The sequence below is a fragment of the Heloderma suspectum genome, chromosome 10 (genome assembly GCF_057233095.1).
Source record: "Heloderma suspectum isolate Gila_16-S chromosome 10, 16-S_ref, whole genome shotgun sequence".
Taxonomy (NCBI): domain Eukaryota; kingdom Metazoa; phylum Chordata; class Lepidosauria; order Squamata; family Helodermatidae; genus Heloderma; species Heloderma suspectum.
In genome coordinates, this window is record NC_139467.1 from 37,358,777 (window position 1) to 37,461,573 (window position 102,797).

The following is a 102,797-nucleotide window of genomic DNA, read 5'->3' on the forward strand; positions in this document are numbered from 1 at the left end:
CCGTCGTGCATTAAAAACGTTGTCGTTCAGGCAGGCATTTGGGGTGGGTTAGGGTATTTTAGAAAATGTTTTTATTGTAGAATTTTATTGTTTTAAACTGTTTTTATTGTATGTTGTACATCGCCCAGAGTGGCTGGGTGACCAGCCAGATGGGCGATTAATAAATTTAATAATAAATAAATAAATAAATAAATAAATAATTTCACTAGGAGGACCATGTAGCCATAAGCTAATTTCAAGATTCAGCTGTTCTCATACCAGCAAGCGCTACTCTCCCCTGATGTTTTGCTTTGGGGAAAACAGATGGCATTACTGTCAAGGACACCACCCAATGGATCACTGTCAGACACATTTACCAGTCCTTCTCTCACATAGCCTAGCAATTTGAGTGCGCATAATTTGAAAAAAGAAAAAAAGGGGGGAGGGGAATGCAGGTTAAACCAGGGATCTGAGGGTGGCTAAGTGTCCTCTTTTACAGAAGACAGCCCTCTATTTAAAGGGCTGCCCCGTCCCATTCTGATTTCAAGAGCCGTAAGAATTGCTCCCCATCAGCCGTTAGCACTTGGGCAGCACACCTGGACACGGTCTTCCTCACACTGGTGAGATGTATGCATTTCTTGTTACGTCACAGCAATTATTTCTAGACCTGAATCTGTACGTGTAAATGAACATATGGAAATTTAATGCAAATTAATCTCTCTTTTGTCCTTTTTTTGTGATGGATGCCCTCTTTTCTGGTGATTCATAAGTGGCCACCCAAAATCTGATAGTGCAGAGGCTGGCTTCCTCCTGTTCCCTGTGCCATCAGAGAGGCTGGTTGAAGAGAAGAACTGCGGACACGTTAAGCTGGGACACTTGCTCAATAGCCCTGAAATTTCCTAGGCCTGGGAAACAGGTGCTAGCAGAGGGCCAGCCCTGGGTCACCAACTGATGTACAGCTCCGAGATCTGCTGCCGCCTCTTAGTCCTCAGCATGTGTAACGGAATGGATTGCATACCCTTCTCCTGTTACCCTTGCCTCCATCTTCTTTCCCTTAAAGCCATCTATCAACTAAGATGGCTTTAAAAGGCAGTTAGACAAATTCCTGGAGGAGAAGTCTATCAGTAGCTACTAGTCCTGATGGCTGTACGCTACCTCCAGTACCAGAGCAGTGAGCCTATGTACACCAGTTGCTGGGGAACATGGGGTGGGAGGGTACAGTTGCACTCGTGTCCTGCTTGTGGGTTCCTGATTGACAGCTTGGCCACTGGGTGAACAGAATGCTGGACTTGGTCTGATCCAGCAGGGCTCTTCTGATATTCTTACGTTTCTCTATACCAGAGGTGGGGGACCTGAGTGGAGCCACAAAGCCTTTGCTGGAAGACATGTCCCCTTTTTAAAACCCTGTCCTCTTGCCTTTGATCTGGTCTCTCCCCCGCACCACTTTCCTTGATGGTTTTTTAGCTGCCAGAACGATGTTCCCTGCTGAGCACTGAAAAAGACTTCATTTCTCAGCACTCAGCAGAGAACTGCCCTTTTCTCAGATGAGCTGCTGATCAGAGAGAAGACCTTTTTCCCTGCAGGGGTGAAGGGGCGGGGCTTGGGGATGAAGCTGCGGCGTGATTCAGGCCTGCTTACTTGTGAGTAGACATGCTTACTTCTGAGTAGGGCAGCCACTTATGAATTTCCAAAAGAAAGGGAAGAAAAGAAATGTATCACCAAAAAAAGACAAAAGAGAATGCAGATTTGCATAAAATTTGCATATGCTAATTTGTATGCATATATGCAAGTTTAGGCATTATTATAATCCAAATAGAAATACAGTACATTGTACTGTTGTGCAGACAACTGTGACTAGGTTCAGTCTGCTGTCTAGGTGCTAACTGGTGATGAGCAACAGTTTTTATGGTTCTTTATATTTAAACTGGAATTGGACAGGGCAGCCCTTCAGAGAAGGAGGGGACTGTGATTCAGTGGTACAGCACCTGCTTTACACACAGAAGGCCCCAGGTTCTGTCTCCGGCACCTCCAGGTAGGGCTGGAAAAAATTCCTGCTTGTAATCCAGAAGAGCAGCTGCCAGTCAGTGTTGACAATATTGGGCTAGATAGACCAATGGTCTTACTCAGGATATGGCAGCTTCCTATGTTCCCAAGTCCCTATGTCCTTTGGCAGCCCTTCAAGTAGAGGACTGTCCTATGTAAAAAAAGAAAAGAAAAAGAGGACACATGGCCACTCTAGATTCTGTGCTGCTGAGTGATTTAGTCCTGCTTACTTCTGAGTAGACATGCAGAGTCTTGTCCTGCTTACTTCTGAGCAGGCTTTCAATAGGTAAGAATCACAGTTTGACTCTGCTCACTCCGCCTTTGGCCTTCCTCAGAGATGGAGTGCAGCCCACCCTCCCCAGACCTTTCGCTGATTCGACCTTTGGACTGAAAAAGGTTCTCTGCTCCTGCTCTACACCCTCCCACTCTACTGAATTATAGATTGTAGACTCTTTGGGGCAGGATCCTGATTTCTTGTCTGCCACACAGCCATGCCCACTGATGGGACTATATAAACAAATAATAAACGATAAGTGGAGGTGGAATGGGTGAGCAGAATAAATGAGTAAAGAGAATAAAGGACCCCCCAAACAGTGCAAGGATGCCGCTGGCCTGTCAGCTTCCCTGTTTCCTGGCGGATTGTGGGGAAGTACCAAAATTATGGTCTAGCCCCCAAAACTAGAGGCCTGCACTATAGCTAAAAGAACAGGACTAATTTAACGTACATGCATGCACTTGTCAAAAGTCAGATAATTACAATTATAAGTAAGGCTAGTATTTATTTATTTAAAACATTTATGTACTGCCCTTCATTAAATTCCATTAATCAGGGGTATTGCCCTTTAAGCAAGGCTTTTCTTTGAGCCTACTGCCCGCGCTTGGTCGGCATGCTCTGCCTGTCAGCTTCTGGAAGGTGTTTGGCTGGCTGCTGTTGGAAGTAGGATACTGGGCTAGAAGGGTCTTTGTTTGTATCCAGCATTGCTCTTCTGACCTTAAGTGCTTTGAACTCTCGGAATGTACTATTTAAACAGGACTGGTCTGTGGTTCTGCTGCAATTTCGCAGGAGTCCAGAATGTGTTAAGAGGCAGCCCCTAATCATGCATTCCGCTGAACACATGAGGGTTTAAACTGGGGAAGCGGCACGCATGCAACCCCCACCCCCAACAGCCCTGCACCGGCTGACTCTACTTCAGCGTGTTACCAGAGATCCCAATTGCAGGGATGATTCTAAGTATGGATCCATTTCGAATCCCCATTCAGACAACCAGTGTGGTGTAGTGGTTAGAGCATTGGACTGGGATTCAGGAGATCTGGGTTCTAGTCCCCACTCGGCCATGAAGCTCACTGAGTGACTTCGGGCCAGTCACTGACTCTCAGCCTAGCCTACCTCACAGGGTTGTTGTGAGGATAAAATGGAGAGAAGGAAGACCACATGAGCCGCCTTGGGTTGCTTGCAAGAGGAAAAAAAAGTGGGATGATCGTGATGATAATGATAATTCAGCATCAACATCAGCACCACAAAGGTGTGAAGTGGAGCTGATGTGTATGGGGATGTTGGGAGTGGGGCTTGCATGTGTAGCCCCCTCCCCTGTTTAAGCCCCCCTGTGTTCAGCAGAACATCTGCATAGAGCTGCACAGAATTCAGCTTCCCCAAAGGTCCAGCTTTCATTTTTTAAAACACACACACACACATCAGGGTTCTAGTCCTCTTGGCAGAGAAGTCTGTGGGCAATGCCTGCTGAAATCTCAGAAGCCAGTCAGGTGGCTGAATAAGATTTCCAGTGGTGAAGAGGCCCGAGTTTTAATACTCTGTTGAGCACTTGACTGGCTCAACTAAATTTTGCAAGGAAATGGAGATTCCAGATTACATTATACAAAATAGAGATTTTAAAATATGCTGAGTGATATATAAATCTATTACCTGATTGGCTCTTCCCACATGCCCAGACCCTAAGATCCTCTTCAGTGGTTCTTCTCCAAGAGCCTTCCTTCCCGACCATCTGCTCCCATCGGTAGTACATGCCCTGGTCTCCTCTCGTTTAGACTACTGTAATGCGCTCTACGTGGGGTTACCCTTGAAGATGGTTTGGAAGCTGCAGCTGGTACAGAACGCGGCAGCTTGCCTGATTAAAGGCAGCCGCCGGCGAGATCACATCACTCCAGTGCTGAAGGAGTTGCACTGGTTACCAGTTGTTTTCCGGGCCAAATTCAAGGTGTTGATTTTGACCTTTAAAACCCTATATGGTTCCAGCCCAGCCTATCTTAAGGAGCGCCTCCAGCAACACCAGACAGGCTGCTTAACAAGATCAGCCTCGGCTGGCCTTCTCTCTGTCCCATCAGCCAGGACAGCTAGACTGGTGGGGACGAGGGAGAGGGCCTTTTCTGTCATGACCCCCACTCTGTGGAACTCCCTCCTTAGGGAACTCCGCCATGCCCCCTCTTTAATGAGCTTCCATCGTGCATTAAAAACGTGGTTGTTCAGGCAGGCATTTGGGGTGGGTTAGGGTATTTTAGAAAATGTTTTTATTGTTTTAAACTGTTTTATTATATGCTGTACATCGCCCAGAGTGGCAGGGTGACCAGCCAGATGGGCGATTCATAAATTTAATAAAAAATAAATTAAAAAAGTGAGGTGAGCTGCTACTAAGAAGAGGGCCTTTTCTGTTGTGGTACCCTGGTTGCCTGGCTCCTACATTCTGCTCTTTCCAGCGCCAGGCAAATACCTTCTTGTTTTCCCAAGTATTTTAGTCTTTTACTTTCCGTTTTAAATGTATTTTAAATCTTTGCACTGCTCCTAGGTTTTATTTTGGTTTTTATTTTGATTTTATACTGTAGTTTTAAACTTTTAAACGTTTATATTGTATTTTATCATGTTGCACTTTAAGGTTTTAATGGTCATGAACTGCCCAGAGAGCTTCAACTGTTGGGTGGTATAGAAATGTAATAAATACATAAATAAACAATGATTTCTTTAAATGAGATGAATTGCTCAATGTGCATAATCTACACAAGTTGCAGAATTCTGTTCTCCTTGGCATAGAATTGCCTGGGCATAGCGTTTGGTTTTTGTGCATTGCAATCCTATACATGTGTATTCAGAAGTTTCACTGTATTCAGTGGGGCTAACTCCCTGGGCAAGCATGCTTAGGACTGCAACCTTAAGCATGGCATATGCTCCTATCTAAATACTAACTATTAACGTTATGTTTCCCATGTCAAGTCACTCTTGCTTTTTCAGGGATTTTCTCCCATGTTTCTGCTTTTGCACCAAAGTAAAGCCACAGAGAGTTTCTGCGCAGCCATATCCTAACTGCTGCTTTTGGGAACAGAATATGTTTCCTTCTCCTGCCCAGCTGGCCAGGAAAATTAGGAGTATGCTTGGAAAAAAGCAGAGAGATCCAAGCGCTGTTGACTTTGGAGTGTACATTCTTGTGGTCTAATTATCTCATCAGAAGGAGAGCTTGACTCAGCGGGCAGAGACAAAGCATCTTTAAAATAAGCCAGGCTGTGTTCCAGAACCTGCAGGGGGCAAAGGAAGGACGGAGGGGGGAACAAGAAGAGGGAGATGGTGGGAGGGTTTAAAAATCATCATCATAAAACTTCCTGCAGTTGTCAGGAGGATGTGAGCCAGAGATCGGAGAAGCAATTGAAGGGGTTTCCCTATGTGCAGACACGGAATTCTTGAAATCGTAGGTCCCAGCTTGAGAGCTGATTGAAGAACAATATCTGCAGCGGTAGGCAGTGCAACAGGTCACAGTGTGGGGCTGAACCTCGGATAGCCAGGAAAGTTTTCTAAGACAGGGCTGTGATATGGGGGGCTGGGGAGGACTGGCTTATCTCTTGGTGCCTGTGTGGGCAGGGATGGACTCGGGGGCTTGGGGGCTTGGCCCCCATGCGAAGGGGAAAGATACTCCGGAAAGAGTGCAGCATCGGGTGCAACATGGATCCTGCACCTACACTTTCCTGCTGCCAGAAGTCGGGGGCTGTGACTCCCCAGCTTCCGAGTACCAGGTTTCGAACTCGCTCCAGGGGGATGCTCCATCCCTAGTGGAGGCCAAGTGGCCTGTAAAAAGGTTTCAGCAGCTGGAAAACATCATGGAGAACAATACCCAGTGGCTACAGAAGGTAAGACTGGGCTTTGCAGGGGGGTTTCCAGTTCTCTTGCTCAGTGCTTTAGCACTAACCCTTTAGCAGGCATGAACCTACCAGTACTCCACAAGAAACGTTGGAGACCCCTTCTCCGAGTAGCTCCCCCAAGGGAAGTTTGGAGGATGGCCACAAGGGACAGGGCCTTATCGTTGGTGGCCTCCCAATTGTGGAATATTCTCCTCAAGGGAGACCCACCTGGCACTGACATTGTCGTATTTTGGTGCCAGGTTAAGACTTTCCTCTGTTCCCAGACACTTTATGGCATCTCAGGGGCTGTTTAATGCATCAGTGGAATTGTTTAGAGTGGTCACTGGTGTTTTAACCATGCTGTGGTTTCACATCAGTGACAACCATAGCATGTTGCAGCTGTTTTACAGTTTGTACATTTTAATTTTATTGTAAGTCGCCTTGACTCTTTTTTCAATTTAGAAAGGCATCTAAGATATTTTAATCATCACCACCACCACCACCCAGAAACACAGGGGGCAGTGCCTGTAGAAAAAGGTTCCACTTCACACTCTGTGTATCTGCGTGTGTCCGCGCGCATGCATACCAAAAGCACTCAACATACATCTTTGATTAGCTTTGTACCCCACCTTTCTTTAATCATGAAGCACAAGGTGGTGCATGTGGGATTCCCAAGCAGCCACCCGACATGCTTAGCTTCAGCAAGGTTGCAGCACCATGTGCCTTCAGTCTATGCCTAACCTCCCCCCCCCCCCCACACACACACTCCAGAACAGAGTTTTGGATGTCCTGTATAAAATCATTTGCAGGGCTCTGCAAAGAGCATGGTCCAGTGGGAAGCTCTGGAGAGCCAGTGTGGCCTAGTGATTAGAACGCTGGACTGGGAGTCAGGAGATCTGGGTTCTAGTCCCCACTCGGCCATGGAAGCTCACTGGGTGACTTTGGGCCAGTCACAGTCTCTCAGCCTAACCTACCTCAAAGAGTTGTTGTTGGGAAGATAAAATGGAGACAAGAAAGATGGTGTACGCCACCTTGGGTTCCTTAAGGAGGAAGAAAGGCAGGATATGACTGTAATAATAATAATAATAATTGCTCTCCTGCACATGACCCAATGGCATGAGTGAGAGCTGCAGAAGAGCGCGGGCTGTATGTGCATGGGGTATGGCATGAGCATGCATCTAGAGAACGTGGTGTCACGTAGTGGCGAGTTACGAATCCGAAAATCTGTTTGGATCTTGCTTTTGCCAGGAACTCACTAGGCTGCCATAGGCAAGTCACTCCTTCCTCTGCCCCAACCTACAATATGGGGATATTAATAGAGGCTTACTGCAGAGATTTGTTGTGAAGATTATGACAAGATGACTTATGGGATATGTCTTGAACACTCGAAAATCACCATATGAAGTATGATAATGATGGAGGGGAAAACGTCACCAGCGAAGCATCATTAGACAGGCAAGATTTCCTTATTGTGGTTGATCCTTTGGGCTGGAAAGAAAATTCTCCCTCCTGTGGCTGGTGATTTCTGTGTCATGGAGAGACAGGGATGCAACAGACTGTAGAAACTCCATGTAATCTGTGACTCTGGATCTGATCTTTGTTTCACCCAAATCCCACATTCTGGTGCTTCTAGATTAGGCTTTTCTTGTGCAATCGCTCTGCCTCGTTCACAGGAGTTTTATGTGTTTCCCTGTTTTCCCACCACTTCTTCCATCTTGTTTCTCTTACTCCAGAAAATCCATTAAGGAGTGAAAGACAGCATAGCTAGTTGCCCGATGCCTTTTGATGGGTTAGCACTAGGAGCCCTCTGTCTGGAAGCACTCCTGCTTTCTTTCCACAGGGGTAAAAGTGCAATTTGCTATGATTAATTGGCCCTTTGTTTCACCCCTTCCCGTATCTGGTGCTTTCCAGATGTGCTGGACTGTGATCAGTATACCCGAAAGGCACCAGCTTGGGGAAGGCCACCCTGGTGTGCCAGGGTAAGGAAGAGGGCAAGGACTCTGTAAAGACCCCAGGGATGTCACAATGCATGCTTGTAACCAGAGAAACCTTGTTGCTTTGGGCAGCGCCAATCTGGATTGGGCCCCATGTGCTTAAAGTAAGAAAGAGTAACAGAGAGCGTGAAAGAGAGTGTGAAATTGTTTGTGTGTGTATGTCTGTAAAAAAGAGAGACCACCACCCTACTTTGCACGAATGGTCTTGAAGTTACTTGCCTTCTCTTCTCTGTACAATGGGGATTATTACTGGAACAGAAAAATGTGGGTCCAAAGGAGTGTTTCTGTGTTGCTGTGTGGATCTTCCCCCACCCAACTCTCTGGTTTGCAGGCAAAATCTTGAAGTTAAATTGCCTCACCTTCCCTTTTCTGTACAATGGGTTCCTGCTGTAGATCACTGTGACCCCTTGGCTCAGCCTACTCTTTGTTGCACCGCCCTCTTCCCCACCAGTCCCAGTGGGCACCACCCTCCATTGTCTTTAACTCATATTTATGCACTGCATCTTTTGTGTTAATAATAACAATTTTAAAAACTATCCTGGAAGGATTAACCACTTTAACCCCATGTTGGGCCTCTCCTTCTTTTGCCACAGCCTAAACAGGGAGTCTCTTTGGCATCAACTGGCCTGCTGTCACGCTGCGATTCGGGGTTCACAGGAGGTGGGTTCACTGGAGGTACTTCACAAAGATGCTGACTATATGGATTTCCCATCACACCCCAAAATTAGCTTAATCTCAGGGACCTGTGAAACCTCTTGGCAGTGACAGTAGCTATGCCTAGTCCCCTAAGAAAAGCCATCCCAAATAGTATGTATGTATGTATGTATTACATTTATATCCCGCCTTTTTTCCTCCTGCAAGGAACCCAAGGCGGCTTACAAAGTCTTCCTTCTCTCCATTTTATCCTCATAACAACCCGGTGAGGTTGGTTAGGCTGAGAGCCAGTGACTGTCCCAAAGTCACCCAGTGAGCTTTGTGGCCGAGCGGGGACTAGAACTCAGATCTCTCGAGTCCCAGGCCAACACTCTACCTGCTACACCACACTGGCAAAAGTCTTGCCAGCTTTTGCCCGTTTCTGTGCCTTGAAACAGGAGCTTGATCACTAGACATCAACATCTCCATTCTGTGGGAGGTATCACCTACTTATTTCTGCAGATCAAAGTGCTGTTAAAGTCTGAAGAGAATGCTAGGCCATTTTATTCTGGGTCAGTTGGCAACTCTAATCTGGAACAGTGGCGGATGTGACTCAGGACACAGTCGGATGACCACAGTGACTCCTTTGCTTGCAACCTCATGCAACGTTTTAACAATTGAGCAAGCCTAGGCGATTTCCCCTCAATGAGCGTGTCTGTGTCTCCATCGTGTTCCAAGTGTTATTTTATTTAATTATTTTATTGCTGCTCCTGTTCTTAAAATAACAGTACAACTGCCTTATCAGTTTATGCATATGAGGAATACTGGCAGGGAAAGAGACTGATATAGAAGCGGAAGGAAGAAGAGAAAGGGTGATATTTTTAGGAATGCGTTGCATCTGCTGCTCTTTGTCTAGCCTAGCATTTTAGTAAGCAATTTAGAAAATGTCAGGAATTTTAATAGTGCCGTAATTTTAGAATTTTAAGTGCATTAATATAATGGAAGCACAATACAAAGTTCTGAGTAGGTGGTACTTTGATTCTGCGAGGCTTCATCCAGATTATAGTTAATATTGTTGGACTGGGTGTGGTCACATTGGTTCATACTTTCATCTTCGGTGGGAATGTTCTACAGGGCAGGGCATTTGGGGACATGGCTGCTGATTTCTGTCAGGAATTTCTTCAGGTTAGACCATTAGTAGCTCCTAAAGCAATGCTCCTTCACGTTTTGCACTTAATGATTCTGGATTCTAGCATAAAGACCCTCTCAAGCAATTGTATACAGCTGCAAAGTTATGTATAGCATGAAATTGGAGGTCTCCAAAGAGCAGAGGATTAATAAAATTTGGGAAACTGTGTGTATGTATAAACTTACTCAGCAAGTGCAGTGAGCAAGGAATCCTAACTCGGAGAACGATACTACGGCACCATGGTTTTCATTCACTACTTATATTGAGGCTCTTCAAATTTTTGATAAAATTCCCACCAAGTACAGCTGCCTATATTTTTTTCTGATTCATATGCATAAACACACAAAATGACACACACTCACACACGCTCCTTTTATATGTTGTATAACTTGTATTTTTACTTTTATTGGGTGTTGAGCTCCTGCTTAGATGGTTTTACTGTAGATGTTCCATCAGCTATAGACTAAGATTTATAATTAGTGAATTCCTTTGTTGCTTTAGTGCTTTTGAAGTATTATTATGTATGTTCCATCTTCTTTTGTTGCCTTTATTTTGTTAACTTTATTTCGAAATAAAATTTTGTGGATAAAGAAATGCTATATGGGAGCGATTCTCAACTAGTTTTGAATGTCAGGACTAGTTATGGGAAAGCAATATAAGCCCCAATATCCAGTGCCATTAATTATCTTAGATCAGGGATGCACAACTGTGGGCTACATGCAGTCCCCCCCGCCCCCAAGGCCTGTTGTGCGGCTCCCATGACCCCCCTGCCGCAGAATTCCTGCTGCCGTTGGGAATGCTGCTAACATGACACTAATGGTGCATATTACCCTCCCCATCCATGCGTGCATGCTCGTATGTGTATGAATGTGTGTGCACGTACGCAGCCCCCAGCCAACATTGTATGCGGCCCTCAGTGCTGAAAAGGTTGTGCATCCCTGTCTTAGATATTCAGGTGGAATTAGCCTTCCCTCTGTGTTCTGTTAATTGTGCGCTCTCCTCTTAAGCACAATCCAGCCTCCTGACTACCCACCCCATCTCCCATCTCCCCTTCCTTGGCTAAGGAGAAAGCTTGCTGCAGGCCTACATTAAGAGCCCTGCCAGGGAGCTGTATAACACCTTGTAAATAAATGTGTTGTGTTGTTAGCATTGTATGAAGCCTCAACCCAATAACAAAGGTTCAACAGGCAACATAGCTGGGAGGCAGGAAAGCAGAAGAGCAATGGATGAACTGTGGTGGCTAGGGTTTCTAAGTGATCAGAGTGAAGATGGATTGGCTCATTTTTTACTTTCAGGCTAAGTTCAGAAAAGCAAGGGACAAGGTCAGAGACCCTGACCCCACCTCGGCCAGCATTCTTTTCTCTTTGTTGTACATTTTTTGTTAGGGGCTCCATTCCTGACTCATGCCACAAAACACCTCTGTTCTTTGCCCCCTGGTACATGGAGGGACCTGAATTCATGTGAGGTAGGTTAGGCTGATAATCAGTGACTGGCCCAAAGTCACTCAGTGAACTTCATGGCCGAGTGGGGACTGGAACCCAGATCTCCCCAAGCCTAGTCCAACACTCTAACCACTACACCACACTGGGATATAAAACCCTTTCATTTAAGTTGGGAAAGGACAACCTGTGGCCTACAACTCCCATCATCCTTCACCATTGGCTATGCTGGCTAAGGCAAATAGGACTTGTAGCCCAAAACATCTGGAGGGCCACAAGCTGTCCACCCCTGATTTAAGAGGAAGTTATTTTTCACTATTCTATCACAGCAAAGTGTTTTAGTGCTACTTAAACAAATAATAAACAGGTGACAAAAATGGCACCCACTACAAAGGGCAGAGTGAATGTGTGCTGAGCTGTGATAGGGTTGGCTGCCCGGTAAGTAATTTACATCAAAACTATGCCCCTTTAAAAAGACTGAAGACCAGCGCTAAGGGCACTGGTGTGGATGGAACATAATGGGATGAACACACAGAAAGCGTACAATATCCCAGTAGCGTGGAAAGTCATTTCATTCTTTTCATTTGTTAAATTCCTATACTGCCCAATAGCCGAAGCTCTCTGGGCAGTTTACAAAGATTATAAACCATTAAAAATACATTATAATAGTATAAAAAAAAACATTTATATACAAACATATAAACAGACACACATGTACTCTACACAAGTTTAAACAATCAACAACAAGAAAAATCCAGGAACTGGTTAAAATCTCATCATATGCTGTCATATGCCTGAGAAAAGAGCAAGGTCTTAACCTGGTGTTGAAAAGATAACCAAGTTGGCACCAGGCGGACCTTGTTGGGGAGATCATTCCAAAATTGAGGGGCCACCACTGAGAAGGCCCTCTCCCTTATGTGGGCAGAGCTTAATTGGGTCTGGTTGGCGAAGGGAAGAGAATAAATTAGACACAAAGACATAGCTGGGATAATAAATTGGCCACAACTTTATTGACTTGCTTAGCAGTGGCATAGGGTGTGGATACAGCCATTGGCCAGCCTGCCTGCTGACCAATTCCCCTTCCTGGCCCACATGCCAGGAGCGTGGTGGTGGATGGCAGGGCCAGGGGCACACCATGTCATGGATCGCTAACGTGAACCCCTTCCCACTACCCTGGACATGGCCAGCTCGCAGCTCCCATGCTGGTTTGGTCTTGGGGCCACATCCTCGAAATCCCTTACAAGAATCTTCACCATGGGGGAACAGGGAGCCCAATCCTGCTCCCTCTCACCAGTGGATCTAGCCCAGTACCTAACACGCCTGCATAGTTGTGACAATTGTTATAAAACAAAGCATCCACAAAGAATTTACTGATAGTCCAGATCAACTTATTTACAATGGGATGAATCTTGCAATGGGTAAGGCAAAGAAACAGCACTATCTTTGCCAATAGGTAGGCAGGTAAAATTCTTTCCCAGCCCCATTAACTGGTGACTACTTCTGCCACTGTAAGACATCTTACTACCAGGAGCAGGTGGGTGGGGAAGTCAGCAACTGAAATCCTGCAGCCTCATGGGAGCCCTGTTTCTAGGGGCCTCAGGTTGAACTGGAGTGAGAACAAAGGAGAGATCTCACTCTGGTGGCTCCATCTCTTTGGGCCCACCCCCATCAAAATGCTGATTGGTTCAGCAGTTCCCTCCTGGGAAGGCGTTCTTCAACAGCCTTTTCTCCCTTCACTGCTGGCCTGTGCACCCCCAGAAATCATGGCTCCCCGTTAAGAGGAGAACTCTGTTTGTTGCCACCTTCCTAGGCTCCCTTAGAGGAGGCACCTGTGGGAGGCCCTTGGATTATGAACCCAGTGAGCATTTCTATATGAGGCATTTACTGCACACTCGTGATTGATCGCTCACAGAAATTTGCAGGTTCTTTACATGACATCGTCAACTTCTAGGGTGTCTCCCACGCTTTCTGACCTTCATCCCGCTTTTTAAAAGTTTGGTGATAACCCGGAACGTTAATCCAATATATCAGCTGTCTTTAATGACGGAGTTGTGCTATAACCACAGGACCACCTAGTGGCTGTAAAATGAAACATATACAACTTGAGGAGAAAGGGTGTTCCTGATTCAAAGTACGTGTCCACCCATGCAAAAGAGCCAACCTTAATCCCGCAAAGAATCCGGAAGCAAAAGCCCTGGTAAGGATGTGGGATTTTAGTTTTGTGTGGTGAAGCCCAGTGTATCAAGTCAATTGCAATTCCACTTGTAGTTTACAGTGAAAGACTGGTGATCTGTTAGAACTCGCGGGTCTCTGTTTGAAAGCCCCCCATCAGGAACTGCAGTCCTTGGAACAGAGGCCCACAAGATGTTCATTGGGTGTAGAAGAAGCAAGGTTAATGCACTTCTTTTTAATCTATCTGTGGGGCTGATGTGACACAATTAACATCCCAGCACCACCCCAAATAGTACAAAATTAACTTTGAAGGATTCAAAACAAAACCCATGCAAAGCAACTATGGGCCCCCTGAAGTGGATAACATATAGTATTGGTATTTGTATGCATTGCCCCGCAGGGCAAAAGGCAACTTGGGGAGGGAGGATTTAGACTGGGGAGTTAACCTTAGGTCCCCAAGCACCACAGTTGCAGTCCAGTTCGGGGTGGGCCTGCAGCTCTTTTTCTATATTTTCATATTTAAATTTTTATTTAAGATAGAAATATTTGGGTTACACCATTTCAGAATGCAGAAGGGGGCTCATTGACTGAATGCTCTTCTAGACAAATAGATTCCTTACACATGGAAAAGTTAGATGTCAGGGTGACAGCTTCTGTGCTAGTCTTCTCCCTGACACACTGGTTCTGAAGGGATTTTTTTTTTTTTAACAGAAGAGCATTTTCAACCATGTTAGGGAAGGGTGGATGAGGGGTGTGTGTGCGGGGATTGTGTTGTGGATACGATTGTGAAATCCAAGCTGCAAAATCAAATCAGCTATTGTTCCTTTGTCTCAAAAACTGCCATGAAGCACTCACATATTCGATACACGTGCCCTGGCCAGGTGACTGAGGAACAGGGCTTTGAAAAATGTTGCATGGCAGAAAATCAGGACCAAACCATATCTTGTAGAGACAAAGGGCATAATCCACCTGGAAATTCTGCTGTACAAATCCAGTTCAAACTAAGGGCTCCTGCACACCGGGCTTTTATCCTGTGATTGAGATTGCTCCTTCAGGGAAGTTTGTGGGCTCTTTACATGACACAATGACCCTGCTGTGATCCTCCTCCACTAAATGCCCTTTGTTCCGTTTTTAAATAGATCGCAAATAATGAATGATCAAATTACCCTGTTGTGTTCCGCTTGAGTTTCCTCCAAAAAAGAGGAAAAGCAGCAAGAAGAGGAGCGAGATCAATGAAAAATAATGGAAGACTCAGATATGGGGAGAAGGAGGGCGAATGGAAGCACGTGAAAAAGGGTGTCGTCGTGATCCTTCATTTAAAACAGAAGCAGAAAGCCCCGTTTTCGATTCAGGATTTTAGGCTAGTGTAGAGATGCCCTCAGTTTCGGGGAGAAGGAGGGAGAAGGTGGTGGGGGAAATGGAAGCACGTGAAAAAGGGAGTTGTGATCCTGCATTTAAAACAGAAGCAAAAAGCCCCGTTTTCGATTCAGGATTTTAGGCTGGTATAGAGATGTCCTCAGATATGGGGAGAAGGCGTGGGGTAACCAGAAGCACATGAAAAACACCATGATGTACTTTTGCCGTGCTCCTTTTCATTTTAGTTGGGCTTACACAAGAGAACTTCCCAGTGGATTGTGCTCTGTGTATACTTAGGGCTGGATCACATGCTTACTTGGCCAACAAACCTCATCCTGCAGTACAGGGCTGTTGAACTACTTTCAGCCCATGAGCTAAATTCAATTTCAGCTGCATTCCAGTGGTGGGTGAGGCCAAATGAAAAATGGTCCAAGAATACTAGCCTATTTAAGCTTACGAGCTATTACTGCCAGTAACTAACCCTTAGGAGAGACATTTAAAACTTTTAGAATAGGAGGAAAAAAGTACACAAAAGCCAGGAAGCCGCCACACGAACAGTGGTCAGGAGAATGGGATGAGGCCAGGAGAAGCGGCCGCAGCCAGGTGGGCTGGATTTGGAGGTTCTGCAACCCTGTAGTGGAACGGCAGGTGCGGCCCAGTACTCCACATGGAGGCCTATATGTGCAGGAGGCCAGATTTGGGGAAGTCTTTCACCTAAAAAGATTAACATTTGGCAATGATTGCATGAATTGGGGTGATGCTGAGGTCCGGAGCCATGATATTTGTTTAAGAAGCAAGATGCAATGATTGCTATGTGAAGTGGAAAAATGCCGTTTGCATTGTTACCTGTGTTGCTGAGGTGCCGAGAGTCATGTCAGATGTAGTGACTGAATTCGTGCTAGAGGAACGAATGCTCATGAGTCACAATGCCTAGCAGGGTCCTTGTCTCTGGAAACCAGAAAACTTCCTCTGAAGGAAGTTTGTAGCCCCTGGACTCAGTGCTGCACCAAATACTGACCAGAGCTGACGCCATGTGCCCTGTTTACTTGTTTGTATAAATACCAAAGTCGCCTATTGTTCTGGGTCGAGTCCCGAGGGGCCACGTTGGCAATGCTTGACTGCAGCACACCTTGGTGTTCTGGTAAGAAACATCCGCTCAAATAAAAGTTGGTGTCTGTTCTCTGGCTGAGCCTGGCAGAAGGGTAAAATTCTGCAACATATGTGAATCTCTGCTCTGGAGCCCCTGCCAAGTGAAAGCTAAGACAGCAATGTTGGCTGTTAGTTGGGGGCTCCTTTAATCATTCTGGACCCAGGTAACTCCCTGATTTCCCCCACCCCCAAATCTCTGGCACCAAACATGCGCGCTCTCTCATTATAAATCTTTGGTCAGGCAATCTTGTTTCCAAAGGACTTTGCTTCCTGTTCTGTTTTATTGGGTGGCCCTGTGTTGGGCTCCCTACAGAACAAACTTTCCGTTCTTGTAATTCCTGCCCCTGCTTCGCCGGCAGTAATCAGGGATGGAAAGGATTGCCATAGGCCTGTCTGTTGCCTCCGGCTTCCTGTAACTATAGAAGTGAGAGATCCTGAAGAGCCTCATTAGACAACCCTCTTAAAAATACACACACCAGAAAATGATCAATTATGACAGTTGTGCTTGCAGTGAGATATTGCTTTTTATTGTAACATTCCCATACTCCCGTTTTATTGGAAAATCATCAGCAAGTTGCCGAGAATCAACAGGAGCCTGGAGACAGAATGCATGTGTATGTAGTTATCTGCGGGGAGGTGGAAGGGGGTGGGAATTGCATACCTTGGCTGTTTTGTTTTTTCATTATTCAGGAGAAAATACTTCCACTAGAAATGACTTTGTTTGCTTGCTGAAAAAAAGAAAAGTATGGTTGTTTTAATATTCTGTTTTGATGGATTTGCCCAAGTTATTCCCATTGATTGTATCTTCAAAATTAGCATGCTTAGAATCTTATTAGATGGAATAAGTGTGATCTGTAACAAAATGTTGCAGTATATCCTCAGCCTTAACAGTAGTGTTCCTATTCAAGGTTCTAGCCAGTCATGAGCTGGGTTGGGCATTCCATTCCCCATCCCCTAGTTTTCCATTTTTCTTTTCCATTTGCCATTCAGTTATTTTGTGACTACTAAACGTGCACGATCCTCATTGGAATGTTTTGGGTGGTTTTGCTCCCCTAGGGTTAATTTAAAAAAAAAGGTAGTTCTGCAAACTTCAGAGTTCCCCTAAGTATGCATATACCTCCCTTTTATACCTCCGCAGCCCTGTTTTGGGTCAATTTCTGTTGGCACTTGCCACCTGAGATTGCTATCAAAGGAAGTGACTAGGATTTGTAAGGAAGACTTATATTTGGCTAAATCTTGATTTTTGATGGATGTTATTTGGTCACCCATCTAGTTTTTCTTTAGCACAGCATTGTGCGTTTTTAAATACGTATGCTTTTAAATTAACAAGCATGAGCAATTGAGCAGTGACTAGTTTAGCTGTAATTGTGGGGGTGATGACACAGTTTTGCAAATAAGTATACAAAAGTTATTGGATCACATAAGATTTTATTAGCCACTGCCCATTCCTAGATTACTTCCACACTGACTGTTTACCCTAGAATTGCCATCCTTTTGTTCACTCACATTTTACAGAGTATCCAGAGGAAATTAATTGCCAGTCTGTTTCATGTTAGTGTTTTCTCTGTTGTCTGTCTTTTTCCAAACCTGATTTGCGGCAATATTTTCACTTAAAATCCAATGTGGACTGACAAAGACCTATTGAGGCTTGTCAAGGCTTTAGTGCTTTAATCAGAAGCTTCTTCCTCAAATGCTTCTTGTTCTGCACTATTTTGTAGTTTAAAAAAAGGAAAGGAAAACATTTAATGAGGAAACCAGTATTAGAATCCCCCCCCCCGAAGAAGCAATTATTTGTTATTTTTAGGTCTGTATCCCACTTCTTAGAAAAATGTTTGTACAAATGGCTCACAATAATATATGAAAAAATAACAATAAGACAAATAACACCTTTTTTTAAAAAAAGTTGCCATATGTAAATAAAGCTAATCATAATTAAAGATCAATTCATTACTAATGCTGTTTCAAGCAAGAAGTCATTAGAGGCAGAAATTGTAAGGAGGAAGCTTCTAATTAAAGTTGCAGGTGACCTTTATTGAACGGGACTTTCTTCTGTAATGTTTACTTGGAAGTGCTTTGGGCATGATGATGGGCACTGCTGGATCTAGAGCCATGTGGAACTGCCATTTTTACTCTGCTTCTAGCTGACTGCAGAAAAGCCGTGCCTCAGTAGTGCTGACGGACAGGCCCTAGTGTGGAAACAGCCCGACTTATGCCTATAACTTGTGGGTTCAATGGAAGAAGGAAAAAAGAAACAAGATTTGGAATGCTTCCCTTTTTTAGTTGTCTGGAGATTATACTTAGTTGCTAGAAGCAATCAGGCAGGTAGCTTATATATCCGCAGCAACATTTAAACAGGACGTAATATACAAAGCTTTGGCTGAAATGCAAGCCAATGAGGAAAAGACAAACCCTAAGTTTGAAGTATAATTGTTAAAAGACCTCATTTATATTGCACTCTTATACCCAGTTTCCTGGGAGTAAGCCCCACTGAATGGGACTTAAGTAAATCCTATTATGAGTAGACTTGTATAGAATTGTGCTGTCACCCTTTCACCCTAAGACCATAGAATTCCAGCATTCCACCCCTGGCTGGCCGCCGTTTTGTGGAGACCGCAGGCTTGCTTTGTTGTTTCCTTTGGCTCTCTTCCAGCCTTTCCAAAAGACCTGGTAGTGCCTCATAGTACCTGATGATGATGCCTCACGGTCACAACCTGTCCAAGATAAACCCTCTGCAAGACGCAGCAAGCAGAGACCATTGCTGGGAAAGATTGAAGGCAAAAGGAGACGGGGACAGCAGAGGATGAGATTGCTAGATAGCATCACCGATGCAATGAATATGGACTTGAGCACACTCCGGGAGAAAGCGGAGGACAGGAAGGCCTGGCGTGCTATGGTCCACGGGGTCACAAAGAGTCGGACACGACTTAACGACTGAACAACAACAACAACAACAACAACAACAAATGTGTGTCTGTGAGAGAGGGCCAAAACATACATTACTTTAAATCTGTGTCTTACAGCTGCATCATTTTTTAAATGTTTACTCTAGAGCAGGTGCAGGGGCCCCTGATCTGGTTCTTAAAAGCCTCCCGCCCCCCACATTAGGATCCCAATCTGGACTAAGTGCCCTGCTCCTACTCTAGAGTAAAAAAAAATTGAAATGTAACTGCTAGACACAGATTTAAAGTAATGTCTGCTTTGGCCCTGTGAGAGAGAGGGAGGGAAGAACCTGATTTTGCTCTCTTCAGAAATTTTTGGCATTGGCTTTGGCCTTGTGAAATGTAGGTCTCTGTAACAAGGCGGCCACCACACGCCCAGTCTGCTGTTGATTGTACATGTTTATTTCAAATGTATATACCATGTTCTCTGTCAAACGGAGGTTGCCTGAAGGGGTATTCAATCACAATAAAACAGATACCAATAATAAAGCACTGTAAAATGTTTTTTAAAATGCAATGTAATACCAGAAACAGCTACAGACGCAGCCAAAACACATCAACAAAAGTTCCAGTTGAAAGAAACTTACTCCAGCTGCCATTAGCTAGAGTAGTATGTTCTCTGGAAGAGCTGAATTTTGACTAGATATTGGCAAGCGTCAGCACAGATGTGGCCAGACAATGCGCTGCAGGAAGTGGGAAGCACTACGAAGGAGGTGTGTGGCTCTGTGCCCTTTACAGTTCTTGCAGCTGTAAAAGATGCAACATGGATCAGCACTTCTCTGGCGAATCCTAAAAGTGGCCTACACAGGCCTCAGACAATGGAAGGCTTTAAAAGTCACCACCTGCCCTTTGAACCAGGCCTAAGCTGATAGCAAACCAGTACAGCTGGGTGAGAATATGGCCCATCAGACTGAGAAGAGCTCCAAAAAGCTCTCCAAACTGGGTGAATGGGCAACAAAACGGCAAATGAGAGTCAACATAAGTGTAAAGCGATACTGTGATTTCACATAACTAGACCTCTAAAATATGGTGTACCATTCTACTTGCCCCATGGTGAAAGGGGGTAGAAAAGGTGCAGAAAACGGGAACCAAAATAATCAGGGGATTTGGTATACCTTTTGTATGAATAAAGGTGGTTGGGGCTTTTTGGAGCATCTGTTGTTGTTGTTCAGTCGTTAAGTCATGTCCAACTCTTCGTGACCCCATGGAACATAGCATGCCAGACCTTCCTGTCCTCCGCTCTCTCCCGGAGTGTTCGTATTCATTGCATTGGTGATGCTATCTAGCCATCTCATCCTCCGCCGTCCCCTTCTCCTTTTGCCTTCAATCAGAGAGCATCTGTCCACCAGCCTAAAATTCCCGCATTTAACACGGGGCTTTCTGCTTCTGTTTTAAATGCAGATCACGATGCACCCCCTTTACATGCGCTTCCTTCCCCCCTCCTTCTCCCCCTTATCTGAGTCTTCCATATGTTTCATTGATCTTGCTTCTCTTCTTGTGGCTTTTCCTTTTTCACCGAGGGAACACAAGCAGAACACAAGCAGGGTAATTTGACAGCTCATTATCTCCGATCTTTTTACAAACAGAATAAAGCTCATTTAGTGCAGGAGACGCCTGGAGTTTGACGACATCATCTAAAGGGCCTGCAAACTTCCGTGAGGGAGCAATCTCAATAGCAGGATAAAAGCTCTGTATGAAGAAGCCCTTAGTCTAGAGCAGGAGTACAGAGCCTGAGGCCTTGGAGCCTAATCCAGCTCACCTAGAGTCCCAATAAGGCTGTGGAGGGTTCCCTAGAAGGTCACCCTCCCCCTTTCCCATGGCATCACCCCCTTCCCACTGACCACTGATGTTTTGGTAGCTTCCCAGCTTTTGTGAAGTTTTGGTCCCATTCTAAATGGTTGGAATGCCTCTCCTAAGGCTTTGTTACTGGCGATAAGAGCTCTAAGCTAAAATATGCTGGTGTTTGCCCCGCCCCTTTGCCTTTGGCCACACCCACAGCTGGAATGCACCCTCCCCCTCGAGAGCTTCTCCAAAATGGCATTTGGCCCTTGAGCTGAAAGAGGTTCAGCACCCCTAGAAAAAGAAGCCATCGAATGGAGAACATGATAGAGGTTAATAGATTGTGCATGCTGTAAAGAAAAGGGAAATGGAGAAACGGAGAATGATAGGAAGCCCAGCAAAAAACAGGTGGGATTATCATGTTTGTACATTTGGTAATCAGCATCTGCATAAATGGTGAGAAAAGGGGGGAAAATATGTGAAGAGCTTTTGAGAGCTGAAAATAATAATAATAATAATAATAATTATAATAATTATAATAATTTATTACATTTCTATACCGCCTAATAGCTAAAGCTCTCTGGGAAGTTTACAAAGATTAAAAACATTAAAAATGCAGTATGCAGTGATTAAAAGCCATTTTCATAAAAACACACACAAACCGACAATATACACAAGAGCTCATAAATCTAAAACAACTTTGAACAAGCAATCGCAGGCAAACAACCATAACCATAAGACAAATTCAGGATTGATTAAAACTCGTCACATGCTGCCAAATGCCTGGGAGAAGAGAAAGGTCTTAACCTGGTGCCAGAAAGATAACAGTGTTGGTGGAAGGGAAAGTCTTTTTTTTTTTTTTAATCAAATAATAGCAGGTAAGAATATTCTGAGAGAGACTGTTTTAATGTTCATGAGCTGACATTGCCGTCGCTGACATGCATGTTGCTTTTGTATTGGACAGAGAGCTATATGTAGTCCAGCATCAAAAACCGAGTGTCTAGGTACCATAATGTAAAAATGGATTAATACTTGCACAGTGCTTTAAAAGGCCGAAGCTAGATGTTAATTGCAATTAATGTACACATCTGGATGCCACCTCCAGACAGGGCTGGACACAGAAGGCGTGACCAATGGCCGCAAAACTCGCCATATCCGCCAAGTGAGCAGTGCAAGTGCGTCTCTGCCCACGTTGGACTGGCTGGAGTTCGGGTTTGGTAATGTTCCTTGGGAACTGTATCGTCTTGAACATGGAATCCAACTTGATGGCTAGATGCCTGTGACAAAACCATAGGAGGCAGAGATCATTCCTTTAACACTTTTTTTTTTTTTAGTGAAACAAGAGCTGGCAAAAATGTGCCCAGGCCTGTCTTTGTGGGCCTTGAGCCAACGGTGGTTGATGAAGTGCTTACAAGCAGCTGTTTCATCCTGAGCAACTCATTACTGGGAAAGATGCTGCTGCTAACAATTACGCTAATTATGTCATAGGAAAAGAGGCTGTTCATCTAACGTCTGTTATTCAGCCTCATCTGCCTGCACAACAAGGCTTGCTAGAGGTCTTGAATGGGGCCTCTGGCACTAGGATCCAGGAGCTTCTTCCTCGCTGTCATACCAGGTGGCAAGCGGAAGGCGGAAACTGCCGCACTGCTGCACCATGACAGCAAGTGGCCAGAGGATGGCGCTGTAGCTTTCAGCAAAGGAGGGATCAGGTGACCTGAGGAACCAATATGATTCCTTCTGGTCCTATAAAGCTACTGACTTTGGCCTGGGTCCCTCAGTTGGCCACCTGAGCTCTTCATAGGCTAATGTTCCACTTGTTTCCTTGCTGATGTGCCTGCCTGCCTCCCTTTATGGGCAGTGCAGCCTCCATCATCGCTGTACGGCAATTTGGTTGAGTAAACTGATCCCGAGTGTCTGCACAGCTGCTCCTGTTCATTTCAGTAGGGCTTCCCATGGGCTTTGGGTACATGACCATAGCTCAGAATTCACCCACTCAGAGGGATACCTGGGGACAGCCTGCTATCCTTACTGATGCCTTGGGTTGGGCATTGGATGTGGCTGCAGGCAAATAAAAAGAACAAGGCCAAAGATTGGGGGTTTCTCTACATTAACAGAGAATCCTGCAGCCCTACCAGAGCATTTTGTTTCTGTGGCACGATTAGGATTGGCTCCTTTAGATGACGAACGTGACGTGGAATTGAAAATGCCCTTTCTCAGCAGCGCTACCGGAGCTTCCTATATTTTTTCAATGAAAGTGCCATCTAGTGGCGGAAGTATGGCAGTAGGCGGGCACTATACACTGCGGAAATGGCGGGTTTTTTAATATTCCGGTTTATCTCCAATCTTTTTTAAGGCAGGATAACTGGGCAAAACTGCAGGAGACATCCTGGAGGTTGACAACGTCGTGTAAAGGGCCCGCAAAATTCCGCGAGTGGCCAATCATGAGCGCATGATAAATGCCTCCTGTAGAAATGGCCCAGGGCCATCACAAGTGTAAGGCAAGGCAGCTCAGGCCACAATACTATGCATATTTAGACAGAAAAAAGTCTTACAGCTCCCAGCTGTGAGCTGTAGGCCTTTTTTTCTGTTTAAATAGGCATAGGATCTGTCTAAATAGGCGCAGGATTGTGCCCTTGGAAGATTTAAGTTCAAGTCCCAGGGCATAGTCTGAAGGCACATCAGGCAGCCACTATGCTGAAGCTAAGCTCGTTCCACCCCTCCCTGCTAGAAAGGACACGCAGCTCCAACTGACCGTTCCTTGGGACTGCAGACTCTGGCCTCATCCATCGGCTAGAGAACCGAGGGCCACTGGGGGGCTGCCCCTCCTGCCTCCCAGGATGAACATCAGCACAGGGGGGAGACCAACCTGGTCCTATACATTGGTCATTGGTGTATTTGCTTTCCTTCCCCTCCTTCCTCCCACTCCCTTTTCCTTTTGTGTTCATCTTGAACATCCTTAGCCAGGGAAAACCAGTGTGGTGTAGTGGTTAGAGTGTTGGACTAGGGCTGAGGAGATCCCGGTTTGAATGCCCACTCAGCCTTGAAACTCAGTGGGTGACTGTGGGCCTCTCACTGTCTCTTTCAGCTTATCCTACCTCACAGGGTTGTTGTGAGGATAAAATGGGGGGCTGGGGAGAAGGACCTTGACAGTTCCTTGGGACTGCAGACTCTGGCTTCATCCATCGGCTAGAGAACCGAGGGCCACTGGGGGGCTGCCCCTCCTTCCTCCCAGGACGAACATCATCACAGGGGGAAGACCAACCTGGTCCCATACATCGGTCATTGCTGTATTTGCTTTCCTTCCCCTCCTTCCTCCCACTCCCTTTTCCTTTTGTGTCATGTCTTTTAGATTGTAAGGCCGAGGGCAGGGACTGTCTTAATAGTCATCTTTGTAAGCCACTCTGAGAGCCTTTTTTGGCTGAAGAGTGGGGTAAAAACACCCTAAATAAATAAATAAGCAGGTTTGGGTCTGGTAAGTGCTTGGAGGGGAGACCACCTGGGAACCACACGTAGCCACTTTGAGTTCCATGATGGAAGAAAGGTGGGATATAAATGTAATAAATAAATCAAGGACAGAAGCTCCACGTTTCCAACTGTAAATGTAGGGTAACATACATATATGCCGAGCTTAGCTTTTTGATATTTTGAGGGGAGAAGAAAGCAAACTGGAGGCTGGACTGCAGGGCCGGCCCAGTCATTAGGCAGAGTGAGGCACTCGCAAGGCAGCTGATGCTGAGCTGTGTGTGCCACATGACCTTCCTTTTGCCTCCAAAGCCAGGCTGCTGCTCTCAGGCGCAGTCGAGAACGGTGTCCCATCGCCAGTGCCCAATTGCCAGTCCAGTTGGCTTTTATACAGGGAATGGTGCGGAGGTGCCATCCTGTCCTTTGGGCCAGCCCTGACGGACTGTGTCCATTTCTAAGAAGAGGTGTGCAGTTGCAACGGGGCTTTGGTTCGCCCCTCCATCTAACGGCAGTCATTTGCACTCTCTCTTCTTGTTTCAACGTGTCTTACAAACAGCTGGAGAGCTACATCCAGGAGAACACAAGGATGGAAATGTCTGACAGCCACTTCAGTGCTGTGCAGAACCACACAGCAACCATGTTGGAAATTGGCAACAGCCTTCTGAACCAAACCGCTGAGCACGCCCGCAAGCTCACTGATGTAGAGATGCAGGTAAGCAGGGCCACCGCTTGAGTAGGGGCAGAGGAGACATTACACCCCTCCCTGTGTTTCAGGTCAGTTCTACGACGTGCTAACTGTTGTTACAATGTAATGGTTCTATGCTTCTAGGTATGACTATCAAAGGCACAAATCCCCTTGCTCAAAAACAAAAGAACCCCAAAACCCTGGAGGTGGCTCTTTGGCCTGTGTTGATAACAGTTATTCTGAAGTCTAAAAAGTATCTACACCACATGCTCTTAAGATACACGGCTCTTTTGCAATTTAATCTAGAATATAACCAAGAGCTGATCTTTAATCTCTCGACAATTTTGCCCCTTCCCCTGATGAAATTATTATTGCTGTTCCTCCCCACCCCCCAGCTGAAATGGTGCACCTGTGGGTAAGATACAACAAGGAACTGCAAAGAAACAGGTGCCAGGCAAATTGACCCCTTCCTGCAGACTTTTTCTCATTGCTGAGAGCCTAATAAAAAGCCTCCCCCCTCAGTTTATGATCGTCTCCTGTCATTCTACTTTATGGAAAATGTGATCTTAGAACTGAAAAATCAGCTGGGGTATTTCAAGACAGATCTGTGAGCAGATGTCAGCAGGGCAGTGGAAAGAATTGTCAGTCAACACAAATATTTTTTGTGGAAATAATTCAAGAAGAGTGATGGGCGAGCACCTCTTGATACAATTCAGAATGAGCATTTATGAGTTTTTCTGGTGAATGTTCAAAACAGGCGCATCCATTTTCTGAGAGTTCTTCTCTCCCAGCTCAGAATCTTAGTCCAAGCACACTGATGGTGCCATATCCTGTCCTAATAGTACCTGTGCCCTATTGCATTGTCTCCTGAGAATTGTAGTTCAGTCTGCTACCACATCCATCACTTGGACATTCCCCCAGCTTGTTTATTTGCTGAGGCAGCAAGGTCAATTAGATGCCTCTTTTAAAAGTTTATGTAGTTTCAAAGCAATCAGTGAGAGTTTCATGAAGAGTATGGAGTCATCATCATTAAATAACTTTTGCATGTGTGCTTAAGCAGCTGGCTTTGGGTAACTGCTTGGCTTTACATGCGTAAAATCTTATGTAACATTTTGAGCTGAATAAGAATTTGTCGGGGTGGGGTGGGATGGAGATGGCACTTGATTTGTAACGCAGCCAAGCATTACGAGATGGGCAAATCGAAATATCAAACCAGGTAATTGTGCACTTCAGTGCCTTCGCTATTCAAGATGCACTCCCATGGAGGAGACCTTTATGGAAGAATCAGCTCATTGGCTGGGTTCGCATAACACACTAACCCACACTCAGTGGTTGAGTGTGGGCTGTTGTTGAACTGTGGGTTGTTTGTTGAACCATGGGTTAGCGTGTTGTCTGAACCCAGGACATTTCCTGCAGGGTGGCTGTTAACCGTGCAGTGCGGCTTATTTTTCTGAAACAAGCCACCTTGAGAACCCATGGTTTGTTGTTGGGTTGTTCTGGGTGGTTAAGCCACACTGCATGGTTAACAAGCCACACCATGGAAAATGGTTTCAGACAACATGCTAACTGATGATTTAACAAACCATGGGTTCAACAACAGCCCATACTCAACCAGTAAATGTGGGTTAGTGTCTTATGTGAACAGCCCCATTGTCTTTTCTTCTTCTTGTCAAGCTGCTTGTTTCTCCCAACCCCCATCAACTAGGTCCTCAAGCAGACTTCACGCCTGGAAATCCAAGTATTGGAAAACTCCCTGTCTACCAACAAGCTCGAGAAACAGCTGCTGCTGCAGACCCATGAGATCAACAAACTCCAAGAGAGGAACAGGTTAGTGATGTGTCTGCTGCACACTAGAATCATGAGGAATAAATCAAGCCAATTAATAGATTCCATGCACATTTGCAGAATTTTACTCCAGTTACAGGATTTTTCATTTGGGTTGCAAAAATCTGGATTTTTCAGGGCAGAATGCCTGCGACCAGGATGCCAGACTAAGGGTGCTTCCAGACGGAGGGGTCCTACTGCTGATGGGAGTGGCAGTCCCAGAAAATAGGGAGGGCCATATGTTCCTCACTCCTGAATTAAGCTCTTAAAGAGCAGATCATCCTTTAGTTACCTGGTCTTAAGCTATTGATTACATATTTCTATTTTTTGTTAGCTGCCTTGGGTGCCTTTCATAAAGTGGAAGGCTGGGGTATAAAAGTGAGAGCCTTTTGAGACATTTATTGTGCGCTTGTGATCCTTCAATCACAGTAGTTTGTGGGTGCTTCACACAATGTTGTAATCCTCCAGGGCTCTCCTGTTCTTTTCAATCATTTTAGTATTCATTATTTTAGTTGGGGAAAGTCTGGGATAACTGGGAAAGGCGGAATGAAACCCTAATGTAGTTGCGCAATTCTGTTCTACCACAGCGCCACCTAGAGGTTATGCAGTGGAACATACAGAAAGGCAGAGAAGGAAAACCCCTGGGGGAAAAAACATGTATAGAGGATCAGTTCTTTATCCCACAAAGAATCTAGAAGCAGAAGCCTCAGTAAAGTGGCAGGTTAAAAGCCTCACACAGAAAAGCCCTGTTTAGTAAAAACGAATACTGCCTTCTTCTCTGTGGAGGACCTCATCACCCTTTCCTTTCCCTAGCTTCCTAGAGAAGAAGGTCCTGGTTATGGAGGGGAAACGGGAGGAGGAACTTCACGGCCTCAGGTCTGAGAAGCTGGAAATGCAGAGGCTGCTCTCCAAGCAAATGGACCTTGTGGTCCATCTGGAGCAACGTTTGGGCACAGCCCTGCTCAACAATACAGCCCTACAGAGACAGCAGACCTCGCTAGCAGAGACGGTGAAGCACCTGATAGGCTTAGTGGGTCAGTGCAACCGTAAGTAACAACTCTCTATGCCAGGGTCGGGGAACCTCTTTCACCCTGAAAGCCGAATTCAGAGAAGTTCTCAGGGACTGCATTTCTGTGGAGGCTGGAGCCAAAGGTGAAAGGGGCAGACCAAAAATATAACACCCTCCCCCTAGCACATTGTAGCGTAAAGCTCTTACAGCTAGTAATTAAGCCTTAGGAGAGGCATTTCAACCTTTTAGAGCCTTTCTACATGAGGCATTTATTGTGTGCTCGTGATTCTTCACCCATAGTAGTTTGAATGTGCTTTATATGACACTATCATCCTCCAGAGCCTCTCCTGTCCTTTGCAAGCAGTTTAGCACTTTAAAAAAAATTGAGGAAAATCTGGTATACCCAAGAATGGCAAAATGGAACCCTAGTGTGGTTGTGCAATTCCTCTATACTACAGTGCCACCTAGAGGTTATCTAATGAAACATATAGAAAGTCAGAGAAGGAAAAACCCTGGGAAAAACATGTGTAGAGGATTGGATCTTGATTCCACAAAGAATCTGGAAGCAGAACCCTTGGTAAAGTGGTAAGTTAAAAGCTTCATGTAGAAAAGCCCTTAGAATGAGGAAAAAACTGCAGGAAAGCCAGGAAATCACCAAACAATCGGTGGTTGGGGGAAAAGGGATGGGGCCAAGGGAAGGGGCGGGGCCATGTAGGGAACCCTGGTGGGCTGGATTGGGACCCCAGGAGGGCCAGATTTGACCCCCAGCCCTGAAGTGTGTCTCCACCCTTGCCCTTGCACCAAGCCATCCTGGCAATTCTGACAAGAACTCAGTCCTGGCCCAAAGAAAAGCCATTTTAACCTGCACACCAACAGAGCAACCCTGCTTTGGCTGTTCACTGCACCTCTGTTAGAGACACCTCAATCGCACATCAGAATGCTCCTCTCTGCACTCCAAAGATCTGTGGGAATTGCCAATGTAGCCAAACATCTGTGGCAGCGGAGCATAACGTTTTGAAGGGGAGCTGTGTTTGGCCCTACAAAAAACCTCATGTGGACAGAAATCCTCTGAATTAGCCATACTTAGAAAACACCTCTTTGTCTGACCTTTGTGCAGAAATTTCTCTCGGGCCGCCAGAAGATCAAAAGACATTCAAGGACTGTGCGGCTGCATACAAATCGGGGTTCACCACCAGCGGAGTCTATACCCTGTGCTTTCCTAATACGACATCCACCGCAAAAGTGAGCGTGAGCATCAGTGCCCTTTGTCATCCGAGATAGATGGTCTAGGAAGTGGGTGGTGGACGATTTCCCAAGATGGGCGCAGTTGTTAGGGAAGGGTCAGCGTGGTCCCCTGCTACTTCTTTCGTAGCCAAAGATCAGGAGTGGGCAAATTGTGGCCCTCCAGATGTTTGGTCTATGACTTCCATCAGCTCTAGCCAGCATAGCCTATGGTGAGGAATCATGGAAGTGGTAGGCCAAAACATCTGGAGGGCCGTAAGATGCCCACCCCTGCCATACGTTGCCCTCATTTCCAGGCCTTGATCCAGATGTTCATGAATGCCCCATGCACCATTCACAGAGGTGAATTTAGTGTACAGATGTAGCGATGGCCACCAATTTGCATGGATGTAAAAGTGGATCGGACAAATTCATGGAGGAGAAGGCAATCAGTGGCTAACCGTCCTGATGCCTCTATGCTACCTCCAGTATCAGAGGCAGGATGCTTATGTACACCAGGTGCTGGGTAACATGGGCGGAAGGGGGCTGTTGCATTCATATCCTGCTGGTGGGTTTCCATTGGGCAGCTGGTTGGCCACTGTGTGAACAGAATGCTGGACTAGATGGACCCTTGGTCTGATCCAGCAGGGCTCTTCTTATGTTCTTATGAGGCAGCTGCTTAGAGGGAACCTTTTTTGAAAAAGTGGGTGCACAACCCCCATCTGGATCCCCTATAACAGGTGTGGGCAACTTGTGGCCCTCCAGTTGTTTTGGCCTACACCTCCCATCAGCCCTAGCCAAAATGGTCAGTGGTGAGGGCTGATGGGAGCTGTAGGCCAAAACATCTGGAGGCCTGCAAGTTGCCCACCCCTGTCCTATAATATAGAAAGAGTATGGGGCATGGAGGGCTCTGGCTTTAGAAGCAGAATGGGTATGGGAGTGAAGAGTACAAACCCCTTTTCCCTCCTGGGGCTCACTTCCCCACCAGCCTTTTCTCCTGGCATTTTTTCTCAGCCAGGGCTCCGATCCTGCTAGTGAACCTGGTTGCAAGAAAAACACTTGGGAAGAGGGGCTGCAGAGAGGTAAACCTTGGGGTTTTGCCCAGCTCTGAATGTGGGCAGCTATTTATTGTAAGCCATCTACATAACATTATTTACTTATTAACAACATTATGTATGCCCCATAACATTATGTTATGGGGCAGCATACAAATGTTGTTAATAAATAAATAATATTACCCCTTGGGGACAAAGCCCCCTGCAAATGCCTTGAGGTGGCTAACAAAATCAATAGGACTGAAGCACTAAAACCATCCAAAGAGCAATGACAACAAAAAGAAGCAAGTAATAGGGAAAAAAAGCCTACAACAAAGAAGCAAAACCAGTGAGCAATCATCATCAACGGCAATCAAATGCCATTCAAAGCCTGAGAGAACAGGGCAAACTTTGCCTGATGCCTAAAAGATCATAATGAAGGTGCCAGGTGAATCTACCTAGCAAGGAAGTTCTGCTGTTTGGGCGCCAGCACTAAAAAGGCCCTGCGTCTGGTAGCCACCCATGTAACCTCTGAAAGAAAGGGCAACCAGAGAAGGGCCTCCAGCAAAGTTCTTGGTTGATGGATAGGTGGGAGAAAGTGGTCTTTCCAGTACCTCAGCCCCAGGACCTTGAAGGGCTTTAAAGAACAAAAATAGCACTTTTAATTTGAGCCTGGAAAGAAACTGGCATCCTTGGCTAATGGCTCTCAGCCCCCGTTAACAGTCTGGGCGCTGTGTTCTGAACCAGCTGCCGTTTCCTGAAGCTTTTCAAGTTTCCCCTCCATTAACGTGCTGCAATCTGTCCAGGTGCTTTGCGACATGGAGACCAATGGAGGAGGCTGGACTATAATCCAGCACCGGGAGGATGGTTCTGTGGATTTCCAGCGCACCTGGAAGGAATATAAAGAGGTAAGGATCCACCCGGAAAGTCATGCTACCTGCCTCCTTTATCCTGGGCTGGAAATGAGAGAACATTTGTTACTGGGCGGATAAAAATGATAATAAATACATTTAAAACAGGGGTGGAGAACCTCAGGCCTTTGGGCCAAATCTGGCCCTTCTGGGGTCCCATACAGCCCTCCGGAATTCTCCAGACAGTCACGCTCCCCTTCTCGCAGCCACCAATGGTTCGCTGGTTTCCCAGAGTCTGTGCAGTTTGTCCCCATTCTAAAAGGTTGAAATGCCTCTCCTAAGGCTGAGTTACTGGCAGGAAGCGCTTTAAGCTACAATATCCTGGTATTTGGGATATTTTGGCCTTCCCCTATTTGCCTTTGGCCTTGGCCCTTTTGCATCTGACCCCACCCATCACCGGAACATGGCCCCCAAGAGCTTCCCCGAAATGGAATTCTGCCCTTGAGCTGAAAGAGGTTCAACACCCCTGATATAAAAGTATCCTGCAAGAACTAAGCATAGCCCGACTGGGAGAGAGGTGGGCTGTGTGGAAGCAAAGTTGACCAGCTAAGATGGCAGCCTCATCGTTCACATGAACATCGTGAAGGATTTGATCTGGCAGGAGAGACCTTGGGTCTGTGCAAAACAAGAAAGCAACAATGCCAACAGGGACCCAAAAAAGACAGCTGTAAGCCTGGAAACTAAAGTCAAAAAAGAAACAGCTGCACCAGTTGAATTCCCAATGCGTTTCGACACTTGGTCTTTATCAAGGGAAAAACTCTTGGAGATTCTTTTGGAGGATTCCCTCTCCTTTGCTTCTTCCAAAGAGTTTTTCCCTTGATAAAGACCAAGCACTGAAACGTACTGGGAATTAAACTGGTGCTGCTCTTTCTTTTTTGACTTTGGTTTGTGCAAAGCCCAGCAGTGAATGAATAAATAAAGTTTAAGCATTAAGCCCTTGGTCCTAGGTTAGCAGAGGAGAGGAGTCTTGAGTTAGCATGGGTCAGACAGAGAGGACTAGGCCAGGCTTAGAAATCCAGGCACTGCACAAGCCAGTAAAGGAGCAGGGGGGGGCAGAACAACAAAGAGGGAGAGGGAGAGCTTGGAGCTTAGAAAAAAACCCACTTTTTAATATTCTGAACTGCTGGGAGGTTTTATTATATTCAGCAGTCTATAAATGCCACAAATAAATAAATAAATCTGACTTGACATCATGAGATCTGTGATCCCGTGTTTTTCCCACCCAAGATAAAAGGAGCCGTGGAGGGTGGGGGCATGAATCAGTTTCAAAGGTCCTCCCCCAACATCGTGGCCCCAGTCTAATTTGTGGGGCTCTTACCATTACTGCTGTCATGTTTGGGGAAAAAATGGCAGGAGACCTGTGGCGGGTGAGGGGGGTGTTGGTTTTTTAAGTACAATTACTTTTAAGCCTCCTTCAAGGGTGAAACCCTCTCACACAGCTTTTGGTCACACAGATCTGGTGACATCACAGGGCCTAACTATAAATTACACTTATTGTATAGCATGCAGCTACGTTTTGTTATTTTTATTAGATTAATTACAGTTAATCCGATTAATTACAGTTGAGCAAGGGGGGTGAATCTTACTTTGAATGCAGCACATGGCAGGGGGGAATTATGTCTTGACTTCCCAGCTGCATTCTGACTGAAAATTGTACCCCTGTGCAGCTTGGAACATATTTATTTATTTTTAATTACATTTTCCCAAAAGAATAATAACAGAACAAACAACCAAAGAGGGCAGTATACAGATTACTGAAAGCAATACAACTTATTCATTAATGACTGATTATTGACCAATCACATCTACTGAAAAGGGTCCTGCCAAATTGTTCCATGTGTATTTGGTGGTTTTCTTTTGGAGGCTTCATTTCTGATATAGTCCATATTTGCCAGATATTAGCAAAGGAGTCCATGACTTGCTGCCCTCAGAGCATCCTTACCTGGCTAATGAGTTTTTCAGCCAGGCAATTGTACCATAAATTTAGAGGTAGAGGTTTCTCACTCTTCCAGCTATAACTTGTGGTGAAGCCACCATCATAAAGATGACTGCCTCATTGTATGGGGCAGATTGATTTTCCCCAACAAAGAGGGAAATGTATGGCTTGGACCCTCAGAGGAAAAAAACCGATTTTAAATGTGATGGAGGCACACACAAATATTTGAAGACACAAGCCGATGGTGTTTTGCAATACTGGGGCCTAGGGTCAACAAGCCACAAACTGGATGGAGTCCAGAACAACTGGACAGAATCCAACTGCCTGCTTGACCTACGGTTGTCCCATCACAGCTGGATTTCGGGAAAGACACTCAATTGCTCAGTCTCTGTGCAGAAAGTGACTGGAGTGAACTGCCCAGAACTATGTACAGTGTTCCTCAAAGAGACAGTCTAGTCCAGCCTTAGTCACTGTGCATTAATAGGGACATGATGTCATAGAATCACAGAATCATAGAACAGTAGGGTTGGAAGGGGCCTACAAGACCATCGAGTCCAACCCCTGCTCAGTGCAGGGATCCAGGTCAGAGCATCCCTGACAAATGGCTGTCCAGTCTCATCTTGAAGTGTGTGTTGGACTGTGCCCAGACAAGAGGCTCTCCTCCAAACGATGCTTGGCAAGATATTTTCGCGCCTGTGGAAGACTGAATCCATTTCAGTGGAGCTTATACAAGAGTACTTCTACTTCCCAATTCCTGATGGATCCAGGCTCCCCATTTATTTATTTGGAATTGAAATGGGCAAGTTCTCCAAACTCACCTTGGTTCAGCTCGGAAATTATCTGTTCCACCCCCACCCCCATCAGAAAAACTCTGGTAATTTTTTCGAGGCAATTCAAAGTCTTTGGAAATTACCCCCCACTCCTGGCTCCCTGCAGCATTTCTCCATCCACCCTCTGCCCTAAAATCAAATAGAGCAAAGCACTCCATTAGACTGTTGGGAGGAGGGAATGTGGTAGGAGCAAGATCTGAGGATGGGGAGGGGAGTCCCCCCCCCCCGCTGCATCATTGCTTTTTCCCTGCTGTATCAACTTTATTGCTCTCGGTGTTGATTTATTGCCTGTAGGTGCCTTGCTGACACCAACAGAAACCAGGTCTGTTGGATTAGCCAAAATACAGTTGAGTGGGGGTCGAGTATGGGTTGTTGTTGAATCATGGGTAGTTGTGTTGTGTGAACCCATTCATGCTAACAAACCATGGTTGGTTAACCACAAATAACCCACAGCTTACAACCCAACAACAAACCATGGGCTGGCTTTGTGGGTTGTTTGTGGTTAACAAACAACAACAAACCATGGTTCATTAGTGTGGCGTTCACACAACACGACAACCCACGATTCAATGACAACCCATGCTCAACCAGTACTCTGCCTTCTTGTGTTGTGTGAACCCAGCCTACTTCTATTTAAATCACCCTTCCCCAACCAGTTGCCCTCCAGATGTATTGGACTATGTTGGCTTGGAGTATGGTGGGAGTTGTATTCCAACACCTCTGGAGAGCACCAGGTTGAGGAAGGCTGATTTAAATTATTCTTTCTAAATTTGCATCTGTACATATAAATTAGTTTACTCAAACTTTATGCAAGTAGGTGTCCTTTTTGTGGTAATGCAGTTCCTCTAGTTTGGTGATTCGTAATAACCACCTTACATGCTAGTTTTCTACGTGCAAGGAATCTTTTTATGGAGGAGCAGTCAGCCATCCAAGCCCCACCTGCAGTCTGAAATGGAACAGCCCAGATACAGATTCGCCACCTTAGCGGGAGCTAGGCCTCTGTGCAAACTCTGCCAGGTTACTGGGGGCTTTTTTGGGTCACAGCTCCACTACACCAGACCAGACCACCTCTGCCCCCTCAGTGGAGCCCCAGGACTTACTGTAGTTTTTGCTACATGTCGAATCAGGACCCTTAATGCTCCCCTGTGCTTCCTTTGACCTTTCTGTCTATCCCTTGCAGGGCTTTGGGTCCCCACCTGGAGAATATTGGCTGGGCAACGAGTTTATCCACTTGCTCACCACTCAGAGCCCGTCCTCCCTCCATATCAAGCTCCAAGACTGGGACAACAATGAGGCCTATTCCACGTATGAGCACTTCCAAGTGGGCCCCGAGGAGCTGAACTACCGGTGAGCCTTCCTCAACGAATGTGCGTTGTCTTCTTGTTCAGGCCGAGCTATTTGTTTATCCTTTTTAAATATCTGTAGGCTGCCTTTTAGGCCCTCCAGTGAGAGCCCTGTCTCTACTACACCACCACTTGTAAAGTAGTGTGTCTCAGGCTGAAAGTGTAACACTTTGTTAACGATAATTGAGAACTACTGAAAACCATGGAATTTGGTCTGACAGCAAAACCATGCAAACTCATGCTATGAAAGTAGTAAAGAGAGCTTTCTGAGTTGCAGGAAAATGGATATCTTTTCCTGCAACCTTCAGTACTAGCATACAAAGTGCTAAACAACTTGGGACCAGGATACCTGACAGAGCGCCTTCTCCCTTACCAACCTGCCTGGTGACTGAGGGCATCGGAGGGCTTGCTCCTGGTGGTTCTACATGGACCTATGGCCCGACTGGAGTCCACCAGGAGAAGAGCCTTCAGCGTGGCAGCCCCCTTTCTTTGGAATTCCCTGTCCCTGGAGGTCAAGCAGGCACCAACACTGCGTCGTTTCCAGCAGTGTTGTTCCAAGAGACATTCCTTAATTGCCCAGTTACAGTTTTTATTGGCATTGTGTTTTTTAAACAAGTATAATTTTAATGTGGTGCATTAATCTTTTTTATTCTTCTAGTGTTTTATCTTTTGTGTCCACTGCTCTGAAATCTGTTCTAGATATGGAATACATATTTATAAATAAATAGATTGAAGCTAAATCTTTAACAAATGTTGTGGCAGTGCTTGTCATCAGAGCCACAAGAGAAGGGTTTGTTCATTTGGCTTAGCTCTGTGCTTCAGAGTGGATATCTATTTCATCCAAAGCCAAACAAGCACATCTGGTTTCAAATTGCAGAGGAGACGCGATCAATTGAGGATTGTACTTGACAGCGGTGTCATTGCCCTCCCCCCTTGCAGACTCTACGTGAGGAGATACAGCGGCACAGCCGGGCGCACAAGCAGCCTCAGTCCCTCAGGGATGGACTTCAGCACCAAGGACGCCGACCACGACCGCTGTGCATGCAAGTGTGCGCAGATGGCAGGTGGAGGTAATGAGTGGAGACGGGAGAGTGCGCTACAACTCCATGTTGCTTTGCATATTTGTATAACAGCCCCAGTGGACGACTTGAGGGCTCGTGATGTGCTTCTGTAGTTGAAGCTTAAGTGGCTCAGGGCCTGCAGGTTGCTGAGACGGCTACTGACAAACTTGGGGAAGTCTGCAAATGAACAGAAGGAACCAGGCCTTCTCTGCCCCCCCCTTTTTTACAAACACATAATTAAAGAACAGTTCACAATGTTGTCTTTAAAAGGCCTGCAAACCAAATGAACTGACCCCTCCTACTATTTTGGTGCCCCCCCAAAAAAAAGTTTTAGGCAGGCTACAGGCCTGGAGTGAACTCAGTGTACAAGTCACAGGGAGAGTCTGGGAGTGACTAGCCTATGGAAAAATGGCTAAGACTAAGGGGCTGTGGCAAATCGTTCAGGTTCATAGAAGCAGGAGCCAATAAACAGCTACCTGGAAGTCAGCTGACTGTGGACCAAACGCCAACTCGGTTTGCATTGGGAGGGAAACCCCCATTGATGACAGTGGACATTCTCTCCCTCCACCCCCCCCCCAATAAATACCACCTTCAGAGAACGTACGAGTTCCCCTCTGCTCAGCACTGGTTAGACCTTATCTGGAGTACTGTGTCCAGTTCTGGGCACCACACTTTAAGAAGGATGCAAACAAACTGGAGAGGGTTCAGAGGAGGGCAACAAAGATGATAAGGGGACTGGAAACAAAGCCCTATGAAGAGAGACTGTAAGAACTGGGCATGTTTAGCCTTGAGAAGAGAAGACTGAGGGGAGATAGGATCGCACTCTTCAAGTCCTTGAAAGGTTGTCACAGAGAGGAAGGCCAGGATCTCTTCTCGATCATCCCAGAGTGCAGGACACGGAATACTGGGCTCAAGTGACAGGAAGCCAGATTCCGGCTGAACATCAGGAGAAACTTCCTGACTGTTAGAGCAATACGACAATGGAACCAATGACCTAGGGAGATAGTGGGCTCTCCCACACTGGAGGCATTCAAGACGAGGCTGGACAGCCATCTGTCGGGGATGCTCTGACTTGGATTCCTGCATTGAGCAGGGGGTTGGACTCGATGGTCTTATAGGCCTCTTCCAACCCTACTATTCTATAATTCTTTGATTCTAGGATGGATTTTCCTCAGGACTGCCGTGGGGGAGGAAAAGGTTAAAAGCTCCTCCTCTCCCGCTGCAATTTTGATCATTATCACTGCCCGCTGCCCCTCAGTTAACCTTCATGTCAAATGCAAAGATGAATGTAACAAACATCATATCTAGTTTGGCCCTATGAGTGAGCTGAGCCTTCATTCCTGAAGAGAATCACTGGCGCCTCTCCCTGGCCACAGAAAGTACCTGCTCAGTGGAGCAGCAATGAACTCAATTACCGGGCAATTTCCCTGCTCGCTAACCTTTGCAGGGACCAAGGGGCTTCCCCACATCACCCTCTTTATTCTGCTTTTGCTTCTGGTTTCTATGTGAGATTAAAGATCAGATCCTTACAGGGGTTGACATGGGCTGCAAGTTCTCTGCAGTCTCCGGACAGAGAACGAGAGAGCGAGCCGCAAACCAGCAGGTGTCCCGACTGATCCAAATATCTCGCTTTCTCTGCAGAGTGGTGCAGGGCTTCGTTGCTGTCAGTTGTTTACATGGGGGTCGCCGTCATCTTCTCTCTCCCCTGCCAGCTCCGCACTTGCCTTGAGCCTCTCCTAGCCCAGCCAAGAAAACTCTGCTCCCAGCCCAGGTCAACAGGCAGACATGCTGGAGGAGGGGTGGGGGATGGGAAAAAGGGCAGTTGTGATTCTCCTGCTCCAGCCCAATGGCTTCTTCCCAGGCTGTGGTTATAGAGGAACCGCACAATTACAAACAGCCACTAAAGCAAATTTACATTTAACTAGTGCATTATCTCTGATCTTTTAAAAAGCGGGATAAAGTTCAAAAACTGCAGGATGTGCCCCGGTGGTTGACGATGTCGTGAAAACGACCCGCAAACTTCCATGAGTGACCCACCGTGAGTGCATGATAAAAGCCTCGTGTGAAGGAGCCCCAAGTCAAAGCCCGACATCCTACAGCAGACTTACCCCAGGCATGGGGTCCTCCAGATGTGTTGGACTACATCACCCCCAGCCAGCATGGAAATTGTAGTCTGAAACATCTGAAGGTTGGGGAAAGCTGGTGTAGACCAAGGCAGAACCGCACATCATACCTGCAAACACAGGATTCCTGAACTCATGGAGACAGGAAAAAAATATGCAAAATAAAATCTGCTTAGGGTGCAATCCTATGCATGTTTCAACAGAGAAAAAGTCCTACAACTCCCAGCATTCCCCAGCCAGCATGGCTGGCTGGGGATGTCAGGGTGGAAACTGAGCCGATAGAATGCCAGAGCAGTTCTGATTTGGAGGAGGAACAGCAATCCGTGGGAGAGGAGCCAGCTCATCCCTCACAGGCACAGCAGCTGGCAGAGATTCCTCCTGCCAGCATTCCTGAGATAGATAGTGACCCGGGCAGTGAGAGAGTGCAGGAGGGGGGCTTGCTGGACGCTTGACGCCGACGCCAGGAGCGACGACAGCTGGAGGGTGTGGAAAGGAGGCATAGTGCTTGTTTGGCGCGCAAGCAACGGTCGCATCCCAAGGACCCAAGGGAAAGAGGGAGGATCTCTCCCTAGCTCATAAGTTCAGGGTCTTCCCATGAGTCTCCTTCAAACAGGGACCAACTGCCTAACCTGGAGCATAGGCTACTCTGCTGTTCCTTGCTTAGTCGCTGGTGATTAGCATCTGAAGGAGTCATTAAGTTGTAAAAGGATTAAAGCCCTGAAAGGAATCCTTTTGTCTGTGTCTTGAGTTGGCTATTGGAGTAGACTGAAAGAGGCCGCCAGGGCGCTCCTGACAGGGGAATGCTGAGAGTTGTAGGATTTTTTTCTGTCGAAACATGCATAGGATTGCATCCTTAGTTTGAATCATTCTGAGAACAGAATTTAGAAAGTTTGGGGGAGTAATTTGAGAGGAGTGTGTTTGGGGGCTTTAGAGCAGAATACGCCTAAGCCTGAATGTTCCTTATCCCTTCCCTTTGCTCTTGCTCCCTCCCTCTCCCGCACCAGGCTGGTGGTTTGATGCTTGTGGGCCCTCCAACTTGAATGGCGTTTATTACCCGCCCAGCCCCACCGTGATCAGATACAACGGCATGAAATGGCACTACTGGAAAGGCCCCAGCCACACCCTCAAGATGGCCACCATGATGATGCGCCCTGTGGATTTCAGAGAGGAGTAAGGGAGCGTGCTGCGGGCAGCCGTGTGGCTGAGATGGGCAGATTGGGTGAGAGGCACCAGCAAATTTAACTGAAACGCAAACACAGCGCTGTGGCTCTCTTCAAACGTGTGTAAGCTCAGTGGAGGACTGTGAACAGCCTCTTGATGTACTGGGACTAGGGGTGGATGGATGGATCCGTCACTCTCGTTCTTGCTGAGATTGTCAGATTTTTGAGGTCATTTTCGTTTTCCCCATTTCTGCAGAAGTTTGTGATTTAAAACAAGAAAGAAATCTGTACAGAAATCCATACTTTTTGTGTGCATTTTTCCTAATGTGCGCATTTTTAAAAATGTATGATTCCCCCCCCCCAGTACTTTCCATTGCTTTAATGCGACTTTGTGCATACTTTTTCTGAAATATACACATTTTGTGTTCATTGTTCACTAATATGCAAGTCTTTGTGCGCATTTTTCCCTGACGAGCTGCATCACTAAGCTTGGAAAAATGTGGATTTTGGGACACAACTGTGTCTCAGTTTGCATATTGGTTTGGGAGGTGCAAATTTGCTAAGTTTGCATTAAAACCTTGACATAACACATTTCTCACCCATCCCTAACTGGGACTGAGACTGTCACTGTAGTTTATATTGGTGACCACAAGGGAGGCATTAGCTATAGCAGAAGGAGCAGATGTTGTCAGGATTCCTTTAGCCCCCACTTTATTTCAGCACCGAAGACAAACACAGATGAGAGGCTTCAGTCTATAGCTTTTAATCCATTACTTCACAGGGTCATACAGATGCAAATTCTCAGTGACTCTCAGTCTTCAAAGGAATGTCTTCAGGGGAATTCAGAAGGAAGTTAAGAGAGTTGCCTGCCGTTTGAAGAGGAAGGTGGTCTCACTAGCCTAACTTAAGGGGGGGAGGTCCCTCTCTCTCGTGAGGCTTCTGAGTGCAGCTTCTCACGCAAGACCAACTGGGTAGACCGTTTAAGTTCCGCCCCTGCCTTCTCTCTCTTTGCTCTGCGCCTGGCATCTATTAGATCAGATTCTCCAGTGCCCCCCCTTCTGTTCACTGTCTCTCACAGGGGTGTGTGAAGAGGAACCCTCATCCTCAGCCAGCTGGGCGTTTGTTAGCTGAGAAGCTGGGCCAGTCATGTCTGGACTAGCCTGGGAAAACACCTCCCCCATGTCTGGCGGTTCTCCTTCTGAATCTGAACTGCTGTCCCACTCTCTGTGCTCAGAAACACCCCTGACAGATGTATAATCCTAGGTCGGTGTGTATTCTATACATCCTTGATCACACCACACAAATCTAGATAACGCAGATCTAATATATAGATAATTGTCTGGGAAAGTAGAGATAAACTTAAAATCTATTAGGTAATGCTGTTTTGACATCTGCATTCTCCAGCTGAGTTGGAGATATACAGTCAGGCATGAGAACCAAGGTTTCACCATCACCACTGCAATAAAAACTTGAACAAGTTATTCCAACTCAAGACACCTTTATTTAGATAAGATCTATAAATATTACCAGTAGAAAAAACATTCAGTCCAGAGACATGAGAAGCAAGAGACTGCTTCTGGGTATGCAGGTCGACAATTACAACCATGGCTTTAAGCCAGGGGAAAATACACACATTTTTAACCTATGCTTTCAATCCTTTTTTTCAACCCCTAGCAAAGGACTTCTTGCTGAGAATTCCCTCCATACTCCACATTCTTAGATTATCACCTTGGCTCCCAGTGCCTGGTATGAAATCAAATTGTGTTAGTCAAGAAGGTGGAAGGTGGGATTTACTGTCCCAGTAAATAAAGTTTAAGTTTATCTGTTTTTGTCAGTCACTTATTTATGGTTTGCACGCCATGGCCAATTCCTGGCTAATTGGCAGGGGCGCATGAGTTAACTCTGGGTTGTTTAGCCCCTAAGCAACCAAGAGTTTCTGGATCCACACACCACAAAACAACCCAGGAATGGGACATTCCTGGGTTGTTAATTGATAGTGGAAGTGGGCAGGAACTGGTGTGCTCGTTTGCTCCAGTTTGCTCACTCCAGTGCACTCACAAACAACCAACGGTTAACAAATCATGGGCTGTTTGATCGTGTGAACCGGTGTTCCATTGGATGTCCACAATTTGTGACACTTACCACTCCAGACATATGTGAATGTTCAGAACCTCAAAGGTTTGGCTCAGACGGAATAAGCCTTCAAGGACCTTTTGCTCACAGACTTCCTCCTTTCCGTTCGCACAACGCCCCTCTTGGGACTGTTCCTCTTCTTAGGGCTTCTCACTACAGGTCTGTCCATGGACTCTGAAGTTTGTTGCAATGTTAGCAGCAGCTGCACTGGCAACCTGGTGAACTGTGATGCCAGCATAGGTACCTGTGCCATCATATTGATGGGGGTGGAGATATTCACGACAACGGAATGAGAAGCGTATTGGAGGATTACCTGGATTTTCATGGAATCAGCTTTGGTCTGTCAGGGATACATGAAGCAAGAAAAACCGAGTGTACCGTACCTTTAAAATCTGGTTTTCAGGGGTCACACTGCTCAACCAATGAGAGAGGCTTGTTTGCCCACCCCTGTCCAGGCTCCCCCCTGCTACTACATTCCTCTTGCTACTACATTATCTCCCCCCTCCCCCCGCTTTTCCTCAATGTGTGCACTTTTGCCTTGAGAAGCCCAGATCCCCAATTCTGGAGTGCAGCATTGAAGGCTTCCCATGAGATCAGACCAGCCCCCCCAATTTTGCCCCATTCCAGTACCCTGCCATGGAATTATTGCTTCCAAACCCCTTTCTACCCCCCCTTTCTCCTTCTCCCTGCTTGCAATGAAATGAGAAGCTCCTGTAATCTCAAACTACCACTACTGTGACTTTACATAACAACAGCAAAACTACAGAATATCAAAGAAGCACAGCATCAAGATAGCATCGAGACAGCCATTCCACAGAGAAGCAAAAGAGTGCTTGAAGGTGAGTTACTAAAGTTAGCCTTTAACCCTTTAAGGGTGCAATTTTATGCATCTTAGGCAGAAAAAAGGTCTACAATTCCCAGCATGCCCCAGACAGCCATGATGGCTGTGGCATGCCAGGAGTTGTAGGCCTTTTTTTTGGTCTGAACATGCATAGGATTATGCCCTAAATGCTTTAGTAATTTACTGTGGCTCCGTATGCACTGAGATCTGTTAAAATCCACTGCAGGGGAGTGAGATTTCTTTCTTTCTTATGAGTAAACATGCACAGAAGGGGGGGGGGGATATGGGAAAAATACTTTGATTGGGGAAACACCTCCATGACCTCTGCCAGGTCACAGAGGCACACCCAGAATTTAACCGGGGTGGGGGGACATGGCACTTTGTGGCAAAACCGCCAGGGAGCCGCTTTCAGTAAAAAAACTCAGTGTAAAAGGAGTTTCAAACAATGCGGCTTTTCAAGAGGGAAGCAGCTGGTTGGCAGCGGATTGGTGACGACATCATCTGTCATGAACGACCTCAGACTGTTGTAACTTTGCACCAAATCTCTCGTGAAGCCCCGAGGTCATTTGATGGAGCGATGTAGCAGAAAGGCTTTAAAAACTGAACTACTCTCCTAACTTTGTCCCAGTGCATATGAATTTCAGTGATTAATTGTTTGCCCGACATCTCTTCAAATTGCCACCAGTAAATGCTCAGGCCAAGGGAAAACAATGCTCTGCCTGTTGTTCTAGGTTGTTGCCAGGCCCCACAGAAATGTCATGTTGTGCCCAGATCTGTGAACTATTGCTTTGACATAACTGTTAGGAGACTGCTGCTGGGAGAGTTATAAATGCAGCCATGAAGGACTAGACCTCTTTCTTTCTCTGTGTTCTGTTATATAACTACTAGGTGGCACTGTGGCATAGAATTGCACAATTACATTAGGTTTCTATAACGCCATTCAGAAAAAATACTTAACTTTCCTCATTAGGAAGAAAACCACAATAACTACCAAGAGTGCATAATCACGAGTGCATAATAAAAGCCTCATGTAGGAAGGGTGAAGGTGTTTTAAAGGAGGGGTCCCCAACCCCTGGGCTGTGGAGCAGTACCAGTCCGTGGCCTGTCAGCAACCAGGCCACAGGGGTGTGCAAAACCCCCTCACCTTGGGTCCACGGAGGTCTGCAGGGAGGGGGAGGCGATCCATCCCTCCCCCTGCCCGGAATCCTCGCCGGCCCTGGCCAGCTCCACGGCGAGTCCGCAGAGCTGCCGGCCAGCTCTAATATTGTTAGATGTTGAGAGAGAGAGAGAGAGAGAGAGAATATATATACACACACATAAAATCAACACCAAACAAGGATAATTAAAATATAAATTATTTTATATTAATTATTTAAAAATAAAAAGGGAAATAATAAAAAAACAAGAATCATAGAATCGGAAGGGGCCTACAAGACCATCGAGTCCAACCCCCTGCTCAGTGCAGGAAGCCTGATTCCCAGGCAGTCTCCCATCCAAGTCCTAACCAGGGCTGACCCTGCTTAGCTTCCGAGATCAGACGGGATCGGGCACACCCAACCCTTTGACAATACTTAAGATTTATAGCTTTTTCTTGGTGTGGTATAGATGAAAAGGGAAACAATTTCAGCTTAGACAATGGCTGTGTGAACTGCACCAAATATGCCCTTATAGTTCTCACTTGTATGGATAGATGGGCACTGCAGAATGCTCATGGGCAAACTAGCACATTATTCACTTCCATGGCAAACCACAGTCATGATTCTGCCTTCAGGCAAGGACAGAACACCACTTCTTCTTCTATGGAAGTTTGAAAAGGACAAGAAGATGGGGAAAAGTGAGGCTAGGAGGTGGGTTAAGGAGGGGAAGAAAAGTCCTCTTTGAATGTAAATATTGCTAACTGCGTATCAACTGGACAAGCAGCTAGACCACAACTTAGTTTGTAGTAAAATGCTGACATTTACTAGTCAGTCTTAAGAGTGGACAAGGCACAGCAGAGAATGTCAGATGACTTTTTGACATTTACACCCAGGGCATGGTAATGTCCAGTTATACAAAATGATGGGATGTCCTTGTACCAAGTGTGTCCTGCCCCTGCAAAAAGCAGCCAATGCAGTGCAGGGGTAGAGACACCTGAAATGCATAAGAATGTAACAAGAGCCGTGTGGGATCAGATCGAAGGCCTGTCTAGTCCAGCACCCTGCTTCCCACTGTGGCCAACCAGATACCTCTGGAAATGCCACATGCCACAGACTACTCGACATCAGGGGCATAGCTGGGTCTGGGCACATAAGGCCCAAGACCTGAATCTATTTCCCAAGGCCCCAGGTCTCTGTCCCAGAGCACCGAGTGTCCATGTAGCAATTGTTCTAAACTCAACTGCCATGCAGGAAGAGGGGATTTCAAGGGGGTACAGTTGGAAAGAGTTAGCCCTGCCATCCCTGCACACACACCCTCAAATCGCACAGTGAGCCAGTTAAGCTTAGGAAAAACCCTTCCATTGCCACCAGTGCAGGGCTGTGGGACATAGATCCATTGGTACAAATGTAAAGTTTTTGCCCTAACCCTAACTGCAGGGGTTGGGAGTGATTTTTCCCAGGAGGGGAAGAGAGAGAGAGAGAGAGAGAGAGAGAAGGGAGTGGGGAGAAGAAAGAGGGGGACATTTGGGGCTTCTCCACACGACACTTTTATCCTGCTATTAAGATTGGTTACTGATGGAAGTTTGCAGGTCCTTTAGATGATGTTGTCAACCTCCAGGGTGCCTCCCGCACAGAATGACCTTTATTCTGTTTTTTAAATGATGGGAGATAATGATCTATCAAATTATAGCACTTGAGTTCCGCTTGAGTTCCCTCAGTGAAAAAGGAAAAGCCACAATAAGAGGAGCTAGACCACAGTGTCATCTAGTGGCTGTATAATGAAACAACTGGAAGACTCAGATAAGGGGGAAAAGGAGGGGGAAAGCAAGCGCACGTAAAGGGTAAATAATCTTGGCAAGAGCTCCTTCTCCAGTTATCCTGGTCGTGTGTGTGTGTGTGTGTGTGTGTGTGTGTGGTATGGATTCTTTTCAGCCACTCCAGATGTTTTATAGCCCTTGGGCAACACCCCCTGATTGGGCTCCCTCCCTCAATGTGTCTACCTTCTCACCACTATTTTCACCTGCTACTGTTGCTCCTCATCCTCTGTTTCATCATTGCCTCCTCTTGCTTGCTTGGCAGGCAGAGAGCCAGGGAACAAGTAGGCAGTGGCATCTACTCGTTTTCAACACCACCGTTGCCTGGGCCAGAGCGAGAGGCAAGTGAAGAAGCAGGATGCAATGGTGAAGAGGAGGAACAAGCCCAGGGGGCTCTTGTCAGTGGGCCCCTGCTGGGGTGTGGGCCCTTGGCAGGTGCCCAACCATGCCTGCCCTTGATGCCGGCCCTGCTCTTCTTGTTCATTGTGTGTCTCCCTGCCCTGTGTTCTAGCACGTGCAGGGGTGGTGATACGTGTGGTGCTTCCTAGCTTGCTCTGGTTGTGACTTTCTCTGTGTGTGTGTCTATGTGTGTGTTTTGGGGGATGCAGGGAAAGTCACAAGTCCTCACCACTAAGAGAGGGGATCCCAGAAACCAAAGAGCAGAGAAAATAAGAGAGCCTTCCTCCCTCCCATCACCGCCTCCACTTTCTCTTCCCCTGTGTCTTTCCAGGCTCCCTCTGTCTCCTCCATGCTGCCCAATTTTTGCGGCTCTGTCCTTCCCCTTCCATTGATCCACACACCTAAACCAGCCTGTTCCGCCCTTCTTTTCAGCCTTCCTCTCTACTCTTCTTCTTACTCTTCTTCCTAAACTTCTTCACCCATCTTTCCTCTGCCTCCTCTGCCTCACTCCTCTCACCACCCAGCCAGCATTCTGAAACCCTCCTCTGAACAGAATCTGCCCTACTAAATTTAATTTTAAATTTAATGTACTGAGGTAATTATGGTTGTTGAACAGCATAAGTTATTGAAGGGGAATTGTTTAAATCTTGGAGCATGATCTGGGTGGGAACTGGGAAATCATGTGGAGGTGAGAACCCCTGATTCATTTCTTTTTTATTTATCTGTTGTTGTTGTTGTTGTTATTTATTACATTTATATCCCGCCTTTTTTCCTCCTCAAGGAACCCGAGGCGGCACACATAATCCTCCTCCTCCTCCATTTTATCCTCACAACAACAACCCTGTGAGGTGGGTTGGGCTGAGAGTTTGTGATGGGCCCAAAGTCACCCAGTGAGCTTCCATGGCTGAGTGGGGACTAGAACCCGGATCTCCTGACTCCCAGTCCAACACTCTCACCACTACACTGCACTGGCTCTCAATATAATCTTATTCATATATACCGCTTTCCACAAAAGTATCAAAGGGGAGAACAGGAAATACAACGGCATCAAAACAGCCATAAATATAACAGTAAAAACAACACAATATAATTAATCAACACTAAAACCACACAGTGTGTGTGCTGAAACACACTGCAGGGAAAGCCTCTGTAAAGAGATGCATTTTAAGAATCTGCATGAAAGTCAGAACTGAGGGGAACAATGGATCAAGTCAAGTGTTCTGGGGCGGGGGGTGCTGCTGCAACACTAAGGAGATCGCTACACCTCAAGTTTATTGCACATTCATGGTTGCTCACTCACTGAATTGTGCAGATCCATTACATGACGTCGTCGTTGTCCAGTCATTATTCCACTATTTCCTCCCGCCTATCCCGTGTTTTCCTCAAACGGAAAAAACTGGGTATTTTTCCAGATATGCGCAAATGGAGCGCCATGTCCTCCCCATGTATTTCTCCCCTAGCATGAAGGAAGCGCTGAGTGTGGTTGCTGGGGCGTGGTCATGATGTCAAAGGTGGTGACGAAGGTCGGATGGGCATTCGGCCTTCCCGTTCCTGCACCATTTTGGCTCCTCGCCATTTGCAGCCTGCCTGTTCAAAACAGAGCGGCAGAGCAGTAGAACGGCAGAGTGGCAGCGAGGGGGGCGGCAGAACGGAGCAGCAGCAGAGGGGCTGAGCAGCAGGGACTGGCCAAAAGCATGGAAGAGGGAGGCGGGGCCCGGGGAGATCGGTGGGGAGCTGTGTCAGTCCCCATCCAGCAGTAATGTGCAAGGGGAGGGAAAGCGGCAGGAACCCAGGAGCAAGTATCGCTGAACCTGGAGCGTGTGTAATGCCTCTTCACGGAAACATAACGCCATTTGGAGAGAAGGATGCACGTGTAAAGGGAATCGGTGGCGATCCTGCATTTAAAACGGAAGCAGAAAGCCCCGTTTTAAATGCAGGATTTTAGGCTGGTGTAGAAATCCCCTAAATGCTCTGCTACAAGTGCTCCTGAGGTGAACCTCCAGAGCAGATGGCATCCTCAGAAGTGCTCCCTCTAAGGATCGCAGAGATCTGGCAGGGAAATAAGGAGTGAGACAGTCCCTAAGGCAAACTGGTCCCAAGTTGATTTGCCTTTGGCTTGCTTTTGGATTAGCACTCCATCCAATTTTTGAAACTCCGTTTTGGTACAAAGTTTGCCATGGGGGGGGGGGTTGCACGATCTTCTTTGTTCATTGATTGTAAGCCGCTCTGCGAACCTTTTTTGGCTGAGGAGTGGGAAAAAATACAATCAATCAATCAATCAATGAAGGATTTCATTAAAAAGAACCCTACCAGCTACTGTTTTTGTGCATTTCTTTTTTATACCTGATCACACCCTTTGCAGATTAATTGTTATTGAAGAGGAATGACTGTTCTGGGACCCATTCCAGAAGACTACTGTGATCACGGAGGGTGACAGCGGTGTATGACAATGGCTCTTCCATGTTCAAACCTCCATGCCTGAGTCGTCCCTCTCATTCATCTGCTGTGCCTGAACATTCTCCTGAGCCCAAAGGGGAGCATTTAGGGAGGATGTTCAAGGCCCGATAGTCAGGTGCCACAGATGAACTAATCAGGGATACCAGTTGTACACTCATGATTAATGCCCCAAGGCTCTGGAACTCCCTTCCCAGGGAGGTGAGAGCGGCGCCCTCCTTGATATGCTTTCATAGGCATGTAAAAACTTTTTTGTTTCAGCAGGCCTTTGGGGATAACTAGTCTGGACCTGTGAAAATGTGATGGATGGATACTATTTTTTTTTGTCTTTTAATGTTTTGATATTTTTACAATTTTAATATAGATTATTTAATTATATGTTTAACTTTTGTACACTTGTATTTCTATTTCTATTTATAGGTTTTAATTGTACAAGTTTTAATGTTGTAAAGCGGCCTTGAGCCCCAGTATTGGGGAAAAGGTGGGATATAAGAATAAGAATTGTATATAACTTTGATGTATGTACTAGATAGCTTGCCAGCTCCATGAGAATGTAGCCAAATGACAGGTGTAGATGACAGATGTAAGCATGAGTTGGCAAAATGTATTGCAACCTATGAGAGAAATACGTGGGACAAGGATTGTGACATGCACCACGGCTAACAGGCTATGGAGCATGTCAGTTACTGCAGTGGGGTTCCCGGTACCTGAAGGGACGTACGTTCTCTGTATCTGCCTGTTCCTTTCCATGTTTTTCTCTGCTGTTAATATCTTGCCTCTCCCTCTAAATAAACTCTGGGAAAGGAACCCACTTGGTGTGATTATTGCCTTGTTCAAATCCTAAAGAACCTCTCCCCTGGCAGAACAACTACTGGTTTGGGATGATCTGGGATTGAAGAATTTATTTTATTTGAGGTGATTTGGCTGGGAAATTAATTGGCTGGCTTTGCCTTCTGTGAAATTTAAATAAACCCTAGTAATTATTTTGAAATGTGCACATATAGATAGATATACATTAGAATACGCAAGTGTTAGACCAATTTGTGTCTTATCCCCTGAGCCCCAAATCTTTTAAGTGCTTAAGAACACGCCTGGTGGGCGTTACCAGGGAACAAGAGATGCCGGACTGCTGTTTCAAAGGCAGTCACGGGTCCTCTATAATGTCTAGTTTGGGTATCACTGAAGGCTCTCAGTTAGCTATACTGTAAAGAGGTCATACAACTCCCAGCATTCCGCAGCCAGCATGTTGGGTTTATTTCTGTCTAAACATGCATAGGATCGAGCCCTTGGTGATACATGCCAGAATTTTCTGGTATTTCCCTCTGGGCCAGTTCAAATTTTAAGACTTACTGGTAAACGTCAACATTTGCCAAAGTTCTTAGCTTTTCCTGAACATTCAAGATAGCTGACCTGGGCTGCACTCCTTCCTATGTGCCCTTTCTAATTTCTCTGCCTGTTTCCTCTGATGCTTCATGTTAGCAAGTGGAGATGTCAAAGCTTTTGTCATTTGTGAGGGCAATAGCAACCCAATCTTTCCAGCCAGAAATGCTGCTTTTGTTGCTAATTGTATCATTTGCTCCAGGAAGTTGTGTTACAGTAACTCCATTGGATGGTGCCATGGATAAAAGCAGGACAGTATGAGAAAAATCTGTTTCCTCCATCCCAGAAGGCAGTGCCTTTCCCCAAAGACTCATTACCAACACCCATGCTATAGAGGAGCCAGTTGCTTGGGAAGGAAATGTAATGTCTGGAATCAAGTTTCAACTGGGCTTTGTTCCTATCCTATTTCAAAGCATTTCCCTTAAATATGCGGTGGGGGAGAGACATTTATTAGAGACAGTAAAGGTGAAGGAATCTATAGCGGAGGACAATAAAAAAAGTCATTGGCTTCAGTTTCCTTTAATCTTCTTCTGGTGACCAGCAGTCTCTGAGAAAGAGTATATGATGGAAATTAACCATCCATTGCTTGATTGCATGTACTTACACATCTGTTTTTCAATCTCCCCCAGCCTGGTGCCCCAGATGTTTTAGACTACAAATCCCAGCATTCTGAACCATTGGCCATGCTGGCTGGGGCTGACGGGGGTTGAAGTCCAAAACATCTGGTGGGCACAAGGTTGGGAAAGCCTGCTGTATTTACTGAATATCAAGATTCCCAGGTGGATCCTTTTACTGAATGTCAACTTCTTTAGAATACCAGCTTGTCAGCCAGGATCTCCTGTAACATCCTTACTTTGCTGTCCCCATTTGTATCAAGGCACAATTCAAGGCGCTAGATTTGACCTAAACTGAGAAAACAAGAAGAGCTATGCTGGGTCAGTGGATTATCTAGTCCAGCATTCTGTCACCACAGTGGCAAGCCTATGGGATGCCCAGAAGCAAGGCATACACGCTACAGCACCCTTCAAGTTCCCCAGTACCTGATATTAAGAGGCATGGTGCTTCTGACATGGGAAGTAATATGCAGCCATAATGAGTGCGAGCCACCGGTAGTCTTATCCTCCAGAAATTTGTCTAACTCACTTTTAAACCCATCAAATTGGTGGCCATCTATAGTGGACTCTATAGCTTAACTACACGCTGTGTGAAGCATTTCTTTGTATTTCTCCTTAATGTCCCATCATTCAGCTTCATGAGTTGATCTCAGGATCTACTATTATGAGAGAGGGAGGAAAACATCTCTCTATCCACTTTCTCTGCACACTTACTTGGGAGCAGGTCCCATTCAACTGCCCTACTGAAAAAAAAAAATCCAGGCAAAGATTCAAGGCTTCTGCAACTTTAACAAAGCTTCTGCTTCCAGATTCCTTGCAGGATTATGATCGGCACCTTTCCATGTGGTTTTCTCCTCTTTCTTTCTTTCTGGGCAGGTTCTATATGTTGCATTATAAAGCCAATGGATGGCGCTGTGATATTGTTGTGATAAAGCACAATTTCATCAGTACACCATAGATTTACCATGGTTCATTGTAGGAGAGAAAATGCTGGACTTCCGTCATCATGAGCGGGGAACCATGCAGTAAAGGTTGCAAAGAGTGGGAGCTACACTGGAAGATGACGACATTGGGCATCTCTACATCAGCATAAAATCCTGCATTGAAAACGGGACTTTCTGCTTCAGTTTTAAATGCAGGATCACAACGACTCCCTTTTTCACGTGCTCCCTTTCCCCCCACCCCCTTCCCCCTCCTTCTCCCTGTATCTGAGTCTTCCATTATCTTTCATTGCTCTCGCTCCTCTTCTTGCCGCTTTCCCTCTTTTCATGGAGGGAACTCAAGTGGAACACAACAGGGTAATTTGATAGCTCATTATCTGCAATCTATTTTAAAATGGAACAAAGGGCATTTAGTGCAGGAGACGCCTCGAATGATCATGGTGTCGTGTAAAGAGCCCGCAAACTTCCGTGAAGGAGCCGTCTCAATCGCAGGACAAAAGCTCCGTGTGAAGGAGCCCATTGTGTATAGGACCTGCGAACATCTGTGAATGACCAGTCATGAGTGCATGATAAATACCTCGTGTGGAAATGGCCTCAATGCCAGCTCCAAGTTGGGGGGGGGGAGGCTTGGGCAAGACACCCTGAATGGGCCCCCTCACTCAGTGAGTACCTACACGCCACCATTGCCACTAGCTGCAATTGGTCCTCATCCTCTTTCATTGCCATTACTTGCTTCCTTGACAGCAAATAGATGGTGGCATTTCTTGTTCTTCCTCCTCACCACCACCATTGTTTGGGGTGGTGAGAAGGAAGAGGGGCAGGTGAACAAGCAGGTTGCAATAGTGAAGAGAAGGAACAACTCCAGGAGGATGTCGTCAGTGGGCCCCTGCTAGGATGTACTTGTCAGGTGCCTGGCCATGCCCACCCTTGACACTGGCCCTGCAAGGATTAACGCCGTGCTGTCCCCTCTTTCGTCTTAAATTCTTATTCGATCATCCATCCTGAAGAAGAATGTTGTATGACTTGAAAATGTATTTATTTATTTCATTTCTATACCGCCCAATAGCCGAAGCTCTCTGGGCGGTTCACATAAATTAAAACCAAAGAGCGCACAATAAAACGATATAAAATGTATAAAACATTAAAACCACAGTATAACAATACAACCAGAATAAAACCTAGCAGCAATGCTGAGATTTAAAATACAGATTTAAAACAGCAAAGCTAAAAGTCTAGAAAGCTAAAATGCTACAATGCCTGGGAAAATAAGAAAGGTCTTCACCTGGCGCCGCAAGGAATACAATGTAGCTGCCCGGCGAACCTCATTAGGGAGCTCATTCCACAACCGGGGTGCCACCACAGAAAAGGCCCTCCTCCTAGTAGCCACCCGCCTCACTTCCTTTGGCAGGGGCTCACGGAGAGGGGCCGCTGAGGATGATCTTAAGGTCAGGGCAGGCACATATGGGAGGAGGCGATCCTTCAGATCGCCTGGCCCCAAGCTGTTAAGGGCTTTGAATGTTAATACCAGCACTTTGAATCGGACTGGCAGCTCGAAAAGTAGCTCGTTGGCCAGTCCCTGTTAACAATCTTGCTGCCCTGTTTTGGACCAGCCAAAGTTTCTGGACCGTTTTCAAAGGCAGCGCCACGTATAACTTTCGCCTCTTTCGTTTCATTTCGTCCTCTGTGGTTGTACCGCTATATATGTAAAAAATATTTCTGTGATCTTAAACTCTGATAAACGTTCCTTAAAAAAAAAAAAAAAAAAAATCAAGTCCCTGGACGCTTTCATACGGCATTGGGAACATTAGTTGATCCGATCAACGGCACTATTTCAGCAGCCCTGTGAACTGCGAAGCGCTATTGGGTCCGGTTCACCTGTGCTGTGCGGTTACCTGCCGCCCAGGTGCCGGAATGCCGGGCGCCGCGGCCCATGAGCGAGAAGCTTCCGCCCTCTGATGGGCAGCCGGGAATAGCGCCGCGGTTTCGGGCTGCAGGTCGCGCGCTTGGGAAAACGCTCCGCCGTTTGCTGAACCAGCCCGTCCGACCCGCCCCGGCCCCGGACGAACTTCCTCGTCGGCACCGCCAGGTCCTTCTGAGACCCGGAAATGGGAGGGCCACAGCCAGCGGGGGGGGGGGGGAGGCAGCGCGGAGGTTTTGCAAAGCCCGTGGACATGCGCGTGGGCAGCCCGGGCAGGATCGGGCCAGGGGAAGCGATCGCTCAGCCTTGCGCAAGCCCGCGGCTGAGAGAGGCGTCGCGGCCGCCGCTTTGCCGGTTCGTGTGCGCTTGCAGGGCGAGGGCAGGCGCGGAGAGCGACTCCGCCGGGCGCAGGATCGGTGCAGCCGCGGGCCCCTGGATCGGGTCTTGGCTTCCAGGGGGAAGGTAAGGAAGGGCGCGGCGCGGCGCGGAGGCTGCAGTCCTTTCAGTGGAGGCTGGTGGCTCCGAGGTCCGTGGGGCGGCGAGTCCGCTCTGGGTTTCAGTCAGAACCAGTCAGAACTCTAAAGGAGCAATCCAGGGTGCTGAAAGCACTGTCACTCCAACAGCAGAATTCTGCCCCCACGGTAGCGCTTTATTCTGCGACGTGCAACCCAGACCTCTGGTGCGTAAGACTGCAAGCGCGATTGCTTCGCCCTTGTTGAAAAATAGTCTCGATGGCGCCAAAGTCACTTTCCCCGCTCCCGCTACCTACAGATTTTTATCTTCTTAGACTCATAGAACAGTAGGGTTGGAAGGGGCCGACAAGGCCATCGAGTCCACCCCCTGCTCAGTGCAGGAACCCAAGTCAGAGCATCCCCGACAGATGGCTGTCCAGCCTCGTCTTGAACGCCTCCAGGGTGGGAGAGCCCACCGCCTCCCCAGGCAATCGGTTCCATTGTCGTCTTTTCCACTGCCCCTTTCTTTCCACATAACACAGAGCCGGAGGAAGAGTTTGGTGAAACCCGAAAGCTAGCTCGCTGTGTTGTGATTTTCTGTTTATTTTCTGTTATTGTATCTATTTCGATTCCCCCCCCCCCTTCTCTAATAGACCAACGTGTTTTCCTGCTTTTTGCTGGTTTATTTGTGTTTACCCACAAGTGTGTCTCAGACTTTGGGGAATTAAGACTCCCTCTCCATGGGGAAAGTGAGTGGGGGAACTGTTATGTGTGGTGCACCTAGAGATGTGAAGTCTTGGGGGGGAGGGATGAAAAAAATCAGACCCCCCCATTTTCCACATAACCTTGACAAAAAAACTCAGAAAAAATGTGTTTGTTTCTGAATGTTACCATTCTCTCCCCTTTCCCCCCTGTATTTTATTTATTTATTACATTTATATCCCACCTTTTTTCCTCTTTAAGGAACTCAAGGCAATGTACATGGTCCTCCTCCCCCCCTCCCATTTTAGCCTCACAGCAACAACCCTGTGAGGTAGGCTGGGCTGAGAGTTTGTGATTGGCCCAAAGTCACCCAGTGAGCTTCCATGGCTGAGTGGGGAGTAGAACCCGGATCTCCCAACTCCCAGTCCAACACTCTAGCCACTATACCACATTGGCTTTCTATTTTCCCCCAGGCATTTACATCTCTAGGCACACCAGCATAAGTCTTGGGATTTTTCCCCACCTTCTGAAAGCTGAGACACTCCTCTATGTGTGGGCCCGTTTGGCTCACAAGTCTTTAATTATCTTTAAGGTGCCACAAGACGCTTTGCTGCAACAGGCTAACAGTTCTAGTCAGCTCTCCCTCTGGAAATGTAATTATTTAGGTTGCAATCCTATGCATGTTTGGACAGAAAATAGTCCCACAATTCCGAGCATGCCACAGCAAGCCATGCTGAGAGTTGTAGGACTTTTTTCTGCCTAAACATGCATAGAACTGCACCTTCAATTTTAGTTCTTGGCACATCTATGTGCAAACACATGCAGTTTGGGTGCTGTGGGAGTCCCACCCAGGGCACAAACGAAGTACTCTACTCTTTCATGGGAGTGGGAATGAGCTGATTTTATTATAGTATTGTTCCATTTTTTTAATCCACCCTTCCTCCCAAAAATTGGAGGCGGTGTGCACATGGCTCCCTACTTTTCTCCTCGCGTACCTAACCTTCAAAATGTGTTGGACTACAGCCCCCAGTACCCCCAACCAGCAGATTCATTGGCCATGCTTGCTGGGGATGATGGGAGTTGCAGTCCAACACATCTGGAGGGAGGCTGGTTGTGGGAGGCTGGTTTAGGCTGAGAAATGGTGATTGGCCCAAGATGGGCTTCATGGTAGAGTATGGATTTGAACCTGGGTCTTCCTGGGCTGCAGGTGACGACACCATGCTGGCTCTTCCCTCTTGGTTGCGTTCTAGCTGTACAAAAACCTGGCGCATAGTGTAAAAGAAGGCAGGGGGCAACGTGGTTTCCCCAAACTACGTTGTGTTATGCTGTCACCACCCTTCTTGGCTCTATACCTGGGACTTGGAGGGAACACTCAGATGACCTGCCCCCGGCACGAGGAATAGGGACCAAATAGGCTTGCCCGTACCTTGAGCTCAAAGATTGGTACCACCAACCACTGGATTCAGCACTGACCCAAATGGGAAACAGCCACACACATCGTTGAGGTAGATAGTATATTTACAGGTGAGGGAAAGGGGATGTGGAGAGGGCACAAAACAAATGAGGTTACAAAGAATTCTACCATATATCAAACAGTTGGAAGCCCAATACAGACAAAATAAATACACGCTAACTGGCCTATGCTACTTACTAGTCGTAAGGGCCCTTCAGTCGTAAGTCAAACCAACTTGAAAACCTTCTCCTCTTCCGGATAGGATGAAAACAAAGGACAGTGGGCTAAAAGCCCTCCCCAGATTTATACTATCTCCAGGCCTGGCTCAGATGCTCTCCCCCTTCCCCACCAAAAGGTGGGGGCAAAGAAGAAGGTAGCATGAGTCACACCTGCCCAGCTGCAGCCACTCCATCCTCCCTTTTAGTCCTGCATAGTTTATGACCTTGAAGCCATAGGTCTGGCCTCGGAGACAGCAAAGCAATATACTTCTGAAATATAACGGGCCCAGCCTCCCCTTCAGCTGTCACAGGGTCTCAATGCTGCATCTTCCCTTCACGGGCCTTTTACTGACCAGCAATCTATATTCCATGCAATAAAACATTGATATCCCAATACAGAAATGGAACATGAAGTCACTCTGATGCTTGATACATAGTGTGAGCAAAAGGTGGACCACACGGACGGAATGGAATGGGTGGGTGGATGGGAAATTGTGCCCTTGAATCTCCCTTGGGTCTGCCTCAGTTGGCCATCATGCCTGAATCCAAGACGGCATCCCAAGGAAGAAGGGTCACTTCTTGGGCAGGTGGGTGGGAGTTTGGTCTTTGGCAGAGCTATTGCATGCTCATACTTGCATTTTCTCTATTGCACCCCAAAGTGATGGCCTTGCTCCACGTTGTTGTCCTACTGCTGTTGGCCGGGCTGAACACAGGGCAGGACTTCCCTTTCAGAGACCCCACGTTGCCTTGGGAGGAACGGCTGGATGACCTGGTGAACAGGCTGACGCTGGAGGAGATGGTACTGCAGGTACAAGAAAGTCTTTGAACGGAGGTGTTGGGAAGGAGGAACCCTGGCAGGTCTGGCGAAGGGCATCCAAGAGCCCTGGAAAAAGCGTAACAAGCCCTCTGGGTCTGGATCAGACAAAAGAGCTGTCAGGGTGGAAACTGAGCAGATAGAACCCCAGAGCAGTTCTGATTCTGAGGAGGATCAGCAATCCGTGGGAGAGGAGCCAGCTCATCCCTCACAGGCACAGCAGCTGGCAGAGATTCCTCCTGCCGGCATTCCTGAGATAGATAGTGATCCTAGGAGTGAGAAAGTGTGGGAGGGGGGCTTGCTAGACGCTCAACGCAGATGCAGGGAGTGATGAACGATGGAGGGCGTGGAAAGGAGGCGTAGCACCCGTTTGGCGCGCAAGCAACGGCCGCCTCCCATGGACCCAAGAGAAAGAGGGAGGATCTCTCCCTAGCCCATAAGTTGAGGGTCTTCAAGTGACTCTCCTTCAAATGGGGATCAAGTGCCTACTCGGAGCATTGGCCACTCTGCTGTTCCTTGCTTAGTCGCTGGTGATTAGCATCTGAAAGAGTCATTAAGGTGTAAAAGGATTAAAGCCTTGAAAACAATCTTTTCATCTGTGTCTTGAGTTGGCTATTGGAGTCTACTGAAAGAGGCCCCCAGGGTGCTCCTGACAAGAGCTATCTAGTCCAGAATCTTGTTCTGGACTACCAGATGGTTCTGGGAAGCCCACGCACAGCCAGGGCTTTGATGGCAAGTGTCCTCCCCTGCTGTAGCCCTCCAGTTGCTGGTTTGAAGCAGCAGATGGTCTCTGAACATGCAGGTTCTATTTAGTTCTCATTGTGGCTAGTAGCCTCCATGAAATGGCCTAATCCCCCTTTAAAAACATTGATTCCATGGATGTCACCATGAATCAGCCATTCCCAACCTGGTGCCCTCTGGATGTGTTGGATTGCAACCCCCAGCATTCCCAGCCAGCATGATGGGAGTTGCAGGTCCCAGGTCAGGGAGGTTGCAAACAGCTCATTTTCAAGCAACCAGATGCCTGATATTTCCCCTCCCCTGCCTGTAGGCATGTCTGTAGGGCTGTGTCAGGGTAGAAACTGAGCCCATAGAGCCCCAGAGCAGTTCTGATTCTGAGGAAGAGCAACGACCCGTGGGAGAGGAGCTTGCTCATCTCTCACAGGCACAGCGGCAGGGAGAGATTCCTCCTCCCTGCATTCCTGAGAGAGAGAGTGACCCTGGCAGTGAGAGAGCGGGGGATGGGGCCTTGCTGGACGCTCGGCGCAGACGCAGGGAGAGGCGCCAGATGGAGGGTGCCGAGAGGAGGTGCTTTGCCCACTTGGTGCTACGACAACTGTCGCGTCCCGAGGACCCACGGGTAAGAGGGAGGACCTCTCCATAGCCCGTAAGTTCAGAGTTTTCCCGCTCTTCTCCTTCAAACAGGGACCAACTGCCTTACCTGGAGCTTAGGCTACTCTGCTATCTTTCCCCAGTGCTGTTCCTTGCTTAGTCGCTGGAAATTAGCATCTGAAAGAGTCATTAAGTTGTAAAGGAATAAAATCTCGGAAAGAATCCCTTTCGTCTGAGTCTTGAGCTGGCTAATTGGCCATTCCCAACCTGGTGCCCTCCGGATGTGTTGGATTGCAACCCCCAGCATTCCCAGCCAGCATGATGGGAGTTGCAGTCCAAAACATCTGGAAAGCACCAGGTCAAGGGAGGTTGCAAACAGCTCATTTTCAAGCAACCGGATGCCTGATATTTCCCCTCCCTTGCCTGCAAGCGTGTCTGTAGGGCTGTTTGGACAGTTGCTCTCAGGCACTGAGAGGGGAGCAGGGTTGCATGCACAAGTCACACCAGTGCGCTTGGCAGCTGCATGTTAGGGATGCCCCGCTCCACCCAGACACACAGTTTGGTGGCCTGCACAACTTCCTGGGATCAGCAGTGTGGTGTCAGGGGGTCCCCAAAGTGCCCACAGGCACCACTCTTGGTGCCCACCAAACTCCCTGCCACTGCTGATTTTTATTATATTTCTTAAAGGCACAGTCCTACTCTACATCCTATGCAGAGCGGGATGAGCGGCAGATGCCCGTAATATAGGGCATCTATATGCCCTATATTACGCAGGCAGGGGAGGGGAAATATCAGGCATCCGGTTGCTTGAAAATGAGCTGAGTGGGATGAGCGGCAGAGGTGATCTTCGCTCCCGTGCTCCTCCCACTCTGTATTTTGGCTAGACGGGCTTTTTCGCCCATTGAGCTGGGGCATGTCGGAGTGGGACGGAAGGAGGCTGGGGAGGCCTGGGGGTATGTCAGTTCCTGGCTTCCCCAGTCCTCTCCCCACCCACTGGCATGCCCCCTTTACCCCTTCTCCAAGGTCACCTTTGCAACCCCGGAGAGGCAACCACCAGAGTTCTCTCCATGCCGGCTGTGAGGGGGAGGGGCAGGGAGCATCGATTCCTGGGTCCAAGCTCAGAGAGCTGTTTCTGACCTCAGGTCCAGGAATCTGAATTATCCTATGGCCCCTCAGACTCTGTCTAGGATTGCCCTCTCTATTATTATTATTATTATTATTATTATTATTATTATTATTATTATTATGTAAACTGGGGCCTGCAAAGCAAAGTGCTGCCCTCCAACCCCATCTTTATTTGGGGTTCAAAAGAATGGTGTTGTGTTTTGAAGCTCAGACTACACCTCTTCCTTGTAATTAGGTTTGGGGGGAAGTTACTTTTCTTTTCGTCTCACCAGTTTGGCTTCTGGGAAGTGCGTGTTATGTGACTGATTATGCCCACTCTGGCAGCCATTTTATGAATGGGCAAGGTGCCCCCATGGCAGCCATTTTGTGACAGTGCCCATGGCACTCTCGCCACTCCACATGTACTCACCCATCCACCAAGCCTGCGCCCCCTCTGTGGGATGTACTGCATAAGTTGTCTGAAGGGATCTTTTGGTTTGGCAGACACAACAATGATCTCTAGCCATCATAAAGGCTAATTGAGACGAATACTGCTGTGCATTCACTGAACACATGAGGGTGGGGAGTGGGATCGCACCTCTAAGCTATTTGTCCCCAATGCCACCGAACCCAATGGTTGTGTGTCCATTAATTGGAGGGAGAGGGAGAGAGCTGCTTGGAAAGATGGAAACAGGAAGGGGTGGAAAGGATCCAGCCATTGGGATTCAGTTGAACTCTTGCATAGCTATGCTGACAGGGAAAGCAAAGGGCTGCACAAGCAGCTGGCTGACTCCCCTGGGGGAGGGGCCGTAGCTCAGTGGTAGACAGGGCCGGCCCAAGGCTTTTTGTTGCTTGAGGCAGAGCAGCAAACGGTCCCCCCCACCCCAAGTCAAGGTGCATAGTACCCAAAATTATCTGCATTATTTTGGTACACGTGGCAGAAAATGGCATAAACACCTCTCCTGCTCCATTGCAGTAGAAATACAACAACAACAAGATAACGGATGACTTGCTGCCCTTTTATGACATCCAAAATTTGCTGCCTGAGGCGGCTGCCTCACTGTGCCTCCTGCTAGGGCTGGCCCTGGTGGTAGAGCCCCTGCTTTGCACGCAGAAAGTCCCAGGTTCGATCCCGGCATCTCCAGGTAGGGCTAGGGAAGGATACTGCCTGGAACCCTGGCGAGCCACTGCCAGTTGGTGTCGACAATACTGGGCTAGATGGACCCACGGCCTGACTCGGTATAAGGCCGCTTCCTATATTCCATCTCTACCTACAGATGTCAAGAGGAGGTTCACAGAGAAATACGCCAGCACCACCCATTGAGCGGCTGGGCATTGGTCCCTACAGCTGGAACACGGAGTGCTTACGTGGGGATGCAGAGGCCCCGGGCTGGGCAACGGCCTACCCCCAGGCCCTGGGCTTGGCTGCCTCCTTCAGGTATGGCCGCTGCTGCTGAGAGCTGGGGCTGGTGGCTCCAATGTCAGTGGGGTGGCGAATCCCCTCTGGCGTTCAGTCAGAACTCTAAAGGATCTATCCAAAGTGCTGAACCCCATTCCCAAACCAGTTCCAGCACCTTGGATAGCTCCTTTAGACCTCTGACTGGTTCTGACCGAAACCTGGAGCAGCTTCGCCGCCCCACTGACATTGGAGCCACCAGCCTCCACTGTACACAACCTAGGGCGACATGAACTGACCATGATTTCTCTTTCCTGCTTCTTTCCCGGATCCCCTGACCTGCACTGAACCTACCTCCTAGTGTCCTGTTTTGACCCCAGCCAGGACTGGCACCAGCCCCTTCATACTGTCGCTGGGGTTCCAGCACCCTGGCAGGGCCCACCGGGGCTGACGCCTGCCCTGGGCCTCCCTTGCCAGTGGTGGACAGCCATGAGCCGCCATTTTGAATTTCCCACAATGCCCCAGAGTGCCCAATGTGGTATTGCTTTGGGGGATTGTGAGGAATTTTAAAATAGCAGCGGCCTGATGCCAGGCAGAGGGGTGTAGACTCCCTCACGCCTCAACCCTTGACTCACAACTCCTCCACCTGAAAAATTCTACTTGTTTATGGTTTTAATTTTTGTGAACCGCCAAGAGGACTTTGGCTATTGGATGGTATAGAAATGTAATAAATAAAATACAATACGTATTATCTGTTTTCAGTCAAAATGGCTACTGAGGAGTGTTCTTGCTGGGTTGCCAACAGTGTTATGGTTCCCAAAGTGGGGCTCCAAATAGGCAGAAACGGAACAGGTTCAGCTTTTCCTATCCATAGTATCACTACCCTGGGAAAAGCTACACATCCTGTATCTGTGTCTGCCACACAGCTGTGAAAGACACGGACCCCTGCCAAATGGCAGCCTTGCAGGAATCCTCCTCTTCTGTCAACCACCATTTTTAATGGTCAAGGCTAGATGGAGATAGTTGGTGTTCTTTTCCAGAGCTTGTACGTCACACGCTAACTCATCCTTTATCACCTCTGGTACACAGGTTTGGTATTGTTTCAAACACACTTTTGACTAGAAGCAACAGAAGGACAAATGAAAAAGATGTGTTACCCCATGGGTGTCTCTGAAGCCACTTTCAATTTTCTGAAAATGTCCTTTTGGTCTAACAGGCTGGACATGGGACTTGCATCCTGGCTGTTTTACTTCAGAATGTATTTCAGGGCCCACATTTGATTTCATTTATTATATTTCTATACTGCCCAATAGCTGGAGCTCTCTGGGCGGTTTACAAAAATTAAAAACCATGAAAACACATTATATATAGTATAAAACTATTCACGTAAGGACATAAAAAAAGATAGCACACACAACAGTGTATATCTAAAACAATTTACAGTTTTATTTCTTGTGTTCACTGCTCTGAAATCTGTTCTAAATATGGAGCGATATATAAATATTATAAATACATAAATAAATGTAAAACAGTCAGTCAGAGACCATCCAGGACCTGATCAAAAGACTCACTATATGCTGCTAAATGCCTGAGAGAAGAGGGCAGTTTTAACCTGACGCTGAAAAGACGACAATGGTGGCGCCAGGCGGGCCTTGTCAGAGAGATCATTCCATTAATGTTGGGCCACCACTGAGAAGGCCCTCTCCCTTGTTGCTGCCCTCTGAGCCTCCGTTGAGGCTCATATGACTGAATTCTCCTCTGTATTTCAGAAATATTGTCCATACAGAAAACTAGAAACACAAAACAACTGGGCTGGTTTCCATGATATCACAAAATGCCAAACCAGCCCATCATGTGGAGCTATGCCCATCTCTGCCACTCCCAGTATGGCCTGTCTGAACGCGGCTTTCCTCAGCCTTCCCCAAGCTGGTGTCCTCCAGATGTGTTGGACTACAACTCCCAAAATCCTCCAGCCAGCATGGAGTACTGAGTACTGAACCAGTCCATGCAATGGGCCAGCTTAATACTTCAAGATATCAGATGAACCAGCCCCCAAAGAAGGTTCTAGCCTAGCCTACATTCATAGGTGCTAATTTTCTGTATGCAGATGTCTGGTTTTGAGAGAGAGAGAGGATCATCATGTCACCTCCCCATCTGCAGTCTGAAGCAATGCAGCCCAGATGCAAACTTGCTGTTTCAGTGGGTGCTAGGCTAGAAAACAAGTTTTTCCGTTCCCTTCAACTGCACGTTCTCTTTCCTGACAGCCCTCAGCTCATTTACAGTGTCGCTAATGCCACAGCCACTGAGGTTCGTGCCAAACACAACGACTTCGTCTCTCGTGGTTACTACGCCGATCACACAGGCCTGAGCTGCTTCAGCCCTGTGTTAAACATCATGAGGCACCCGCTGTGGGGAAGGAACCAGGTACTTTAGAACTGGGGTGTTTAACTTTTCTCAGCACGAGGCCTGAATTCCATTTAGGAGATGCTCTCGGCCCGCATTCCAATGGTGGGTGGGGCTGAAGGCAAAAGGGCGGAGCCAGAAATACCAGTATATTTTCTCTTAAAGCACCTACTGCCAGCAACTAAGCCTCAGGAGAAGCATTTCAGCCTTTTAGAAGGGCGGGGGGGGGGGAGACTGTGCAAAAGCCAGGAAGCCATCAAATGATCTGTAGTTGAGGAGAAGGGGGAACTCTGGAGGGCTGAACTGGGATACTAGGAAGGCCAGATTTGTCCCCTGGGCCAATGGTTCTGCACCCCTGGTTTAGAAAAAGGGGGACATTATGGTTGGGATAGGGGGGACTGGGGATGGACCTTCAAGTGGACATAAAATGAGAAGTATGGATTGTTAGATACTGCATTGTGCTTTCCTGTCACCCAAAGTCACCCATGTAACCAAGCTTAGAGTACTGAGATGATTGTTGCCTCCCCCTGTCTGCTAAATTATGATTTGTATTTTAGGGTGCAATCCTATGCCTGTTTAGACAGAAAAAAAGTCCTACAACTCAGCATGCCCCAGCCAGCATGACTAGCTGGGGAATGCTGGGAGTTGTAGGACTTGTTTCTATCTAAATAGGCATGGGATTGCGCCCTTAATTATTCTTTCCTTACGCAAGAAAATAAATACTTATAATTATATAATGCTAACATGATTCTTATCTTCCCAAAAAGAAAAAGGGAAATGAAGAAAATGTCATATAAATGCTTTATAGGCTTATTTATATGACTGTCTAAGATTATGTATACAATTTTAAAACTTCACGGGAGAACAATGGGAATAGATGTACATTATCTTGGTGATTATTATTCCAGTAACAAATACAACCCACATTTCCACAATTTTATCCATCACCATTCCGTCTTTCATTTTTGTTGGTCTATGTTTGCTTGCACATACAAGCAATTCTCCACATTTTCCTAAGCCAATCAAACATGGAAAGAGGATTTGGTGGTGTGTGTGTTTTTTTTTAATTAACTGCTACACAGTTTCTAACAGCAGTTACAGAGAATTGTAACCATTTCTTTGTCTTCAGGTAAATCACATAGCCGAACAGTAGGGTTTATTTTATGGTATCACATATCTGGTAAATATCTTTAATTTTCGCAATAATTTCCTCCCAAAATTGAATAATCATTGGAGATTTCCAAAAGATTTGGGGAATGCTGCTTTCTCCTGGCTGACACCTCCAGCATAAATTGCCCTGAACATTATAGATATTCATTTTTGTTGGCTGAATAAAGGACTTGGCCTAATATGGATTTTGGAACATGATTCCCATCTGCGTTTGGTTGAATTGTCCTATCCTTGCAAACAAAGCGATGATGCAATATTTTAGCTGGGCCCAGGGTTATGGATTTTGGGGGCCAGCATGGCTGCTTATGCCTTCTGAAGGGAATTGTTTAACAACCGCAAGCCCACGCAAAATAGGAAAAGCCTGAACTGGCCTAAATTAACTGTGGCGCTCTCACCAGTAAAGATACAAAGGTCTCTCCAGGAGCTGAGAGGAGGGACGTGGCACAGAAGAAATGAGAGTGACCCATGTGTCTGCCTGTGGGTCTGTCCTCTAGGAGACCTATGGGGAGGACCCATTCCTGACAGCAGAGCTAGGTGTGGCTTTTGTGAAAGGACTGCAGGGCGAGCACCCTCGCTACATCAGGGCCAACGCCGGCTGCAAGCATTTCAGTGTCCACGGGGGTCCTGAGAATATCCCCTCATCCCGGCTCAACTTCGATGCCAAGGTTAGTGTGAGCAGCAGAGGCCACTGGGGCAGGGGGAAAGAGTCCTGTGTGCAGGTTTAAGGCTCGTGCCCCCCTCTCCCCCTCCCTCTGCCTCTGCCAGCTCCAGCTCTGTTCCTCATTCCTTCCATGTTGTCTTCTTCCTTTCGTTCTTTTGGCTGCAGCCACCCAGCTTCTTACAGTCCAAGTCATATTTGTAATAATGAAAGAGCATATGTGTCTCTCCGTCTGTCTGTCTGTCCGTCAGCAGCATAGCGTCAAGACTGTGGAACCTAGACGTCTGAAACTTGGCATGCAGACTAAGGGCACCCTAGGGGCATGCATTTCTGGGTGGTTTTGTTTTAAAAAAGCACTAATTAATTTTAAAGGTATACATGTGGTTAAAGCCTGCAGCTACATCATCGGCCAGCAGGGACAGAGTTTCCTAACCAGCACATAGCTTTGCAGTCCATACTGTTCCCATAATCACCCACCCACTGGTGGGCCAGTCAGTCTCTCTCCGCCTAACCTACCTCACAGGGTGGCGGTGAGGATAAAATGAGTAGGGGGGGAAAGAGAGGCATGTTTGTGGGAGGAACGGCGACACTTAAACATAAAATAAAATAAAAACTCCTAAAAGCCAGAATCGGTCTGACCTGCACGTGTCCAGGTGTTCTGGTGCCTGGAGTTTTACCAGAGATGCCAGTAGGCCAGGTGGAAATGATGTCTGTGCTCTGTGCCAGGTGGAACAGCGTGACTGGCGCATGACCTTCCTGCCTCAGTTTGAGGCCTGTGTGCGGGCTGGGACTTTCAGCATCATGTGCAGCTATAACAGGTACGTGGGTCTGGGTCCCCTCCCTAGCTGATTTCCTTTAATACTTTGGGAGCCGCAGCGGGGCTTTAGAGGGCTAGAAACTGTATGGACGTTGGGAGTGAGGACTCCTTTTTTCTCTAGGAGCAGAGGCAGGTGTGGGGTGTGGGCTTGGGTTCTGTCAGGAAAGACCATTTTGGGCCGGGATCCAGGATTCCTGGACTCACTTGGTTGGAGAGTCTGGTCTAATGGGTTGAAGAAATAGATGCTGGACTCCTGGGTTCTGTGCGTTTCCCCACTCCCTATGCGTTTACTTCTGTATTTATCTATTTAGCTAATAAACATAGGAAGCTGCCTTATTCTGAGTCAGAACATGGGTCCATCTAGCCCACTTTTGCTGACACTGACTGGCAGCGGCTCACCAGGGTTTTGGGCAGGAGTCATGGGATCCGCTGAGCCACAGCCACGAGTCCTCTTCTCTGGAACAGCCATCCTTTGTTTATTGACTGTTTTCAGCGCATCCGTAGGACGCCATTTTGAAATTGTTGCTTTCCAGCATTTTCTGCATTCCCCTCCCATGTTTCTTCAGACCTGATCTGTGGTGATGGTGGGTGTGGGGGTAGCAAAATGCAATGGTAGCTCAAAGATTTAGTAGGAGTTCCTATTCCTCTTGGGGAGGAGTTAATGTGTTGCATTTTATTTTCACTGAGTCTTAGAAGTGGCACAGCATCAAGTTTTATAATGGTACCTAACACCAGAAAAATGAAATAGGATTTACAAAATTAATCCTTAGGATTGCTGAAAACGTCATTTTCCTGAGGGAAGTTGTTGTTTTTCCAAATATGGTGGCTCTGGCCAGGTACTACTCATGCTGAGTGAAGTTGTCAAAATAATCTGTGATTGAAGACGACAGTGTGTAGGCTTTGAGTGGCTCTGAGGGGGTGGTGGTATTAGGTCGAGCATCTGAGCCCTGCCCCTCACTTTCCCCGCTTCACTCTGTGACGGACTCTCACGTCCCTCGAGTCATGTCCTTGCCCCCCCCCCCGCCACTTGTGTTCTCATGGTGGATGAGTGGGGGAGCTATTCAGCCTGTGCCATCTGTGCGTCAAAAGTCTCTCCGTATCTGGGCTCACAAGGGAGGGTGTCTCCCCCTGTTCTGGCTGTTCCCATTCTGAATCTGAGCTGCCAGACATCTCCACACACTCAGATTCATTCTTGCCATAAAGTTCACTGCGTGACTTTGGGCTGGTTACCGGCTTTCAGCCTAACCTACCTCACAGGGTTGTTATGAGGATAAAATGGAAAGGAGGTGGACTATGTGAGCTGCCTTCGGTTCCTTGCAAGGGGGGAAAAGGCAGGATATAAATGTAATCATAAATTAAAAAAAGAAAAACATTGGGAATCAAAGTTTGATTGCTAAACATTTAGGAAGGGGGGGCATAGCTCGGTAACAGAGCCCCTGCTTTGCATGCAGAGAGTCCCAGGTTCAACCCCCGGCAGCTCCAAGGAAAGGATGTCCAGCAGCAGGACATGAATTCTGCCCTGTGAGTCTCACTCCACTCCCCTGGACATTTCCTCCCCATTGCTGAGCCTCCTTAGGTCTTGGAGCTTGGCCGGGGCGAGAACAGTTAAGAACAGCAACGGCGACAATGGTGCTGTGTTTGTATGGGGAGACTGGCAGGTACTGGAAGAGTGAAGTGGCCCATTCCGCCTGCTGGTTCTCCCTTGGCAGCGTTCTTCCTGGTCTTTGTGTTAGTGTTATGAGGGGAAACGTGTTCTGTCCAAAGATGTGATGAAAATGCCCCCTTTTCTGCATTTTAATTTTCGTGCGCACTCCTACACTTACTTAGTGTGCAATCCTATGCATGTTTAGACAGAAAAAAACATGTATTTTTTCTTTCTAAACATGCATAGGATTGCGCCCTTAATGAATGTTTTTGTGTCATATAGCTATTTTTGCATATTTTAATATGTTGTTTGTATAGTAGTCTGATGGGGATTTTTCTAGTTAAAATTGTAGTTCTAATGAATGTTAATTAAACAAGAAAGCAAAAGAGCTCAGAGTTCTGAGTCACGGTTCTATAGCAGGTTCCTGGTACTTGTTAGTGCAGGAGAACTGGAAGAAAATACTCTTCTTTTCATCTCCAGTGCTTAATTTCTTTTTAAAGAGAGAGAGAGGGAGATGCTTTGTTTTTAGATTATGCTTCCTTCTGGTGTGGAAGCTCTTTGTTCCCAGTTTTGTAGGAACAGGCTGTGATTACTTGGCAGTTAGGAAAATGCTCTCAACACATGTTCAGAGGCTCCTCTTCTTTACTTCATAAAAACATAAGAAGAGCCGTACTGGATCAGACCAAGGGTCCATCTAGTCCAGCATCCTGTTCACACAGTGGCCAACCAGCTGCCCATAGGAAACCCACAAGCAGGACATGACTGCAACAGCACCCTCCCACCCATGTTCCCCAGCAACTGGTGTACACAGGCATACTGTCTCTGATACTGGAGGTAGCATAGAGCCATCAGATTAGTAGCCATTTATAGCCTTCTCCTCCAGGAATTTGTCTAACCCCCTTTTAAGCCATCCAAATTGGTAGCCATCACTATGCCTTGTAGTAGCGAATTCCATAGTTTGACTGTGCACTGTGTGAAGAAATGCTTCCTTTTATCTGTCCTGAATCTCCCACCAATCAGCTTCATGGGATGATCCCAGGCTCTAGTATTATGAGATGTGAATTGGTTGTGGCATTAGACGCAGGTTCTTTGTCTGAGCCCTAAGACAAATTAATCTCTGCGTATGACTAGGTCTGAAGGAAAAGCAAAGTCCAGATAAATCTGTGGAGGAACTCGGGCTACCTACATTCTGTTCTAGGAAGAATAGAAACTAGTGGTGGGCGTTAAATCCCCCATTCAAATTTCATGGCAGCCATGAACTTACTCTGCAGACCTAGGTGACCCAGTATTCTCTCAGGCTTAGCCCACCCCCTTATCTGCAAGAAGGGGATAATAATATTGGGCTACCTTTTAAGTTTGTTGTAAGGATTAGTGAGTTAACATAGGCGGAGTGCTTTGAACCCCTGAGATATGCTATGCAAATGCTGCATGCCATTATTGGTGATTAGAATAGGGAGCCGGAAGACAACAGCAATGGGTATAGTGCTTGTAAGTCTGCTTATAAACTCTTCAACCTCTGGCAGGATTAATGGAGTCCCCGCCTGCGCTAATAAGAAACTGCTAACAGACATCCTGCGTGGCGAGTGGGGCTTCGATGGCTACGTGGTCAGCGACGAGGGAGCTCTGGAGCTGATAATGTTTGGGCACCAATTCACCCACAGCTTCCTGGAGACAGCAATAGGTGAGCACCACAGGGCAGGGCGTGTGATTCTCGGCCCAGTGCTGCTGGCTCCCCATGAACCCAGCTATATCACTGATTCAGTTCCCCAAGGCTCTTTTACTCTGCTCCTCAGGTTAGCCCTGTAGTCAGGAGGCCATGTTTGTTTCATCCCGCACTTTCCTTCAGCCTCCAGGGACCAGCTTTCTTCCACATCCAATCTAGGAAAGGTAGCTTAGAAGCCATGTCACCTAGAATGGCCAAGCAACTACAGTCTGCTTCCATCGCCAATTTTTCTTTAAGGAAGGAATGGACAACAGAGAGGCCGCAGGCCATCTATCGACCCCCCCGCCCCGCCCCGGCCTCTCGTGTAGCCCCTGCTGCTGTGCTGCTGAAATTAGGTGGGGTGGTGGCAGCAAAAGAATCCTTGAAAACAAGCTAATTAGTCCCTTTTAAGCCTCCGTAGCAGTTTGCTGCTGAAATTTGGTGGCAAACCGCCAATTTTTTTGTGTTTCCAAGAGGTGGAAAGTGGTCCCTGGACCACACAAAGTTGCCCACCCCTGCCTTAAGGCTTAGTTCATAGAAACAGCAATGAGCAATTAGGGTATCAGTAGAAGCTGGGGCCACCTGGCAGGGCCAGCCTTACTATGAAGCGACTGGGAGCAGCGGATTTGTTGTTGTTGTTCAGTCGTTCAGTCGTGTCCGACTTTTCGTGACCCCATGGACCATAGTACGCCAGGCCTTCCCAGTGGATTTGAGGCACCATTAAAGGACAGCACATGGTCAGTTGTTCTGTTAATTGTGTGGTTTTCTTTAAGAGTGCCATTTGGCTGTTCATCTCAGGCAGCCTTGTGCTTAGCTAACTCAGGACCATAGGAAACTGTCTTGCACCAAGCAAAAGCGCTAGTCCATCTAGATCACACACTGATCATGCTGAGTGGCAGCCACTTGGTAGGGTCTCAGATGAGAAGCGTTGCTCCTCCCACCTACCTGGAGGTTGAACCTGGGACCCTCTATATGCAGAGCATGCACTCTAACTAGGGGTGTATGGATTTTGTGAAATCCATTCTGTCGCTGTTTTGCAGATTGCCTAGTGCCTTTCGTTTTGTAGTCCACTCATTGATGGAATCGGATTTTTCCTAATTTTGTAAATTTGCACTTGTGGAATTCACATTTGCGCAAATGCACATTAGCAAAAAAGCACAAATCCCCCCCAGAATGCGCAGATCCCCCCCAAATGTGAATTTTCATGCTTTAGTCTATGGAGGAAATGCTTGTTTTTGGCCGATTTTTAAATTTTATTTTACGTTTTTTTCCATATCTAAATTTGCATAAAATTCTGGCAGCTAACAAAACTAGTCCGCAGGTCTTCAGAATCCTCGCAACTTGGGAAAAGCCAGTCCGCTGCAGAATTCGCAGCTCGGATTCATAGAAATCCGAATTCATTTGATTCCACTGTGTATTTCTAAGACATCCCCAACTCTAGCACAGGCAGATGGCTCTTCCCAAATATGTAGCCACACCGTGCCTCACAGGCAAGCTGTGGCTGAGGAATGCCGTGCATTGAACCCCTGGACGAATGACCACATCCCTACTTCATCCTTGCTGCTGCAGTTTCTGTGAATGCTGGATGCAACCTGGAAGTTTCATACGCAATGAGGGAGAACGTTTTCACATATATAGGCAAGGCTGTTGCCATGGGAAACATCTCCTTGGAGGTAAGTGGAGGAAGAAGGACTGGGCCTAGATGGGTCATTGGACGCAGTCCAATTTTACTTGGGAACAACAGAAATTTGTTCTAATTCCCTATCCCCTGTTAGTTGCCCAGGGGATAGGGAATCAGTGAGCAGCCAGCTGCAGACCAAATGTGCCAGCGTATGAAATCGCCCCATTTCCAAAAGAATGTTGTAGAGCTAAGAAAGGATAACCAAGGAATGCCTTCCTGTTGAGGAATGGCTAAAGCATTTCTGTTGCTCTGTAATGGTCTTCCCCAATCTGAAGCCCTGCAGATGGGTTGGACTAAGAAAAAGTATGAAAATCGGAAAGGCCCTTGGCCCAGATGGGAATTCTGTCGAGTGGCATAAAGCCTGTTCTACAGCCCTAATGTACAAACTCTTCAAACTTTACCAGAACATTTTGGAAACTGATGCATTATCACCGACACTGCGAAATGCCCATGTTTCTGTTGTTCCCAAGCCAGGGAAGGAGCATCCCTATTGTGCAAATTACAGACTGATCTCATTAATTAATGCAGACAGCAACATTCTGACAGCTGTGTTGGCCAACAGGGTACAGGAAATAGTTACAGCTTTAACATACCCAGACTTATTTGCCACAGACAGGGAGCAGTCAACTTGAGACTACTGACTGATATGTGGGTCCTTAAGAGTACACGGTGTGTTAATTTCTGTTCCTGATTCTGTCAGATCCCAGGCATCAGTCAACTTCTTTTGATTACCAAGATGAGACAAGTCACTTGTGCAAAAAGATGACAGTTTATTGCTAGAAAATGGATGCAGAATATATACATACAAAGAAAGTTCACACCTCCCCTCAGTTGACAAAGCAGGCACTCTTGTCACAAGCTGATACGTTTATCTGAGTCCCCAAGACAGCCGGGGAAGCCGTTCCTGGGTCAAAGGGTCTCCAAGCTGGTAAGAGCATTTTCCCTTGAAGTGAGACCAAGTTGGTCTGCTCTTAGCACAAGCTCATACAGGTTTCTCTCTCTAAGTTCAATAGCTGACAGGCTAGATTTCCCCACTCTCAGAAGAAGGCGGGGTGGTGGTGTCCCTCCTGAAGGTCCTGGGAATCTAATATCCTTTCTTAAAAGAGAGCCTCTAGCATTCCTGCTTAGGAGTGAAATCCTCCCAGCTCATGGGTGAGATAAGACACCTCTCTCTATGAGAAAAGGGTGAGGTAACCAGGCACATGTAATACCAGTTAAGGCCTGGTGTGAAAGGCCTGCTTACTTAACCATAGAACTGCTGGTTAGGCTAAATTACACAGGTCTACTACTAGCATCCCAGAACTCTGTAAAGTCCACAGTTTTGTTCGTTAGCCAACTCACTACACAAGGAAAGACCCGGTGGCCACAGTGTCATTTGATGCTGAAAAAGCCTTGATAAGATCTATTGGCAATGTATTTTCACCATTCTATCACAAGATAGATTCCCTCAGGATCTCCTGAAATGGATCAGAATCTTACATACCACCCCAAAATCACATTGTCATCTCTTTTTCTTCTTTTTTTTATTTCTAAGTTTGATCTTGTTTAGTTCTAGGAGCTGAGCTCTTACTAAACAATGTTTGCTTTCTTCATTGCCTGTAAAATTGTTTGGGGAACCACAGTGGAAACACACACACACACACACACACACACTTCATAATTTGTCTTTTCTCAGAACAGAATTTCAGGAGAATGTTACGTATTTGTTTTTTAGTGTAGAGAAAATACGCCCTTATTTATTTATTTATTTATTAAATTTATTTCAGAAAATGTCTGTACCACTTTTTATTTAAAAATAAAGTAAAATCATGATAAAATACCAATAAAAGCCAACCGTTAAAACAATAATGCAATGATAAAAACAATAACATCTCATTAATATAACCAGGGGTAGCTGACCATGCTAGCGGTCAAGGAAATGCTTGGGCAAACAAATGCACCTTCAGTTGTTGGTAGAACAAGCCCATGCTAGGAGCTGGCCTGATTTCAGAGGGGAGACCATTCCACATGGTGATGCCACCATTGAGAAAGCGGTCCTCCATCCCATGGCCAAATGAACCTCAGTAGGCTGCGGTATGGTCAGCAAGCCCCCCCCCACACACACACATAGAGGCTGATTTAGCAGCCTCATGAAGAACTAAAATCAACCGGTCCATTTCGGGTGCTGTGCCAGAGTGCGTCATGAGGAACCTTAGCACTGTTGAGGGGTGTGGGAGCTCCATCTCCTCCCTATCTCAATTCCTCCATAGAATCATAGAACAGTAGGGTTGGGAGGGGCCTACAAGGCCATCGAGTCCAACCCCCAGCTCAATGCAGGAATCCAAGTCAGAGCATCCCCGACAGATGGCTGTCCAGCCTCGTCTTGAATGCCTCCAGTGTGGGAGAGCCCACCACCTCCATAGGGAATTGGTTCCGTTGTCATATTGCTCTAACAGTCAGGAAGTTTTTCCTGATGTTCAGCCGGAATCTGGCTTCCTGTCACTTGAGCCCATGATTCCGTGCCCTGCATTCTGGGATGATCGAGAAGAGATCCTGACCTCCCTCTCTGTGACAACCTTTCAAGTACTTGAAGAGTGCGATCCTATCTCCCCTCAGTCTTCTCCTCTCAAGGCGAAACATGCCCAGTTCTTTCAGTCTCTCTTCATAGGGCTTTGTTTCAAGTCCTCTGATAATCTTTGTTGCCCTCCTCTAAACCATCTCCAGCTTGTCTGCATCCTTAAAGTGCAGTGCCCAGAACTGGACACAGTACTCCAGATGAGGTCTAACCAGTGCTGAGTAGAGGGGAACTAGTACTTCACGGGATTTGGAAGCAATGCTTCTATTAATGCATCCCAAAAGAGCATTTGCCTTTTCTGCAGCCACATCACATTGTTGGCTCATATTCAGCTTGTGATCCACAAACGATTCCAAGATCCTTCTTGCTTGTAGTGTTGTTGAGCCAAGTATCTCCCATCTTGTAACTGTGCATTTGGTTTCTTTTTCCTAGGTGCAGAACTTGGCATTTATCCCTATTACATTTCATGCTGTAATAGCCCAGCGCACCAGTCTATCAATATCACTTTGAATTTTGTTTCTGTCTTCCAAGGTATTAGCAATCCCACCCAATTTTGTGTCATCTGCAAATCTGATCAGCATTCCCTGCATCTCCTCCTCCAAGTCATTAATAAAAATGTGGAAGAGCACTGGGCCCAGGACTGAGCCCTGTGGTACCCCACTCGTTACCTCTCCCCAGTTTGAGAAGATCCCACTGATAAGCACTCTTTGAGTCCGATTCTGTAGCCAACTGTGGATCCACCGGATCATTGTTTCATCTAGCCCACTTTGAGCTAGTTTGCTCATTAGGATACCATGGGGCACTTTGTCGAAAGCTTTGCTGAAGTCGAGGTATATTATGTCCACAGCATTCCCACAGTCCAGAAGGGAGGTTACTTGATCAAAAAATGAGATCAGATTCGTCTGGCAGGATTTGTTCTTGACAAATCTATGTTGGCTTCGAGTAATCACTGCATTGTTTTCAAGGTGCTTCCGGATGGATTGCTTTATCATCTGCTCCAGAATTTTCCCAGGGATTGATGTCAGACTGACTGGTCTGTAGTTCCCAGGTTCCTCCTTTTTACCCGTTTTGAAGATAGGGACAACATTAGCCCTCCTCCAGTCATCTGGCACTTTAGACGTCCTCCATGATTTCTCTCTCTTTTTTTAAATATATTTGTATTTATTTTATCTTTATAAATGAAATAAACAATACCAAAAATACCAACAACCTGATCAATACTACAGTTTCCCAACAATACAATAATCTGATGAGGACACTACAGTAACAAAAAGAGAAGGAAAAAAAGAAAAAAAAGGAAAAGGAAAAGGGAGGAGGAAAGGAAGTGAAGAAAAAAGAAGTTTCTTTCCCCTTCCCTCCCCCTCCCCCTCTCCCTCTCCCTCCCCTTTAAAGAATTAAGTTTAAACTCCAATACCCCCTGGCCTCCAATGCCATTCTATTTTACAAACTATATCTATAACCTTAACAGTCTTACAGTTTAATAAACAACCTTACATTTCAATATCATATCATCAATCTTATGCCAAAGAAACAGGTCTACAATTCATTCCCAGAAGCCTATATTATTATTATTAATAATAATAATTAAAAATATATAGTGTTATATAATAATAAAACTTAAAATAAACCTTCAACAGTCAGTTATATATTTTATACTAGATATATAAGTACACAATATACCCTCAAACAATAAATTTAAATACAGCATACCATATCTGTTTTGAAATAAAAAATATAAAGAGAAACAAGAAAAAATGAAAGGGAATAAATGAATAGATGTATAATCATTTATCTTCTGATCTAGCCTGGATCATGTAGACGAAACACAAACAGTTAACAAAGCTTGTTTAAAGATTCCAGTTCATGGGGTTGTAACAGAAATCTCACGCATTGTTACATTCAGCCATGCCTCCGCCATTTCATGATTTCATGAAGGCCTCCAGTTGAGAAATTCTCTCAGAGGCATTTTTAAAACAAATATGTGTCAGTTTCACTTCCGGCCACTTGGTCTTCTAGCTCATTAATTTTCATCTCCATTTTTTGCCACGACGCATTAATTAAATCCACAGCTCCTTGCAAGGCGGTGATGGAATTTTGGTTTAAATCCAACCTTTTGGCTTGCTCCGCAAATTGCAACGATAAAGTCTTTATCAGACTAATTAATTCCCCTATATCTTCTGTTTTCAAAACTTTTGACACGGGGGGTGCGGGGGGAGTTGATGCCAGCTCCATTGTTCTCCTCGGTGCAGTCATGTTTCCCTCAAACAGATCTTGCTGGTCCTCAGATGTTCTCAAATATTGTTAGTATTTCTTAAATTATCCCTCAGGAGTTGTCGATATTTCTTAAAGCATATATTATTATGGAACACGTCAGCCCTGTTTTCTCCTATGAAATAGGAGTCTCAGAACAGCTTTTTGCGTTGGTAAAGCTCTGGAGGGATAATCCTGGAATCCAGCCCCCCCATTATCTCGAGGGGGGTACTTTTCTCCATGATGTTTTCCAGATGTTGCCTTGCCCCCCTTTTAATTCCAGGGGGGAATGAAAAGGTTTTTCAACCTTTTAAAAAGCTGTTTGAGAAAGCTCCCATGGAGAGCCCAAGGGATGCTACCAGAGCGACATTGGTTCCAACCAGAAGTCACGTCCTCCATGATTTCTCAAAGATAATAGACAGCGGTTCTGAGAGTTCTTCTGCCAGTTCCTTTATTACTCTAGGTTGCAGTTCATCTGGCCCTGGAGATCTGAACTCATTCAAAGTACTTAGGTGTTCCTTGACCATATGCCTATCGATCTCAAGCTGCAATCCTGCCCCTTCAGCCTGTACTTTGCCTTTGCAAGGGGGGTCATAGACCCTCTTTTGGGAGAAGACTGAGCCAAAGTAGGAATTGAGCACTTCTGCCTTTTCTTTGTCATCTGTTATCATATCACATGGTGTTCTGTTTCCTTTACCTTCCGCAGATGGTTAGGGCCCGCGTCCGCCCGCTTTTCCGCACCCGCATGCGTCTGGGTGAGTTTGACCCGCTGGCCATGAACCCCTACAATGCTCTGGGACTCAGCGATGTGCAGACGGTGGCTCACCACCAACTGGCACTTCATGCTGCCATTCAGTCCTTCGTCCTGCTAAAAAACCAGCACGGGACCCTGCCTCTGAAAGCCCAAGATGTATTGGGCAAGAGCTTTGCGGTAAGCATTCGCCAGGGGTCAGTGGAGAGGTTGTCTCATCCCCTTGCTCTCCCTTGATAGGAGGTAGTATCCAATGTTAGTCCTGCATGGAGTAGACCCATTGAAATGAATGAGACTTAAGTTAGTCACAACTAAATTAAGTCCCATTCATTTCAGTGAGTCTACTCTACATAGGATTAAGGTTGGATACTACCCAGGGTCTCCTTCACCCTCCCAGTGATGGGGCTTTCACTGTGTGCAACAATTGAATGGGATGATCAAGGGCCAAAACAGATTATTTTAAATGTTTGGCTAGCCGCCTTGTCTTATTTTTGTTTTTACTCTAGAATAGGAGCAGGGCCCCCAGTCCAAACCTTAAAAGCCCCCCTCCCCCCCATGCAAGGTTCCCAGTCCAGATTGGGTCCCCTGCTCCTACTCTAGAATAAAAAATTGGAGGGGGGAGAAAGACGTAGCTGCCAGACACACATTTAAAGTAATCTCTGTTTTGTTCCCAAGAGACCTAGGGAATCATTTCCCCCAGTTTCTGGGGGTGGACTAACACATTTATTCTAACATAAGCTATTGTGAACTATATAGCCTGCTTCATCAGATGCATGGAATATTGCGGAGAGTTTCAGGTTTATATTCAGCATATAAGGTGTGGGAGGTGGGCGGGGGGGGAAAGGTAAACAGTGAGGACAGAATAGAGATGCTGGAGAAATTCAAGACGGACTAAAATGAGTTCAGATTTCTAAGAATCCGACCTGCAGAGTCTGCTGCGGAGTGGCCCCCTCAGGCTGTGCGGAGTCCGTGGGCTTTTGGATCATTTTTTTTACTTTCCCAAAATTTACACAAATTTATTTGTAGGAAAATACACGAGTTTCTGCTGAGACATATGCCATCCTGGAAAATATACGCGGAGAAAAATTGAACGAAATAGGGGACAATATGTGAAATGTTACTTACTAACATCAATTATCTAAACTGTTGTGAACCCTCTTATGGAATTATTTGTGTATTTTTCTGCATAATGGGGGGGGAAATTGAATCGGTCTGTGAACGGACGCTGGAACGAATGACATTACACAATCCATGAAACACACATGGGACAGATTTCACAAAATCTGGACACCCCTTGGTCAGAAAGAAACTGAATGCAGAAAGTACTGACAACAACGAACACGCTATTAACAGTGATCCTGTCATTCATAGTGGCAGTTGAGCCCATTGTGTGGCTATGTGCCCAGTGGTGGGGCTATGGGGAGAAGGGACAACAGCCCACACTATAGGCACTTCGCCTAGAGACAAGACCTGAGACAAGGCTCAAGCCCTCTCCAGATGATCTCATGTGCCCATGTAGCTCAAAAGCCACAACTTGAATCAGGCCTGGAAACAGACAGACAACTATTTGCAGCCAAGAGAACATGGTTCTGGGATTAAACAAATTCAAGAGGAGAAATCCATCAAGGGCTACTAGTCATGATGGCTGTATTGATCTGGGGTTCTGAGTCTGTCAGATCCCAGTCATCAACCAGATTCTTTGGATTACCAAAATGAAACAAGCCACTTGTGCAAAAAGATGACAGTTAGTTGATAGAAAATGGATGCAGAAAATATACATGCAAAGAATATATACATGCAATATATACATGCAAAGAAAGAATATATAAATGCAAAGAAAGTTCACACCTCCTTCCAGCTAATCAAGCTTTTATATATACTTGAAAAGAATATATAAATGCAAAGAAAGTTCACACCTCCTTCCAGCTAATCAAGCATATATATATACTTGAAAATAATATATCCATGCAAAGGAAGTTCACACCTCCTTCCAGCTAATCAAGCTTATATATATACTTGAAAAGAATATATAAATGCAAAGAAAGTTCACACCTCCTTCTAGCTAATCAAGCTTATTTTATATCCATGCAAAGAATATATCCATGCAAAGAAAGTTCACACCTCCTTCCAGCTAATCAAGCTTATTTGATATCCATGCAAAGAGGCTTTCATAGCTGGGTGTCTATTGGGGTCCCCATGATAGACAGAGACCGTCCCTCAGGCCACAAAAGTTCTCCAAGCTGGCTGTGTGCACATTGCCTCTTGAAGCGAGACCCAAGATCAAAACTAGCCTGCTTGATTTTATTGCTTTCTCCCTCCAAACTCTGTGTGACAGGCTGGCACACAGAAACACACTCTCCTCCCAGAAGCAGGGGGGCCAGTGGCCGGGGATGATGGGGGTTGTAGTCCCAAAACATCTGGGGAAGGCTGGGCTAGAGTATGGACCAACTGTGATTTCCTGATTGTCTTCTAGAGCAGCCCCGTAGGCAAGGGTATCAGGGCAAGAATGATCACGGGAAACTCCTCCCTTTTTACGAGGTGCCTACGTGGCCCCTGATCCCCTCGCCCTCTGGGTGCGGAGCATCTCTAGCCTGAATTCCTTTGGCCCCCTGTTTCTTCTTGGCAGGTGGTCGGGCCCTTTGCAGACAATGCTGCACTTCTCTTTGGGAACTACGCTCCAGTCCCAGACCCTCAGTACATCTATACACCCAGGTAAGACCTACAGAATATTCTACTCTTCCCCCACAACCCACAAAAACCATCCTTAGAAACCAGTCCCAGCGAGACACTGGATTGGTGGTCCCAGCTCATGGTCTGAAGGCACATGAGGCAGCCCCCTTGCTGAAGCTAAGCAGGGGTGGGTCTGGTCAGTGCTTGGAGGGGAGACCACCTGGGAATTGCATGTAGCCACTTTGAGTTCCATGATGGAAGAAAGGTGGGATATAAATGTAAAAAATTAATACAATAAAAAAATCTTCATTTCACTCTAAGCTCTGCTCTAGATTTATTCTTCCTTTTGCATATTCTTCCCTTTGCTAGCCAGGCTCTGGAACAGACAACAAAAAATGTGGGCTGGAATTCTCCAGGCTGAGAACATGCAGGGCTCGACCAATCTGGTACATCCCGTTCAGCGGGGCGGCCTCTTGTGCATCTGCTCATGTGGCATGCCAGCAGGCCCAGGATGCCCCCCACACACACACACATGTCACAACATGTCTCGGTGGCAGAGCTGCTGCTTTGCATATAGAAGGTCCCAGGTTCAATCCCTGCTTTAAAAGATCTCAGCTGGCGAAAGCCCATGAGGAGGCTCCATGGCTCAGTGGAAAGGATTCCAGGGTCAATCCTGGCATTTTGGGAGGGGCTGTGGTTAAGTAGTAGAGCCCCTTCTTTGCATGCAGAAAGTCTCAGGTTTTCTCCCCAGCATCTCCAGGGAGGGCTGGGAAAGACCCCTATCTAAAAGGCCTGGAGTGTTGCTACCAGTTAAACACTCCAGTTAAACCTGGAGTGTTGCTACCAGTCAGCGTCAAAAACACTGATCCAGAAGGGTCTGGGGTCTGGCTCAGTCTAAGGCAGCTTCCTGTGGTCCTATGTTCTGTTGTCAGGGAAGGCCACCATGGCACCACTTTCATTTCCATTTGTAGTATGTCCAAGGTGAGGGACCAGTACCTTGAAGGGATGGGATGCTTCCTCAGGCATTGTTTATTCCCTTTTAATGCCCCCCCCTCCTCTGCAGAGCTCAGAGTGGCTCCTTGCAAATGGTTCTCAAATGGTCTCCCATCCAGGCCCCTTCCAGGGCCAGACCTGCTTGGCTTCACCCGTAGAACTGCATCGTGTGCCATTTAGACCATCCCTTGGTCCAGAGCTTCCCTTTGAAAATAACACTTGGGTTTCAGAGCCCTATTAAATCCACAACCCCTTGTGCCTTTCCCCTCCAACACCAGACTTTTTTTGTTTCAGTCTACATACTGTATTCTGCCTTCCGCTTGAAAAAACAAAAAACCACCCCCAAATCCCAAAGCTAATATTTGAGAGCCCAGTACTCAGAAGCAAGTATAACCTGTGCAGTGAAATCCCTCTGGTAGAATGCCCAGAATTCAACCCTTTTTGACCTTGAGGTGTTATGGCAGAAGTAGGGATGTCGAAGAAATCCACAACGGATTCAAATGAGTTCAGATTTCTATGAATCCAGCCTGCAGCAGATGGGCTTTTTCCAAGTCATGGCTTCTGCAGACTTGCGGATAGGTTTTGCACTTTTGGGGGGATGTGTGCTAATGCACATTAGTGCTAGTTCACATTAACTAATGTGCATTTGCGAATTAGTGCAAGTACAATGAAATTCTGGTTAAAAAAACCTGATTCCATCAATGAGCAGACGATGGAATGAAAGACGCCTGACAATTTGCAAAACAGAGATGGAACAGATTCAACCAAATCTGTACATCCCTAGGCAGAAAGGTTGGTTTTGAGGGAGGAGAGAGGTTCTGAGGAGACTGTGCAGAGGAAAAGGGAGAGACAGAAAAACGTTCCTGAGGAAGCTTAGAAAAGACCAGGAAAGAACAGCAGCATTCTCATCACCCTCTGCCACCTCCACCCCAGTAAGCATAGATGCTTGTCAATCATCTGTCAGTAACCACACAGCTGGACCACACAGCGACAGACAGCTTAAAAAAAATAACCTACCTTTGTGGACCATATAACTATTGGACTCCATTCCCACCATTTTATTCTGCAGAGCGTTACTTTAAATTGTTTACTGTTCGAATGTTTATATTGCTTCTTCCTCCTGCCTTTCCTCTTCCTTATAAAATATGAGCAAGCATTTATTTAACAAGTTGCTCACTGGTTTTCCTCCCACCCGTTTTCAGGGAACAGGGGTGCTTGTGGGCTGGAGGCATCGCACGCTAATTTGGGACCAGCATTTTTCTCCCTCACCCATCCCACTATTGTTAGAACTCAGGTCCCATGGTGTACACCACCCCACAGGGTTGCTGGTAGGGAAAGTGGGATGACATAAATATATGCTAATGAGCTCTATTAATTTTGACCACAGATGGCAGGTTTTCTTGGTGCAAAACTCTGAGTAGGCCTTTGTACTACGGCCCATCCATGGGGCCAGATGCAGCCCAGCAGCTATGTAAGGTGCCCTGCTGAGGGTTCCTGAACTACCTTGTTTATCATATAGACAAATTCCTGGAGGAGAGGTCTATCAATGGCTACTAGTCTTGATGGCTATGTGCTACCTCCAGTACCAGAGGGAGTGAACTGATTTACATCAGTTGTTGGGGAACATGGGGGAGAGGGTGCTGTTGCATTCATGCCCTGTTTATGGGTTCCTGGTCGACAGCTGGTTGGCCACTGTGTGAGCAGAATGCTGGACTAGATGGTCCCTTGTCTGATCCAGGAGGGCTCTTCTTCTGTTCTTACCTGGCATTTGTTGCCTGCCCAGGCCTGCAAACACATGATGGACTTGTGTCTGTGTAAAATGGAATGAGGCTTATCAAGTGCCTCGCAAGGCACAATACATGTTTGACTCGCAGGTCACAGGTTTTGCAGGCCAGATCTAGATATTTGGGGCAGAGAATGGACACGCTCCCGACTTTCACCTTTAATGATCTAAGCGCTGTTTTCCTCTCTGCATGGTGCAGGAGGGGTCTGGCGACCATCTCGGCGAATGTCACTTTTGCCGACGGATGTCACTCTGCCAAGTGTGGCACTTACTGCCCTGTTAAAGTGAAGGCTGCGGTACAAGCAGCAGACATCGTGATTGTGTGCCTGGGTACAGGTAAGGGACACACAGAACCACTAAAGGCATAATTAGAGCAGAGTCACACTTTCTCCTAAGGCAGGGGCGCTGGATCTCAGGGCGGGAGGCCTCCCCCGGATGGCCACGCCCCCTTCCCCCTGACCACCAATCTTGCAGTGGTTTCTGGCTTTTGTGCGGATTTCCCCCCATTCTGAAAGGTTGCAACGCCCCTCCCGAGGCCTAAATTCACTGGCGGTAAGAGCTTTATGCTAAAATATGCTGGACCTTTCGGATCTTCTCGCTTTGGTTACAGCCCTGCCCAGCGGATGCTGGCGGGTCCAATGTCGGTGGGGCGGTGAAGCCACTCCACGTTTCAGTCAGAACCAGCCAGAACTGTAAAGGAGCTATCCAAGATGTGAGCCACAGGCCTCCACTGGCCCTGCCCATCACTGGAGTGCAGCCCCCAAGAGGTTCTTTGAGATAGAATTTGGCCCTTGGGCTGAAGGAGGTTCAGCACCCCTGTCCTAAAGCAGAACTCTCACACGTTCAGCAGAATGATTTAAGGGGGCTATCCGTTCATTGCAGCTAGTGCTGCGCTGAAAATTTCTCCCACATTTTTTTTTTAACCATACTCGTTCAATTTGATAGAAAATAAATTGCTTTTGAAAAGAAATTCAAAGGAGGAGAAATTTCAGAGAAATTCTCATGGGTTGGCTTTGGGATTTTTGTGCTTACCTTACTTGTGAGGTGGCTGAGGAGTGTGCATGAGGGTCCTGTCTGTCATTGCACAGTAATCTCTGTGGAAGCCTGTAGCCTCCTCGGCCAAGCCATCATGAGGAAGACGTCCTGAGGCAATTCCTGCCATGGGGCTTTTTCAATTCAGGAAGTGCAGGTGGCCTGGGAGGCTGCAGAGCAATGGAAGGATGTGTAATAGAGAGAAAAAAACACACACAGCACCCTTGGCCACCTCATAGCAAGCTCAAAAATACCACCCAAAGAAATTCAAAATTCTGCCTCAAAAAAGTCGAAGCCTCACCACAGTTGACGCTGCTGCCACCTACAGAAGCAATGCAGTAAACCAGAAACCCTGAGGAAAAAAGAAGGAACCTGTGCCACAACCCCAGCCAATAGCGAGCCCTCTCTGTGAGAAACTGTGGGAGGATTTCTCCTCCCCTAGGAGAAATTCGGTGAAATTGTCCCCCCAGTTTCTCTGCCCACAAATAGGCTGGAGAGTTTTGAGAGGCCCTTTGTGCATAGCTCTAGTTGCAGTGCCAACACTCTGGAGATGCTGAATGAAATTGGGAGGTTGTTTCTTTTCTTTATATTCCGAAGGGTGAGAAACCCATGCAGTTGTTCATGGCTTACTACTTTGTATAAATGTATAAACTCACAGACATACACCTTGTGATGAGTTTTCTCCATACGCTCAGTTTGCATGTTAGTCCCCTTCATATGTTAATTGCATGTAGGGGGGCTCCCCAAGTACAGTGGTCCACCAGACCAGGCTGCTGGCTGGACTGTCCCCAGCATCACACAGCATCCCTAGCTCCGCTGTCCATGGATCAAGCTAGGACATCTGCAGCAGGGAAGCCAACATGCGTAGACCTCTATGAGGGATAGGATACTGCGCAATTGGATTTCTGGTTTGCATGGAAGCTTCTGCACATAGAGGTTTACGTGCATAGGTTTCCCCACTGCAGATGTCCACACACAATGCATGGATGTTGGGAGTGGGTCTGGGGCAGCGTTCCAGCTCCTTGTATTTGTAGAGCCCCTTGACACGCCAACCGCTGGTGATACCACATGAGCCTATGGCCTGATTGGAGTCCACACGGAGAAGAGCCTTCAGTGTGGTGGCCCCCTTTCTTTCCCTGCCCCTAGAGGTCAGACAGGCACCAACACTGTGTTGCTTCTGCCGCCTCCTGAACACAACTCTATTCCAGGAAGCATTCCTTAACTGACCAGCCACATTTTTTATTGGCCTTCCGTTTTTTAAAAGAATAGTTTTAATAATGGTGTTTTGATCTTTTAATCTTTTTACTATTTTACTTTTTATGTTCGCTGCTCCGGAATCTGCTTTAGATATGGAGTGGTATACAAATGTTGAAAATAAACAAATGACCGAGTTAAGTCATCCATGGCCTGTTGCAGAACTGCCGGCTGTTCAGGGCGCGGAGGTCTACGCCTTGAACCACACTACGGATGGAGCATGGCTTCCCAGTAGGACTAATGGACATCTTTCCAGCGGTTTTTTTTGGGGGGAGGGGAGTACTTCCTTGACATGTCTTGCTGGTTTGGGAAGGAGATATCCTAGAGAGAGCAGCTTACCTGCTCAGTGTATAGCATAGAAGGGGGACGTAGACAGAATCCAGGAGCCCAGCATCTATTTCTTCAACCATTAGACCAGTGTCAACGTACTGGGCTAGATGGACCCATGTTCTGACTCAGAATAAGGCAGCTTCCTATGTTTATTAGCTAAATAGATAAATACAGAAGTAAACGCATAGGGAGTTGGGAAACGCACAGAACCCAGGAGTCCAGCATCTATTTCTTCAACCATTAGACCAGTGTCAACGTACTGGGCTAGATGGACCCATGTTCTGACTCAGAATAAGGCAGCTTCCTTTGTTTATTAGCTAAATAGATAAATACAGAAGTAAAAGCACAGGGAGTGGGGAAACGCACAGAACCCAGGAGCCCAGCATCTATTTCTTCAACCATTAGACCAGTGTCAATGTACTGGGCTAGATGGACCCATGTTCTGACTCAGAATAAGGCAGCTTCCTATGTTTATTAGCTAAATAGATAAATACAGAAGTAAACGCATAGGGAGTTGGGAAACGCACAGAACCCAGGAGCCCAGCATCTATTTCTTCAACCATTAGACCAGTGTCAACGTACTGGGCTAGATGGACCCATGTTCTGACTCAGAATAAGGCAGCTTCCTTTGTTTATTAGCTAAATAGATAAATACAGAAGTAAAAGCACAGGGAGTGGGGAAACGCACAGAACCCAGGAGCCCAGCATCTATTTCTTCAACCATTAGACCAGTGTCAACGTACTGGGCTAGATGGACCCATGTTCTGACTCAGAATAAGGCAGCTTCCTTTGTTTATTAGCTAAATAGATAAATACAGAAGTAAAAGCACAGGGAGTGGGGAAACGCACAGAACCCAGGAGCCCAGCATCTATTTCTTCAACCATTAGACCAGTGTCAATGTACTGGGCTAGATGGACCCATGTTCTGACTCAGAATAAGGCAGCTTCCTATGTTTATTAGCTAAATAGATAAATACAGAAGTAAACGCATAGGGAGTGGGGAAACGCACAGAACCCAGGAGTCCAGCATCTATTTCTTCAACCCATTAGACCAGACTCTCCAACCACATGAGTCCAGGAATCCTGGATCCCGGCCCAAAATGGTCTTTCCTGACAGAACCCAAGCCCACACCCCACACCCGCCTCTGCTCCTAGAGAAAAAAGGAGTCCTCACTCCCAACGTCCATACAGTTTCTAGCCCTCTAAAGCCCCGCTGCGGCTCCCAAAGTATTAAAGGAAATCAGCTAGGGAGGGGACCCAGACCCACGTACCTGTTATAGCTGCACATGATGCTGAACGTCCCAGCCCGCACACAGGCCTCAAACTGAGGCAGGAAGGTCATGCGCCAGTCACACTCTTCCACCTGGCACAGAGCACAGACATCATTTCCACCCGGCCTACTGGCATCTCTGGTAAAACTCCAGGCAGCAGAACACCTGGACCCGTGCAGGTCAGGCGCCTACAAGACCGATTCTGGCTTTTAGCAGTTTTTATTTTATTTTATGTTTAAGTGTCGCCGTTCCTCCCACAAACATGCCTCTCTTCCCCCCCCTACTCATTTTATCCTCACCGCCACCCTGTGAGGTAGGTTAGGTGGAGAGACACTGACTGGTTCAAGGTCACCCCAGTGAGCTTCATGGATGAGTAGAGCTCTGAATCCGGATCTCCTGGCCCTGCCCGATAGCTGGGTGGGGGATTGTGGGAGCTGTAGTCCAACTCATCTGGAGGAGGCAGTTGGGAATTATGGGAGCTGCCTTCCAGCACATCTGGAGGGCACCAGATTGCGGAAGGTGGGTGTATAGGATGGAGACAGAGGGAATGAGGGGGCAGAGGGGCTCTGTTTAACACGGCTTCTTTTTTCTCCTCAGGAACTGAACTGGAGCAAGAAAGCTGTGACCGGAAGGACTTGGCCTTGCCCGGGCACCAGCTGGCACTCCTGCAGGACGTCGTGAACTGGGGTGAGTTCGTTTGGAATTGCATGAAGTCCAGCAGGTAAAGGGTGCTTGAGGTGGTTCCAGACTCCTTCTAGCACTACCAAGCAAGACCCTGTGCAGCTGTTCTGTCTTTTAGGAAAGTCGGAAGCTGCCTTATACTGAGTCATACCCTTGGTCCATCTGGTGTTGGTGACACTGACTGGCAGCAATGGCTCTCCAGAGTTTCAGGCAGGCGTTTTTCCAGCCGTCCCTGGAGATGCCGGGGATCGAACCTGGGACCTTCCACACGCAGAGCACCTGCTCTGCCACTGAGCCACGGAGCCTCCCTTTAACAGATGCTTTTGTGGAAAGGAGAAAGACAGAAGAAGCGCCAGGAAAACACCAGAGGGTTACAAGTGGCAAACTGTAAAATGCCAGGCATTTTACATTTGACCGAGGCAGGGCGATTGCACTGTCAAAGCCTCAACTAGAAGCACCCTGGCTGCCGTGGGCACAGCAGGGGGGGCCCGGCTCGCCAAAGGGCAGCCACAGGAAGGGAGCCCAGCCAGACCCTTTCATGCCAGGGTGACCGAGATCCCAGCATGCTTTGCTACAACACCTGTGGCTCATGGGAAGTTGTGAAATTACGCTGCCTACTGATGGAGATCCCTGGGCAATTGCTTAGCTGTACTCCTAGGGATAGAAGAAGCGGCCCTGTACGGAGTCAGAGCACTAAGTTGGCTTCTCCTGGGCCATACATGGTTCTCCAACCCACCCTCGTTTTTATCATCACAACAACCCTCTGAGGTAGGCTAGGCTGAGAAGTAGTGACTGGGCCAGAGTCCCCTGGTGAGCTTTGTGGCCGAGTGGGGATGGGAATCCAGGTCTCCCCACTCCAAGTCCAACCCTCTAACCACCGCACCCAAGGGTGCTGGGTCCACTGCTAACTAAGGGAGTGTTTGTGTACGTACATGGTATTGATTTGGCCTGTTCATTACTAACCTCTTGAGGCTTCTATTTCAGCCGCTGGGCATCCAGTGATTCTGCTGCTGTTCAACGCAGGCCCGCTTGACGTGAGCTGGGCCAAGGCCCATGATGGCGTGGGAGCGATTGTAGCCTGTTTCTTTCCTGCTCAGGCCACAGGCCTGGCTATTGCCAAGGTGCTAGTGGGAGCTGAAGGGGCAAATCCAGCAGGCAGACTGCCTGCCACGTGGCCAGCAAGCATGCACCAGGTAACGCTCAGCTGACGTAACTTCTGTGGTCACCCCCGTCCTGAGAAAATGAAAAGCAGCATCCCCTCGTGCATATGCCAGTGTGTAGAAGCGTATGCAACTGGAAAAACTGTCTGTGGATCATACTTCGAAGCCCAGCATTTGGCAGGCTGTTTTCCTGGACTGAACCCTGTTCACGAAATGTCATTTTCTGCTAAATGTTGTTTTTGTCATGGTGCAGCCCGTAGATGTACAAACCCACCATCTGCAGTCCAGGAATAGCATAACCATAATCGTCTATTCTTCTGACTCGCTTAACTATCCACCGTTGCTTCCACACTTTAGCGCTGCTTAGCTACTGCTTTTCTGCATCTGGCTGGAAGCAAAATTAGGATGGAGGTTCCACACAGCACTGTAATATACCCAGTGAAGGCTGGTGGGTCCAATGTCATGGGGCAGTGAATCTGCTCTGGGTTTCGGTCACAACCAGTCAGAACCCTAAAGGAGCTCCATACCTTGGATATCCACACTTTGGATAGCTCCTTTAGAGTTTTGACTGGTACTGACCAAAACCTAGGGCAAAATCACCGCCCCACTGACATCGGACCCACCAGCCTCCACTGAATATACCACCACTTTGTTATTCAGAAGTGCCCTTCTCCATGCCCAGATCCTCCTATAATTTTTACTCACAAGTAAGTCCCATTCCACAAAGGTCCCTGACATCTTCAATTAAACATTAATGCAGGGTCAGCCCATCTTATTAGTTCCTGTTGATCCCAGCATGAGGATTAGTTATGAATAGCCTATGAACAGCCCCTTGAATATAGAAAGGAATATCATAGAATCATAGAACAGTAGTGTTGGAAGGGGCCTACAAGACCATCGAGTCCAACCCCCTGCTCAATACAGGAATCCAAGTCAAAGCATCCCTGACAGGTGGCTGTCCAGCTTCATCTTGAATTCCTCCACTGTGGGAGAGCCCACCACCTCCCTAGGGAATTGGTTTCATTGTCATATTGCTCTAACAGTCAGGAAGTTTTTCCTGATGTTCAGCCGGAATCTGGCTTCCTGTCACTTGAGCCCATTATTCCGTGTTCTGCACTCTGGGGTGATCAAGAAGAGATCCTGGCCTTCCTCTCTGTGACAACCTTTCAAGTACTTGAAGAGCGCTATCCTATCTCCCCTCAGTCTTCTCTTCTCAAGGCGAAACATGCCCAGTTCTTTCAGTCTCTCTTCATAGGGCTTTGTTTCCAGTCCCCTGATCATCTTCACTGCCCTCCTCTGAACCCTCTCCAGATTGACTGCATCCTTCTTAAATATTTTGTTTCCTTCTTGGTTTTGCATAGCAAAATGGTGCCATTTCATTATTTTAAAAGAAAAAAAGAGAGGCACAGCCAGTAATTAAAAAAAAAAACTCCTCCCCTGTAGGAAGGTAAACTGACAACGGGGCGATTCAGAGATTAATTCAAGGTGCAATTACGGATTATTAATGATGACTCCTCCAATTGGATAAATAGAAAGAAATGAACAGGCTGGACCCGCAAACAGGAAGTGTTTAGTTAAAGCAGCTGTCCCCTACTTGGGTCCCTCCAGATGCTCTGGACTACAACTCCCATCAGCTCCAGCTAGCAATACAGTTCCTGTTGAATTAATTGCTGGCCAGGGAGCCAGGCGGGGGAGGGATGCCGTGTCTCTGCCCCCACTCCAGTCCGTGCTTTTCTGTGGCTCTTCCAAGCCAAGGCAGTGGGGAAGGCAGGTTCGATCACCGATACTGTGTTGTTTCTTGAGACAGCTCCAGCTCCAATACACGAGCAATGCCTGGTTTCTTTCATGGGAGCTTAGACAGGTGGGCGACACTCACCGCCCACCGTCCCCCGCTCCAATTTTGTATTAAAAAAATAGCTTTCGGAGGAGACTGTCCATAGCAGCTATAGAGCGCCGAAGGGGTTAAATTTAGCTTGTTTGCAAGAAGGGTCACATTTAGCTTGTTTGCAAGCTGATTTTCTCCCTTTTGGCACCCCCTTGCCATGATGGATGCCATTTTTACTTTTTATCATGAACTTTTTATTCCAAAATAAAGTTAACAAAATAAAGGCAACAAAAAGAAGAATGTACATAATAAATCAAAATCACTAAAACAAAGAAATTCACTAATTATAAATCTTAGTCTATAAGTGATATGCTTATGGAACATCCACAGTAAAGTAGAAGCTCAATACCTAATGAAAGTAAAAATACAACTTATTATAGATTTAGCCATTTTGTTATATTTTTTCAGCGGGGGGGGGGGAATAGCCCCCAGGCCTCCCGTATTTGCCCACTCCTGAGCTCAGATATACGTCTTGACTGGCCGTTGGTGAAATTCACACATTTCTCCCCTTGCCCCTCTTCATTCTGCCTTCCTTCATCTCCGTCACCCATTTGTGATCATATTCACAGGTTCCACCAATGGAGAACTACACAATGGTTGGACGGACGTACCGCTACTACGGAGATGAGGCTCCGCTGTACCCCTTTGGCTACGGGCTCTCGTTTACCACCTTCCAGTACAGCGACCTGGTAGTGGGTGCTGATGTTGTGCCCATATGTGGCAACCTCAGCATCTCTGTTGTGGTGAAGAACGCTGGCTCCAGAGATGGCGAGGAGGTGAGGCGGTGTGCATTCCTGCTTGCCTCTATCCATCCCCAGACTGAGAAAGCAGAGAGAGGAGGAGTTTGTGGGTGGGGCAAAGGGCAACAGCTGCAGTGTGGAGCGGGGGCCGAAACGTGAACAATGTTTTGATGGTCCTGGTGCAACAATAGCTAAGGTTGTGCATGTGCCAAGGGTAGGAAAAGGGTGGGGGGGGAGACTAGGCTGTTGGCTGCAAAAAATCGACATGCTGTTTATCTCGGCATTTATTTATTCATTTATTTAAAAAGCAAATGTATAGCCCTTATGGCTGCAAAGATATACTTGAAATTTTAGGGTAAGTTCTGGTGAAATCTTGGAGGCCAGAGTAGCAGCTGAATATAAGGCTACTTATTGGTTCCTACTCCCCAGTTCCTTATTTCTAATTCTCATGCAGCTTGGTGTTGAAGAAGGAAGTTGGAAAACGTCAGCCTTGTTTGCTGAATAAGGTTTCCAGTGGTTGGGCTGGGCCTCCCTGTGACAAGCAGAAGCAGGATAAAGCGGGGTTGGGCAGAAGGTATATCTCCAGATGTTTCGCACTTCAACTCCCAGAAGCCCCTGCCAGTATGGCCAATGCTAGGAATGCTGGGAGTTGAAGTCCAAAACATCTGGAGATCTACTTTCTGTCTACCCTTGGGATAAATTATGTTAAAAAAGAAAAAAGAACAGATGCCCAAATGCATGATTTATCTGGGACACATATTTCAGCTTGGCTTAGTGTAGCATTGTTATTTTTTAAAGCACAGAATACTTACAGCACTGGTTGTGGCTCACTATCGGACGACAGGGGTAAAAAATAAGGCTGGGGTTCAGATGCAAGTAGACTGGGTAGCTGTTCCCTGCACTTCGCAGGCTGTGCAGTTCTCTCGCCTCCACCTCTGCAGCAGAACTCACAGGATACCCATGGTTTGCTAAGAAAGGAACCGAAAGTCACTGGGTCTCCCCTAGCCCCCTACACACCCTCCAGGCAGGATCCTCCACGTGTTAGCCCCTCCCATAACTAATCAACAGCAGTCACTGGGGGGAAGATGTCAGCTAGGCCAAGGGAAGGGTCATATCTGACAATTTGGGTATTGCTGGGTGAGGATTTGGAGAAGGTGGCACTCTGGTGGGTTTGGTCTGTGGAAGCTGGCGGCCCCGATGTCAGTGGGGTGATGAATCCACTCCGGGTTTCAGTCAGAACTAGTGAGAACTCTGCTTCACACCTTGGATAGCTCCTTTAGAGTTCCGATTGGTCCTGACTGAAACCCGGAGCGGATTCCCCACCCCGCTGACACCAGAGCCACCAGCCTCCACTGGGTTTGATGTCCTTGATCCTGGGTAGATGGGCCATTATTCCTGTGCACCTGCCACTTCTGATTTATCACTTGGGCCCTTTTGAAACAGTGCCGTCCCCACCATGTGGCTGGTGGTGGCCTCCAAGAAACGAGCAACTTGATGGCTCCCTCTCCTAACGTCTCCTCCCCCCCCCCACAGGTGGTGCAACTCTACCTCCGCTGGGGACGCGCATCTGTGCCAGTGCCCCGCTGGCAACTGGTTGGCTTCCGCCGGGTGCCATTACCTATGGGTCATACTGCAAAGGTGCCCTTCCAGATATCCTTCAGCCAGAGAGCTGTGTGGGCTGGGGAGTGGCTAGTTGAGCCTGGCACTTTCACCCTTTTTGCCGGTGGGCAGCAGCCCTTCCAAGAAACCCGCGTCCCTTCGAATGTCCTGCAAGCTGATTTTACCGTCTCTGGGAGTGCCCAGAGAGCCAGCCAATGCTAGTCGCTGGAACCAATGAGGACCATTCAGACAAGCAACAGGGCGGCTGGTTGGGCCTGAGAATGTGCCTGGAATGCGCTTTTGCATTAAGCAACAGCAGGAATAGGGAGAATTGGATATGCTGCACGAGGCCCTGTGGATTGCAGGAGATGTTAAGGTTCATCTGGATATACGTCAGCCTCGCTTTCGCCGACTGCAATGGCTGGAACTGATTGCAGTGGAAGATGGGCTGAGGCTGGGGCAGGGCTGGAGGAGAAAGTTCAGAGAGAATAAAAGACGGTTTTCAAAAACTAAAGCATGGATTCCTTTTTCAAGTGATCCTCACGTCTCGCCAGTTTTGCTAAAATGGAATAGGAAATAAAAGGCTTCATGCAGCAGCAAGGTGAGGGTGCTGGACAGGAGATGTAGCGTTTTTCCAATCTCACGCTGTTGCAGACGCTGGGAGCGATGGGCCAAATTTACACAAGAGCCTAGCTGGTTTACCAGGCATGTTCTTCTCTGCAGGGAAATGTACTTCTTTAAAGGGAGGGGGAGGGTGGGATCTCTTAACGGAATACTTGGCGCCCATGCTCAACTACAGTTCCCATGATTCTTTGGGTGAAGCCATGACAGCTAAAGTTTGCAGTGACGTTATGCCCACATTAGTTGAGTGCTGCCTTTATGAGGCTGCATTTATACCACATCAGGCCATTGGTCTATCTTGCATTATACTGTCTACTTTGACCAGCAATAGCTCTCTGAGGACTGCAACCTGAGATCCTTTTATGGCAGGGACTAAGCTGGTGACCTTCGGCATGCAACGTGCCTCTCCTCTAACAGCCGCCATTCTAGAAATACTATGCATTGGAGCCCATTTGACTCCCACTCTGCCACCACCCCTGATTCCATAGCACTCCCCTCAGCCAACATTGCACTGGTAATTTTGTCCAAGGTCATGAAGAGTTTTGGGGAGGGAGCAGGGCCGATAAGAGACCCTTCTCATGTTTTCGTCTGCTGCGAAATATCCTTGCAGTGTTACCATGTATTCACCAGGTGGAGCCTTGCACACACTTCCTCCCCATTAGGGTGCAATCATATGCATGTTTTTAGACACAAAAAAGTCCTACAACTCCCAGCATTCCCCAGCTAGCCCCGCTGTAGGACTTTTTTCTGTCTAACATGCACAGGATTGTTGCTTTTCGTTACTCTTTTTCAAAAAGTGAGTTTGAGAGGCTAGGGTTTGCTCCAGACCAGGAACCAAACCCCCAACTGGACTGGGCGTACCTTTTCACCTCCTCAAGTCAAGGCAAAAAACACCCCTGGCTTGAGCTTTCTCAGCAATATAGCATTGGTATTTATAGCAATATAAAGGCACCACTCTTGATTACACCTTTACTTGAGGATGGCAGATCATGAGGAAGCGTGGAAGCAGGACAGCATGGTGAGAAGAGATTGCAGAGTATAAGATTATAGTGCTCAAAGTATGGGACAATGCTGTGGGCTGAGCTGCTGAATTCATGCATCTGGCCTTTTGTAAGCTGTGAGATTCCCAGGTCCTTTCCATCACGAAATTTTATTTTATTTTGAAACAAGTTTAACAAAATAACGCCAAGAAGAAGATGAAGACCGTGCATAATAATAAATATAATAATAATAATAATAATAATAAATCACAATCACTAAAGAAACAAAGGATTTTCACTAATTATGTATCCAAGGAGCAGCTCAATTTCTAATGAAAGTAAAAATGCAAGTTCTACAACATATGAAAGGAGCGTGTGTGCGGGTGTGTGTCTGTGTGTCTGTGCATAGTAACCAGAAAGAAATACAGGCAGCTGTATTTTGTTCGAACGTCATCAAAAGGTTGAAGTGCCTCAGCATAGGAAATGAATGGAAACCATGGTGCTGTAGTATCGTTCTCAGAGTTAGGATTCCTTGGTCGCTGCCCTTGCTGAGTAAGTTTATACATACTCGCAGTCTCTCAGATTTTATTAACCCTCTGCTCTTTAGTTGGTTACATTGGAGACTTCCAGTTCCAAGCTATACATAACTTTGCAGCTCTATACAATTGCCTAAGGAGCTCTTTATGCAGGAATCCAGGATCACTGGGTTCAAGAAGATGAAGCATCATTGCGTTAGGACCTACCAATGGTCTAACATGAAGAAATTCCTAACAGGAATGAGCAATGATCACACCCCTTCCAACAACACTGACTGTAGTTGGGATGTATTAGGTGAAGCCTTTTTTTAGCTTTGAAAAAAGGACGGTAAGGGGAGACATGATAGAGGCCTACAGAATTATGCATGGTGTGGAGAATGTGGATAGGGAGACCTTTTTCTCCCTCTCTCAAAATACTAGAACCCGGGGCCATCCTATGAAGCTGACTGGTGGGAGATTCAGGACAGGAAGTATTTCTTCACAGAGCTCATGGTTAGACTATGGAACTTGCTACCACAGGATGTAGTGATGGCCACCAAGTTGGATGGCTTTAAAAGGGGGGTGGACAAATTCCTGGAGGAAAAGGCTATCAATGGCTACTAGTCCTGACGGCTATGTGCTACCTCCAGTAGCAGAGGCAGTGAACATATGTACACCAGTTGCTGGGGAACATGGGCAGGAGGGTGCTGTTACGCTCATGCCCTGCTTGTGGGTTCCCACTCGACAGCTGGTTGGCCCCTGTGTAAACAAAATGCTGGACTAGATGGTCCCTTGGTCTGATCCAGCACAGCTCTTATATTCTTATGTAATGTACCACCTACTCAGAACTTTGTATTGTGCTTCCTTTATATTAGTGTTGATTGATAAAGATGCAGAAGAAGTCCACGTACATTGCCAATCATTCTTCTTCTAAGTCAGTCTCCCATGCCTGCACATAGGATGGCTTGTCATCCAGTAATGGCGTTTGAAGGATTTTATAAATAGGTGATATCAAACCTTTCCTCTGGAATATTAAATCACGTTACAGACCAGTTGTGGGCAACTTGTGGCCCTCCAGATGTTTGGGCCTACTACTCCCATCAGCCCCAGCCAACATAGTAAATGATGAGGGATTATGTGAGTTGGGGGTGTAGCTCAGTGGTACAGCACCTGCTTTGGATGCAAAACGTCCCAGGTTTGAACTCCTTTCAGTTAGGGCTGTAAAAACTCCCAAGTAGGGCTGGAAAAACTCCCGTCTGATTGGTGTGAGATTCAGGACAGATAAAAGGGAGGACTTCTTCACACAGTACATAGTTAAACTGTGGAATTCGCTACCACAAGACGTAGTGATGGCCACCAGTTTGGATGGCTTTAAAAGGGGATGGGACAAATTCAAGGAGGAAAGCATGGCTACCAGTCCTGATGGCTATATGCTACTTCTACTGTCAGATGCACTATGCAATGTACAGCAGATGCTGGGGAACATGGGTGGGAGGCTGCTGTTGCACTCATCCCCTACTTGTGGGTTTCCCACAGGCAGCTGGCTGGCCACTGTGTGAACAGAATGCTAGACTAGATGGACCCTGGGTCTGACCCAGCCTGGCTCTTATTTTCTTAAACCTTGGAGAGCCACTGTCAGTCAATGTCAACAATACTGGGTCTGGCTCAGTATATGGCAGATTCCTATGATCACCCCCAATGGGGGAGAGCTGGAGGAAGGAGGACCACACCCATATTCAACCCCTCCCCCAGAGTTGAACCTTAGGCTGCAACAAAACAAATTTCTTTAACACATTTCTGGCTCATCCTGTCATTTTTTGCTTTTCAGGTTGGATCTGCTGAATCCCACAAGCCTGAAGTGGTCACTTGGGGTGGGGGAGCAGAAATATTTGTACAGGTGCAATCCTATGCATGCTGAGACAGATAAAAAGTCCTACAGCTCCCAGCAGGCCCCAACCAACATGCTGGGAGTTGTAGGACATTTTTCAGTCTAAACACACATAGGATTGCACCCTAGGGGTGTCGATGAGGCAGTGTGCATACTCCAAGAGAGGGCACCCGAGGGTGACACAGAGCCAGGGGTGATTGATGCGCTGCTCCACAAGGATGGATGGAAAGCACTGAGTCTTTTCTCAGGTATGTGAGTGCTGGAGAGCTTACAGGTAGGATCATGCAAGACGCCTTCCTGGAGAGATACTGGACCTGCCCCTGGCAGGGAAGGAGAAGTGATGTCACATGGTGGAGTACTAAGCTGACACTTAAGGATTACGGCAATGATGATCTACTAGAAAAATGCCTATCATTAGTGCGTGTCTCTCTGTGTAGGCTTGTATTTGCTAAGATTCCTTAGAGGTGAGGTGGACTTTGCACAAAGCCACATTGCACACACATCTCAAGGTGTCCCTGTCATTAGTGGTTTGGCCACCAATGTGCCTGGACTAGAATCCAGGTGTATAGAATCACAGAATAGTAGGGTTGGAAGGGGCCTACAAGACCATCAAGTCCAACACCCTGCTCAGTGCAGGAATCCAAGTCAGAGCATCCCTGACAGATGGCTGTCCAGCCTCGTCTTGAATGCCTCCAGTGTGGGAGAGCCCATCACCTCCCTAGGGAATCGGTTCCATTGTCGTATTGCTCTAACAGTCAGAACGTTTTTCCTGATGCTCAGCCGGAATCTGGCTTCCTGTAACTTGAGCCCATTATTCCAATTCCTGCACTCTGGGATGATAGAGAAGAGATCCTGGCCTTCCTCTCTGTGACAACCTTTCAAGTACTTGAAGAGTGCTATCCTATCTCCCCTCAGTCTTCTCAAGGCGAAACATGCCCAGTTCTTTCAGTCTCTCTTCATAGGGTTTTGTTTCCAGTCCCCTGGTCATCTTTGTTGCCCTCCTCTGAACCCTCTTCACTTTGTCTGCATCCTTCTTAAAATGCGGTGCCCAGAACTGGGCACAGTACTCCAGATGAGGCCTAACCAGTGCTGAGTAGAGGGGAACTAGTACTTCCCGGGATTTGGAAGCTATGCTTCTATGAATGCAGCCCAAAAGAGCATTGGCCTTTTTTGCAGCCACATCACATTGTTGGCTCATATTCAGCTTGTGATTGACAACAATTCCAAGATCCTTCTTGCTTGTAGTGTTGTTGAGCCACGCATCCCCCATCTTGTAACTGTGCATTTGGTTTCCTTTTCCTAGGTGCAGAACTTGGCATTTATCCCTATTAAATTTCTTTCTGTTGTTTTCTGCCCAGCGCTCCAGTCTATCCAGATCACTTTGAATTTTGTTTCTGTCTTCCAAAGTATTACTATCCCGCCCAATTTTGTGTCATCTGCAAATTTGATCAGCGTTCCCTGCACCTCCTCCTCCAAGTAATTAGTAAAAATGTTGAAGAGCACTGGGCCCAGGACTGAGCCCTACGGTACCCCGCTCGTTACCTCTCCCCAGTTTGAGAAATGTAGTGCATTCCTTTGCCACCATAGGAGTGAATGGAATGGAACGGAAGGGGCCATAGCTCAGTGGTAGAGTACATGATACTTCGCATGCAGAAGGTCCCGGGTTCAATCCCCAACATCTCCAGGTAGGGCAAGCAAAGAATCCTACGTGAAACCCTGGACAGCCGCTGCTGCCAATCAGGGTTGACAAGATGGCTAGATGGACCCATGGTCTGTCTCTGTATAAGGCAGCTTCCTGTGTTTCTATGGAAGCCATGCACTTCTGTGCAAGGACCTGGAACAGTGTGTACACCACAAGAACATAAGAAGAGCCCTGCTGGATCAGACCAAGGTCCATCTAGTCTAGCATTCTATCACACAGTGGCCAACCAGCTGCCTATGGGAAATCCACAAGCAGGACATGAGTGCAACACCACCCTTCCACCCATGTTCCCCAGCAAGTGGTGTACATAGGCCTCTGATACTGGACGTAGCATATAGCCATCAGGACTAATAGCCACTGATAGGCTTCTCCTCCATGAATTTGTCCAATCCCCCTTTTAAAGCCATCCAAAGTGGTGGCCATCACTACATCTTGTGGAAGTGAATTCCACAGTTTAACGATGTGTTGTGTGAGGAAGTCCTTCCTTTGATCTGTCCTGAAGCTCCCACCCATCAGCTTCATAGGATGACCCCTTTGGGCTCTAATATTATGAGAGAGGGAGGAAAATGTCTCCTTGTCTACTTTCTCCACACCAGGATTGCCACTGAGGTCAGCCCAGATGACCATCAGAATCCAGTTGGACTCCTGCCTGCATAGCCTGGGTTTGGTTTCTCGATCAAAACAGCAACAAGAGAGCTGGGGAGAAGGGTTTGTCCACCACACCTCCAGAAAGACCTCTTGAAAGCCGAGAGCCATGGCTACCATCTGTCAGATGAGGCCTGGAAGACTCTAGAAGCATCCCATTCAAGGGAGAGCATAGATCAAGGATGGGGAACATGTAACCCTCCAGATGTTGATGGATTACAACTCCTGTCACCTCCCCACCATTGGCCATGGTGGCTGGGGCTGATAGGACTTGCAGTGCACCAACATCTGGAGGGCCACACATTCCCCACTCTGGGTGCAGATTAAACCTTTAGACTGAAGATGTTCTAATTCCCTTATTTTACTACATAAACGTCTTTGAGAACTCTGGAAGGTAGGATGGAATAAGACAGCCTTCCCCAACGTGGTGCCCTCCAGATGTGGGCTTGGACTACAAGCCCCATAATCCCCACCCAGTTGGTTGCAGTCCAACACATCTGGAGGGCCCCAGGTTGCAGGAGGCTGGGCTAAGAAAGAAGAGCCTGGTCAAAGGTCACCTAGTGATCTTCATAGCTTCATCACATATCATCCAGATGAAGATGCTAAAAATTGATTGGGGTTGCCAATTTTTTATTGATTTTTTATGCAAAACCTGCTCCTATGCCTTTAATGGCATCTTTACTGGCAGAAATGTGGCGTCACGCTTTTTCCTGGCACCATGGAGATCAAGAGACTAGGGAAAGCATCACTTTGCACAGCCCTGGATGCCAAGGCAAGGGCAGCCACAGACGGGTGTGTCAGGGTAGCGCCTGGCAGTATAGCCAGCTGGCAGGGTTTGCATAACGACTGGAAAATCAATCCATAGCTTTTCTGTAGATTGAGTTCCTGCCCTGCCTGATCTGGGAAGCGGCTGACCTCCCGGGACTTACGGAAAAATCTATGAGTTAATTATGATGGAGCCCCAGGATGTCATGTGAGATGCATGCTGCTGTGCTTTTGTCTCCTCCAAAGTATGGCGACCAGGCAAGGTCAGCCCTTAGATGTTGGACTCGATGGCCTTGTAGGCCCCTTCCAACCCTACTATTCTATGATTCTATGTGGGCAATGAACACACTGAGCGTATCTTGTATGTGTGGAAATGATGCAGGGGAGGGCAGGTTGCCAGCTGCCTCGCTTGGAGGGGGCTCCTGTACTTTTAAGGATTGCACCGGGCAGAATTCCATCGATAGGTGTCTCCTGTCACTGCAGTGGTGCAATGGGAAAATAATCCTAATGAAATTCTAAGTTTGGGGGGCAGACCTGAAAGCTGGAATATGGTGCCTCAACAGGTGATGGGTTCGCATTCATTTAACACAAATTTAAAATGCAATACAAAAAATAAAAATTCCCTCTTTCCAGCGTTCAGGATGTGAGTGGTGTGGCGTATAGAATCATAGAATAGTAGGGTTGGAAGGGGCCTACAAGGCCATCGAGTCCAACCCCCTGCTCAATGCAGGAATCCAAGTCAGCTTATGTATCCCAAAGGGTACCATCCATGTATAAGAGGGAGATACTGGCAAGCTTGGACAAACCTCAAGGTTTGCAGAAGTACAGAAAACCCTCCTAACCGTAGGGAACCCCCCAAAACAACCTGATGAGGACTGAGGAATCAGTGGCCATGGAAAGCTGTCTGACTGTTGGGGGAAAATATCCAAACATTGGACAGAGAGGGAATGGGATGGAGTGGCTGGAATCCTGAGGAGCAACATCCCCCATACTGCAACTTTTTGTTGCAGCTCTCACCTGTGTTTCTTGAATATGCAGTGTATCTCTTCATTCAAATCCTTCCTCGTATGAAGCTGCCTTATACACAATCCGTCCATTAGTCCATCCAGACCAGTATTATCCACTCCAACAGGCAGTGGTTCTCCAAGGCTCAGGCAGACAAGACCAATCATCCCTGTACCCTGCTAAAGATCTTTTTATCAGAAGGTGCTGGGAATTGAAACTAGGATATTCCCCTTGCAAAACAGGTGTTCTTCCCAGTGAGTTACGGGCTCTCCTCAAAATCCACCCTTTCAGTTAAGCCCTTGTTCTCTCTCTCTCTCACCCCCCCCCCCATTCTCCAGCTCCAGCGCTCTAAGGGTGCAATCCCATGCATGTTTAGACGGAAAAATGTCCCACAACTCCCAGCATTCCCCAGGCAGCATGGCTGGGGAATGCTGGGAATTGTAGAACTTTTTCCGTCTAAACATGCATGGGATTGCACCCTTAGTATATGTTACTATATTTTCTCATAGTCATCCTGTTTTACTCTGGACGATGCTGGTTAGGGTTGCCAACTGACCAGGACAAATTCTGCCCTGCTCCTCTGCCTTGAACAAGAGTTTGATCTGCTGGTATCAGCAGGTGAAGCTTTTCATGAGGTGGAGAAAAGCATTGTCAGCTGCTAAGGTCTGCAGAACAAGTGCTTTTAAAGGCACAGAGGCAGGGCCTGGTAAGAAAGCTGGTATCCGTAGTACTCGTAGGGTGACTAAAGGAGAACAGGGCACCTGTGCTGTTTATGATTTCGTAAAGAGGAGTGTCAGACAATGCAAGGGTGCCCTCCCCTCTTGCACTTCACTGGAAAAAACTTCCTTATATGATGCATGTGACCAGTATTCCTTTGCATCAAGTCATGCTGGCCTAGGATTGCCAAAAAGGAGACTACTCCTGTGCCTTTAACAGCTCCTTTATCTGCAGAAAATATCACCCATCTCCATGCTCTGAAGGGCAGTGGTTGCTGCTGCCTACACATTAAGCTGCTGCTAGAGGCACAGGAGCAGGGGCTTTTACAAAAAGTTGGCAACCCTAGGCTAAAATGACCAGATGTAAATTAGGACAGGCTGCCTGTGTCTCTCTTTGCTGTGTGGAAGACATCTTAGCAGGTGAAGCTTGGGATTCATGGATTAAAAGGCACTCAGTGAGGCCAGGATGGTGTTTTGGGCTGCCAACCTGGCTGGTTGGCAGTCCTATTACTAACCACTCTCCACTTTCAAACTTCTGGGTATGATTTGGTCATAGCTAAATGTATGACCCCCCCCCCTTTCTTCTTTTCTTCCATACTGTAAGCTCCTACAGGCAAAGATCTATTTTTTGCATATGTTGTAATATATGCCCTATTCATTGGTAATGCACTATAAAAAACAATTATGTTTATTATTAGCATTGTAATATGTTTCATGTACCCATATAGTCACCCATATGAAAATCTATACTGTATGGTGCATGTGGTGGTGAAGCCTCTGATGCTGATTGGCTGGCTGAGGTGACATGATGGTTTGGAATGTTCATTTGCTCAGGGAACAAAATGAGTTGCAGTCCTGCTTCTCTGAGGGAAGGGAATGTTGTCAGTTTGGCTGAGATTAAAGCAGTGCTGGGGAACCTGTAGCCTTCCAGATGTTGTTAAACTCCAACTCCCATCAGCCCCAGACAGCATTGCCAATGGTCGGGGGTAGTGTGAGTTGTAAGCTAGCAATATCTGGAGTGCCACAGGGAACCCGAAGGAGAATGAGGCTTGAGGATAAAGATGGAGGAGGCCAGGAATTGAGGTGAGAAGGGAGTAAGTTCACAGTGCTGAAAGTGAGAAGGAGATGTCCGCTGCACGCTATATGGGCAGAGAGGAATGCTAGAAGGACTGGTTGAGAGACAAGGGAAGGTGTGTGGCTCACTGGCGGAGCACCCGCTTTGCATGCGGAAGGTCCCAGTTTTTATCCAGGCAGGGCTAGGAAAGGATCCTGCCTTAAACCTGGAGAGCCGCTGCCAATCGGTGAAGGCAACACTGAACTGCATGGATCAATGGCCTCTGACTCGGTATAAAGCAGCTTCCTATGTTGACCTAAGAAAGTTGGTGGAACTAAGCAATAGCTAAAAAAGAAGGGAGCAGAAGAAACAACAGGTGATGGAGATGAGGAAGTAGGGCTGGAGCCAAACTAGAAAGCTGGGCTGGGATCATGAACTATTGGCAGGAAGGAAGTGGGCAGGTAAGAGGAAGTGCTCGGTGGCAAAGCACCCTCTTTGCATGCGGAAGGTCCCAGGTTCGATCCCCGGCATCTTGAGGTAGGGCTGGAGGAAAAACCTGCTGCTGGTCAGTTATTGGGCTGGATGGACCACTGTGAGAGGAAGAGCCAAAGAGCACGGGGGGAGAGGTTGAGAGGAGCCTTCCTCATGGCTGGCTGAGGCATGCTGGGAGTTGTGGCCCGACACATCTGGAGGCCGCCAGGTTGGAGAAGGTTAGTCTAGAGTCTGATGGGGCATTCTGGGCAGATGTAACATCTGCTGTCCTCGCAGCACTGTGAGGTGGCAAAGCAGGCCAAGAAACAGGGGGCAGGGTGCTGAATTTCACACATTGATTTAAACATGTTATTGGCTGCAGGCTTCTATTTAGAGTCTGTTCTGGCGGAGCTGAGTTTCTCTCTCGCTCCACACCGGAGCATTGACAATGCCAGTAGCGTGACAGGGCAACAAACCCTTGAACTCACCAGCTCAGCTGGACTCTCCTAAAAAGCTTCCTGAGTCAGCGTCTCCCCAAGCGAAGTCCGTGCAGTTTGGTCCCATCCGTCTCTGCTATGTGCTTCTGGAACAGGCCTTTCTGTTTCGTGGGAGTCAGGTTTCAGCCTGACCTGCTTCTCTGCCTACAACATTCTCCTGGCACTGAGTCAGGCCGGGAGATGCTGCTGGATAGAGTTTCACAGGAAACCTTTTGCTCCATGTGGAGCTGGGAGGGAAGGCTTTGTCCAGCATCAGGGCAGGCTGGCTTTCAGAATTCCACTTCTGTTTTGGCCTTTAGCTGCTGTATGGCAGACAGAAATTCAACAAGTGGTGCATAGAGGCTGAGATGCCAAGTGTTCCAACTCTGAGATGTTTGCCTCTTGCACAGCGTTTTCAAGGTACAGAAGTCTTGTTTGGAAG

General features: G+C 47.0%; 2 protein-coding genes across 6 annotated transcripts; both read left to right on the forward strand.

Annotated features, from left to right (window-relative positions):
- Positions 1 to 5,629: 5,629 nt before the first annotated feature.
- Positions 5,630 to 41,214, forward strand: LOC146338145 (angiopoietin-2-like). Of its 4 annotated transcripts, none has more exons than XM_084815988.1 (9): positions 5,630 to 6,147; positions 24,807 to 24,962; positions 26,641 to 26,762; positions 27,573 to 27,805; positions 28,886 to 29,010; positions 30,830 to 30,931; positions 34,881 to 35,047; positions 35,983 to 36,113; positions 39,232 to 41,214. In XM_084815988.1, exons 1-9 carry the CDS (start codon positions 5,833 to 5,835, stop codon positions 39,399 to 39,401), a joined length of 1,521 nt encoding a protein of 506 aa, XP_084672114.1. In that variant the 5' UTR covers positions 5,630 to 5,832; the 3' UTR covers positions 39,402 to 41,214. The 4 variants fall into 4 exon arrangements, with proteins under 4 accessions (XP_084672114.1, XP_084672116.1, XP_084672115.1 ...); XM_084815990.1 differs by having other exon boundaries at positions 5,630 to 5,756; positions 27,573 to 27,793; XM_084815989.1 differs by having other exon boundaries at positions 5,637 to 5,756; positions 39,232 to 41,208.
- Positions 41,215 to 53,195: 11,981 nt separating this feature from the next.
- Positions 53,196 to 92,115, forward strand: LOC146338146 (uncharacterized). 2 transcript variants are annotated; one of them, XM_084815991.1, is made up of 16 exons: positions 53,196 to 53,479; positions 56,502 to 56,650; positions 60,370 to 60,530; positions 62,753 to 62,912; positions 64,556 to 64,726; positions 65,446 to 65,537; positions 68,705 to 68,862; positions 70,453 to 70,556; positions 76,075 to 76,299; positions 78,746 to 78,831; positions 81,765 to 81,901; positions 83,945 to 84,082; positions 86,050 to 86,139; positions 87,118 to 87,326; positions 89,748 to 89,954; positions 91,452 to 92,115. In XM_084815991.1, exons 2-16 carry the CDS (start codon positions 56,504 to 56,506, stop codon positions 91,737 to 91,739), a joined length of 2,373 nt encoding a protein of 790 aa, XP_084672117.1. In that variant the 5' UTR covers positions 53,196 to 53,479; positions 56,502 to 56,503; the 3' UTR covers positions 91,740 to 92,115. The 2 variants fall into 2 exon arrangements, with proteins under 2 accessions (XP_084672117.1, XP_084672118.1); XM_084815992.1 differs by lacking the exon at positions 83,945 to 84,082.
- The last annotated feature ends 10,682 nt before the right edge of the window (positions 92,116 to 102,797 follow it).

Bases quoted from the DNA above. Each gene is read 5' to 3' on its own strand.
- LOC146338146 (XM_084815991.1), top strand. From the start codon at position 56,504: ATGGCCTTGCTCCACGTTGTTGTCCTACTGCTGTTGGCCGGGCTGAAC. The intron at 60,531-62,752 runs GTATGGCCGCTG...CTTTCCTGACAG, and splicing joins GGCTTGGCTGCCTCCTTCAG to CCCTCAGCTCATTTACAGTG. The intron at 84,083-86,049 runs GTAGGACTAATG...TTTTCTCCTCAG, and splicing joins GGATGGAGCATGGCTTCCCA to GAACTGAACTGGAGCAAGAA.
- LOC146338145 (XM_084815988.1), top strand. From the start codon at position 5,833: ATGGGGGGCTGGGGAGGACTGGCTTATCTCTTGGTGCCTGTGTGGGCA. The intron at 30,932-34,880 runs GTAAGGATCCAC...TATCCCTTGCAG, and splicing joins CCTGGAAGGAATATAAAGAG to GGCTTTGGGTCCCCACCTGG. The intron at 36,114-39,231 runs GTAATGAGTGGA...CTCCCGCACCAG, and splicing joins TGCGCAGATGGCAGGTGGAG to GCTGGTGGTTTGATGCTTGT.